This window comes from Parambassis ranga, chromosome 21 (assembly GCF_900634625.1).
Source record: "Parambassis ranga chromosome 21, fParRan2.1, whole genome shotgun sequence".
Taxonomy (NCBI): Eukaryota; Metazoa; Chordata; class Actinopteri; family Ambassidae; genus Parambassis; species Parambassis ranga.
Window position 1 is genome coordinate 3,690,579 of NC_041041.1, and position 125,157 is coordinate 3,815,735.

At 42.6% G+C, this 125,157-nt stretch overlaps 1 protein-coding gene across 1 annotated transcript; it reads right to left on the reverse strand.

Annotated features, from left to right (window-relative positions):
- Window positions 1-1,716: 1,716 nt before the first annotated feature.
- klf7b (Kruppel like factor 7b) lies at window positions 1,717-68,019 on the reverse strand. The gene is made up of 4 exons (XM_028393468.1): window positions 67,667-68,019; window positions 25,642-26,296; window positions 16,184-16,307; window positions 1,717-9,410 (listed from the first exon to the last, which is right to left on the reverse strand). The coding sequence occupies exons 1-4, from the start codon at window positions 67,766-67,768 to the stop codon at window positions 9,359-9,361; spliced, it is 933 nt and encodes a 310-aa protein (XP_028249269.1). The 5' UTR covers window positions 67,769-68,019; the 3' UTR covers window positions 1,717-9,358.
- Between the last annotated feature and the right edge of the window lie 57,138 nt (window positions 68,020-125,157).

Below are 125,157 nucleotides of genomic sequence, written 5' to 3' on the forward strand. Positions count from 1 at the left end.
CAGATTGATTGATAAGTTTGTGGCCCACCTGGACTTCAAACTTCATGCAGTTGTCAAAGACATTTAAACCTGTCCAGCTCATTCAGCAGCCTGAGACTGCCGACCTTTCTCTGAAATTGAGTTCAATGGTTGCTGTTTTGACAGCAGTGATGGAGGTCCAAGGTGCTGATGTCTACACATGTGTGAATGTTGGTGGAAACTCTGAGCTTGATTTTCTCAGATCTTGTGCACGCTGGAAAAACCAACCCATCCTCACCTGGAAAACATGACAAGGGGTTAAAATTTGTGGTTACTGGGGGGTGGGGACTCACTCACCTGACCTTACCTGTTTTTAATGCCTAACCTTAACCAGTAATTTGTTACCAGCCACCATCTCCAACCGCTTCGAGACAATTCTGATTGCAAAAAGCACCATATCAATAAAACTGAATTTTTTGAACACAGATTTTCACAACTTTATTCTGTAGCTAGAAAAAAAATGTCTGATTCATGTATGTAAGCATAAAAAATACTGGACAAATCCTGCTGGTGTGTGCAGAACAGTTTAAATACTGTAACAGAATGAGACTGTGTTGAAATACATGTTTGAAGACGTACAGTAGAACCAATATGAGCTTCACAGGTTTAGGTCCAGGTTTAATGGACTGTGAAGACTCTGATTCATCAAGGTCAGAAAAATGTGCTAGGAGTCCAGCTGCCTCCGTTTCTTTAAACTGAAATGAAACACCCAGCCTGTAAGGCCATAAAAAAGATCATTCACATCAACAAGTTCAGCAGGAAAATCTGTCCTCCACAATTTAGCTGTTTTTATTTTAACATGAACTCTCTTTGTGTGATTATTGCCTTGTAACAAAAATGTGTTTTTTGTGTGCTGTCACTAAGACCCTGTTTCCACATATACAGGTATCTGCAAAAACAAATATTTCCTTTCCTTCCGTTTTCCAAAATAACATCGTGCACACATCATCGTTTTTAAAAAAGCTTCCGTTTACATTAACCCGCATAAATACGCTCCAAAGAGCCGTCATGACTATGCCAGGCCTGTGGGTGGCAGTGTAGGAAGAAGGAAAAAGCCGAGCAAATCAGAAGCCTCATTGACGTCTGGCTCTTTGTGTCAGACGTTGTTCCAAAGTTGCTGAACCTGGAGACCTAACATGTCTCTGCTGCTCTACACTGTAATAGGAGCTGTATTTAAAATGCAAACACATAAAAACTGCAGAAATGCAAACGCTACCCGGAATGCTTTCATTACTAGACTACAGCCTACTCTGGCAGCCGTACTACACAACAAAGGTCGCACGAGTTGACACACAGACTGCTGCAAAGTTCACATTGAAACGCGAATATGGCAGAAAGATTCGTTTTCAGAGGCAAAAACTCTGTTTATGTGTAAATGAAAGACACAAACGAACGTGGTCTTAAGTTGTGCTGTTAAGTTTCTAAAGGAGGATCAGCACCAGGTGTGTGTGAGCTGCACAGGTGCTGCTGGCTGGGAGGTGATGACAAGTCAACAGGCAGTCCGACCGAATCCAGGCACGTTTTTAATTCTATATATAGAATTAAATTAGTGTAGTTAAGACCTGGGTCAGTGAGTTTGCAGGGGAAAAAAACAACACACACACACACACCAGTGAGCCTCGAGCGTATTCTACCATTTATTACACATATTACATTCTTAAATAAAAATGCTCCACTTAACAGTTCTTGCATAGATATCTTACAATACCAATTTAGAAAAGAATTATGAAACAGACCAGTAACAAAAATAAATTTTCTTCTTCCTTAATAAAGAACATTACCATACTAACATCATATAATACAAATAATATTTTAAACACTTTGTACAGCAAAAAATCGTAAAACAAGAAAACGCAAACAAAAAATCAACACAACTGAACAGAGGTGACGGTGACAGAAGAGAGGAAGGCGGGGTGGAGTGAAGGCTAATGATCCCAGGTTGATATGAATCAGAGTCACAGAGCCCACACTTGTCTTTTCTTTTTTTTTCACTTTTCAACGTGTCCGTTCATACCCGAGTACAGTGATCCTTCATCAGCTATACAAAAGGTGCTAAAATACCGGTTAATGACAGTGTTGGGTTGATCACTCAGTGCGGCAGAAGGACTGACACCAAAGTTCACTTATACCAAAATTGTCTAAAAAAATGTCGTTTGGCACTTGAACTGAAGGAAACATTTCATGTCACCATGTTGCCCTCATACCTCATAACAGCAACAACCCAGTCTTTTCTCAGACATCACATGTCTTCATAATGGCGTCCTTTTTTTTCAATTTCTGATGCAAAACGCTAGCATAGAAACATCATTTGTAGAAATAACGTTTGAAAAGAAAACTTTTGTAAATGTTCTTTTTATGAAAAGCATCTTGCATGCAGTTGGCCACATATGTTGTCGGTTTCTACACAAAAAGGAATCGTTTCAATACATCCAATAAGTCAGTGACACTAGCTGGGACAACAACACAAGAAAAATCGGACACTTTTCCCATTTCATCAAAATATATAAAAGATATCGTCTTTAAAAAAAAAAAAAAGTCATGTTCCTCTTTCCTATTGAATTTGTTCATACGGGCAATCCCCAATGTTATCAACCCATTAAATGGCCATTATCAGTTATTTCTTGGCCACACGGTTCATTATCATGTTTATTGATGATGGATAAACATAAATGAACACGGGTGACCTACAACAGTTGTGTGAATAAGTGCATGCCAAATCTCAGCTAGGACCTGTTGCCATGGTAACCAAGGACAAACAAGGACCTGGGTGAAAGGTCCTGGTTTTGTGTATGGACCCGAATGAATGTGAAAAGTCTTTTTTATTACACTCGGGGAATGATAACAGCTGATTCAATGGGATGATAACATTCAAAACCTTTGGTACCAATCCTCTGTTCACATGCTGAGAGAACAAACGGGTCGCTATGAACCTTCAGAATGAAGTGACAGCAGGAAAAGCACCTACATGTGTGGATGGCTTGACTGATCGACCAACTGTACAGACTGAGGATATTTAGCTGGTGAGGAAAAGTGGAAAGGTTATTGCAGTCTCCTCACTGAAGAACTGCTTGGAGCTCCCAAGCTGCATAGCTCTTGAGAAATGTTCTCAGAACAGCCGAGATATCTGAAGACTGTGAGGGCTCTGACGGGAGTGGATACAGTGGAGAGGTGAAACATACAGACACATAGGAGAAGGAGGGGAGGGGAAGGGAGGCGGGTAAAGATCTGTGAATCTCATATACTGACACATCAAGCATGGACAAACACAGTAGATACAGACAGAGACACGCCGGGATGCCACCGATAACAAGAACGAGTCTGCAGAGGGTGACATTGGTTCGGTTTGACTCCTGGTGGTGGCATCCTGGTCGTGTAACAAATGTTAAGTGGATATCTGACAGAGTGCTCCAACAGACTATGCTAGCGGTGCGCGCACATGAAGAGTGCAATAGCTAAGTATGATCATGTAGTGCAATGTTTGCAAGAACTAAAGCAGACCTATAGAAACGCTGAAATGTCTGAGACGCCGCCACACACGGTTAGTTTCACACAGCTTGTGTGTGAGATCCCACGCTATTTACAAAAAGCTGCCAGAAGGGACAATCCTCCTTCAGGGTGATACGGTGGAGAAACTGTGGAATCATGGTCCCTCAGAGGAGACTCCCTGTGGTCACAGAGGACGTCTGAAGGCCGCTTACACACTGGGGTTTGAGTCTAAACCTGCCTGCAGGTGCTAATCTGTGAAATATTTTTGTAACACCTCTCCAGTCTCAAGAGCAGCCAGACGTGATGTTGGTGGAGACTTGATGAGGAACTCCTCAGGGTTACATTATGATGCAGTGGGAAACCCTTTAGCTTGAGAGAAACATCCTGCCGGGTGAGGTCAGGTGAGGTGAACATGGAAAATGTCACAGATGGTTCGTCCATGTGGGGTCGAAGGAACCTGACCAAGTGTCCATAAAAGGTTGAGGCTATGGTTAAATTGGACTTTTGGGGTTTAAGGGTGAGCCTGAAGCCCACTTAAGCACTGACTGATAAGGTTCAGACTAACCTTCCAGTGTAAAAGCACCTTCGTGTCCAGGAATGGTGACCTTGTCTCAGCATTGGATTCCACCACAGTTTCCAAAGCCCACCTTTGAAATGAGTCTTGACTTGAGTGCTATCTGCAGTGCGCTAAGAAGCTAAACTAAAGCTACTTCACTCCTGCTTAAGCTGCTAGCGCCGCTATAGCGGGCACCCTATAAGACCATGAAAACATTATTTTACACGTGTGAATGATGAGTTCGGCTCCAGCTGACAGCAAGACGAGAGACTGAAAGCGTCATGAAGCATGAAGAGTCGGAGCATATCGGTAATTAAGATTTAATGGGACGGCCGTATCAAGAAAAAAAAAAAACACAACAGTCCCTCTCTTCCACTGTCCATCCATCACTCCTTTTCTGCCTCTCGGCTCTTTCCACTACATCTACTACATTCACAGCAGTTAACTTGCAAATATGCAAATCTTTGGGCAAAAAACGTGTAAAGTGTGCATTCAGCATTCCTGCGGCTGATAGTGCATGGACAACTGCTGTGGACAGAAAGGGAGAGATGGGGTGAGGATGGAGGGAAACAGAACGGCACTGTGGAGAGGAAGAGGGAGGCGGGGTGACAGACTGGATTACATATCTGTGGGGTCTATGCAGATAAATGGTAATGTATTTTATCTGTAATCCATGAGATAAAAAAGCAATGGCTGATTTACTGATCTGGAATATTTATGTGGATAAATGATTTTTTTAAATCCTTTTTTCCCCTCAACCAAAGTTTGACAAATATCTCCGGTCTCCTGGTATTTCTCTGTTTGTTCTGCCTGGCTCAAGGTCCCTGCTGTTTTTTTTTTTCCTTTCTCCAGACCACTCAGTTTCCCAGTGACCCAGAGCTATCTCATTAGCTGAACTGCAGCTAGAGAAGAGGACCCGGGAGTGCTAATGCTAATCAGCTGTGGGACGGCGGCCTGGAGGAGCCTGAGAGACGACGATGGGAGAGCAACCACTGTGACGGAAAAACCTGCTCTGACAGGCTGAGGGCTGTCGGATGATGAGCTGTATTTGTTGCATGCATGTGCATTTTGTGTAAAACTGTATCCCCCAAAAAACACAGAAACATGCTCAAAGTGATGCAGAGTGTTTGTTACTTCACTTTTTTTTAGTTAGCAGAACATATAAACCATTTTTTGATGCCAGTGTGCGTGCAAATGTTACTACAAAGTGAATTTTGTCCTTGGGATCTTTTTTTAAAAAAATGATTTTGGCATGAATAATGACCACTGAAGCCCCCCCCCTCCCCTCACACACATGCTTTGCACTTCTGTGGGAGTTTTATGTGTGAAAAGGGCTTAAGTGTCCCCGACAGATATGACCTGAACATGAACTGTTGATTTTTATCTTGTGTCAAATCTGCAGTCTGTGAAGTGCACGGCATGAGTCTGCATCATTCAACACAAGCTCAGTGTGTGAATGAATGAATGGATGAATGAATGAATGAATGAATGCTCAGGACAAAAAAAGGACAAACACATTGTCAGCCATTGCTTCAATAGAAAAATCCAACATTAAGTGAATCATCTTACTTTGCCACCCCTACCCACACACACACACTTGTTTAAGAGTTAAAAATCCATATTCTTTTCCTCTTTGCTTCCCTTATAGTATGCCTAACGGACACACACACACACACACATTCATGCCATCAAAAGCCTCACAAAAGTGCTACGATCCCTGCCCCTCTATGATTGTACGTCATGTATAGGAGGGCTCTTTCTACATCCCGTCGCATGCCTCGAGCGTTCGGCATGACTTTGCATCATCCAAGCTGAAGAAAACAACCATCAGTAACAATAAAACCAAAGAAAACATAATGAAACACTGGATTCATCTCAAACGTGCTTTGTCATATATAGCAGGAAAAAAAATGAAGTAGTAGCGAAAGCTGCCGCTAGATACACAGCACTCATATGGAGGCGGCGTCCCGCTGAGCTCTCCTGACCGCGGAGACTCTGCCCGTGGCTGAAGGGCAGTTCCATGCTGGAGGTTTTTGGTATTGATTGTTAGGAGCTGCACCATAAACCCCCCTAGAGGGGAATATTTTCACTGTTTCAGCTAATGAAGGCTGGCAAGGCCAACTGGCATGATGACTGGGCACGCTGGGATGTGAATTCCTCCCCCCTCCCACTGAACCCCCCACCCCACTCCCCCCACCGCCAGCTTCAGGAACCTGCACCCTCACCCAACAGCAGCAGCGAGCGTTAGACTGGTTGCTACGGGGCATACTATAGGTGGTGGTGGGCGGACGGAGCAGAGGTGTCAGTGTGTGTGTGAGTGTGTGTGTGTGTGTGTGTGTATGCCCTGATTGCAAAGCGAGTTTTTTTTCCTGCAAAAAGAAGCAGATATGTGTTTCTCTCATCCATCATTTTTCACTGATTACATTCAGGTTACAGCTCAAAGTCAATGTTTTCATCGTAGCTTTCGAAAAATCCAGCATTGATTTTTACAAAACTTCACCTTCTGTCGATATGCCCTGAAAATTCTGTGCATTCAGTCCCAACAAGAGGGGTTACAAGGATGTTTGAGAAACAGCCGCGACTATGGTGCAACCTGGAGAAGATGGATCCTTTCTAGGCTGCATTTCAAGGCGGCTTTGTCATCAATGAATTGTCCATTGTGTCTGTGGAACCTTTGAAACCCACCAAGGACTGAGTCCGCCATTCAGAGAGCTTTCAAGGGTTCTTTTGTGTGTGTGTGTGTGTGTCAAAGCACCCACAAAAATCCTCTGCACATGTGCAAAAAAATGTGACAGATGATGTACAAAGTCACATCTTTCTGTCCGGCCTCTGAAGGATCTGACTCAGAAGGGTTAAATATCGATCGAATATCGATACCGATCAAATCAGCCTGGCGATTTCTCATAGATCGTCTTCTTTCTTATTATTGTTGGTGCAGTAATAAAACCAGCTCAGAGGGTGATTATGGGAAGAGTTGTGTACTTGTGTGTGTCTTAAAACAAGAACTCAACTGTGAAAACTTTGCTCAGTAGCACTCCTAGTGGTCAAAATGTTCACAGCACCCCTTTAAGTTTTAATAAATCTTTTTGTTTTGTCAAATCAAAGCTGGATTTCTAGTCGCATAGCGACATAAATAATTAAGGGATTAACAGGTTAAATTGATGTTTTCAGACAGATTTTACTGGGACTGATTTATTATTCTTTAAAGAACCAGATGCTACATTGTTAAAGATGGCTGCCGTTGCCTTATTGTCTTTCATTTCTGATGAAAACATGAATACGCTCGGCTGTAACCAGCAATGTAAGCAGCGTTTCTGAAGTTAAAAAAGAAAAAGAAGAAGAAGAAAAGAGCGCTGATTAAATGAGAGGCACAAACCGCAGCGTGGGGATATGTGGGTGACTGCTGGAACTGAGAACAAGCTGATTTCTCACTTCAAAGGATTTGGAGTCGTTTGTTACCTCCAGCCGAGAGCTAAGATACTCTTCTACTAAACAACAGTTGCTAAATTCCTACTGTGAAAAAAGATTTGGGAGCAGAACATATAATTCCAGGAAGTGTGTGTGTGTGTGTCTCTGTGTGTGTGTGCAATAAAAGCCTGCCATGCAGTGTTTTGTTTTCCAACTCTGTTCATTAGTTTAATAATTATTTTCCTAAATCTTATTAGTCTTATCTCAAGAGGAGCCGTGAGCAAAGGAACTCTGTGTGTGTGTTAACGGAGTGTGTGTGTGAGTGTGTGTGCTTGTTCAGTATGTGATGTGTAGACAGAATTATTTTTGTGTTATATTTTTTGTTCAAGTCTCTTTTATGATTTTTTTGTGTTCCTTTTTTTCCTTATTTTTTTCGCTGTAGAAAAAAAAAAAGCACAGTTAACATTGAAAAAAAGTCAGTGCAGTCAATGGAGACGAAAACAGGCAAATCTGACGGGTCGATGTGACCGTGTCTGTTCAGAAGCACCGCGCAGGGGTCGGCTGGCTTCTTTAGTCCCACGTGAAAAAAAAAAAGAAGAAAGAAAATAATAAAATAAAAAGCAGCTCCTCAGCCTTCCTTCGCTGCCCTGCAGTGCTGCCAGGGAGATGAGATCTCAGAGTCTGTGAAAGAGCTCCAGGATGATTTTCAGAATCAGAGAAGAAGAAGGAAAAAAAAACAGTTTCCTGTTTTTCCTCCGCCTGACTGGACCACAGGAGGTCAGAGCAGGGTTTTGTTTTTCAGCTGCAGTGAGTCGCAGGGCAGAAACAAGCAGCACGAAGACCGTCAAGACCTCTCTGCTTTTATTTTAATCCAAAAAAACGTTTTTTTTTTTTTGTTCATCCGCTGGTTCCTTACAGATGCAGAGTCGGTGCTCATGGGAGTTAAAAGACCAACAACGCTCTCCTTCTCATCCCACACATTCTGTTGAAGTCAGTTCATTTTTTTTTCTCCTCTCAAAACACACTTCTTCAGTGAGTTTTAAGACGTTTTCTCCAAGAGAGAAAAGAACAAAGTGTCATTCTTTTTTTTTATTAATAACAACGATAAGAAGAATTATTGTCCTCTAAGTAGAAAAAAAGGGAAGAAAGTGTCGCTGCGCATTTCTGTCAGATGGCCTGCGGAGGCGGCAGGCGTCTCAGTGAAGGTGAGAGATGCAAACACCCACTGGAGGAGAGCCTGAGAGCTGCCGAGGTCCCACGGGTGCACCGAGTGTCCGAGCCCTGGGTTCGATTGTCGGCCATGCTTATAGGAGTCGATCCGTACAGTCTCTCTCTCTCCTGCAGATTTTGGCATTGTTGTTTTCTTCACACAGATTTCTGAAGCTGACTGCGGCAGAGGATGGTCCGTTCCATGTATGAGAAAACATCAACAACTAAAGAAAAAAAGTGGAGTATTGGATGTGAAAAGCCGGTAAAGCACTAACAGCTGACTATATGGATATTTAAACTGGACTACCTCCTCACCCCAAGTGACGCAATTATTTAAACACACTGAGAAATACAGAGAAAGAAAAAAGGCGGCGTGTTTTATCTAGCGAGTTGAGTAAATGTTGGTTTGGCAGTGTCCGAGCCCCCACCGGGGTTCACCAGGATGATGCATTCAAAGACGGGTGTGTGAAGTGTTTTCTATTGCAAAATGTGAGTGCGTAATTTTAAAGAAAAACAACAATCTAGCTACTCTTGGTTTTCCTCCCATCCCTGTCTGAGCCACGGGGTGGACGAGGCGGGCGGCTGGTAGCTTGACTGCCCATCCATCTCTCCTCCTTTCTCCTCTTCCTTCTCCTCCTCCTTATCCTCTTCCTCCTCCTCTCCCAACTTCTTTCTTTGACCTCAGATGTGCCTCTTCATGTGCAGGGCCAGGTGGTCTGACCGAGAGAAACACCTGCAGAGACAAAGACACATCGCTGAACATCTGAGACAAGCATGAAAAATGTTCGACAGGCAGGACATGAGGCCGACAGACCCACCAATGACAAGATAACCACAATACATCATGTTGCTAATCAGTGCTACTGGCAGCGTTTACAGCTCTCTGAAATACCCACAGGCTCTGTGCCATTTTTAGGAAATCTCCATAATCCCAGCCTCCTTGAACTTCCCATCAGTGATGTGTATTTCCTGGAAATGCTCCTCATTGTCCCTCTGCGTCCATCACTGGATCTGCATACTAGACAGGAACACTCGCAGGTCCGGAGCAGACTGAACTATCAAGCATGTAATCTGGTTTATATTCTTCATAATGTAATCTGACTTGTGCAGAACTCTGAGGGCACTGAAACCTCATGATGATGCAGAGCACGGGGTCCCAACCTACTTCCTACTTGCATCCAAGAAAGGCTAAGATCTTCAGCATGCACAAGCACCTAAACATCACATCTCTATTAGCATAAATTAACATGAATCAATTTTCCCTCACACTTCACAATCTTTTTGTGTAAACAGGCAATAAAGAGGAACATTATTGGTGCAAATCTAAGACCCCGTTCACACTGGGGGTGTGTCTGGATATATCCGGATAGATCTAGATACACCTCAGATGGAGGTGGATCTAGCCAGATTGGCTCAAATGTGGATCAGGTCTGAACTCAAATGCGGTTAACGAATCCCGCTAGCGACGTGATACTTCCGGTTCGAAAAGCTACGACAGCTTTGCCCCGAGTTTATTTAAGACAGGGTGGATTGAGCGCGGACATGCATGTGTGATAGCCAGATTTGAAAATAGTTCTGAACGTATCCAGCTTAAAGGCTTCTGGATCTGGATTCAATCCTAGTCTAGCTGGATTGACTTTCTCCAGTGTGAACGGGGTCTAATTTCTCAGAGCTGACAAAGCTTCCTGGCACAACCTGTGACTTCTGGTGACCCTTCTAAATTTTATTTTTTATTTAACCTTTATTCAATCATTGAGATTAAAATTCTCTTTTGCAAGAGTGTCCTGGCCAAAAAGGGTTCTCGGACCACAGATGTAAAGTTAAGTTTCATTTTCACTCCAAGTCAGGGTAGGCATTAAAAACTACCAGTTATATGGGGTTAGGAGTTTGAGTTTGAAGGTAGGCATGGCAACAATGATACTGTTCTTTTTATAAATCCAATAATTGGTACCTTTGAGAGATGACAGACAGAAAGTGAGTTTGGAGTCCAGTAATTTTAACCACTTTATTTTAAATTTAGGTCATCTTCTTTCTTTACGTGACTCCAATGAACGAACACGGGGCCAATTCAACCTGACTGACTTCCTAAATACAACTTAAACAGGGCCATAAATCACAGGCAGACCTCCACGACTCCGCAGCCAGAGTAAAATACTCCTGTGGAAGCTCATTATATGCATGGTGAACATAACGCAGACGGGTTGGCAGTGCTGTCTGATGCCGGGCCATTTAACTGCAGAACCGACTGCACCTGATGTGACAGAGACATAAAAGCAGGTGATGGTGACGGCGTGTGAGGTTTCCACGCTGCCACGAGGGTTTTAATTTTATTACTTTATTAATGGTGGGGACATTAAAGCTGAACATCCACAATAAAATGAATCACAAATGATATGACTGAAGGAAAGGCAAAACAAAGTGTGGGCGAGACTCAAATGAGAAATTAAAAATTCAATTTGCCAGAGGCTTTATTCATTATTAATTAGTCAAGCCTATTCTTGGTGTGTGTGTGTGTGTGTTTAGGCAGGCTGTTGTTCATCCAGATAGCATTAGAGCCCAAAAGTACAACTGACAGTTCAGACTGCTGCAGAATCTGAAGCTTCTTCTGTGATTCATCCTCTGAATTTTCTTGCAAGGAACCTCAGAACACAAAAAACTGCAGAAAAAACAAGAAATTATCTGCAGAAATTTAACCTAAAGACCTCAACCTCACAGCTGTTACATACTCCACGAGAACGGAGAAAGTTGTTCTACATTTTCTGTCTGGTTTAGAAGTTCTCATATGATGTTCCCGACACTGTCAGATCGTTTCTCTTGATGTCCGCGGACTATCGTGTGACTGGTCAGAATTTCGGAGTGGAAAAGTGGAAAAGTGGAAAAGCGTCTCCACCTGTGCAGAACCCTGCCAGACCTATTGTTCAATCTAAAGCTACGAGCACGTACACGCCCAACTCTCTGAACATTATCGGCGCGTTATCATCCCTCAATATTAACAAACGCTTCAAACACGCTCACCTCCTACTTTATTAACTCAAAAACTGCCATGTCACATCCTCACATATAGAATGATACCTGAGAGTCTGGGTCAGTTGGTGTGGAGGTCCAACAGTAACAAACGTTAGCTAACCAGCAGTGACAGCTCTGACAATGACTACGAAACCTAAAAGCAACGCAAGGGAGGTCACATTGCACTGCCAATGGATTTAATGATGAATCGTTAATAAACAGGGAACGACTGTCCACTTTCATGCTTTGTCTAAGTGGCCTCCTGTTAGCTGTAATGCTAAGTTTGTAAAGACCACTGTGGAAGGGTGCGATCTTTAAGGCACACTCAAAAACTCCTGTACAGATGTACAGGCAGTGGTGCACCAGTAAAGAAACAGGTCAGAAAACCAGACATTTAAAACTTTTCCCATCAGAAGAAAAAAAGGAATATTTTTTGTTTAGATTTAAACATATGATAACAGAGACTGAATTTCATTCCATGACATCAACACTGACAAAAAAAAAATAGATGTCAACTGAGTTCCTGAAAACGGTGAACCTTAAATCCTCCTGACAGCTGTTTGAAGTGGAGCCATCTGTCAGTCATCTCTGCTTTATGTCCCTGTGTGAGATCTCTGTCTGTCTCAGTCCTTCATCCACTCTAACCCAGCAGTCTGCCTCCCTTCAAACACATTATATGACATGTATGTTATCATCCTTCACAACAAACCTGAGAATCCATCACTTCACTGTGTTTCAGTGTGGACTCTCTCTCTCTCTCTCTGGCTCTGTGTGTGTGTGTGTGTGTGTGTGTGTGTGTGTACAGTTGAACTTTGCTCTCTGTTGTCTCTGGTCTTTAGCTTGCCACATGGTACCTACTGTACACCTTCACCAGTCTGTGTGTGTGTGTGTCTGGACAGATGGCCATGCCAGTTACTGTGTCACTGTTGGGGGGCGGAGCAGCCACACCAGCTGGTGACCCCCACCATCCCAACCCCCACCTTCTCTTTTCCCCCAAATACACACACACACACAGACACACACACATACACAAACACACACCTCCTACTTATCCATCTCCAAACTCTCCCTTCTCCTCCTCCTCAGTCTTTTTTTTGTCCTCCTCCTTCTTCCAGCTCCATGGAAACATCGGGGGGTCCCCGCTTGATTAGGCAGGATTAATAACAGACTGTGTGTGTGTGTGTGTGTGTTTGTGGGTGTGCTGTGTGTGTGTGTGTTTCCCCAAGAGAAATTGTGTCAGATTGAACATTCTAGCTAATGTTAACCTCTCCATGGCTGCCACTTTTTGCCATTCTCATGGTAATATTTAGCAAGCCCCGCCCACCACAGATGTGTGTATGTATGTGTGTGTTTGTCTGCTACTGTACAGATCAAGGTGCATCCTGGCTGTGTTACTCATAGTAAAATAATATAAATGCAGCAACTGATTGGCTGAACAAATGGAACAAAACTAAAAAAAATTGGTCATAAAAGTCAAATTTAATGTCGGTCTCTGCAAAACTTGTTGATTCACCTCACTTTAAATCACATATGTCAGCAGGTTGATTCATCTTCTGGGGACAATGACTGCTGAGATATTTTAGTGTGGACGGAAGCAGTGGACCAACAATACAGCTCCAAGAAAGTTAAAATAAAAACAATAAAAGGACAAAATGGTTACAGGATCCACCAATAGAGGCTCAATAGAATAATAGACCACCCTCATTGGTCAATATGGCTGACAATAAGCTGTCATCATATTTTCCACTGCAAAACTAATATGGACAAACCATCCATGATGTCATCAAGTAAACAAAATAATAAAACCTACTGAATTAATGAAGTATTAATTGAAACTCAGATCAATCAGTTACGCAAGTGTAAAACTGTAAAAATCAATCGCGGTGCCTGTTGCCATGGCGATGATGACACACCAAGGGCAGCGTTACACGGCTGCATGTGCCGGTGTGACCTCAGAGGTGTGTTTTTGCAGATGGGAGCTGTTATGTCGCCTTATTTTTAACTCATTTAAAAATAACAACCTGACAGACGGCGTGAAACGAATGACGTCTCTCCCGGTTCTGCAGGTGCTTTTTTTTATTCATTTATTTTTTCATAGACATTCAGGCGATGTCAGGCAAACACAAACACAAACAAATGCATGATGATGCATTCATGCAAATGACATAATTTTCCAAAACAGACCAGTAGAAGACTAAAACCTTGTAATTTAGGTTTAGCTGCAGGTTTGGCAGCTGTGCACCGACTCCACTTCTCTCTGAGGTGGGCAGAGCTCAGCAGACAAATCAGCTTATGTCTGTGCCATTGTAAGTCACGTCTGGACATTTAAATGTTCATGTGAGTCAATATGACTTTGCATCTTAACGTCTTTGTGTTCAATATGCATGTGTGTGATGTGTTTCTACATGCTGAATGTGTATGTGTATGTGTGTGTGTGTGTGTGTGCCAGAAAGCAGCTAATACAGTCCCAGCTCTCAGCCTGGATTAGACGCTTCCAGCAGGTTTCTGGGGGGTTTTATGTCTAAAACCCTAACTAGAGGGAACCCACAACAGCCAATTACACTGTCTCTAGGGCAAAAGTTTGTGTGTGGTGTTTGTTGGAAAAAGTGGTGCACACAAACACACACACACACACAGAGTGTATGTGGAGCTGGCATCTGGTGCCACTCAATTAGCTGCGACCTGCTTGCCAATAGCCAGAATCCCTTTAACTGCCAGCACAGGAGCATGAGTAAGCACACACACACACACACACATACACACACACACCCCGTACATTGAGGACTAAAGTGTGACGATGCCACAGACTCACAAACACCCTTGGCTTTTGTGTACCAGGAGATTTAGTTTGGCTTCAGTTAAAGACTCCTCAGAGCTCCTCCTTTGTTTTCCACTGACTCTGCATCGAAACAAACAAACTGATACCCGATCAATCGCTAAAGAATCATCACAACACGGCTTTAAAGTCAACAAATCTGTGGTCCAAACCACAAACAGCGTCTGTCCTGCATGTGTTCCACTGGCTGCTCTATAAGATGACTCCATTCATTTAAGATAATGACATTTTCTTATCGTTAAATTGGCTTCACCGTGTGCAGGGTTGAATCTTTATCATCCCAGATAAGAACTCACCTGAGCTCCTGAGGAGGCGGCCATCTTTAAGAAAACGCTCACGTCCCCCTCTGAACTTCAAACAGACTCATTTGCGGTATTTTGTCTTTATTTGTTGCTTGTTTTGGATTTTATTGTACATTATTACTGTCTGGGCGCCACATGAGATGCATGTAGAATAAGACTGGATGTTGTTTTATTTATCGTTTGTCAGACACACTGATGGACTCCCTGCTGTTCTCCATGCATTTACCAAGCAAGGCCGAGTTCTTGTGCTGTGATACTGCAGAAGCTGTTTCCATCACTCTTTTGATTAAATGGAGAAAAGAACTCATTCATACGTTTTTTCTTCTCCACTCACATGTGCGTGCTGTAAGGTAACCCTCATGTATGTAGCCTAGCTTAGCATGAAGCTCCTTTCAATCTATAATGTCTGCCTTAGTGATGGCGCCGGCGTAGCCATGCCACCCTCTCACGTACATGCTTGCACTTTCTCTCTGCCATCTCAGCCATCAATGTGATCAGATAGATAGATACTTTATTGATCCCCAGGGGGAAAGTCAGAAATCAATCGTTGTTCAAGCAGCACATTAACCCTTTTTTTTGCCATTTAACTCGAATCTATAATCGCATATATTAGCGCAGATGCTGCTCTCCATTGTTTACTCACCTGTTTAACAGCTTATCTACGGTACATGCACTGAATCAGGGGTCAATGGGCTTACATGTATTCATGTGCTAATTTTGGTTTTTCAAAGAGCTCAGCCGCTTTGCTCAGTAAACTCTGCTTGCTCAGTGAATTTCTAAAACTTCTGATAATGGACCATACAGACATCATTATGTTATGTTTACATTAATGGAACATGTGATTGTATGAAGCTACAAGAGACTGAGTGAAGAAGTAGGTGGAGGACTGAAAGAGTGGAAGACTTTAAACTGAGGCAACTGGAGGATTTTTTTTGAAGACGTTTCGCCACTCCACCAAGTGACTTCTTCAGTTCTGCTGCTGTTCTGGTGGGAATCTGTGTTTTTATGTGCTCAGGACCTCTGTGGGTGGATCTTGGAGGAACCCCACAGGGCCCTGACATGGTTTCTAGTCTGGTGGTGGCATCTTAGCCATGTGAGTTCCTCCAAGATCCACCCACAGTTGCCCTGACTCCTGGACATGAGTATGGCCGAGTGAATGAGAGCATCCGCAGACATAGGTGGAGGACCGACACAGAGGCAGCAGAGTGGAATTCACCATCACTGTTTTTTTAAGAGGTGTGGAAATGTCAGATACTTTTTGTCTCCAGGATCTGCCTGTGTTGAAGGTTAGAGCAGGTCTGTGTAAAGGGCACCAATGTCCTGCAAATGTAAAGAGTGTTTGTTGTGTACATGTGCGTTTACCTGTCGCAGTGGTTGCACTTGAATGGCTTCGCTCCGGTGTGTTTGCGGTAGTGTCGCGTCAACTCGTCACTGCGGGCGAAACGCCACTCGCAGCCCTCCCATGAGCACTTATAGGGCTTCTCACCTAAATGAGAGACAGGGCGAGCAAGAGAGAAACACAGAGAGAGAGAGAGAGAGAGAGAGAGAGAGGGGAGAAGGTGTTGAGTTTTATTATAATTTCTACATCTAATTTCACACGTCTAAACTACAGCTGTTCACTAATATACAGGTTACCACCCCTGGCCCTTTCCAAATGTGCACACACACACATGCAGACACACACACAGCCCAGGGGCCAGCCCAGCAGACCAGTTTTAACACAACAGCCATTTCAATGAGCCAACACACTCAATTAGCTGTAAATGAAGTCTTTCAGCGCTGCGGCGTGTTAATTCATAATCCCAAATTCACCCTGAAATGAATCTCGTTTTGTTCCCTCTATTACTAACCCCCACCCCACACACGCACACACACAGACACTTGCACATGTACACACACATGCACACACACACACCCTGAGGTAGGGGGAATCTGAAATGTAAATGAAGTTTCATCCTCCGGTTCACCAGATGGGAGAAGAGATGGTCTATTGTTCTCAGCCTGTAGTTATCTCTCCATGATAGAAAGCCTTCCAGCTGTGTGTGTGTGTGTGTGTGTGTGTAGGAGCAGACTGTCTTCAGATGGGACCTGATGATGTCTGGCTGTGTAAATGCTTGTATGGGAGTGTGCGATCATCAGATAAAAGACAGAATCTGGCCTTCACACACAAAACATTAACGCCATGACTGATAAAGAAAGAAAATTAGAAAAAGTTAATTAAATAATAATAAAAAAAACACAGACACGTGCAAATCCTAATAAAAATGTCCATCATTTATCAACCACTCAATTATATCCTCATTTGGTAAACTGATGCTTGGCCTCAGTCTGCATTGTGTCTTTGGAGGGGTGCATGAAGATGGATGAACCCTCTGTGATGTAGGTTTCCTAAAGAGCCTAAAGAGCAGTTTTAAAGCTCAGTGTGGCCATCTTGGGAGTGTCCATCCATCCATCCATCCATCCATCCATCCACTTTGCCCTGTATAAGGTCACAGGGGAAACACCTTGGACAGGTCTTTCTCCAGGCCTAGAAACCACCGCACCACCTTTAAGTGCCTAATTAATGCACAATTGCTAAAACTGTTAGCATGTTAGCACCACCTGTCACTCAATGCGGTCACTGTGATGCATACGTTTAAGCCTATAATATAAATTAAACCATGAATACAAAAAATACCAGTATGGGCAGCGCTCACATTTGAACTGATATCTGTACCAGTTCCTGGACTTTGACACCCAAAAGTACCATTATTCTGTACTTTAGTCAAATATTTAACAAGATCCCACTACTTATTAATTACCTGTAGCCCATTATAGTATTTTTGTTTATTTACTAATGCAGGAGAAGAACTCTGTCTGCTGTCAGTCCTCCATTCTTATTACTCTGCGTTTGCAGGAGAAACTGGAGACACGCTCTCCTGCTGCCGCTGCAGAGCGCTCACACAAGTGGATAATATTAACGTTAATAGTTCAACTGTGACATTTATAAATGTGGAAAAAATATTTTTCAGTCTGCGCTGCCGAGGATGATAGAGAGAGAGGAAGAAGAGATGAGGGCGAGTTACATGCAGCAGCAGTTATGTGTGTTATGCGCTCTCTCTCTCTCTCTCTCTTCCTAACTCGCTCATCCAGACGTGCTTTCAGGCACCAACATTTTGCATTAAACTGGTTTAACATGACTGACAGGTGGAGTTCAGTTAGTGAGAGGAACTGCATCAACTTCAGTGCACAACACACAACAGGCTGCAAATATGTTTATTTCTGCTATCAAATGTCAACATGGAGGCCCGTGGGGATTGACTCATTTTTTGTTTTGGAGGCAGCCCCTAGAGGCCACAGGGGGAACTGCAGTTTTCTGACAAATCCATATGGGCTAAATATCTCTTGGCCAACATGCACATATTTTTAACAAGTGTGTTTTGCTGGACATTCTGTGTGGTGACCTTCATGTTTTTTCCCCACAGCTCTCAGTGTTTGTTTACATGAACAGCAACAACAGTTTAAATCAATTTAAGCGCAATTATTTTAAATATTTAAAGAGACGACACACATCACAATTAAGGCTGTTTCATACACACACTTGTGTTTTTTTTTTCTTTAAAGGGCCAAACCTAATTGCAGACCCCCCCACTGAGTGCGCGTGTGAACTGGAGGGGTGGTAACTATAATTGGGGTCTTAATGACTCTTAATGGGGAGTAATACAGGAGCTTACAGTCAGTTAGCCAGATGTCCCTGCAGCCCCTCCACTCCGATCACAGCACACAACAATCTTCTTAAAGAGACAAACACAAACACACACTGCTGCAGAGCTGAGTGGAACTAATGAGAAATCTGAAGCAGTGGAAATTTTGCTGGAATCCTATAATCGGCTGCATTAGAAGAAGAAGATGCTCTTTAAAAGTGCCTCAACAGAGTTACTGCTGTTTTTATGTAAATGATCTGATCTTGTTAAACACTCTTGAATATTAAACACACACTTTCAGGATAACTGCACAAATCTCCGGTGCTGTCACTGTGGGGCGTAACGTCTCCATCATAGCAACAACTCTTTCCATTTCTCCACCTTCAATCATCATGCCAGAGTAATTCAAGCGGAGGGAAGTACACCTTCACATGAACGGGCATCTGAAGGTGCAGAGCAACTCTGACAGCAAGGTGATGCAACGACAAGTAAAAGATGATGCGCAACAGGAACATCCAACCGCGAACCATGCCCCGTTCCCCTTTATTTCCCCCTCCGTTCGGGCACCTCTTTGATCGGAGCCGTCTTTTATCCGCAGACACAACACGACTTGCACTTGCTCTAAATTAATTCCAGATCACGAGCTGTGGTCGCCACCAGGATTTGCATATTCAAATTCTCCAGTCAAATCTCATGCAGCCAGCAGCTGGGATCTATCTCAGTGCTGTCTCACCGGTGTGCGTTCTTGGCGGCCGGCCTTTCTCCGCCACCTCCCCGACGGATCTGTCTGTGGTCATTCTGTCTCATCTCTCTCAGCTGCTGCGGCCTTTGTTGCACTGACGTCTGCATTCGATTGTTTGTCATTAAGATTTCATCATCAGCTAACATTTTGTAACAACATTTGTCCCGGCTCTTAGAAGGGGAAAACATTTCACAGTTCAAAGCTGCAAACTTGTGCATGTGCATAAAAAAAGTTCGAAAATTATAGAAAAAATAATCTTGTTACACACATGCATGAGATGAAAGTGACGTCCTCAGCCTCCACATCCCTGCAACACTATCTGCTGTAACAGACAGAACTGTGGGTAGCTGAGGTGCATTGTGGGTAATGACTGGTTTTACAAGAGGTTGATGCATTAAAATCCGATGTGCAGGGATGGACCAGATCCACACACAGATTATTACATAACGACAGCACACCATCACATGGAAACAGATGTGGTCCATCATCCTGACTGTCCCGGTAGTTCCTAAAGTGTCTTTTTTTCAGCTCTGCTTCATCTTCACCACCATCACTAGCAGCATTTTGACCCCAGAATCCTGAAGTACCACTGCTACTTTTCCAAACCATGAATTAAACATAAACATTATACTCAAGTCAATCTGTGGTCAAAAACAGATTTACTTGCTGTATAATGATAAAATTAGTCTCCTAAACAGGTTGATTTTAGTAAAGATGGACGCCACAGCAGCTCCCTAAAAGTGAGACTGAAACATCTGGATCGCCCTCTAGTGGCTGGCTGCAGTATAGGTCATAAACCCCGCCTCCTCCATGGTAGTGGATGGACCCAACTAAAAACTAAAAGTGCGCTTAAAATATTTTTTTTCCATTGATGATTTATGGCTTGTTAGCTAGTTGTTAGTACACTGATTTGTGTAAAATGTAAATAGTGACACCTGTGGCTATTCAGGGAACTGCACTCAGCCCCTTGTTGGCCACCACTAAGTCATCAGCTAGAAGAACTGAGGGAAGGCAAACAGGTGCAAAGATAAACAACACATGAGAACCCTCATTTTTTTCAGTTACTTTACACTCTATTCACTTTTTGACAAGAAATATGAGATACATTTACTCACATGTGGCATCTTTCAAGGCATTAAAAGTGGGGGTACCTAACACAGCCTCCTGTTTCTGAGCTTCGTCTCTTAGTCCAGACTTTCACCCAGCAGATGTATGTATTCCACAGTGGATCTTTACCTTATTACTTTTTTTCCATCCAGTCGTCAGGCATCAAAAATACACAAAAAGGTTAAGGAACAGATCATTATTAAACATTAATGTTTATTCTAAGTGGGAGATTTTACTTGCATTCATTCATCCAATCACAGGAGGATGCTCAGCTGAGTAAACGCAGGTTGTTTATTCACTTTATAAATAGGTCTATAAGTGACTTTGGGGTTGTTAAAATTCAAACTGCACTTGTCATTTAATAGGTTGATAAACCTGGGAGAGAGAGAAACACGAATTTTCTCTGCTGCTTTTTTCTTTTGTTCAGAAAGACACAAACACGCTGCATGTGTTTACCCTTGAAGGTACAACACAAAGGTCTCTATTTTGGGGAGGGGTCCACAGTTCTGTGCGGTGTGCAGCTCAGGTGCAGCTGTGAAAAATATGTGTGATTCTACAGCAGATTACTCCAAGCTCTGTGAAGAAGCTTGTTGTTCAGCGGCGGTGTCTGAGAGTGTGAATCCTCCTACTCACTCCACAGAGTCCTCCTCACCCAGCACTGAATATAGGACCAATATTTTCAACATACAATAGCAAACCACTTGGCAGCGTATCCTCCAGGCCTGTTAGAGAAATGCTACTTTCTGAACCTGTGTGTGTGTGAGAGATGGGGTAAGAGTGGGGGGCCGCAGGTGCCAGACAGGCGGCCGTTTCACACCCGTCTTCTGTAATTGGCCAAAGCACCCCATCTTCCTTCAAAAGGACCCCCCTCGAACACACACACACACACACACACACTGTAACACACACACTCACACTGTTGGAGGAATGAAGCAAGGCCAGCTCGGGCCTGACGCCACAGCAACCATGACGCCAGCCAATTATAGCACGGCAAGGCAAGGATGCATGATAAAGTCACCTAGCAACTGAGAGAAAGAGAGAAGAGAGGTGGTGGAGGAGGAGGAGGAGGAGGGGGAGGGGGCGAGAGAGAGAGGGTGAGAGAGAGAGAGAGATTAACGGGCATGGACAATCCACCAGCCACCAACCAATTATGGAAGAGTGTGATGCAGTTGCTTGGCAACCCAAACTGGATGAGCAAATGGGAGGGAGAGAGAGAGAGAGAGAGAGAGCAGGTTGGAGGTTGGATTTAGTGGGTGTAGAGGAGTGTAGAGCAGTGTGTCTGGGGTGAGGTCGCGGGGTTACAGCAGGGGTTTTTCCTGAATCTACATGAAGTTGTGGTGGTGCCTGCAGAGGGTGGATGTGGGGGTGGAGGTCTTGGAAAGTCAGAGTGACCGTGCCAGTGCTCCAACCTCAAACTTTACACCACAGCCGGATACTTTTTAAACCCAAAAATCATAGTTATGAGAGCTGCTACATGGAATCTGGAATGCGTAAAAAATGTTGTCAAGCTTGTGGTTTAACTGTTTAAGTGGATCTGTGGACGGGGTCACGTTTACTTTAACCACGTTCGCTCTTTATCCCGTCAAAAACATTCCTTTTCCTGACACTTTTTTTTTTGCCTTCGGTGTATTTTTAAGCAAACACAGGTGCACAGTAAAAATATTGTGACTAGTTTAAAATATTTACATTAAAACAACCTCATCAAAAACAGCAGCTAATTTTGGAATTGATAAACCAGTGTTAGCATAGCTATGCGCCCCCTGTGGTTGAATGAAGTTAGTGCGTGTACAGTCTTAGTCAGTAGGACTTGCAGATGAAAAAAGTAACATGAGTTAATTATGATTTCTAAACCTAACAAAGTAGTTTGTGGCATCATCTCGTGTCAGGGCCAATGGTGAACTAGCATTTACATTCTGCACCTGCATTAAAATCTCCATACAATAAATGTCATGGAAATGCAATAGGGGAAAATAAGCACTATGAAAAAACATATTCATAATACTTATACATTATATTCACCAAAATATGTTCACAAATGGCCAAGATAACAGAAGTAAAAAAGCTATAGCTGCGCTATAATGTAACCACAGTGCACATGATGTGGTCTATGATGAGTCCCATTTAGCCTCTTAGCCGCCTTTTTAATGACAGTGAGGTACCCGCTGGTGTATTTTGTGTCAGAGAATACAAATTAAAGTTGTATATTTATACAGTGCTTTTTTTCATACCTACTCAAAGGTACTCGAAGCGTTAGGGTTGGGTGTCTGGCCCAGGAACACATCAGCATGCAGCCATTCAACAAAAAAAAAAGAAAGACTTAAGGATGAGGGAACAGGAAGTGTTAAATGCTTTTCTGGGTCCCTGCAGTACTCCATTGGCTGACAGGCCTGTGACGAATGCCAACAACGTAGAATGCACCGCAATAAACTAGTGCCACAGGTGTTCCCCGGCAGCCAATAACCTGCTGCTGGCTGTGTCCCAACCCCTATCTCTGTAATTACATCACACGATGATGATGATGATGATGACGATCAGGATTATTAAGAGGAGCAATGGTGTGGCTTTCTGTTTTTTTTAAGACGTGCATCTAAAGCTTTTAAAAGACAAACAGCTCATCGTCCTCTCTCCCGGGTGCCAAGAAGTACGTATAATATTTCAGGCAGCTGCTTGAATAACAAGGAGGAAACAATTATTGGCCATCTTCGGCTTTTAATGAAGAAAACCCAGCCAGAGAAAAGCCTGGCTGGGGTTCAGAACAGCTCTGCCTGTACTCTTTAGAGATTTACTGAATTAATTTGAACTTGTATTAATATTACATCTCATTCCTAATTGAACATTTTCTTATAAAAACCTTTACATTTAAGCTGCAGCTCAGAGAAACTGTTTTGTGTGTGATAACTGAAGTGATGTTGGATGGCAGCACATGTGCAGTGCGGACCTGCTTATAATGATGTTTCTAATGGCCTCCGGTGTGCTCTATGCGACAGTAAGTGTATTGACAGTGTGCGGGCTTTCTGCAGCTGCTCCTCCCTGTACTCTCTGCTACGCTAATCCCTCCCTACATGTATGTTCAATGATTTATGGTCATAATAACCCAAAAAGAGGATTAAGCTAATTAAACCACAGCGCTGCGCTTGTAATGAACACATCGGGGAGGGAATACACCACCCACACATTTATACCACACACACACACACAGAGTGTGAGCGCTGCAGTGTCTTCAGGGTGTCTTCTTCTTTTCTAGTGAATGAATCTGCCTTTAAAGGCTCAGCACTGGTTAGCATGACTCGACTGTCGAATCATCAGAAGATTAAAGATACTGGCGCTGGCGGTCATGGCATCAGAAAACTTGCTGCTCTTTTCTGGATTAGCTATAATAAAGCTTCAGCAGTAGTTTTCCTCCAGCTATGCCAGGTGCTGCCCTGGAATGTAATGCTATACTTAGAGCCATGCCATGGTTGCTGGGATCATATAAGCCTGTAACACGCTGGATTAATGATACCAAGGTTGCCAGTATTAATACGACGAGGAGGTCTGCAAGCTATGTGCCTGGGATCCTGGTGAAACTGCTCACGTGGGACGATGACTACTGGAGGCCACGGACCACCACTGATACAGTAAATGATGGTGTGGCAAAAGCTAAAGTTGAATAATGCTAGCTGTAGGTGGTACAAGTCTGCCCGGACCCTAATTCTACAGATAAGTGCTGGATTCAGCCTGAGTTACTGAATCCAGGAGGCACTTTGGAACAGATAAGTGGATTTCTAAGAACGGACAAATCTGTAATACACTGGTTCCTGTCGCTTTACAAGCTGTGATGCTGCTCTGGGTGACAAGTGGAAATCACAACAATTTCCAGTAGGAATGACAGCTAAACCAAATGAAAGTTGTGCCTATGACTAAGTGTGATCTGTGGTTATCACCTACAACCAGAGTCAAAATCCTCCTGCCTGACCACTGGGATGCAACAAATCTGCCACAGAGCCCTCTTTCACAAAGGTGGCACCTTTATTCACATCGCTAACCCGTGTTTAAAGTGCAAAGGTCAAATGGGTACTCTAGAAAGCTGCTATATTGTTAATAAGTTGGCATGGGGGGGGGGGGGGGGGTCTTTATCTTGGTTGTAAAGTCACTCTAGTGCTCCCCCTACAACTCTCCCTTCTTTAAACCAGCCTAAGAACACCTGTACAGAGCAGGTAGTTCCTCAAGTGGCCACTGGGGGCTGGGTCCGACAGTGAGTCAATCCAAGTTTATCCAAGGAACAAACATGTTTACAGCCTGGTACACAAACACTTTTAGTCTCTATTCTATTTTACATAATTAAAGACAGCTGCTTCTGTAAGTGCCTGTATTTGGATTAACCAGGAGTTTAGAGGGACTCAGACACTCTGGGATACAGAACAGGTGCCATCACATCCATATATTGCTGGTTTTGGTTCTGACACACTTTGAAAGTTTTATGTCATGTACAGAAACAGCCGTTTCCAAACACAGTGCTCACATAATTAATTCTGACTTCTGTAGAAGAGTCAGAGAACTGGAGTCCTGGATGTGTCCTCCTCCTCCCCCTCCTCCCCCTGTACTGAAACGCCTCCTTTCTTCTGACTGACTGAGGTTCATGTATAATGCACAGATGCACTTCCTCAAGCTGAAACTGGCACCCATACTGTGAGGAAGGCTTACACAATGAGCATATAGGGCCATCCAGCTTCCCCTAAAACCACAAAGTGACAGGACTGCCTGCCATAATCCCCTTAATTACTGGAACATAGCCTTTACTTTGCATTCTGTTGTCAGGCAAAGCATGACTAACTATATGGCATAATATCTTTGTTACTGCTAAACTAACTCAAAATAAACCAATTCAAATCTGTCATTACAGTCTCCATCATTTACATCTATCATTGCTCATGTGTCACCTTCATCAGCTTGAAGTCTGTCTCCTCCTCTCTCACTGCAGAGCTCATGGTTTCCTGCCCCTGAACACATCAGCTAGGTGTGTGTTCTCTGTCTGAGGGTCTGTAGTTAGCAGCTAAAGCTGCACGTCAGACCCAGTTGGACACGGCTGAATTTGCAAAGTCATTTACTGCCAGTCTATCAATCATCAGGTAATTACAGAGGCAGGGCCTTTTGGCACTGAGCTGGTATCAGGACTCAAAGCAGTTATTCTTGAAGAGGAGATGCTAATCTCCTTTAAAAACCCAAATATCAGAGGTTTCCCGTGCAGATCTCGCCACAGTCTGAGGATCAGTTTAGGTACCTGTGGTCTGGTGTGTGTGTGGTTGTACCTGTGTGGGTCCTCTGATGTGCCTTCAGATGGGAGCTCTTGGTGTAAACCTTCCTGCAGCCATTGAACTGGCAGCGGTGGACTCTCTTCTTGTTCTCTGGTACGTCTCCTCCAAGGCTTCCTCCGCCTCCCTGCTCGCTGTCGCTGAGGGCTCCTCCTCGGCTTGGCGGGGACGGTAATGCTCTCGCTGCCACCAGCTTAGCTGCCCCTAACCCCACCTTCTTCGCCACCAGTTTGAGCGTTAACGTGCCGTCCGCCGTCGCGGTGAGCGTTTGTGTGGGTTTGATAAGGTGCCGGCCGAGCTCTGGCGATGACGGCGGTGTTAGGGATGTGACGGCAGCACTGAGCTGTGCGGCGCTGACTCCTCCAAGGACTTGGTCCTTATTGGCTGTGATGGTTTCAGTTCCGGCTACCGCCTGGCTCTTGTTGAGGTTAGGAACTTGGAGGATTTTGGCCTGGACCTTTGGGAGGGTTACTAGAAGGGGAGGCGGGCTGGGCTGGTCAGGAAGGCTGGGGAGGAGGGGGTCCATCAGGTCCTCATCGCTGTCACCACCCTGCATGAAGGCCGGTGTTAAGAGGCAGTCCAGCTCCTCGTCGAAAAGTTCAGAGAGTCGCTTGGGCTCTGTTTGAAGATACCGCTCCAGCTCTAGACATGTCTACAAGAAAAAGACACACAAAGAGTCAAAAACTGGATTTTGATGCATCATTTTCTTAAACCTTTATTCACATCTGACATATAGGGCCTTTTCCACTGCAGGAATTGTGGCTAGAATAAGGCTCAGCCCAGTTTACTTTTTCATCTGCTGAAAGACATCCTACACAGACAGAGGCCTGTTTCTGCAGCAGTTTTCTCACTTTCAAACATGGTTTGGTACCGACTGAGAAGAGTCATTATTTGTCTGAGTGAAAGGTTTGTCAGGGAAAGAGTGAGATGTTTGAACAAACGTCCGGCCTCGTACAATCTGTATGCTCAGTGGTTTTCTTCAAACCGCAGCTTTTTCCGGAGCCTGTTTACAAGTCTATTTAAATTCAGATACCCGCTGCTGGCTTCATATTTCTCTGCAGCTGTTGACCATGTCACCTGGCACACGGCAGTCCTGAGAGACGAGGGATTTAGTCTGTGATTGATTGCTGCTGCCTGGGCGAGCTCTCCGGAGCCCTGAACTGTGGAAGCCTTGCCTGTTTCCCTCTGCTCGCCCAAATCAACCAGCCATGGAAGTTATATATCGCCGAGATGGAGGAAGGAAGAAGAGATGACAGAGAGAGAGAGAGAGAGAGAGAGGGGAAGTCAGTTGAAGGAAGGCAGATAAAGAGAAGGAACCAAGAGGGTTTATTTATCCAGAGATAACAGAGACATCTGCTCAGAATAACGCTATCGTTGGCAGCAGAGCAACAGCACCACAGCTCCTGGTCAGCTGGACCTCAGCTCCAGTGGTCAAGGGCACCTGCCACATTACCTCAAGGGATGTGAGCCAAAAAACCTTCCAGTCACTAACCTACTTCTACAACCTCAAGGCTACAGCTCTCCTCTGTAAGCCTTCATGTTTTCAGTAATTCCTCTCAGCTGAACTGTGCTGCTGAGGTCTACGTGGAACTGTTTGTTCGATCTTGTTCAGCCTTTCATCTCTCACACCTGCAACACTTGTTATTATCGAAATCCTGTCTGCCCCAACAGGCAGCAAAAATAAAGACGCGTGGAGCAGCTACAGAAGATCTGAAGAGATAAAAGTGAAGCATGCACACCTGTTTCATATAGATGGCAACTAAAAACAAGCCTTATTCACGGGTAATAGGGGGGTAAAGGGCTACCTTTGACTGTTTAACATAGAAACGGATGCAAACCAAATGCTGGAACGGCACAAGTCTGTAAAAATGTGTTGATCAGATGAGTTATTACCACACAAACCAGCAGAGTTCAGAGTGTTCACAGTCATTTTACATGTTCTAACATACACCTTGCAGGGAAACCTGGATTTATGGGGTTGATCAGGCCCTGATTTTTGTGAGTTGGAGGTATATAATGACAGGATTGTTCCGAATCTAACAGCAAATAATGTCTATATGTATATATTATTGTATACATTGACATTAAATTGTGGCTCCTGTCTAAAATTATGTAACCACTGTTAGTTAGCTGTGTGCATTTACGATGACCGTGCTCAACGATATCATCTAACAATATTCCACATGTATGCCGCCATCTTGTCCTATGAGTGACAGTGAAACAGCTAGCATTAGCTAACGAGCAGTGACAGCTTTGACAATAGTTCCTGAGTTAGGTTAGCCACTGGATGGCTGCCACCTTAAGGCTTTGTCTCTCTCACATGTGAGCTTTAGTTCAGTCCTGTGCATGAATTTCAGTGTCAAAACCGAACAAAAAAAATAACGTTTGAGTTTGAGACCCCTGAAAGGTCCTGTTGGAGTACACAGTGACAGGTCCTGCAGGCGAGTCCACTCTGTCCACTCAGCACTTCCTTAAATCCACCTGGCTCTGTCTCTTCACTGTATCCTTTTGGAAAATGAATTTCCTCAGCTTGGCCTGCAGCCGTTGGCAGCTGAACGTTCTCATCCAGATCCTCTGGCTCCTTCCACCTCTGTCACTGGAGCACATTACACTCACTATACAAATGATTTTTTTAGCTGCAGCTGCTTGACTCCGTCCATTCAGACAGGCCAGCTCGGCAGCTTTTCTGCTCCCAGCCTCGGTGACGAGACAAACCGACACATTTAGTCCGAACATCTGTTGAGTGGCGATAAGCTGAACTTCCCTTTTTTTTTTCTTCCTTTCTTCTTGCCTTTAAAAGAATGTCTTTTTTTCCTAAGGATGCACATTAGCATATGAATGTAAATCCCAAATATTTCTTGCTTCCGGAGCAGAAACTTGAAAATGATAAGCATGCATGTAAAAACAGTGACACTGCCCAAAACCTTCCTATTAGCCTTTTGTCCCGCTTTGTTTTGTGAGCATGTGTATTCCTTTCATTAATTGCTGTGTGTAATACAATATCCAGTCAAGCATGCTAGAGTGGCTATTATAGCTCTATTTAAATCAGATCAGTCGCTGCTAATGCATCTGGAAACTAAGACTGGAGATTATCTAATAGCTGTTGGATTATCTGGAGTGAAACTTAAACAAAGGCCATTCTGCAGCGTGGATGGAGAGTGGAGGGATAATCCCTCAAAAACCATACGCAGCTACACATGCTGGGACCTTGAAGGATGATAAACATTCAGGTCTCTGAAAGATTTTAGCAGATTATCTAAAACATGTGGCTGGATGTGGATATTAAAACAGAATCAATTTAAGAACAGAATATAAAGAAACAACTATTTCTATTCATTAAAACAATAATTCAGATTATTAATCCCATTGTTATCTCGTTGTCGGGTTTCTAGTTTAGCTTAGCATATGCTAATTTATCAGTAACGGCAATAAAGGTGCGTACTTTAAGCTAATACCATCGTAACCTCTGTAAAAACCATGTTTAGTTCTTAGTCATAACATGACACAATAATAATAGACACATTTATTGGCGACTCATTTCTTATCAATTATGTCAATCGTCTGTATGAATATGACCTAGGTGACTATGACTCTTCATCAAGAATTATGTCAATAATTTGTTCCACAATCTTAGCACTGATGCATTGAAAGTAATACCTCTAATATCTTCCATAATGAATAGAATCACACACAGATGTGTTTAAACATCATGCTGGATGCTTTGTGGTTATTCTGCTGTTACACAAGATGCAAAATATCAGACAAAAAAAAAAACACAAAATCAAGCATGAGCTGATGTGCTACTGCTGACACCAGGCATGCTGTGCCCGTGTCATCAGGGGTTCTATCCTTCAAAGGCGACATGTGAAGACTGAGTGAATCACAACGGAGAGACTAAGTGGTCCCACCGTCGAATGTAGCTGAGATTCAGTGAGTGTTGTGAGTGTGGAAGTTTTTCTTAGTTTTCAAAGGATGTTCTTTACTCTGACAGCTCAGTACACACTACACCTTAAGTAACGACCTCCAAGCTTGTTCAGTTAGCTGAAGAAGGCTAAGGCAAGAATATTAAGTATAGAATATAGAGTGCCTGGACATTATGCTGTTATTATGCTGTTAAAGGATCTGGGCTGTTCCTGCTTGGAGGACATAAGTAAAAATTTTCTGGAGAAAACAGAAAACTCTCTGTAAAAATATCGTCCTCTTCATGCTTTAAGGTCTCGGAAGAATCACATTTGGCTGCTGCACTGTATGTGTTACATACATTATGCATCATCCTCAGAGACAACAGCAGCAGCATGAATACCAGCTCGCTGTGATACAGTAAATACAGTCTGTGTCAGCGCGCTCTCACAGCTTACTGTACCATTGTTTTAACTTGAACTAGAAATCAAAAATAGAAAGGCTTGCGTGTCTCCTGGCGGGGGCTGGACCGATGCTGAGGATTGTGGGAGGTGGGTGAGGAGGACAGAGGGTAGAAGGAGCCCGAGGCTGTGCAAGAGGAGCAGGCAGCAATCAAAATCCACGGCCGGCAGCGAACGCACCGCCTCTGACATCACACGTATGACCTTCTCCTTCGTCTGTTTCTCCTACACACCATGAATATCAGGTAACAATGACATGTTGGGCCTGCAGCATGTTGCTGTGTGTGTGTGTGTGTGTGTGTGGCTGCTGGCTAACAGCTCAGACTGATAGCATGTGTAGGGCTCACCTCCTGTTCCCCTGCTCAGTCCCACACCATATGGAGAAAGGTCACTACAAATAACACACACACACACACACACACTGGAAACACACTAAAAACAGGAAGACACTGAGCTGAAGAACTTCAACCACTTTCTATGAACACCGAGTTCCGACAACAAATGGCTCCAGACCAGTCAGACATGACGTTTATTGTAGATTAAATCAATAGGTGAAGCTGCATTTACATCAGTGTTAGCAGAGAAACTTCCTAATTCCAAGATGGCTGCTTCATCATCAATCTTTAGTGGTCAATAATGGATCCAAAAATCAATCAAAATGATGCTTTGACAAATACAGTGACAACTTCTCCTGTCGGATTGAGAGGAAACGTGACACCAAAACACTGCTGCGATATGCTAATGTCGTAAATTATTTCACTAATCTGACATGAAAACATCTATCCATCCATCTTCTATTAACCTGCTTTGTCACGGGGGGCGGGAGCCTATCCCAGCTAGCTTTGGGTCAGAGGTGGGGTACAACCTGGACGGGTCAACAGTCCATTGCAGGGCAACGTACAGACAGACATTCACACTCACACGCAATGCAGCTGCAGCACTGTTTACATGATCATCAGCCACTGGTCCTGTTCTGGGTCGGTATGCTTCATCACCAGCACCATTCGCCAGATAATTCTGATCCAGCCCAGCTCTTTCTGGGGCTGTCAGTCTGGTTGTTTTGGTCTGAGACTTCTTATTGTGTTCACACCAGATGAAACAACCCTGAGTTTGATTCAAATGTACCAAGTAAAACACTCAGCTGTTTTATGCTTGTAGTGACATTTTTTTCCCTCTTACTCTTTTAGACATAAATAGACCCACATTTCATAATTATAATGATTATTAGTGTTGTAAGCTTAAATTGGATCAGTCCCATTGAGCATTTGGATTAGGTGCAGTGTTTTGACGCATGACTGTAATAAAATTTCACCCGACTGCCAAATTAAAACAACAACAAACACCATGAGTACATTGATATTTTTGGTAAATTATCCAGTAAAATCAAATGTTTTAATTGAAAAAATATTCATGCAGCTCTGTCACTAAACAATGTCTAATCTGTGTAATCATCCATAGTGGTACACCGGAAGTGTCACATTAAATCTAGTAGTTTTATTTATTTTATATCTATTTTTAATGCTAGCTAGTTGATACATGCAGCAGTCTAAGAGGTCAAGGTCAAAGAAGGTTAACTCCAGTGCAGGGTCACTGCTGTGCCGTGACAAAATGCTGCACTTTACTGGCGGGCTGTAAATGTCCTGGGGTTCATCTTTGTGTTTACTTGTGCGATCACTGCGTGGATATATTTCACATCTTTCACACTGAAGATAAAGACAATGGAAAAATTCTGCTCCATGTTTTTCCCTCTGCATGTAAGTGTTTGATTTAATGTCTTATCTAAAATAGCTACCAGTGTCATGCAGGTCCTGCCTCTGTGTGTGTGTGTGTGTGTGTCCTCAGCCTGCTGAGGCCCATTAATAATGCAGAGAGCAGAGGGCTCTGGATGGAAGCGCTAAGAGCTTTTGACAGACAAAGGATCATCGAGGACAGAGCTCAGCAAACAGAGTGAAGTGGATTCAGCCGGAGATGCTCCGTCTGTGTTTACATGCACGCGGTTATGTGACTATTACCAACATTTCCATTAGGACAATGGTAAAATGAAGCCATTTACGGGCTCCTGTAAAGTGACACTTCCTGTAAGGATCTGCTTCACGTGTGGTTCGACTGACTGACGGACGAGAGAAACAACAACAGCCTTTGTGCTGTGAGGTTCAGATTTTTAAGCCTGAGTGAATATACAACATGCACGTTCAGCTGCAGCTATGACCACACACTCTTTTTCAATCTAGAAAGCCACATTTAGAAGCATGCTGATTGCTATTTTATTTACGTGTCTCATTAAAATCCTTCACAAAGCAGCAGCCAGATTTGCCAGACTACTAAAGGATAAAATATGTCACCCTAAAATGATTATTGAACACATAAAAATGATTCTTTTCTTATTCATGGGAGCTCTATCATCCCACTGAAGATAAAGACATCTGCATGATGACAGGCGCACAGATGAAGCAGCAGCAGCTCAGCCAGCAGGGGATAAACATGGCGGGAAGCTCGTAATGTACATGTAGAGGTCAGGTTTACACTAACAGGAAAAAAAAACGGCACTTTGCATGATAAGCTGTGCAGTCAGAATGACGTTAGCAGGACTTCCACACTTTGGGTATTGAGGTTTAATATTTGATAATTCCATGCTTGCAACACATTGTATGTCTACTCGAACCAGTCAAGCTGCAGGTTACATCCATGTCTTTTTATGGAAAAAACACAAAAATAGGACACCTGAGAGGTCACTCTGGCTTTAAAGTTTGGCCCAAATCTTTATCATTGAAATATATTTTATTTATAGGAGAGCCAGCCCACTTCCTGTTTATACCAGCGTAGCAAAACTGCAGTTCACTGAGGGGGCACTCTCAAAATAGTCCTTCATGAACAGGATTGAATCAGAGCTAACCTGAAAAAAGACAAATGTTCAAGGTAAATTAGACCATAACATGCTAACATACTGCTAATGGATGCTAATTGTTAAGTTCAGGTTCAGACTGAGGGCAACAAGAGACTCTGCCACTGTTACATCAAGATGGCGGATGCCATAAATGGCCCTATAGTGGCTGATGTCTGTAAGATTTATATTGGTATTGGTATTTGTTGTTGTTTCAAGCCCTCTTATTAAATACACAAAGAACACTAGCCAGAGTTTAACAGATTTAACTCAATGGACTCATCTCAAGAGCGCCCCCTTGGGGAGGTTTCCCTATATTTACACATCATCTGTTATCAGCTCGTCCTTGTGTCCAAGTGAATAATCGCACCAAAATGTGAAGAAGTTCCTTCAGGATGTGTGGAGCTCACTTACAGTGCAGGCTAAAAATATAACAGCTAAATTCCTCTGACACACATCTGAATCCTGGATCAAAAACCGGTTGCGTACATGTTTTCTTTTGTTTTTTTTATAACAGCAGTTTCAAAAACAATCATTATTTTGTTGAAAATACACCAACTGTAATTTGAAGGCAGACAGCAGGTCTGTTTTCTTGTCCTGTAGGTTTCTGTAAATAGCAAATTACATCCTACATGTGAAGACAGCCCTTCAGTGTAACTTCTTCTGCTTCCCCACGTTATTTGAGTTCATCTTAAACACTGCTGTGTGACAGCCTCTTTCATGTAAACCTCCTCACCGACTACAGCACAAACCTGACGCTCGGTGTGTGGAATCCGCTGCAGAAAGCCTCACTGTGTGGATCTCATCTCAGCGGCTCTAATCCTTTTAGTTTGTTTCCTGTCTCTCTTTATCTGTGCGTGCATTAGAATGTGTTTATTTTCCCTCCACATTATGCAGCATTTTGGCTTCAAATTATGTTTTTCTCTTCACTTTCTAGTACAAATAGGTCCTAATTAAAGTGCTTTGGCTTCCATAAACTGCTCTTTGAAGCTCTACCTCTTGATGGATCTCGCTCTCTCCACACAGCGGGCTCTGATGGCTAATTAGCCACTCAAAAGAAAAGGCAGAAAGAGGCTCTTTATTCAGTTAATTTGCTGATGTGGCTGTGTACACAGAGGATGCGCGTGTTTGTAAGAGTGAGAAGAGCATAATGACTTTTAACTGATGTGTGTGAATATGAGATGCCTCATGCTCCAGAGTGTGTGCAATATCAAACGATGCGCCACTGGCAGCGAGCTGCCGCTCTTATGTCTGAGCGAGCCTCAGTGCTGCAGAGTAGATGTGTGTATTTGGTGCTTTGTTGAAGTGTGTGAAGATGCTGGAGCTCACTGCGGTAGTGTCTACATGAAGTAACATGGACTTACAACAGATGATAGAAGCCTAAATCCAAAAAACACTGGCCTACGGTGCAGACACTGTTCACTGGTGTCTATACGGTTTGTAAAGATGTGCTTATTTATCCCAATGTTACATGTCTGGCAGTGGCTGAAGTATATGAACCTCTACTAATTTGTCTGAAGGCTAAATTAGAGTCAATTCATTCATATATCCAGGAAGAACACTGCATTCCTGGATAAGAACCTTATGAAGCATGGTGGTGGTAGTATGATGGTTTGGGGCCATCAATGAATTCTGAATGACAGCAGTGAATTCTAAAGGAACATGTCAGGACATCTGTCTGTGAGCTGAATCTGAAGAGAAAGAGCAGCAAGACAACGAGCCCAAACACACAAGTGGTTCTACAAAAGAACGGTTCAAGTTTGGAAGTCAAAGTCCTGACCTTGATCCACCTGAGATGTTGTGGAAGGACCTGAAACAAGCAGTTGATGTGAGGAAACCCAGCAACATGTCAGAACTGAAGCTGCTCTGTACTGAGGAATGGACTCAGACTCCTCCAAGCTGCTGTGGACGACTGATCAGCAGCTACTGGAAACCTTTAGCTGCTGTTATTGCTGCACAAGGAGCTCACAGCAGACACTGAGAGCAGAGCTTCACACACTGCTACCACTCACACACATATATATATATAGAGAGAGAGAAGGCTGGAGTGGTGAGGGAGGCATTACCCTGACCCACAGGGATGCTGATGGCAGGGGGGGAAAGAGGAAGTGGAACGTTCTGAGGGGTCGATGCCGGGCTAAATATAATCCCTAATTGGTTGTTTTCTCAATTAATCCTGCTCTCCAATGATCATGTAGCCACTGTTGTGTTTGCTGATGTCCCATCTGTCAGCAAGATCAATTAATTAGAATTATAGACTGTATAAAAATAGCGCCCTGGCACTGTAGTTACTCACTATTCCAGGAGGTTGCTGCTCAGACAGCTACAGCAATAAATATTCACATATTACTAATTGATGAAAGTTGAACATCTCCAGAGTGTCTGCTGACCCGGAACAGTTCTATGCTGCCTCTGCTCTGCTCTGATCCCATTCAGCCACCACAGCTTTAGTAAGGTCCGACACAGATGCTGGGAGATAAGACCTGGCTCACAGTCTGTTACAGGGGTCCTCAAAGGAGCTGGAGGTCAGGGAAGCCCAGCATCCACTTGTACCATTTTATGATTTTCTAAAACAAGAAGTGGTGTTCAGATGCAGTGTAACACGGCAGTATAATGAATGCACATGGACAGCTGCCATTTTGGAGACACCAGTTTCCTCATGCCTACACAGCAGTGGACCCGGAGCCAGCTACAGTAATGAGCCAAAATCATCCTGCTGGACAGTGACCATCTCAACCAGGCCTCTGCTGCCGCTTCCAACACGACAGAGCTCTGATCTGTTCTACTGCCTTCAACCCTGTCACCGAGGCTCAAGAATCCAGCATTTTACAAACACCAGGTCTCTCAAACACACAAAGACACTGCTGAACACTAACCATCAGTCAGCGCTGACAAAGACGACAACACCACACAATAGACCGAGCCGACAGTTGTTGTTCTTGTGTGAACACCTGTGTGCACTGTCAGCGCGCTCAGCGATCCTCTCACGCTGCCATGATTGAAAAAGCGGCGTGACTAACGGAGAGTCCTGCGGGGTCTGATTTGAGAAGCAGGAGGAGGCTCCGATAAAAGAGGTTAATGGAGACGAGACCTGACGGAGCGACGAGGCAGCGTCGGAGGAAAAAAAAGGCGCTCAGACTCTGAGAGGTGAGCGTGGACAAACGGAGCGTGACTCAGTCTGAGGCTGCGGTGACTGAATACAGTCTGTGGCTGTTTAATACATGAAATGTGACAAATATGGACACAAACAGAGCAACAACAGAACATCTGACTGATAAGACTTCCCCCATTGTTGACCTACAGTATTCTTCATTAACATTTCATGAACAGAAATCAGTTTAACACATCATTTATATTCATAAAGTGAACAAGTGATGATTTTTAATTGATTACAGTTATTATTTACAACTTGCATATTTATTAAAGAGTAAACTTCAGGGCTGAAAATGATGACATTTCAGTGTGAAAAATAATGTCTGAATCTCATCTAATGTGCTGGAAACACAGTGAAGCACTAACATACAAAAACGACACATACCTGAAAGGAAGTAAAGCGTTACTTTCAAAATAAAACTACAAAGAGACCTGTTAAACAGTTGAGAGGAGCTGAGACAAAGGAGGACACAATTAGCCAATGAGAGGGAGAGTTCAGGAGTGAGTGAGTGCATGAGCACTCACACACACACACACACTCTCACACACACAGAGGGTCACCTCCGACCTCCAGCTTCAGCCAATGAAATTTTAATCAACGGTCTTTCATGGAGCAGAGCACTCAGACTCTCCTGCTGTGTAACTGCTCGCTCGCTCTCTCCCTCTCTCTCTCCATCTTCTCTCTATTCACCCGATCTTTTCATGCCTCGGAGCAGCTAACCCTCTCCTCTTCCTCTTCCTCCTCCTCCTCCTCCTCCTCACCTCTGTAACTTCCCCCCCACTTCTCTTCATCACACACATTCCCCCCTTCCTGCTTCATTCACAAAGCAAAGGTCACCTGCTCCTCGTCTCTTTATCTGTTTCATTCCCTTCCTCATTCTGCGCTCCTCTTCATCACCTCTTATCTTCACTTTCTGAACATCTGAAGCGTCTCATCCTTTAGCATTGTTGCTCTCTAATGAAAACAAAAAACAGCTGATAATACCAAGATCAGACAGTACATACCTTCAGGTTTGCTGCACAATCAAAAAAATAAGAAGAAGTATTTATTGATCTATTAAAATATGTATTGATACTTGAACCTAAAAACATGAAAATCATCTATTTAAAAAAAACATAACAAATGATGTCTGTGCTGGTTTTTACACAGAAAACTGACACACACCAGAACTCATCCTTTCTGACACACATACACACTCACACTCCATTTTCACTGTCCATGGTAATTAAATACAAGGACATAAAATTAATTAACAGCTTAATCACGCACACACACACACACACACACACACACTAGCGCTAAAAGGACAAGGCAGGTACAGCCTTTTAATTTGAAGAATAATTTAATACTGCTTAACCAGGCTTATGGCCTTTCACTCTCTCTTTGTCTGCCTCAGCCTGTGTGTGTGGCAGCACATGTGTGTGTGTGTGTGTGTGTGTGTGTCCTGGCTATTTCATTAATTGGCTGAGATGGAGGGATTGAAATCTGTGGCACAATCATCTGTTCCTCTGTCTGTTGTGCTTTCTGTTAATGAAGCTCGCTCTCTCTCGCTCTCTCAGTCTGCAGGTCATTACTCATGTCGGGCAGCCTGTCCTCCACCATGAGGCATTTGTCCGGTCTGGAAAAATGATGGGCTGGCTGTCCACACATTACACACACAGACTTAGACAACAGCATAACCTTTAGGCCAGACTGTACAGTGTGCACTAAAAAAACTGTACAGTCTCTGAGGCCACAAAATGTTGTGATTGCTAATAAATATTATTAAAACCATTGTTGGTCACAGTCGTCTGATGCTGGATGGAAAAAATAAAAACACTATGACCATAAAAACAGGTTGCTGTATTAAGAAAGCAATTATAATATTTTTCCTTCTCTTTTACATTTACATTGAAATATTTCATTCATCTTGTTCATCTGCTGTTATATCTGCTTCTATAACACATGTTCCTCACTGGGATCATCACAGCCTGCTGGAGAATCGAGCTCTGGATGAATCTTAACCCTGTTTTTTCTCTTGTAAATCTGTTTTTAAATATTCAGCCCGACTGGATCTGAGACACTTGAAGCACAGAGAGGTTTTCTGTGTCTGAGAGCTTTTGATCTCTTCCATTAACACCACGGTTGGAGAGCCGCACAGTAAAAGTGTTAACACTTGACTTTAGGAAAGCCTTTGACTCGGAAAACTTCAATGAGAGTAAATGTGAGAGACACTTGTGCCAAGTGGGGCGATTAAAGGAAAGGGCACTTCCTGTTCAAAGACAGAGAATGGCGTTCAGATAATTCATATTTTTACAAATCAAAGATTATTTTATAAAAACAGTTCCTATACCTGCAGAGATTTAAATTAAAACTGTCAAAGATTTATTGAGTTTCTGACAACTGCTTCATCACATCCTCTGAAGGAGAAACATTTTTATATTAAGCCAAATCTTTAGAAATGATATATCTTATGAAAATGTGCAGTTGTTAGACCAAAGTGCAATTTGTTAATACTGAGACGCAACAAACCAACTGCGTAGTTTTTAACCACAACAATAACAAATTAATGTTGTCTTACTTCTCTGTGTAAAAGGTATGAAGCTATAAAACGAGCTACATATTAGCATGGCAGCTAACAGAGACAGCAGAGATGTACGCAGAAGCTAGCGGACCTCATGTTAGCATCTCCCCTGACAAAAAGTGAAAAGGATTTTTCTAATGCGATAACTGCAGAAAATAAACTGTGTATGAACTTATATGTTAGGATGATTACAAGATAAATAAAAAAACATGTAAAAAAATCACAACAAAAAACAAAACATCTTATTTACCTACTTGTTACGCAACACAAATGCCAGTAAATAAAACAGGGGAACAGGAAGTGCTAAAATGCTAACACTTTTCTGGGTTTGGGACTCATTCTGGCATCACTGAGGTCTTTCCCAGCAGTGTAAACGGAGCCAGTTTTGTATTTGTATGTTTTGGAACATGTTGTCATATTTATATGTATCTATGAGTGCCATATTTTGTTAGCATCTGATAGCCACAGCGTTGTTAGCATACTGTGGCTAACATCCACAGGACATTAATGTCTCCTAGCAGCACAGCAGTAGATATCCATTTATTTTAATAACACAATGGACAATGTTGATGTCATTACATCGATGTCATTAGATACTATGACAGCCATGACCCCACACTGTGCTCCGTGATTCACCCCGCAGGGTTCAGCGAGTCATTAAACTGTGCTGCTGGAACCGCTGAACGCTCCATTCAAACAGTTTCCTCTGACTGTATGCTGAGGCAGAGCGCAGGAGACGGTACCACCTCAGACCTTTTTTAGTTTTACAAACTAAAAATATCCTCCACTGACTGTTTCTGCCGCAGAAACTCTCAGAGGGAAGCTGCAGTAACACAACAGAGACAGCGCTGCTGTGTGTGCACACACACATCTCCAGTTAAAGTCAGTGTTGTTACGGTTATTCAGCCACATCAAGCATCACTGTTTTTATCAGAATTTAATGCAATGGAGGTTTCTGTGGCAGATTTACAACTATATAACCTTAAAGAAGAACTTACTCAGCAGTGCATAATACCCTGAATTAACTGTATGAACCTGAAGTCCCAGAGGGCTCACAATCGGTCACTAATGTCACCAAGCTGTTGGTGTAGGTCTGCCACAAGATATTTAAAACTTGTTATAAGGCAACATTTGATTTATTTTTATTTACTTCTGGTTTTTGTGTGTTTTCTTGAGTAAACAGTGACAGACACTTCAGACTCTTCACTACATCTTATTCCAAAATAAATGCCTACCAAACTGTTTACATGGCTAATGACATGTTTGACCATGTAAACACACTTAACCCTCATGCATTGTTCGCAAACACTACCCTAATGTGTTGTTCGGGGACAAAAACGTCCCCTAACTTTAACGGTTTTAAAAATATATTAGATAAATATTTTTTTGAAATTTTTTTGCATAGACCTTTTAATTAACTTCAGTTCTAATCAACAGTAGTGAAAAAATCATTTTCCCCCAGGATTTTAACCCTTTAATCACCAATTTTATGAAGGGTGGTGCTGAAAATTGAAAAAAAAAAACACAAAATGGCTAATTTTTAATAGAAAAGGTGAATGTGGACTGGATTCTTTTGAACCTTTATTACAGTCTTGGTCATGTCAAACATCAGTAAAAAAATTGACTTGATTGCATTATTAGTTTTTGCACAGCACTGGATTTTCTTTTTTTCTCCCTAATGTGTTGTTCGGGGACAAAAACGTCCCCTAACTTTAACGGTTTTAAAAATATATTAGATAAATATATTTTTGAATTTTTTTTGCATAGACCTTTTCATTAACTTCAGTTCTAATCAACAGTAGTGAAAAAATCATTTTCCCCCAGGATTTTAACCCTTTAATCACCAATTGTATAAGGGGTGGTGCTGAAAATTGAAAAAAAAAACACACAAAATGGCTCATTTTTAATAGAAAAGGTGAATGTGGACTGGATTCTTTTGAACCTTTATTACAGTCTTGGTCATGTCAAACATCAGTAAAAAAATTGACTTTATTGCATTATTAGTTTTTGCACAGCACTGGATTTTCTTTTTTTCTCCCTAATGTGTTGTTCGGGGACAAAAACGTCCCCTAACTTTAACGGTTTTAAAAATATATTAGATAAATATATTTTTGAATTTTTTTTGCATAGACCTTTTCATTAACTTCAGTTCTAATCAACAGTAGTGAAAAAATCATTTTCCCCCAGGATTTTAACCCTTTAATCACCAATTTTATAAGGGGTGGTGCTGAAGATTGAAAAAAAAACACACAAAATGGCTCATTTTTAATAGAAAAGGTGAATGTGGACTGGATTCTTTTGAACCTTTATTACAGTCTTGGTCATGTCAAACATCAGTAAAAAAATTGACTTGATTGCATTATTAGTTTTTGCACAGCACTGGATTTTCTTTTTTTCTCCCTAATGTGTTGTTCGGGGACAAAAACGTCCCCTAACTTTAACGGTTTTAAAAATATATTAGATAAATATTTTTTTGAAATTTTTTTGCATAGACCTTTTAATTAACTTCAGTTCTAATCAACAGTAGTGAAAAAATCATTTTCCCCCAGGATTTTAACCCTTTAATCACCAATTTTATAAGGGGTGGTGCTGAAAATTGAAAAAAAAAACACACAAAATGGCTCATTTTTAATAGAAAAGGTGAATGTGGACTGGATTCTTTTGAACCTTTATTACAGTCTTGGTCATGTCAAACATCAGTAAAAAAATTGACTTTATTGCATTATTAGTTTTTGCACAGCACTGGATTTTCTTTTTTTCTCCCATTTTGTCCCATAGACTTACATTATAAACACACTTTTTTTGACTGCACAGCCATGGCACTACATAATCATGCATTCTTGATTGTTGGTGGTTTACCCTGTTGGTAGGAGGTAAAATTTGTGATTTTTACAGTTAACAACTTAATTACCATATTAACCCTTTACCTGCAGGCCTGTGCTCATGTAGTGTAGTTTCTGGCTTGTATATGGAGTTATAGGGAGTATTTTAGCACATAATTGTGTGTCTACACACTGTGTGTGTATGTTAGAGAGGAAGAGAGCCATTTGCACACTGATCTTGTTGTCTGTGAGTACACACAACCACAGAGTCTTCATAGTAAACAAAAACAAAGAAAGTGTTGCTATGCACGTGTGGCCCTTTGATGTCTACAGGTGCAGACTAAACAAAACAAAAAGGCAAGTGGTCTTACATGTGACCTTGTGGTCATTTGATGGTGAGAAGAGCAGAAAGCAACATGAAGAGAGGATTCACTTGTGCACAATCTCTGGAAATGATTGTGCAGCCTGGCTCTATGAAGGGCCAGGCTGTGAAGCTGTGAAGGCTGCACAAGTAGATCCGTCACTTGTTCACAAGCGAATCCTTCATTCGTTCACAAGTGAATCCTTCACTCATGCACAGGTGAATCCTCTCTTCATGCTGCTTGCTGCTCTTGTCATCATTAAATGACCAGGAGGATGCATGCAAGTCCACTAGTGTTTTTGTTTTGTTTAGTCTGAACCTCTCAGCATCAAAGGGCCCGGCACTTACTTTTAGGGCTGCAACAAATTTACTTTACTTTACTTTACTAAACTACTTTTAATACTAATTTTAGTAGGGGACTAAACTGTAGATTAGATTTGGTTAGTCAATGATTATTTATTATGTTATCAAGTTATCTATCTATGGTGTCTATTTAGTAACATGCACATGTACGTATGGTCGTGTGGAGCGCAACACACCATGGAAAAGGGGCACTTAGACCTCACTTAGACTAATTCAGTGATCTCAACTGAGACACTAACCTAAAAGTAAAGTCACTCTACTGGAGGACGTGTTTTCCGAAAGCTAAAAAAAAAAAAAAAACAGCTATTTTACCCATCCACAACTTCAGACGCCAGAACTCCTGGATGTTTTCATTTTACATGCTTATGCATTGCCGTTGTACGTCTGAATTAGGTACACTTCAATTACTTAGTAACTTTATTTTCCTGACTTTCCTTCCCTGACAGTGTGCAAATGGCTCTCTTCCTCTCTAACATACACACACAGTGTGTAGACACACAATTATGTGCTAAAATACTCCCTATAACTCCATATACTTAAGCCAGAAACTACAGTACATGAGCACAGGCCTGCAGGTAAAGGGTTAATATGGTAATTAAGTTGTTAACTGTAAAAATCACAAATGTTACCTCCTACCAACAGGGTAAACCACCAACAATCAAGAATGCATGATTATTTAGTGCCATGGCTGTGCAGTCAAAAAAAGTGTGTTTATAATGTAAGTCTATGGGACAAAATGGGAGAAAAAAAGAAAATCCAGTGCTGTGCAAAAACTAATAATGCAATAAAGTCAATTTTTTTACTGATGTTTGACATGACCAAGACTATAATAAAGGTTAAAAAGAATCCAGTCCACATTCACCTTTTCTATTAAAAATGAGCCATTTTGTGTGTTTTTTTTTCAATTTTCAGCACCACCCCTTATAAAATTGGTGATTAAAGGGTTAAAATCCTGGGGGAAAATGATTTTTTCACTACTGTTGATTAGAACTGAAGTTAATTAAAAGGTCTATGCAAAAAAATTTCAAAAAAATATTTATCTAATATATTTTTAAAACCGTTAAAGTTAGGGGACGTTTTTGTCCCCGAACAACACATTAGGGGGTAAAATTTGCCCACAGTGTACCGTTGACCTATGAAAAATTTTAAAATCATATTAACAAAATTTATGTAAAATTAAGCTTATTGAGGAAAAATGATTCAATTTGTCCACATATTGACAAAGTTATGGCCAAAATAAACAGAAAAATTTCTCTCAGAGGACAAAAATGTCCCGAACAACGCATGAGGGTTAATCATGTCCCATGAACAGGAAGACATGGTGCTATTTGTTTCTCCCTCTGACTAGAATGTGGCCTTTTCTGTTAGGAACCAGCCGACAACACTGCCGCAAACTGCTGCAAAAACACCAATCGATGTGAAGCGCTGGCTCCAACAGCGACTCATTAAGGCCCCGTTCACACTGGGGAAATCAATCCACCTAGAGTGGAATTCGGGCCGTATCTGGATATATCCTGAGAGTTTTTTTCTGAGCGTGAACACCGCGAATCCAGCTATATTGATTGATATATATTGATATTGATATATATTGATATATATATTGATATATTGATTTCAATCCACCTCTCGGTGGGTGAGGTGGGTCTAGCCGGATTGGCTCAAATGTGGCTCAGGTCTAAACGCAAATGCAGCTAGCGAATCCAGATAGCGGCGTGATACTTCCGGTTCAGCTTTGCCCTGAGTTTATTTTCCACAGGGCTACAAAGGAATAAACTGCTTTTTAAACCGAAAACAATGAAGGAATGAGCGAAACGATGTGCACATGCGGTCCTACCGTGACCTGAACGGACTCTGTATATTACGAGGCGCCACCTAGCGGTTTGGAGGACCCCAAACAAGCCGTATTAAGCTGGATTGAGTGCGGACACGTGTCCAGCTTAAAGAATATCCAGATACAATCCTACTCTAGCTGGATTGACTTTCTCCAGTGTGAACGGGGCCTAAAAGATGGATGACACAGCTCTGCCTCAGCCCATTGTTCAGAGGTGAAGCCAAAACATCTTGCTGTGGGGTGAGTAGCAGAATCCAGATGTCTTAGCCTCACTTTTGGGAAGCTGCCACGTCGTCCATCTTTATATACAATCTATGGATAATCCACCCAGAACTCCATGTTGTAGAACTCACTTATTCTACTTACATATAAACCTAAAATTACGGGCATGAGCGAGAGACAAGTGCTGCCTAAGATCACAAGCTTTCTGTTACAGCGACTGCCCATCCACCCCAGCTCCACCTCTTTGTTGTCAGGCTAGCAGCTGATTAGCATCTTAGCATTTGACAAGCAGAATGAGCCAGGATGAAGCTATAACTTTCCTGATTTAATGTCATTTTCATTTTCAAGGTCTCACTCTTCTTTCAGTCCACAATCAGTGTTCCAATCATAGTCCGACTCAACAACAGCTTATAAAACACACACACACACAGAAACCATGACAACCCGAGGCCTTGAGCATAAATTCTGAAACATCAGACACTTCTTTTAAGATCTATAATTAAGTCTTTGTTTTTTTGACATCTGTTGAGATTGAATGACCATCTCATCTCTGCAGGTCTGATCTTTGTTATTTGATATAAGACCCCCGAGGGCAGAGTCATCTGGAAATTTCTGAGGATGAAAGGACGTTCGGTCACACCTGCAGTCAGCTGTGTAAAAGGTAATAAAGGCGGCCATAAGACGGTTCCACAGAGCGCTCCGTTTTCATAAAAATAATGTCAAACTTTATTATTCGACCCAACGTACTGAGATCTGGGTGAATCCCAGGTGACCTGACATCACTGAAAACGTCCCGTCAGTCACATGACCTCCCTCTTATATGACATGGGCTGTGATTGACAGCACGGTTATTGTGTAGGTGTTCAGTCTATCTGCATGCTGATGGGACTGACACAATCACAAGTGATACAGCTCAAAAACAGGCTGTCTGAAGCTAATAAGCTCATATCACACACACACACACTCTCTCTCTCTAACCTCCCATATTCTGGCCTCTCCCCTCTCTCTCTCTCATCCTAATTGACCATGAAAGTACCCCATAAATCGAGTTACTGCATTGTGCCTGTCTAGTCATATAAAAGTGTTTTAATGGTTTTGCTAGGAGCTCTGTTGGGAACATTAGGCAGAACTCTCCACATTCATTAGCCCATTAGCCTGTTTCAATATTGACACTGTCTCATTTGTCCCCCTCCCCTGTCTGTCATGGCCTGAGACACTATGAGGACCAGGTCTGGAATCTGCCCTCTGGCTCCGCTTTGGTCCAAATCAATCGGTGCTGTGCCACCGCTCGCTAACAGATTGGACATTATCGCTTTGGGAAATGTCTTCAAGATTAATACTGCTGAGGCACAGAATGAAAAACCAGTCATCTTTTATTTGAAGTAGCCTTTTTTAAGCCCAGCGTGATTAAAATACAACTGTATTCATAAAGCCTTATTAATAATCATTGACAAATCATCTGGTTTTTAAGTGTCTAATGAAAATGTCAAAGACATTTAATCTACACAAGCTGGATGAAAGCGACAAACCCTATCTGATTGCATGTGTGGCAATATGAGGCAAAGACCAATTTGAAATACATGAATAAGTTCCATGCAGAGTATAAGACAGATGTCCTTGGACCAGGTAGTTGCCACACAGGATTGTGTTGCTGCGATCCAAAATAAAAAATAAACAACAAATTGTTGCGATCCATAATAAATGTAGAAAAACATCAAATTGCAGCTGAAATCCACAGTGCTGCTACGACTACAACAGCCTGCAGCCAAGATTTGATCTTATAAACGAGTTCAGCGGGGGAATGTTGATTCTATCAAAGGTGTCACCATGTGTCAACCTTAGTGGAGCCCGATTTAAAAACCCAAGTTTTGACAGTGTAATGCCTAAAAACTTTGCATATATCAGGAGAGCAGAGGAGGCTGCAGTGGCCATAGTACTCCAACATACATGTCCTCCCATGAATATCACAACCACAACCGCCAGGCGCTGTCAGTCAGGAGGGGTACGCCCTGGACAGGTCGCCAGTCTATCGCAGTGCTAAAAAGAGAGACAAACATCCACTCACACGCACACTGATGAGCACCTTAGGGTCCCCAATTAACCCAACATGCACAGGAGTAAGCCAAAGTATCTGGAGAATATGTGTGTGTGTAAAAACCCCAAAACACAAAGGCCCCAACTGGCCAGCAGCTTCAAACCAGGAACTTTGTTGCTGTGCAGGGATGCTGCTGAGCACTGCACCACCCCCAACATCCATTATGGTTCCATGCTAAACTACAGTATAAACAGCTGTAAGATTGCCTTGTTGTTGTTGTGTGTTAGACACAGTACACATCAGCATGGCTCAATAGTTTGAATATGAATATATGAGAATGTTGTCCAGGCTATAACTAGTTAAAACAGATGCATTGGTGTGTGCTAAAATGTAACCTGGACATTCAGAGTGGAGAGGTTAAAACACTCTCTACATGAAAGCTGCATCAGAGAATGAACCTCATAATATCCCTCTCAAAAAGAAGAGATAATAATAACACTGCTGCTGCAGCACTCTTTGCTTTGTTGCATGCGTATGGTAATGGTCACTATTACTGTGTGTGCTGTACATACATCAAACAAAGAAAACGCGGTGTCTTGCAGACAGCTGTGTGTGTCTCCACTGGCCCTTCCACACAACACTGAACTCAATGAACCCACTGAAGTAGAACATTACGTTAATGCTGAGATATCAGCCTGCATTCCTGCCAACGAGCCAGAGATGAGACAGCACGCACATGGAACTACCTGCACCAACACACACATCACACCTTCCACTCAAATCCACAGGGTGGCGGCTTTATTTAGGTAGCCTATATGAAAGGTGTGTGTGTGTGTGTGTGTGTGCGTGACAGCTGGTCCAATCATGATAAGTATGCAAATGTACATGTGATTACTTTTACGCTGCTGCTTTGTGGAGAGAGGTGAGCGTTCCCTCAGTATCAGCTGCTGTCAGCAGGTAGCTCTGCTATGAATCCTGCATTGGAAAATGCTGATATAACTGCTGCATTTTCTACAGTGTGTGACAATATAACATCCCATCAATAGCAGCATGTGTGTGTAAGTGTGTGTGTGAAGTACAAGCCTGCCTAAGGTCAGTCAAGCTGTGTTGAGCGTGGCCTTTCCCTTCCCGCCCCACTGTGGAGGGTCCTGGAGGGCGGTCTGCATTGCGTGACCGAGTTCACGGACATTTTTTATGCTGTGTTGGTGTCACGGAAAAGAAGTGAAAGCACCAGGCTGTGCCACCTGAGCCCTGCACATGCTGTCAAGAGGGCAGGGCGCCGTTGTAGATGACAAAACCCTCAAAGCTGAAACCCTAATGTTGTGACCGTGGACGCTCCTGCTTCCCGGCCTGCTGGCTTTGTGGATGCACAGGTAATATAAGCCCCTAATGCAGCTGGATTGGTATGTTTCATCCAGAACCAGTGAACAAACACATGCAGGTTAGAGGTTACAGAGCTCGTTAGAGGGCTCCCACTGTGCTCTCAGACCCACACGAGCAGCAGGAAGTGCTTTAACAAGTGAGAAGTTGATGATGCTTCGGGAAGGAACTGATGTGGAACAGCAGATGTAGCCTCAGAGTCAGTCTGAAGTGATGACATTGAGCTAAATGATGTTAAGGGCAAATTTAATCTTTAGACTACGTAAGGACTAGTAAACAGTGGCTAAATACCTTCAATCAAGTTGCAGTTTAAATGTGTGTTTGTACTGGACGTTGCAGTTCCTTCAATGGCCACTTGAGACTGAATCAATCCCCACAGACCTCCATGTTAAAATGTTCAAATGTACAGAGGAAAATACAGCCTGGTACAAAATACAAGTGTCGCTAATTCCAGGCTCCACAAAATGCAAAATTTGAATGTTGCTTTGTTGAGTGACACATTGGTGCCATCTTTGGTATTTAAGGTTTTAGGGTTTGCACCTACAGCTTGCAGTCCTCCTCTTCGCCCATATTCGGATTAATAAAGAAGTTAGGTGCTGTCAGGTTACAGCAGGTGAACTGCAGTTCACGGGCTTCATGTCTCAGTTCTGAGGTTTCTGCTTGGTCCAGACTCATTACAGCAATCGGGCACAAAAATCAGTGGCTCCAGCAGCGGCAGAGCGAGGAAGACCGCTCACGGAGCTGCACAGCGAAGGCTCACAACGCTGGAGCCTTACGAGCGACTGGGGTGCGTCAATTATTCCAGTAAGTGCAAGAAAATTCGGCTTGACCGGGATGGTGGCTGTAGAAGAGCGGGCAGTGAGGGAGCGGCGATTATCCTCACTTAGAGCTAACATCATTTTTATGTTGCCATGTTTACACGCTACACTACATGATACACAATTACACACACAGCTGTGCTTCACCCTGCAGTGAGCGAGCCATAATCTGATGCATAAATAAAGTGCAAAGTTGTTATTAATCTATTATTGTTCAGCTCTAACTATCTTCAGTTTAATCTCCACGGCGGCAGAGAGCTCATCAGCTCACCCTGCAGCATTATTCGGTGAAGTGTCGCTCATCGGCCATCTCTCACTCTGTTAAATGAGGTTATTGTTGGTGACGCTCATTTAGTTTAAATGGCTGCTACTCTGAAGGCTGATTTTATCATCCGCACGTCGTTCACAGACACCACAAGCTGTTAAATGATGTTCAGCATGATGATGGTGTTTATATATGATGTCAGCATCATGGTGCTGTGTGTGTGTGTGTGTGTGAGAACACTGCACACATGCTGACTTTCACCGCTGATGTACTCCTGCTGTATATTGCTGACAAGCTTGCAGTCTGAAGAATACATTTAATGATGGCTGGAAATGTAGTGTGTGTGTGTGTGTGTGTGTGTGTCCTCACTACACTTCTGTGTGTGGAGGTCATGGCACAAAAACCTGAGCTGTGATTGTTGGACTGGATGTTGCTGCTGTGGTGACTGGAACAGTTGTGCTTAGCGGATTTTAACATTGTATAAAATCAACAGGAAATATAAATGGATAAATGATGTTCTGTATTGGCCTTTAAAAATACTACAAATGAAGATAAAGGTTGCTTTGTTTTGTTGGAGTTGACGAGAAGTTCAACAAAAACTGTTATTTGCTCAATATGAGCTGATCTTTACATTTTGTACATAATTCCTCTTATCTTTTATTTTTTTTTACTGCACTATTCTATTTTATTCTATTTTATTCTATTTAACTCTTGCTCTGACTGTCTGTGTTGTAGTGCTGCTGGTACCCAAATTTCCCAGAGGGACCTTCCCAAAGGGATTAATAAAGTATATTCTATTCTATTCTATTCTATTATTAGCATCCCGGAGCACTTTAAAACACCTACAATGTGCCCATACATTAAAAAATACAAATAAAAACAACATAGTGTGCTTGGAGCAGATGACTGTGTGAACAGGGATTATTTGTATTTATTTATCTATTTTTGTTATTCTTTGGCTGTGTTTAATATAAACATGATCAGCAAAAATAACTCATCCAAGGCATCATCACAAACTTATAGTTCCTCCTAATAATAATTTGCACCAACTGATGTGACTTCTCTGTGTTTCTAACAACACAATACCAAACTGTGTTTAACCTTTGCTTTCGAGAGCTCTGACTGCAGCTTAGAGAGCTGTTAGGGATCTTCTGGATTACATGACAGACATAATCCACGGCTGAGTTTACTCTACACTGACAGTCTGTATACAGTGATGTGTCCACACATTTATGGCCACTCACAGTGTAACCATGAAGCCCCAGGGCTCTGAATTCTTTGCCGCACTTGGACCTTGGATGGTGATGTGCACAGTATAATTTGGGCTTCATTCCAAGGTTGGAGAAAGTGTAAAAAACATGTAAACTGTTTAAGCTACAAACGACTTCACTGTCTGCAAATGTTTCTAAAAATAAAGCTGAATCAATCAAACACATGAAGTCACTGATGCCCTCCACACGACTGCCGGTGACAAAGACTCCTCACACTTCCTGTCACTCTGTAGTGTCAGTCAACAGAACATAAAGGCACGAGTGCTAAAAAAAGATCTCATCACTCTTAATCTTTAGAAGCACCATGGCTGTGTGTGATCATACAGAACATCAAGACACCAAAAACTCCAGAAAAACATAAAAAATATACTTCCTTTTTGTTTCACTTCAGTCTTTTGGAAGTGTTTCAAACATGTGTGTGTGTGTGTGTGTGTGTGTCTGTGTGTGTAATCTATTCAGGATATGGAGATTACCATTAAATCGTCCGGCAGGGATTACACTCCCTTTCATGGAGCTGATTTACAGGCCACACTTATAAATGGGGGTTAACAGCTTGTTATAAGACCCCAGATTGTTTGTGTGTGTGTGTGTCTCTGTGTGCGCCCCACGTGTCAAGCTAATCTTCATTGCTCAGAGCGATGAGAGGGCCAAAGGAAAGCAGCCGGTGTGGTGAACAACGCTGAGACAAAGACACAACGAGAGAGAGAGAGAGAGAGAGGAAGAACAAAAGACACACACAGAAACATACGCACACACACAGAGAAAACGATGCACTCAGCCGAGTGTAAAGAGTGTAAAGGTGGAGGCTCGTCACCTTTCTCCTATGTGAGGTCACATCAGCAGCTCTGTTGTGTCTGTGTCAGAGCATATAAACTGAGTCTGATGCAGCATGTAGCTGTGGTAAAGATCAGCACAACGTCCAGACAGAAACACAGACCAGGCCCTGACACACTTACATTTACTCACAAATTGAGGATTAGGATTCAAGCTACGCTACAAAGAACAAGTGCAGAAGGTGTTACTGAGAGGAGGCTCTCCCAGAAGGTTTGCTCTGCTAGTCCTACAGTGGAGTCTGGATCGCTGTCTGTGGGGGTGTCAGTGCCCTTGACCTTGGCAGGTCAAGCGGTCACATCAAGCCTCAATTAGAACAATCACTTTGTAGGTGAGCAGCAGCAACAAAGTGTGATCCTAACTCTCAACAGCGTCACCCATTAGACTGTGTATAACCACCCATAGAATTGTCAGACCCATTCTTTTGGGATATTCTGACCATTAGCTAAAGAAGAAACCAGAAAAATGGAGGCCAGCAAACACATTTGATGGCTGGCTGTTTTGTCCATGTAGTGTATGTGAAGAAAAAGAAAAGATTTTGTGACACTATGAACCAATCATCATGTGTCTCGGCACACAAAAGGCAAAACTGCTGACATGCAGGTGAGTGTGATAAAGCGAATAAAATATAAACGGCTTCGTTGTGTTGTGTGCTGCTGATCCTTCCACAGACCCTCTGTGCTGCTGTTTCTCATTTTCTTATGTGCGGGCTTCTTCCTGTCACTATATGGTTCTGTGTGTAACCAGCAAACACTCAGGCGGCAGGCACAGAACTGTTTCTTGGCGGTGATTGCTCGCCGTATCTCCCTGCACTTTTCCCGCAGCGTGCGGCGGAGGAGCTGCTGATGTGTATCTGAGGCAAAGAGTCAACAACACTGTTGACCCGCCGATGATGCTGTTTGGTGAACTGTTTACAGATTTACAGATGAAAGAGAAGCAGCGAGAGAAGCTTTAAATCAACAGTCGCAGCGAGCGGAAAAGTCTCGGGTTACTGCCGAGCTGAATGGATTTTCAGCGCTGTGCTATATCTCATCATAAAGCACTCTGCTGATTTCAGCGCTGTTTAGGAGTGAAAACAAGAAAAAGTCACACTCTGTAAGAACAACACCGAGAGGATGAAACCTCCACTATTCTATCTGAAGCTGCAGAGCACATCTGTGTGCACATCTGACCCAGGGCCTCATTACAGAGCATCACCTGGCAGACACATGCTGCTGCAGCTCGCCTGACAAACACACACACTGTGGCTACATGCTGCCAAGTTTTAAGTGTTTCCTTATACACAGGCACAATGTGCTGGGACCCCTTCATGCAGACTGCCATGCTGCTTCTGCTTATATTTGGACAGCATTAAGCTCTGCCTTTAAACCAAACATCACAATCTGCTGCAACTTCTGGCCTGCCTTCATCCAGCCTGCACCTAATATCCAAATCATATTCACCTTTGTATGTAATAACTACACTATGCAATAAAAACCACACAAAACACAGCATTCATCTGTTGTATTCCTCCTATCCGGGGCCGGGTCAAGGAGGCAGCAGCTTAAAACAGGGAAGCCCGGACCTCCCTCTCACTGGTCGCCTCCTCCAGCTCATCCAGGAGGATTCTGCAGCATTCCATGGCCAGCTCAGAGATTTAATCCTCCAGTGTGTCATGGGTCAGACAAGCCTAAAACAGCTCAGCAGGGAGGTGCCCAGGGGGGCATCCTAAACAGGTGCCTGAACCACCTCAACTGGATCCTCAAAATATGGAGGGGTAGCGACCCCACTAAGGTTCTTCTGGATGACAGAGCTCCAGGCCATAGGTAAGCTCTCTCTCTCTCTCTCTCTCTCTCTCTCTCTCTCTCTCTCTCTCTCTCTCTCTCTCTTCACCACAACAGACTGAAGCAAAGCCTGCATTCTGCCTCATGGCAGACGCAGCACCAATCCGCCTGTCGACCTCCTGTTCCGTTCTGACTGCACTTCAGGGAGTAACTCCACCAGGAAAGGGCAAAAAACATAATAAAAAAGATTGTACGGCTGCAAACAACAAGGACAGTGGATGATGAAGATGGACAGTTCAGTGAAAATACAAACTTTATGTCGCCATCCAAAGGATATATAAAGCAAGCACCATTATTCCACTAAACACAGAGAAGAGAATGAAAGGTTCAGCTTGATGAGAGGGAAAATACAGCCACAGATTTCCTCCTTTGGTTTTTGTTTTTTCTTTTGGGTGCCAGACGGGAAAAAAAACCTGCATTCATCTTTGGTTATTTCAAAGGTATAATGTGACAACACCATCATCTTTCTGAAAATATTTAATTCTAGAGTGGCCGCAGACGCAAAGCAGCACAAAAAAGAAAAAGAAAAGAAAAGCCAGGTGCAGCGGTTTTGCATAAAAGCGACCACACTCTGTCCTTTTTGTTTGGAAACTAATAAAAAGAGACGGCGCGGCTGTATCCGGACACTCAGCCTTGAACGAGTGTGATATCAGCTCTTTCAGATGCACTTCTCCTGCTCTGAGGTGACAGGTACAAGAAATGATGCAGAAGAAGCTTTTTTAAATGAAAACATTCAGTCCAAAAGCATTTTTTTAACGGCCGATACAAACGTTTAGTGACAGCGCAACAGTTTTGAACTTGATGCCTTGTGTTTGCATGCACAAAGCTCCTCACATCCGTGTGTTCATGAAAGGATCCTGAGACACAGAATTATAAATAAAGATCATAAGTGACCTACTTACTGCATAAAAAAAAGCTTTTTATGACATTTTATCACCATCAGCCTTGGAAATATTAATATCAGTGAATTAAACCCTCATACTGTGGCTGATGTGTGAGGCTAAACATGCATTTATCTGACACACAGAGACGATAACCTCCAATATCTGAAAGTATACGAATTTTATGAATTATTGCACTCATTCTGTATGAGATGCAAAACAACATAAAATATATTTACTTAAGTCCTCATATTCTCCAAAAATAGAGCAGTAAACCAGAAAAATCAATTCTTCTTCTGTTTTTTCCTCTTTAAGATGCCCCCCCACCCACACACACACACACACAGCTTGAGGTGCTACCCTGATCATAAATAAATGCATAACGAATGAAGTCATCACTTATATACACACACTGACTCCCGGCAGCCTTAATTTCACACACACACACACACACACAGAGTCACGCATGCTCACACTTCACAATGACCTCATCCCCCACATCGTCCCTCCTCCACCCACCCACACACACACACACACTCACACACAAAGGGTCAATCCATTAAGACAGAGCAGCAGCTGATCCCCTCCTTTATGTTTCACTTCATTGTCTGTAACAGACTGATGTAAATATATCAAAGGGAGCCATCAGATAAATCAGGATTAGTAATTGAGTTTTCACGGTCGACACGGTAACATGCAGTCATTAGTGCAAACTATTTATAACAGTCAGTGTAATATTTAGGATTGAGCTGTTCTTCTAAAACACTCATGAGAATTAAAGACTTGATGTGCATCAAAAACACACACATTTTTATCACACTGAATAATTCAGGATGTGTCTGCTGACTGTTATGACATCAGACGTCCTCAACAGATTTGATCAGAGTCTCATCCCAGAACACACACACACACACGCGCACACACACACATTAATTTAAAGCGAGTGCCAGAGCAAACACTTCACACCGTGCCAGGACATACAGTATATTTCTCTGACGACAGATGGAGAGGAGGGTTCTGTCTCACTCTGCTTTGAATCAAAGAAACTCAACAAAGGAAGCTTGAGACGTTTTTGGTGTTATTGTTTGTTGTATTAACAGTAATTCTCTTTTACTGCATTAGGCTGTTTGTTTAGTAATCAATAATAGAATTGGTAAACAAGTCTGTCTTCACATAGGGAACTGCTTTACACTCCAGAAACTGCATAAAGTTAACTCAGAGGTTCGTATCCTGTGTCGGACCACTACATCCAGGCACTAACGCTACCTGGTTAGGTTAAGGCTAATGTGATTGTTACCATGGAAACACACCAATTAATGAATACGAGAGGGCATTTAGCTACAAGAACACCGAGCAACAACCATATAAAATAAAGCCTAACCGGTACAAGGGTGAATTTTAATACTTCTATTTCATTATATTAAGACAATTGAAATTTGTTGAGTCCGTTCGGATCACACTCCACCTCTTTGCCTGGGTTTGGATTAAATGAGAGTTTAGGTTGGGTTTAGCTGCCGACACAGTGAGGGTTGGAGCTTCCCACATCAACTCAACACGGCTCTTCAGAAACATATGAGTGATGTCACAGACAGAGGATCAATATTTAGTCACAGTTTGTGGTCTCGTATGGATGGCAGCTAAATCAAGCTGAAGCTAAAATTGAATTTAAAGCCATTACACTTACTTATTAAAGAACACTCTGGACAGAATGAAAGACAATTAAGAGATGCAACACAAATTAAAGGGCTCATCCCCCAAAAAAGGACATATAAACGTGTCTGTATGGTTGTTGTGGGGAGCGCAGGTGTTCAGCTGCTCTGGGATTTGATGGCTGAAGGTCACAGCGAATGATTTGAATTATTCCCACAAAAAAAAAAAATCAAATCGTTCACTGAAGCCTCGTGCACATTTGTTCGACTCCTCCACTCATCTGCTCGTGGTTTTCCTTTAATTTGTCTGCATTAGAGGTGGACGCACTGCTTCCTAAGGAATCAATAAAGACTTGAAAATTGATCCATTACATGTTGGACAGTGATTAAAAAAATGTTGTTGTGTTTGACATATTACTTGGATAATTACATTATATGTATATGTAGCCTGTTAATGATGAATCACAGCTCCCACCTTTAACAAGGGCTTCCTGCAGGTTTAGGTTCAGATAAGAGTTTCTGCATTCTAGTCACCAGAGACTAGTTAAAAGAGTGTGTGTGTGTGTGTGTGTGTGTGAGACTCCAGGGAGGCTGCTACTGTCACCACACCTTTTTATTTTTTTACACCAGAGTCTCTCTCTCTCGCTTTACCTCCAGAGGTCTTTGTATTCTAAGGAAGTCAGTGATCTCATTGGCCTTGCTGGAAAGCAAAGCAAGTGGACACATGACTCATACTGGCCTGTGTGTGTGTTTCTGAGTGTGTGTGTGTCTCTGAGTGTGTGTGTGTTTCCTAAACCAGTCTGAGCAAAACCCTCTCTCCATCTTAAAGTCTTGGGGGTAAAAGAGAAACACTCACTATTTCTTCACTTTTCTGTGTCCTGCAGTTCATCCTTAAATAATTCAGATGTCTCCCTCCCAACATCCCCCGACACACACACATATGCACACACACACACATGCACGCACGCACACACACACACACACACACACAGTGCGTCTACAATTGGCATCAAAGTGAAGTTTGCTTTTCATCCAGCTGGAAACTGAGGCCGTGTCCACACTAATGTGCATAAATGCATCTCCGTCTATGCTGTGGGCTTCCAGCCATGTTCTCTCTACAGTCACTACAGTAGATGAGAGGGTGACACAGGAGCGGATTGTTTTTACTCATCTCCTGAGATTGTGTTTATTAATAAAGGAGTGATGCTGCAGCTCACCTTCCTCAGGTTACATAACTGCAGTTTCTACAGTGATGGATTACTGTAGATACATTGGTTATATATAACTGATCACATGATTCTGTTTGTCCACACAGCAGCAGGAGCTTCATGCACATTCACACACCACAGAATTAACTATATTAAAAATCACTGATGTGAGGACAGGGCCCCGTCTAAACGTGTAATCAAAAGGTTTCTGTTTTATCGCTCTGACCTCATGGGACCTTGTTTGAAAGTTCAGACATGCCTGAAGTCTGTCAGTGTGATGCATGGATTAATATTCTTTACTCTGCACTGCGACTGCCAGCATCACCAGCTGATAACAGCCTTTATTTATCGTCTGATATTTTACTTTTATTGTGCTTCACTTCACGTCTGTTATCATCTGATTTGAACTTTTTAATTTATTCGATCGTTCCTGCTGCTTCTGTGTCTTAGTGTATTCACAGTTTAAAGTTATTGTCCTGCATAGAGCACATCCATGTAAAAGAAGGAGGGGAAGCTACACAACAGTGAAAGGTTTCATAAAATTATTCATCATAATTTTAATTTGTTCTTGATCTTCTAATTGATTAAGTTAAAAGGTTCAGACTGTAATTAAGTTCAGAGGATATTTTTATACTCTAAGGTGTAACTCACTGCTGCCTTTAATACCTCCATAACTTCTCACTCAATATATCTGTTCACAGTAAAGATGCTGTCTTTGATATAGAGCTGTAGATGTAAGTATAAAACAGGGAGACGTCTCTTCGCAGCAGGCCTGGGATCATATTTATTTTTAATCTCTACTTTCTCTTTGTGCTGTCACCTCGCCATAAACACAACAGACACACTCAGTATGTTAATAACCACACCTGCACTGTTTGATCGCATACACAATGGAGTTTTAAGCTGCTTAAATAAAGCAGAGTTTCAGCCTGTCTGGAACAGTTCATCCATTTATTAGCAGATGAGGGCTGTAATGCACAGGAGTGTCTGCCATTTGTCACAAATTAACACACTTTCTTCAGACGTATGCAGCCGTTCTCTGCTCTGCCTCCGTCCACACACACACACACACACACACACACACACATATATGGATTGGGAACACATTTATCCACACACACACACACACACGAACTGCAGCACTTGTCTATTCCCTCAGGTATTCCTGGCAACATTGTGGATTAAAATAGCTCACATAACCCACATATCCCAGTATAAAAAGCATGGCACTGTTGGGCCAGACACCACAACCATTTGTCCAGTTAAAGCAGCACAGCTGGCCTGGTTTACAGCGTCCATTTATGACAAACATTAAAAAAATGTTGGGCTGAAAAGACATTTCTAGCAAGCAGCAGCCTTTTCATGCTACAACAATAACATCAGGTGACAGAACATGACAGCAGAAGTGACGGCGGACTGCTAATCTATGCGCACAAACTTCCACAAAGTGTGAGAGGAGATGTCATCTGAGCAGCAAAACTGATGCAAAACTCCTTCAGAACCTTCATAATTAGCATAATTAGAGTTTTGGTGGCGGAGACGGAAAACAGAAAAACACGATCTGTTGTTTCCGAGTCGCCTCAATCTGACACAAAGAGATGCGACGTGAAGAAAAACAGGACAAATTCCCAAGGTCATCCTCCTCCTCTGCATCTGACCCAGTTACTGTCCTGCTCTGAGCACGAACACACACCGACCATGCATGCACAGAGGCGCACTGAAACACTGGCACAATCCATCCGCACTGCTACTCAGCACAGACATCTGTCTGTCTGTGTGTGTGTGTGTGTGTGGGAGTGTGAGTGTGTGTGTGTGTGTGTGTGTGGGAGTGTGAGTGTGTGTGTGTGTGCATGCTCCTGTTTTACGCCATGATACTCCTGATGAACCCTTCAGCTCTTATACACACACACTTTGATTCAGGATTCAATCTTATTTCAGCTCTCACTGTATTAAAGTGTCCTGCTGTAGAGACACATTTACCTGCAGCCACGGTCAATGATCTCCTTCCTTTTAGACATGTTAGTGTGTCTGTGTCGTATGTGCAAATGAACTCCTAACCACCACCTATGTGGTTGGTAATGTAGTGCACTGGATTGCAGGACAACGTGGGAGTTCTGAAGGGTCCACCTGTTGGACACATTTAATTTAACAGCCTCGTTGCATCGCTATGACAGAACTACTTGATGACCGTATTGTAATTCTTTTTCCAAAACACACTTGACCTCTGGTCAAAGTCTGGAGAATCAGGTCCAGACGTTGTCTTGTTCAAACACGTGCTGCTCACAGCGGGCGGCTGTCTGCGCGAGACGTGCTGTGGCTGCTGCAGGTGAGGGGAGGAGCCTGAGCAGAGGGTGAAGCGGCAGGAGGCCAGAAGAGGATAATGACTGTTTTTGTGGGGTTTTTTTGTGTTGTCATGTGTTTGAACACATACACAATGTCAACAAAAGACTGGAGAGATATGAAGCAGCTGATGTTGCACGTTTAGGGCTTCTACTACCTGCAGCAGGTAATGACTGTACAATTTGCCTGGACATTATCCTGAGCACTCAGCATGTGTGAAAGGGTCAAATCACAAAAAAAAAAAATCCCTCAAATCTTTCCTGATATTTCCTCGATATTGAAATGATAAATGTGGACATATATAGCAACCTCCTGTCAGACGTTCTAGAGGGGGAAGCGTCCCTATGGCAACCAAAACATGGCGGAGAGAGATTTCATAATGTGGAGAGTCTCTAACCAAGTGGCTCTAAACCTACACATGTGTCAAGAGAAGCGATGTCTGTGAAGAATTATTAAGTATTTATATACTAAAAATAAATTCACTTGTGCGATGATGACCATGTCCGACTTTTCTCTAAAGACGCTGGGACTGACCTGACAGGAAATTTGGATAAATTAGACATTCAAAACAACCACGTGCTTCACTGACACTGATGGCGCCTTCATGGCCGTCGGATTTAGCTTCAACTTGCATTATAAACACAAAAGTTTGCAGGATATACAAGTTCTGATTTCATTAAGCTATAGTTCTAATGAAATGTACACACTACTTTATGTGTATACTGGCCAGGGTACAGTACTGTCAAATAGCTAGCGTGCACACACACACACACACACACACACCCACTCATTTCCTCTGCCACTGTCAACATCCTCCTCCTATGAATGACGTCATTGCCCAAACACACACACACACACTCAGAGAGCACGAGCGTCCTGTTAGTTCAGGACAGGAGCTACCAACTAAAGAGATGAGGAGAGGGAGGGTGTTGTGTCAAATATGAACCCAAAGGTAACAAAATATTATCCCAACATTTTAATGCTGCTTTTATGGAACATATTCTGTGTCCTTTGGCCAAACAATGCATGTTTGTTGTTGTTGTTTTGGATTTCAGACAGAGGAGAAGAAGAAAAAGGAAGAGGAAGCAGCTTCTACTCTGTCTGTGTTTATTTGGAAACTGAGTTTCCATCTGCCCTTTTTACGACGCAACCTTCCCAAACCTTCCTCCAGACGAAAAACAATCCCAGCATTCCAATTCAGCGATTTTAATGTGAGAGAGATGAGGAGGGAAGACAGACAGACAGACAGACAGACAGACAGACAGACGGAGAGAGAGACGGAGACAGAGGGGAGAGCTGGGAGAGGAGGAGAGAATAAGAGGGCTGGACGGATGCCAGGTCACAAGGCTTCATCCCTGAGCCAATCGGTCTGCAAACACTGGCTCAGCAGGATGTGGAGACACAAACACACACAACCAAACACACCTGTGTGTGTATATGCATGTGTGTGGGTATCAGCACAGCTCAGTTTGGGATCACTAAGAGGATTTATCCTAATAAAAAAAGCATAAAATCAAACACCACCGACTGTTTGGATTTAAAATAACTTTATTTGACCGCAAAATCCAGAAAATACCTCATAACTATCCATCATGCATGGGTACTGCCCGTGTTCTGATACCCATCTGAAGAATCAGACACACTTAATCATTTGTACGGAAGCCTAGTGGTGCCATATTTGTGCTTTTTGTCACTGTAGGCAGACCAGACACAGGAGACTGTGATGAAACGCCACCAAGCTCAGAGTGCATGTTGTTGTTCTATCAACAACTTTCATGTGCAGTGGATAGCTTCGACTCACTGAGTTGCCGATGGATCCATCCCATCACCACGTTGGAACCAAGAGCTCCTTGCAGCAGGTTTATTTGTGAAACTTTACCGACTCCTGCGCAGCGTGGTTGTGTAAAACTGGAGTGGGTACAGATTAACTTAATGCCAATTGACTAATCAACTAATCAGCGCATTGCTGAAGCTCATCATGGTTTAACCCTCTTCAAAAGATTACTGTGGATTTATCTCACTTCTGAAAGCCAATCCACCGACTGCAGCGCTCCCATTAAAAATAACAGACTTTGTAAAAAATCCTTGAGTTTGAATCCACCTTAAAAACACAAACATGCCGCTAACAGCTTCCCTCTGCTTCCATTCTTTGTGCTAAGCTAAGCTAAAGGCCTCCTCCTGCTGAAGCCGCAGAGAGATGAAACAGATTGGCAGCAAACAAGCTCCCTTTGTTTTATTCCCCCCCCCCCTTTAATAAACTAGAACAAAAATCAATATGTATGTGCAACACATGACGTGTAATAGGATGACTGCACTGCACAATAACAGATATCCACAGTGTGCTGGGAGCATGAAGAGATGAATGGGTAAATCTCCTTGTAAACTGTAGTAATCGGGCTCCATGGTGAATAGTGCTGGAGAGTTGCCCTCCATAGGAAAGCACTCATCTTGAAAGATCAGGGCTATGGCTTTCACAGTGTAAGCTCTCCCTCTCTCTCCATCACCAGCGCACTTCATTTGTTCTGCTTTCCTGCCGCGGCAGTCTGACTGCTCACTTTCTTATCTAATCTCTGCCACCGTAGACTGAATGCCTTATTCACTTACTGAATTATGGGTTCCAGGGCAAGAGAGAGAGAGAGAGAGAAAGAGAGAGAGTGTGTTTGCGTTTGACTCGAGTGAGTTCTAATTATGAGGAAAAGACAATAACTCTGTGTGTGTTTGGGAGCATGATAAAAAAGAGAACGAATGAAAACCCAGTGATTAGAGCGGCTCATATTGGGGAAAATATTGGCAGCAGTTTCCACACTGTAAAAAGTGAAGAAGAAGATTTGTGCTCTTGTGGATTTTAGTATTTTGACGGCAGTAATAGTGGAGACCGGTGTCCATCCATCCAGTCTTTGTAAAGCCTGTCCTTCACTGTCCAATCACAGCAGGCCGTCATCTGTCCCAGCATGCAGTGGGCAATAGTTAGGTCACCCTGCACTGGTAGTCAGTCAATCACAGTGCTGACACATAAAGACAGTGGCTATAGTTACCTGAGCATCACTCCCACAGTGTGGCTCAGTTTTTACAGCTAAAATAAGAAACTCAGTAAAGTCACCTCGACGTTTGGGTCGACAGCCTAACATGACATGTCTGGGGATTAAAACACTGACCGTTTATCCAACTCTTGGACTGTTATTTCACACCAAAATTAAGGATTTTATGTGCACTTCTTCACATGACCACTAGAGGGTGCAAAGCTACGTGAACACTAGTCATATCAACAAGCTTTTAAATGTGTGTTTCCTGCTGAAAAGTGCACATCAAAGTGGTGCAGATAAGATCTGTGATGGCAAAATACATCATGAAATAATCTAGAAATGTGCAACATGATGGATTATATCATCACTAATCCCAAAGTGTTCAATAGTCATTACGTTCGGGTAATGTACAAAGTGAGGCTACAAGAAACATTCATAAGAAAGGCAAATAAAATTAGGATACTTCTAATAAAACTGTTATTTTTCCTTATAATAAAGCAGCTAATGCAGCATTTATGCTGCCACACAAAGTACTTCAAGTTCAGTCAAAGTTCCAGGATGTATTTCTGATTTCGATCCTGAATGCAGTTTTAAAAGCTGCATTTTCTGACATTTGGATTAGTTATTACATAAGCAGCTCCTCCTCTTCCTCCTCTTCATCTCTGTCTGTCTTCCTTTGTGCTGCTTTGTCACCATTTCTGTTGTCTCATGTTTTTCTCTCCATTCCTTTGTTTCTCTCCCTCACCTTCGTCTTTTTTTGTCTACTGTGAGGAAGCAGCTGCGCTCCACAGACAATTACATAACTCCGTGTGTGTGTGTTGGCCGGATGGTGCAAGAGACAAAAGGAAAAAGAAGTTTTTTTAAAAGAAAAAAAGAAGTAAAGAATGGTCAGCCATCTTCCCCCTCCTTCATAACTTTATCCTTTTAGCTCTATCACTGTGTCGGCCGGTGTTTTCTGTCCGTGTCCCTCCGCCGTCCCCACCATCCGTCCCTCCTCCGTCCCCACACACAGAGTTACTGGGCTGTGAAATGTGAAAAACTGCAGCATGCATGGCAATTCATTATCTTGTCAGATTTCCCTGGGCCTGCCTGAAGCCAGCACAGACAGAAAAAAAACAGAGTGAGACAGAGACGCCAGAGAAAAACAAAAAGCATTCATGAGGCGGTCCACACGGCGGGTTCACAGGTCACCAAGGAACAGAAATCACAGACATTGAACAGCAGAAGCCGCTCGGCCTGTTCGGTCTGTTATGACCCACAGATGATCCTTCAGCTGGTGTAGCAGGACCGGGTCTGATTTAAAATCTTTATACAGTAGAATCAATGAAATGGCCGAACACACTGATGTTTCTGCAAACATTTGTGCACAGGAAATTATCACAGCAACATGCAGCCGTCACAACACACAATCTACTTCCTGTAGCAGACTCATCTGACCAATAAGCAGACAGGTTGTCCTCATCTGGTTTGAAGCGTCGCACTTTAGATTTTTCTTTCTTTTACAAACTCAAATGATTGTATCCAGAGTGAACCAACTAAGGAGATAAGAAACCCCTGTGAAAGTCCCAGTTATAGCCAACATCTTCAGGAACAATAATCCAGCCAGTCAGGATCCATACACTGAACGGTACAGTGTGGCATAACAACATAAAATATGTTCATAATATAAATTAAAGGACTTCATACACAGTGTAGGTTTGTATCTACGGTACATGTTTGATCCAAGCTGGAATCTGGACCTTACTTTGGCTGCACTGAGCACACATACCGTAACATTTTGAATAGATGTGCATCTAAAATGACCAAACACTGATCAAACATATTGTATTAGTGACAGAAGCATTCACATCACATGAGCCATGACACCAGTGATCAGGACACAGTCACACATCTTTCTCTGCAGCCACAAAGTACAGTTGATCTATTTCAGGTTTTGTAAATAATCAAAAGCAGTATTGATCATTTAATTTACCCACAATAGAAGATGAGAAATAGCTCAGCACAGACATGTTACATACGTGGAGAATAAACTCTGCCTGACAAGACAAACTAAAGGGAATAATGTCCCAAATGTAACCTGAACTGAAGGACAGCAGTGTGTGGGATCAGTGAGCTGAGGAGTGGACCAAACTATGTGAAGTGGCTCAATCAGCATGAATTATTTCACGGAGAGATTGCACTCTCTGAGAAAAGACACAGGCCGGCCTGGGCTAATGAAGACACTGTACCTCGGCTGGTCTATCGCTCGGTGCTGTAATGATTCCACTGCAAATAAATCAATCAGCCTGAATGGATCTACCGACACACTGAGCATGTAAACGAAAAAGAGAGAGAGAGGCTGTGAGTCAGCCGGTTTAAAGCACTGCTACTTATTTAAATACGCTCCTAGATACCTGCAGACACATACACACACACACACACAGGAGTCTACGCAGCGTATCAGCCTGTAAATGCAAATCTGCAACAACCACATGAAACCTCTGCTGCAGACTCACCTTCATCCCTCTTCTCTCTATCATTCATCAGACTGTGGAGTGCTGCTCTGCTTTGAAATAACTGGATTACATCTAATTGGGAAGTCTGGATTTGCCATTTGATCCTTGGCCACTCCACACACACACACACACACATAAATCCCTGAAGCCCATCACATTACTCCAAACCTGCAAAGATGCTGCAATTATACACAGAACATGGGCTCATACTGTCAGAGGCAACCAGGCTGATCGACAGGCAGACAGAGAGGGAGAGAGGCTGAGGGGGAGTGTGTGTGTTTTCCACATGTTTAGCCATGATGCAAAGCAGCTGATAAAAGAAGCCTGTACGCGGAAACAAAGAGCAGGAGCAGGGGACAGTCCGGGGAGATAAATGACACCCACAAATCAGGTTGCGTGTGCATGCATTGTTTGTCTGAGTGTGTGTCTGCGTCTGTGTGTTGTTCTGTCCGTCTGACAGCAAACGGCCAATTACTGCCGAAAGTGGCGGGATGAGTCCTGCCAGACCATAGCTTTCCATTAGTGCATGCCAGCCAAGCGTGTGTGTGTGTGTGATGGAGTGAATGAGGGGATAGAGGGAGACAGAAGGAACAAGACTGGAAAAAGAACGTGGGTGTGCCTGGTCTTAGTGTGTTTGTGTATGAGAGTGTGTGTGTGTGTGTGTGTGTGTGTCTTTCCCTCTCTGAGACTGTGTCGCCGCTAGAGCAGATACATTTGACAAAACACATCTTTTCCTCTCAGTTTTGGCCCTTCATCCATAATAACACAGCATTTTCCACCACAGAGAACTCAGCAGACATCCACACGGCTCCCTTTGGTCAACATGAACACCCACATCATCATTTTAAGGAATAAAACACAACTGCGTCCTCAGCAACATTCAAATTATTATCCAAACATCTTGAACGCTGGTTTACTGGGTGTCATTAGCCTAGCTTAGCACAAACAGCAGAAGGCACAGTGCTCAGTTTTATCAGATCTTAATTAGTCTTTTTTTTGCTGCAGCTTGTTAGCTAACATGCTATGCTACATTGGCAAATACCTATGGCTAATTATGGCTAAATTGTGGCTAAAGCTAACAAGTAATCGATTAAGTGTGTACATTTTTCAAAATTCTCTTTAACTAAGAATGGACCAAGAAGTAACCAAAACTGTACCGAAAACAAAAACAAAAAAACATCAAGCTAAAACAGGCTAAAAAGCTTGCTGTGCTGGATTTATTAGCAGTATAACTAATGCTAAGCTAGGCTAAACATGGCCAGTGTCTGTACTTAAAATACACATTGTTGCCAAGGTAACATAAAGTGTCTTAAACACTCCAAAATCCATATGAGAACTCATAATATCCTTTGTGTAATTTTGTTGTTACCAAACATGAAGCTCCTGCTTTGTTAGCAACTATGATGCTATGTCTCCTGCTAAGGAGCATTAGCATTAGCCCTGCTGGTTAACACAAACTGTGTCCAATATGTGTGACATTAAACACCGGATTCTGCTATATACACATATTAAATGCATTTGTTTAAGTTGTGCCTGCTTTAAAAATCTGTCCACAAGAGGGCAGCGTCACGTCTCCTCCTGTGGCATAGACAACTATGGTCCAGCATTATGTAATCAGGTGTTTCATTTAATGTTTGTTGTTTTAAGATATGAGACATGTTTGTATAATTTAGAAACAGTAAACAGTTGCGGGGAAATCAATAACTCCGAGCCTCCATGAGCGAACACTGCTGCAGCCCTAATTAGTTTCACACACACTGCTCAATCAATTAACAAAATGATAACACACAGGGAAAAAAATAGGTTACAGGGGGATGAAACTATGTGCTGTTTGCACTAAAAATAGGATGAGACAGTGTGAATTGGTGTCAGTAAGACAGTCACAGAGGAGACGTGCATGTTTCATTCAGCACTAAACACACAAATACACACAAACAGACCCGCACGGCGTCATCTGAGGAGAATTTGTGTCATGAAGGAGTCCACTGGGACACGTAGGGTGCACCAGTTTACTGAACATTCAAACACTCACACATGAGGGCTGAAGATGGCGTCCAATTAGCAGCTTCCATTTGTCAAGTTCAAGGGGGGTAAAAAAAAAATCACCTGGTTGTCTAAGACTGATGGAGGTGAAGCATCAAAGTGCTTCAGATCCTCACTCAGGTTTAAAGATAGTGATCCACATGACATTTAAACATCAATTTATATATCAATACAATTATTTAGTGGTCTGCTGTATGTTCTATAGTGGCTGAGATCAATAATTCAGGAGGATTATCTGCAAACAAACAGTGGCAGAGGCGGATATATTATTTAAGAACAAGTCACTTGCTATTAGGCGTATGTCCATCATGCATAGACAGTGTGTGTGTGCGTGTGTGTGTGTGTGTGGGAGAGGGAGAGAGAGAGAGAGAGAGTCCAAACAGACTGGTCTATCGATCAAGCAGTCACACTAAAAACAGCATCACGCTCCAGGATTCAAACACTCCAATTCTCCAGCTCAGACATGAAATGTGAAATCACTTCCACCCTCCATCAGCTCTCACTGAGCGCCTCCACTTACACGTCATTTACACAGACAGTTTAAAGTCCACATGACATGACGAGAAAAACACGAAAAGTTGCAGAAAATCTGCTTCTTAACTCTCCACAAACCTCCATTAACGTGTGATTTGAGCTGAAATATCAATAGAAGTAAGTTTCAGGGGCCACGTTTGGAGCTGGAGTCGCTCTCTCTCTCGCTGCCTGCCTGCCTGCCTGCATGGCGCACATCACTCATCACTAAAAACATTTAAGAAAAAGCTCCGAGATAAGCGACATGCTCAGGTTTGACCTCTGAGGTTTGTCTCTCAGCATGTGTAGATTTCACAGGTAAAATCTGAGCATCATCACGGAGTGATCTCACACAGGGCAGTCACGCTCCTGCTCCTAAATTAAACATCACGCGCTTTAATTAAGCCTTAACTACGGCGCAGGCACGTTGAAGCGGCGCAGAGTCAGAGCGTGTGCGTAAAATGCACCACTGGAGCGTTTTTACGCATTTCTTTCTTTTTCCTTTTTTTTTTTTTTTTATAAAACACTATTTGTCCATTAGTGCCATTAGTGCGCAAAGCACTCTGTATCCTCCCCCTTTCCCTCCTCCCCCTTCCTCCCTCTTCCTCCCTCCCTCCTCCTCACCCCACTCTCCCGTGTGTGTGTGCGTGTGTTTTCTCCTGTCAGCGGACCTCGCCGTGTTCCATGTGAGCAAAAAAAAAAAAAAAAAAAAAAAGACGCAACTACACGGGGCTGTCGTTGCCGCTACGGAGCGCTCCGCTAATGCATAAAAAAACAGGAAAAGACTCCAAAAAAACAAACAGAGTAAAGCTTCAAGCAGCGCACACATGATACTTCAGCACTAAAACCTGTTTAAAAAGAAGAGAAGAAGAGAAAACGCATCATCTCTGACCTGCTGCCAGTTCTCCTCCAGGGAAGGCATCGCGGAGAAATAACCAGTGTCATGAACGAGTTGGAGTTCCTGGAAAATACTGTAATTCGCCAACACATCCATGCTTGATGCAAAAAAAGAAGTCAGTAAAGAAGTCCGGAATCCAAGCGATTAAAGCGCACTTCTTCTTCTTCTTCCTTCTTCTTCTTTTTCTTCTTCTACAGACTTGACAAATGAGAAACCAAACCGCGGAGCAGGGAGCCCAGCTGGTGCAGATGAGCGCACCTGAGCACTTTATTTTAAAAAGAAAAAAAAGCTGCGAGGAAAGAAAGTGTTGATAATTTTTATCTTTGTCAGTGCAATCCCCTCTCCTCTCTGCTCGCTCTGTCACGCCTCTCTCCTCGGTCCGGGCTCGGGGGTGCCAGATCTATTTCCGCATTGCCAGATTGCCAGTCGGTCTCCGCACACAAGCTGCCAGGTTGCCAGGTTTGCTCCTCCAGCAGCAGACTGGACCCCGCTGCAATCCAGGCGACCGGCGCGCGAGGGGAGGGATGCATGAGGGGGGAGGAGTCAGCTGTCAATCAATTTCATGCGTGACCTAATAAGGTAAATAGGGTTGATGATGTCACTGGCGTCCAATTAAGGAGGCGCTGGGACAGAGCGAGTGGGTGGAGCTGTGACGGATGCAGAGACGCCATTGGCTGCGGGGGTCTGTCAGTCCAGCCGTAGATGGAAGCGAGGGGGGTGAGTTATTTTTAGAGGCCTATATAAAACCAGCAGCATTCCTCTCTCAGTCATTACAGGCTGCACAGGCAGAGAGGAAAGAAACCAGCAGCGTGCTGTGGAGGAGGAAGAAGAAGAAGAAGAAGAAGAAGAAGAAGAAAGAGGAGCGAGGAGAAGACGTGAACAGGCAGAAAGAAGAAGCTGAGCTCCAGCAGCATTAAGTCAAAGTGGAGATAAAGAACTGCTGCTGTTGTTTGTCTGAGGAGGGACGGCTTCACCGCAGAGACTCCTCCATGCGGTCTCCATGTGGGGATGAGTGTGCACGGAGAGCAGGGAGGCAGTGGAGGGAAGAGCTCGGCTCGATCCGCCCACCTGTTCAGTTTACAGCAGTATAAACGTGTTTGAACTCACTGTTGTCAGCACTTTCCGTTGCCACAATAAAACTACACTTCAGACTTAAACTCCCACCAACAGAGACACATCCCTGAATAAACCCACAGCACTGTGGTCAAATGAGCAGACACTCTAAATAAATAAAAGTCATTTTAATGCTGTAATAATTACTTTTTTATTATTTAAAAATACATGCTACCATGATGTGAACACAACTGCCACTCTAAAGTGGGAAAATTGAGCATAGCTATTTTTATTGTTCAATATTAAAATGCACTATAAAGTCTAATGTATAAGTGAAGTGTTGTGAGATGTTTTTGTACAGCATCTGCTCAAATTGAAGAAAATAAATGAAACAAGATGTCCTGCATGTTTCAAATGTTTTTTAGTATCAATTTAGAACCAAAACTGTCTAAAAATGACAGTTTAAAATAAATCAGTTGTCTGAACCTGTGAAGATAGCTTGAGTTGTAAGATGTAATTTACTATGCAGCTTTGGGATGATCTGATATGATGGAGGACCCTGCTGTGCTGTAAAAATAAAAATACATTTTGTCTCCTTGATACGGAGCAGTTCGGAAATGTAACATTTTACAAACCAGAGGAACAAATCGGAGGAGGAGAGGAAGCGTCAGGGTTTGAAGTGCAGCTGGTTAAAATGACAAAACACTGCTGGTAACTCAAAAACATCCACAACTCTTCCGCATTCCTCCCTCAGCTGGTGCCTCCTTCCTTCCACGATCCAGCCACAGTTATTCCTGATGATAAACATGTGGTCACGCTTCTGTCCCCTCTGCCTGGCTTCTACTAGTTTTCCAAAAATTGTTGATAATTGTCTTTTGGGATATGTCGCTAGAATTGTGGACATATTGGCCTATGCCGAGTGCAAAAGCTTGCCAGGCTTAGCAACAGTAACTAAGGACAGAAACTGAACCAAATATTATTAAATACATGTTACATACTACATTCTATATAAAGATTCTGAGCAGGGTTGTCTAGTAACCGGAAGGTCTGTGGCGCGCCTTGCTAGTCATTGTATGACACTGGAGGATTCAGCCCTCATATAAATTTGGGTAATTGGAAGGACCTGTTAGAGCCAGGAGGAATTGCAAGTTCTGTATTGATGCCATATCAACTCTTAACAGGTTGAATGGTTGCTTCTCTACAGACTGAGCAGGTACCTCAACATGTGTCAGGTTTGAACACACTATCAGCTACACACAAACTGCTTTACAACCAAGCGGCAACATTCGGGGCTCAAACTTGAAGCCCATGCGGAAGTGTCAAAACTTTTTTTTTTTTAATTATGGCCGTTGCAGCTTGAGCGACAGGCGGTTGCTGTATCACAGTGCGAGTTTCCTGCTTCCATGATCGCCCGTCCCCCAAAACTCCGCTCGTGCCCCCCCGCTTTGTCCATATTTGGAGTTTTGGCTCGCGGAGCCTCCCACCGAGCCTCAAAACGGCTCTTCAGAAACAAACAGGTGCTCTGTTCATAGTTTTTGCTGTCAATGTTTACAACACATGTCAGGCATACATCTTTATAGCTGCTCGGTAGCTAACTATAAGAAGGAGCTATGCAACGTTGAGCCAGTGTAGAAACCAAAGAGGATCCTGTCTGACCAAACAAAGAATGGGAGGCAAGAACAGTGAGTTTGAGACTGTTGACACTTTTAGCTCCTCTTACAAATTAACATTAAACGGTTCAATGAGAGTGCAACAATTAAAGGTCAGAATTTGCAATGCTGGTCTTATTGTCACAAATGCAAACTGGCAGTTTAAGTCCCGACTGAAAAGCATGTGTTTAAATGAGTTTGCTGCACCTCTAAATGATGGAATGAGCAGATCTAACGCTGCTGAGACAAGCCTGTCTGTCTCTTATGTAACAGCCACATGATGTGCAGCCCTTCCTGAGGATTAGCGTGTTATTGAGTTAACACTTGCTTTGTGTTGTTGTGCGCCTGTGCTTCTTCTCCCCGTGTGCGTCGTCTCTGGGGACACGGTGCTGCTCTCCGAGGACTACCGGGGCCAGATGGCTTCTAGATGGGCTGTTTCAGGACATTTTCCCCATTGATTTTTACAGCTCAGTCTGCACTGAAGGAACAGAGGAAGGAGAGAGGAGGGCTGAAGTCTGAGAGGAGGAGGAGGAGGAGGAAGATCAATACTGCACTCTCTGCCAGCTATTTAGAAGATTCACATGCAATATGACACTTTATTCTCCTTAATTCAGTTCTTCTGTTAAAGCGTGCATTCGAAGAATCCTCATCTTTTAGTCTTTAATGGTGTGAGTGATGATTACAGCCTGTCCTCACAGGGAAAACACAACATCATCACGTCCATGTTTCAGTCCTTAAAAAATGAAACACGTGTATTTCTCTTTCTTTATGGAGGAGGGGACTCATCGTTATGGTATCTGAAAATGAATGTATCTGTGGAAGAAAAAGTTTACATTCACATCTACTGTGGCAAGATTTTGATAAGCTTATGCAATGTTTTTGCATTTATTTCCACTCAGGTATTTGGCTAAATCCAGGAGGCAGGTTTGAGTTCGATGTGGTTTTTGTAATGGCTGGGCAGTGTGTTAGTGCTGCATCTATTATAACTGATTCTACAATGGTCTTTTGTATTTCTCTTATACTAAGCTCTGACTTTTTTTTTGGTCTTTCTTTGTCTGCTCTGCAAGTGAGGAAATTAGAAAAAAATATTAGAGGCACAAAGAGGATTAAAAGAAAAGAAAGGTTCATGGTAAAATGGATCTACAGTGTAATTCCATGTTTTCAGTCTCTGGTAGATGAAAGCTGTGTGTATATGTTGTGTGTGGCAGTTCAAAAGGGTCCAAATGCACAGTCCAAAGGTTGAGGTTCAACAAAAGGTTTAAGAAGTAAAAGCCACGGGTCAAAGGGAAGTTTCATAATCACACACGGGAAGGGACACTAGACATGGAGACAAGACACGGAGACAACATAGCATGGATCAACAAGACCGAAGGGGAACGCAGGACTTAAAAACACAAAAGTAACGAGACACAGGTGAGTACAAGCAGGGCGGGGAAGGTAATCAGAAACAAAACCCACAGGAGGTCACAGGGGAACAGAGACTTTTCAAAATAAAACAGGAAATAACCAAAACTAAACATGAAAATACCCAAAAATCAAAGAAAGGATAAATATATGTGTGTGTTTGTGTGTGTGTGTGTGTGTGTGGGCATTTTTCTCTGCCACACAACCTTTAAAAAGCTGGGCATCACTCCACACACAGACACACACACCGTGTTGTAACCTTATTACCGTGTGTTGTTTTGGCACGAAGAGGGATTGCAGGGAGAGGGAAAGGTTTTATCGCTGCATTTCCATAATCTAATCAGAGGGAGAACTTGAAGATGGCAAGGATGACATTTCTACTTATTACTAGTCATGATTTCATCTCGTCAATTTAAATATGAAAACACACACAGAAAAAAAACTATGTGACAAACGGTTGAGCAAAAACTAGACAGATCCGAAGAGAGGCTGCATTATTATCTTAGATATGTGTGTGTGTGTATAGCTGTATAATCATGATACATATACAGCTATTCTAAAGGCTTTTTGTGATGTTTGCTGGTGGTGTGAAGGCATCCTGTCCAGGTTTCAGATCAGTTTCTGCTGCAGACTCTGCACCTGGAATATTTTTTTTTCTCTTTATCTTGAAGACAGTTCATCACTCATCTGAACACCACGCGCTGGCTGCTGCAAAGCCTCAGGCTTTGTGAATGTTTCATTTACAGTTCTCACACTCAATTTTAATTGTTTCTATCTTGAGAAAACCAACAGTTGGAGGAACAGGTCTTTAGATACAATATGTACGAGGCTGACTGCAGAGATGTGAGGCTCTCCGAGTGTTTTGTCAGAATGGTAGCAGGTTGAAAAATATATCGAATTCTTTAAAATCTATATGTAACCCTCTCACTCCACAGGCCCGCCGCCAGCCAACACCGCTACAAACACCCCACTACTCTGCGTTGTGATTAGTTGTGCACGGGTGTGGGAGAGACAGCATACTCGTGGCTTCTGTGATTGCGGCTGAAACCGGGTCTTTCACGTGTTTTATTAGCTTCTCCACACACAGAAGAACACTGCGCAAACTTCCAGGCAATACGGTGTCCCGGAAGACACAAAATGCGCAGCATATGAGCCGTCAGTGGCTAAATCCACTGTAGCTCTGCACCACCTACTGACAAACCTGGACCCGGCCTTTCATACACACTGTGAGGAAACTGCTGCAGACACCGATTATTGAATGAAATGATTTTGCACGAACATTTTAAAGTCCTGCCATCCAAAAGCATCGCACACTGAATAACAGTGAATGAGAGTTTGGTCACCAGGCAACCCGTTAAATCCAGCTCAACACAGAGTCCAAAACTAAAACCAGGAAATCAAAAGCATTTGTCCCGAAGTTAATTCAAGATGGAGCAGAGGGAAATGGAAGAGGCGGCAGCAGCAGGAGAGCCGAGCTGTAAAGTCTGCAGAGTCTGCAGAGAGAGCAGGAAGAATGAGAGTTTTATAGCTCTGCAGTCACATCCCAGCAGTTTACTTATTGCACAGTTATTTGTGCTTGTAAAAAAAATACTTTCTGTAATCTCTGGGTGGTTTGTGATGCAGACTATTCTGACTCGAACAGTAGAAAAGCTCATATACGAACAACATCTGAAAAAGAATTTAGATTGTGAATTAGAATATATTTAGGATATATAGTTATTAAAAAAAAGTAAAAGGCTTATCGAGAAAAAAAGCAAAACAAAAATGGCGGAGGATGGCGGAGGTACAGCACAGTGGACTTTGCTTGTGTGTGGCTGTTTAAAGATGCAGCCAGAAAAATATGTACACATGTTCTGTGTGACAGAGGGTTTAGTGCTTTTTAAAGCAGCAGACTGCAGGATTTTATCTGTAAACAACAACTGGCCATTATGTCGAATGGGATATTATTATGTACATAAATCTACTCAACAATGAGATATTCAGCTCATAGCTGCAGTCAGAACCAACCTAAAACATTTGAAACGTAACGTAAGGTGAAAGGTATGAAACCGGAGCAGCTAAGCAGAGTCAGAGCCTGTGGACAACCAGAGGCATAAACTCTCTCCCGAGAACACACACACAAACACACACAGACACAGAGGTGAGAAAAACCTCCTATTTTAAACTGTGTCTGTCTGTGTGGCTCTGAGAAGAAAGCCACACAGACACCATGTACTGCTGCGGGAGGCACAGCTGGATCACTGAACCGGACCATGAGGACGCCGTGCCCATGCAGGACCCGGGGTGAAAGCACAAGCTGTGAACCAGGAGCAACGTCGTGCCCTCAAAACAGGAACACCATCACAAAGAAGGTGCACGGTAACAGCTGTTAAGTTGTTACATTTTATGTCAGACGCAGAAGAAGAAAAAAAAATCCTAAAAACATAAATATACTTATGAGGCTTAATTTATAATTATCACCATCACAATTAAAATTGTATCCTCATAATCTAGACCTTAAGTTCTGAAAAATATTCTACATCGACACATTTTAGCAGAAAATGAAAATTCATTTCCATTTATATTTACTATTGCAAATACAGTGAGAGATGAGAATAAAAGCCAAAACACCAGTGAAAAGATTTAGTCAAGAGCTGAAGTGTCAGAGGAGGCACTGCGGTCCTGCACAGGAATAAACTCTGAGGCTGGAGACCAAGAAAAACTCCACTTCTGCAGAAGAAGACTCCTGCAAGCCAGACTGAAGTATGCAAGGAACAACAATATGCTCTGCCTTCGCTGCCTTCAGGGACAGGCGTATAGCCCAAACACAGACAAACATGGTGGTGGCAGTATAATGCTGTGGGACTGTTAAACAGAACACATCAAGGTGTTGTAATGAGTGCTGGCACAGCATGCTACAACTATCAAATAATGGTAATTAATGTAGAACATGAACTTGATTACAAATGTTTATAGTCTGTTAAACTTCGGATGTTTTTGTCACTTTTCTACTGAGCATTCTGTGCAGTAAAGATGCACCTTGTGGGGTGAGCCACTAATGGATGTGCAGGAATTATATCAGTGTTATCAGATTCATGGGTGGCCCCCATTAGGTTGAAAAACTGCCACTCACACACACATTTCAATGTCACCCAGTGAGGGACAGACGCCGTCATCGCTCACAGCCCCGCTGTTAGTCCGGCAGTAACTGTCGTTAACGTCGTATTTCACATGTAACGCCACTGACATCCAGAGCAACGCGACAAATACACAAAGACGTATACCCACCAGTAAACACGACACATTCCCCGGCCTCCACATGCTAAACATGTAGCTGTGATATTTCCTGTCTGCGCCCCTCCTCCCCTCATGTCTGTGATATTTTTAATAACAGAGAAGAAGAAGCAATATATCCTCGAGCTGAGGGAGCGATACAAGGTTAAGCATATTCTGCAGCTAATTGCGCTTTCTGCTTTTTAATAAAGAAAAACCACACGCCTGCAGGCCTGTGTGTGTCTGTGTGTGTCTGTTTGTGTATGTAAGTGAAGTGTGTGTTCAAACATGCATCAGGCATGCGCAAACGCTTGAAAAGTGTTATAATTGTTAGGGTGTGCATGTGTTATAGGCTCAGCAGGAACAGCCACTGTTCAAACAACTGAACAATTCTGACTTAGTTACTATTAAACAAGGCAGAAACTGAGAAATACAGAAACAATTAGCCTGCTTTCAATTAGTCAGTGTTTTACAGGTAAATTCCCTTTAAAACATCCAGTTGCTGCTTGAGTTGTGTTGCATGTTTTGCTGTGTTAAAGGTAGGGTAGGAGATTTCATTCTGATGCACTTTTAGTTAAATTAGTGTAGCTTCTCTCTACAATTAAAACAAAGAATATGAATCATCTGTGGAAGCTATAAAACGCTAAAAACATCAGCCAATTCTCCGGGTGGACCCTGCTACCTCTTAAACGCTAACTCTAAAGTTACTAGTTGAGAATTCATGTCAGTGTGACCAAAATAGATCAGATGATATGTAGCGCATGTTGGGACCTATATGGTTTTGGCATGTTCTACTATGTTGTATTGTCCAAAATTCATCATTAGCTCTAACGCTAACCATCTACAAAAGCCTGATAATTAATAAAATGGAGTGGCACAATGGTAGAAAAGAAAAGGACAGAAAAGCAGAAAGATTTAAAATTTGGACTCTTTGCTGTGTGAGAAGCTCTAATCACCACCTAATCTCCCTGTTAATCCAACTACAGGCATAGAGGTGGAGCATGAATGGACCTGTGGAGGCAGTTACAGAAGGAGAACGTTTGCTAAAAGAGACAGCAGCCACCTGTCACTCAAAGCAGTCACTCCTTCTTAATATGACAAATGTGTTTCCATCTCCTATCAGCAACTTTCACAAGCATCAACAATAACAAAAGGGAAAATTAAAGCTGTGTGTTGGAGAGTGTGATTAAAAGACCCTGAATAAGACCCCTATTCCTCATTTGCATGCCTAAAGATGAGTACCACAGGGCTTAATATTAGCCCTCATCATATGAAAATCTGTCATATTGTGAATAATATCACTGACTGACAGCTTCAGGAAGGAAAATCTGGACTCTCTTTGAGGGTAAATACAAAAAAATTAATCCTTTTTTCCCCCCTACAAGCCTTGCCAAAACGCATTTTTGGTGATATGTCAGTAGTTTGGACCCGAGGGTTTCACCATACTTTTATCACTCAGATGTAGTAAAGACTGAGAGGGTGGGGGGGAGGAGGAGGAAGAGAAGGAATACAGGATGTGAGAGGGGAAGCAGAGACACGGCGGTGTGTTAACGGGAGCCAAGCATGGCAAATTGGACTGAATTTTCCGCCTGTGCGATTTCAATACACAAACCCGGCATACATAACCATGCTTAATAAGTGCCAGGCTAATGCATTGTATAATCTTCCCTAAATTAATATGTTAGACACAATTGCCTGGTAATTAATTCCTGTCACAGCATATCCAAATGAGAAGATTTATTCAGATGTGTCAATCATAAAGCCTGCAGCCGGAGGCAGATTATTGCCCAGTGTGGTGCAGCATTGTGAGGGTGATGATGTGCTTATGTGCGGCGGTGTATGTCTGCTATGTATAAACATCCATTACAGAGGCCTTTAAAGAGGCGGCGGAGAGAGGGCCGGTCATCAAATGAAGGTCATTGTGATGACGGGATGAAGGGAACGGCGGCAGCCTTTTTGTTTTATGGCTTCATAAAGAACATAATGTCTCCACGGGCTCCTCAGCCGTCCAGCATCCACCCACCATTCACTTTCATGGCTGTTCCTTTCCCACACTTGTCTTTCCTCCTCATTGTTTCTTAAGGTTCCCTTTAGGTGATACTTGCAGCTACACAGACAAACATTAGCGACCCACAAATTTTTATTTCTGCAATTTAACTGTTTAAAAGACAGCACCCTGAAGCAGCACCTGGTGAATGATAACTGAGGGAAAAGGAAGCTTATTGATCCGATGTGCAGTTGTGAGAAGATATGAAGTCTTCGCATGTGCAATTATGAACATTTATGTGCTAATTTTACTCTCATATTTCAAGTGTGTGTGAGCTGTAAGTCTGGGTACAGCTGGGACATTTTAGCACAAAGTCGGTCTGTGCTCACCAGAAGGAATTTCAGGTAGGTGCTGCTCACCTGGCTTAATTTAGCATTTTACCATTTTTTTTTTCTGCATTGCTAATAAGTGGCTAAATGGGACTCTGAACAAGGTCAGACAGGTTAACCAGTGGTGACACTGCAGTCTTGTGACTGTGCTCGTTTCAGCCCATCCAGTGAAAAAATTATTTCTGCTTTTTGTCAAGGGAAGCAATGAGATGCTAACGTTAGGGATGTCCCAATCCAAACAAGGATTGAACGGAAATCGGGCCTGATTACGTGATTTTAGACTCGGAATCGGACGTTACCTCCCGATCAGGACTCGGATATATATTTATTAGGGCTGTCAAAGTTACCGCCTTCTGTGCAGGGTGGCTCTGTGTGATGTAGTGTAGAGGTATGACAGTTGCCTTTGGTGTGAGAGGTCCTGGGTTCGAGACCTCCATGAGCATTTAAAGTTGGCGGTAATGTGTTGCGGGCAGTTTAGCTTTTTTAGTTGTAGTTAGAAATCCACAGTTGATGCGACAGCGCTTAACAGCCAGCACGAAGCGCTCTGGACACAGACACACACGTTTTGCTGCAGTGAGTGACCTGCTATTTGCCTTTATAGAGAACCCTAAAAGTATCGGATCGGGTCGGGGCTCGGTATCGGCAGATGCTCAAAATCAAATGGAGGTAAAAAAACCTGATCGGGACATCCCTAGCTAACGTGTGCACTGCCTAGAAAAATACTTCACACATAGGTCTCTGAAGAGCTGCTTTAAGTCCCTGTTGGAGGCTCCAAGAACTCCACATTCTCCCCTGTACAGCTGTCATTAATGGAACTTATCAACAAACCAAAACATTTTGGCACCAGGCTGTAAACATGTTTATTTCTGCTGTAAAGTTTGACATTTCAACATGAGCTTCTACAGGGATTGACTCACTTTTAGGTTTATTAGAGTCCCTGCTGTGTCAGTGGGTAGTTCAGGGGAAAGATGATGCACCACCTGTCCTGGACTTATGTCCCCTATAAGCTATAATTTGAAGCCATCATGACACCCGGTCACCACAGACCAGCAGTGCTTGATCTCACAAAAACAAACTTCAAACTGAAAGACAGCTTCAGATTTCTGCTCTGCATCTGCAGCACACTGACTGCGGGTCCCGTTAGCATCTCTAGTACAACATTTAACAATGCTTCCCCGGTGGCCTGCAGCATTTTGTAGTGTTGTGTGATGTCTAAGAAGTGGTGCACTGCCGCTCTGCTGGTTTCCCGTCAACTTCTAAAACAACTAGCAGCCAAATGAAGGTACAATTGGACGCAGTGCTCACGCTGAGAGATGGCTGCTGCATCTCTGAATAGATTAGCTCTTTGGAGGCTGTTGCTATGGCGGTGCACTCTGCTGGGATGTGTGTGAGGCTGTGTTTGTGTGTCGCCTATTATGGAAGTGAATGTTGTTCGACTGTGTGTGTGTGTGTTCTGGATTTCTGTGTGTTATCTTTTTGTATTGTGTGTGTGTGAGCTTCTCGGTGTGTCTGTATGTGTCTCTGTGTGTGTGTGTGTGTGTGTGTGTGTGTCCCTTGTGTGTTGCTGGTATAGCGTGGCGTGTTGCTCTAACAGGCTTGTCCTCCATTAGTGGCTCAGCACTGGGCTTAAAACTGGGAGGGAGGAGAGAGGAGGGAAGATAGCTACACACACAAATCCATAAACACACACACACACAATTTTTAAATTCTACTTGAATGGAGCATTGGAGCAGTTGGACCTTGCTGCAGCTGAGCTCTGCAGTCTGAATTTTTTAGATGAATACTTGTAAGAGACAGAAATACAAATTAATATTACAACAAAATATTGCAAAATATAGCTCTTTGTGCTTCCACTGTCTGCAGTCATGGATTAGACACTTTCAGCTGTGATGAAGAGTAGTAGTATTTAACACAACCTGACAAAAAAAACACCTCTTTGCACGCTACACCTGCCAGACAGGACTCATAGTTACGACACATATGGACATACAACATTATTTAACATCTGCATTAACAAAGCATAGGATTTCATTGGCCAACATCATCTTATCATGAAAGAAGCAATGAAGCTGCACAAGTCCCACTGGAGGCGGGGGAGGGCTGGACTTTCACTCAGGGGTCTGCTGCTCCAGTCCCCGAGGCTTCCAGCTCATTTCCAAATTTCATTTTTGTGCAGTTAGGCATTTTAAAAAAAAAAAGGGTTAAGGGGTTGGCCAATTCATAACCACTCACATGCAGGTGTCATTTTCAGCTGCCATCAGTTCAAGTCTCCATCTCCATGAACATGTGGAGGGCGAAAATATCAGTCTCATATGTAGCTATGCGTTTTTCTGCTTTTTTTGTGAACAAAATTGTCTTCGAGAGATTAGAAAAACATTGATTCGATAAATTTAGAGATGATTTAAAGCAGAAAAAAAAAATACAAGGCTTAACTTCCACTGATCAGATCGCTTCTTGTTGTCATCTCAAACTTGCCAGTAACTTCAACAGGTTCAACAAACTGAGTTTAAACTCGAAACTTGATTTACACCAGCTGATGTGAATCAGTTCATCCACTCTAAATAGAGATAAACCCGTGCACCACGACTGAATATAAAAGACGTCATTTAGGGCTGCAACAAACGAGTATTTTTGATACTCGCCAATTATTTTTGCGATTACTCGAGTACTCGGATCAAGTGTAAATGTCATAGTTTTTCCATAGATACGGCTGCATCTGGCAGCAGGCGGATACCTGCTTCAGCCCGCGACCGCCTCCATGCCCAGCGCCAAAAGAGTGTGTGAGTGTGTGTGTGTAAACAGCTCACCCGCGTCTCAAACCCGGGACCTCGTGCCCAAAACGCTGATCATCCCGCTACGCAATCATCCCCGATGACGTCACTACACAAGTCATCGAATACTAACTTAGTTGTTGATGCAGTACTCGAGTAATCGTGGCAGCCCTAACGTCATTAATGGAGCTGCAATACCATCATTCACCACGGCAACAGCAGCTGAAAACCAGAGGCCTGACAGTCCTCTGCTAATTCTACTGAAGGTTACACAATGCAGACCTACACACACATCACATGGATTTATAATGCTCCTCCATCTTTAACCCACCAGATCTGACAATAATCTGCACTTATTTAAACTAAAACCCAAACTTTAAACTCCTCACTGTGTAACCCACTCCGTCCTCAGTGGACCGACACACAGTGTGAGGAAACGGGTAACACACACACACACCAACAAATACACATAAATATATATATACAGCACACTGCAGCGCCCGGGGCCAGCGCTCCATAAATCCTATAGTTACTGACAGCGAGGTAGCTGTCAGTCAGACAGACACACAAGGACAGTTCATTGCACCATTAGACCCACACTGACAACCCCTTCTGAGTGTGTGTGTGTGTGTGTGTGTGTGACGTTAGTCTGAGTTTGATGGAGAGAGAGGAGGTGTAATCGCTCTATATGTTTCAATGGGAGAAAAGTGAGACAAAGAAAAGTTTTTATGTGTGTACTTTTAACACAAATTGTAAATGTTGTGATTACAATAGTTCTTTATTGACTTACCCGTCCAGATGACAGGCCGCCCCTTCATCATTCTGTCCACTTGATGCCAGTTAATCCAATAGTTTCTCTTCTTTCAGCTCTAATTTTGGCCCTCATCATCTCTGCCGGTGAAGCCCCACCTGTAGGTGAGAAACAGAAGTGCGCCCTTACTGTGTGATCTCTTCATCATTGCTTTACAATTGCTCAAAGGTCAGTGCCTGAAAAGGGTTGTTTAAAAGTGGTGTTTAACAAGCCCTTTGAAAGTGGAAGAGGATGCAGCTAATGTGATGCCGGGTAAGTGGAGGTAACCACCTGTTTCCTCTCTGCAATCTGACTTTTCTGTCTGCAAAGTTCTGTCACTGCCATTTTCTCGTTGTTGGCAGAAGTTGGAAGTCTTCCTCGGCACTAATTTAAAAGAAAACCTGGAGATTAAATGCTTCCAAAGATAATGAGGTGAAGTCGTAGCAGACGGTTCCTGAGAGAATTACCTGATAGCAGCAGGTGTAATCAAGATAACAGGATCAAAGTGAAGACACAGCTGCCCGAGCTGACATCACTTACACTGCACTGCTCTCCCACTGCTCGCAGTCATCTTCTGTTAACTTAATGCAGCTGTCACCACAACATTTCATCTTCATTGGCCATTAGAGCCAACCCCCATGAACTTATGTAGAAAGCTACACATTGAAAAGCTGCTCTGTGGTTCAGTAATGTGATCATATGCTAAGCATGCTAACAGAACTCTGTACAGAGCTTCTTACCATGTGTGCTGCTCAGGCAGGTGAAGAGGGCCTGCAGGTGACAAACACTTCCTGGTTGTACCATGTTGGAACTGCAGGAGGGGGTGACGGGTAAGGTTTGGTTGAGTAAGTTTTACTAAAGTTTACAAATTTTTTTTGTTTTGTTCTGTAAATGATCAATAGATTAAAAAGAAATATACAAAACACTGACATTGTTGGGAGCTTAATTCTTATCTTTATATGTACATATGATCACTTCCCACTTTGTTGGTTTAGTCTTAGATGTGAGGGGTGAGTTTTTAGGAAATGTCATAGTAATATCCCTAACAATAATCAATAATCTTAAATCAGGACAAAGAAAAGTGGCAAAAGAAGAAGAGTTTGACCCTTTTCTCCTCTACACATACACACACACTAACACACACACACTGAGACACACACACTCACACACACTTCCCAAAGGTTAATGCGATGCTAATGTGGCCTATATTGAGAGGATGATCATTATTTTCAGACCTTTGCTGCTCATCTCACCTGTGTATGAAAACTGGTTGCAGAGGTTGAAGGCACATCCTTCACTCCGCTTAAAAACAGCCACATCATCACCATGTAAAAATATTCCACTGCACGCATCCACATGTCACTGTTCCATCAGCCTTTGTGTTAATGCTCATTGTCATTCTGTCCAAAAATCTAAATGCAAACTGGTTTGAATAAATATATATAGATATTTCTCCTTTGACCATGGAAAAAAAATAGCAACAATAATCAGCAGGGGAGCCGCCGCTGTTCATGGGAGAGAGAGAGGGCGGGCGGGCGGCATGTCTGAGCACGCTCAGTGTCGCCTTCTCCGGTACAGAGTTACTGTCCAGATAATGACTGTGGAAACGCACATCGTCACACTGAAGGACTCTAATGGAACAGAAGGGGTCCTCTCACATGCTTCGATTTGAAGACTTTGAAAATATGTCAAAAAACTTTATTATTATTATTTATTATTATTATTATTGTCGTGTAAATTGAGGCTTTTATTGTGTTATTGCATATTTTCCTTGTATTTTTTTTTTAGTTTTCAAACACAACAAACTATTTAACAAACTCTAATAATTACAGGAATTTAAATCATGAAAGGTTAATTAGTGTTTAGGTGCAATAAGTCAGGAAAGGGTTACAATCATCCTTTTTGAACTTTATTAAAAAGAAAGGAAAAGATCTGTGTGTGTGTTTGAATGAGTTGAGCAGTCAAGAAGAAGCAGTCATTTGGCTGCAGCTCGTACAGTAACACACAGCAGGCGTCTGTTTAATTGAATCATTGAGCTCCTGCTGGTACAGATAACCAACTTAAAGAAAAGGCAGCAGAACTCCTGTGAGCGCTGACAGGCTGCTCGGTGAAGGCTGCAGAGGGCGGCCTCCTGTCAACATGCAGGAATGTACATAATGATAATAAATGAGATGAAACATCAAGACGGAGGCAGCAGCATGTATGTGTGTGCAAACACCTAACTGGTGATTAATGGGTTAACCACACCTTAATAAGGTCAGACCACTGATGTTTAGTAACATAATGCTCGTCGCTGTTCACACATTGTTTCTGAACACAAACTGTCCAGGTACTGGCGGATTCAGCTATGCAGTATATAGTCCAGAGGATTCAACAGCAAGTGTGTGTGTGAGTTCACTCTGCTTCACACATTTACCTGCTGGCCTGTAAATATCTGAAGGAGCATGTATCTCACAGACAGCTGTGCCATCACCATAAGCTTAACTTTTTCATTATGACCTCTTCTTCGTTGTCGGCTGGACTTGCCCCACGTTTGATCCGCTCCATTCAGGAGGGTGTCGTCAGTCCTGGCGGCCACACTTGTTTTTACATTTCTTTGGTGCTTCGTATGCTTCTTATCGGCATCACAGGTAGATAAGCCTTGTCAACATGGTAGCTTTACCTCAAACCTCACTCCCCTGGGTGTGTACTGGAGTAAACCCAGAGCCCCAAAGACAAGTCCTGGTCTGTTTACAGTCCTGTTCTGATAAACTCGCTCTATGGCATCTAACACCATGCTGCATGGTTCTGGCTCTTCCCTTGGATGTTCAGATGATGTGGAGTTGCTGCATGTCTTGTTGACCCAGGCTTCAGATCATCTAATATTCAAATAATACGGAGTTACTGACATGCATAGTGCCTGATAGAACAGAAGCCACACATCAAGTTGAAATCGCAGGATGGACGCATCCATCAGGTCGGGCTTGCTCTTCATAATAATAAAAAAATCACAGTGAATCTTTTCTTGTATCTTTGCAGGTACATTTTATGATATTTTACAGACTCAATACAGCTCAAATGGACAACAACCATAAACTTCCTTTCTTTTGATTTTCATCATGGAGGTTTTCCTAGCAGAACCTTGTATGTAAGTGTTGTGATTGGTCTAGAAAAAGAGGCACAATGACTGAAAATGTCCTGGTAAAAAAACATTAGCATTAGCTACCCATGTTAGCATTAGTAAATATGATAAAACAGACCTACAGTGAAGCCTGGTTGTATGTGGTTGTCAGTATGAGGGAACACAGGTTTATTGTTTCACAGATGTTTCTTTCAGCTCATCGTCTGGAGAACTTTTAGACTCAAAAGTGGCTCTATAGTACAAAAAGACCATGATGATTAAATATGTTTCAAAAGTCAACAATAATCAGGATGAGCTGATGAGGTCTGCTGCGTTAACCAGGCGCTCATTATCACGGCGGCATTACCAGGCGTCTGCGTGTGATCGCTGAGCTGCCTGCAGACGTCTCTCCTCTTTCCACATCACTTCATTTTTTTTTTTTACCCACCTCAATACTTCATGGCTCTTGTGAAAGGAAACCTCTCCACTGTGTCATATACTGGGAGGTATTGATTCATCTCAGCTCTAATTGCTATACAACTGCCAACCGCTTCAGTCTTTGAGTTTTGCACTGGAAGATAAAAAGGCAGTGGCTCTTGATCTGGGTTTTCTGCCCCATGGCTGCGGATCTGTTGACATTTTCCTCTCAGGAAGTCTTTAAAAGCCCATAACTCCAACTTTTTCACACTAATTCAACGTCTTTTATCAGTTTTGTCTGTTTCTGGCAATAAGTAAAATGCCTTTGAAGGAGCAGTGTTTGAAAATACAAACCACTTATTCAGCAAATCAATATGTTTTCCATAGCCGGCGCCCTCTCCTGGCAAATCTAGAATATTTTTAATTACAGTGCGTCATTGGAGATAAACTTGGTTACTTATTGCATCCTCATTTGCTTAATATCATAATCTCTGTTCTGTGTTTTGTGGGCATCTAATTGAATCGCTTTGATGTGTTTATGTGTTTTTCAGATGGGAGAGAGACGAGCGAAGAGACCAACGGTTATTACTGAGAGTGTTTAACTGAGGGAGAGGACGCTAATTGCTAACTAACAACCAGTTAGAGTTGGACGCTAATTGTGAGGAACAGCAGAGGTAACCTGGGAACAGAAAACTAGGTTAAATCATGGCATAAATTGAGTGAAGATAAATAGTCAGAAATGCTCACAGGGTGGTGGAGGGAGAACGTCTCAGTGGGCTTTAAAGACGAGTGAATCCATGCAGAAGACAAAGATCCAGGATGGAGGAATCAGTGAAGAATGTAGGAGCTAATATGGGTCCCATGTTAGCACTTGACAAAAGTCTAGCAGCTCCATTTCACTTGCCAAAAACAACATTTTCCACCAAAAAACAGAGCTGCAGAATTTTAAAGAGACTCTTCAAGCAGTGTTTCTGGAACTATTCGGATCAGAGCGTCCATATAGAGAGCAGCTAGCGTAAGGTGTGTAGCTACATTACGACACTCAAAGCAGGCAAATTAGATTGTTTTTTCAGGTCTGTATGATCCCACGAAATCCGTCTGAATGACTGAGCCCTGCGTGTGAATACCTAACTGTGGCCATGGCAACCAAGGATGCCATCCATGGGTCCTTCACGTCCTTCCCCAAGTGATTTGGCTTTTTCAAGACAATACAGCTTCAAAGCTAACTTCTCACCTTCTTTACCATCTTTGCAGCATGCTGACACTGTCTTCTCTTAAATTCAGACAGGATCAAAAGATAATTTGTCTCTTGGCAAAAACTAGGATCCATATTTATTCTTCTGTTTGCTTCGGAGCCCCCAGAGCTGCTCCAACTATTGCACTATGAATCAGTGTTAAAGGCCAAAAATGAGAGTCTATAGAGCCAAAGGCATGAACTGCGTGTTGAACTGTGTCTCTGTCCCAGAGGCTTCCAGCTGTGACGCTAATTCAGAGCTGACATGCTAGCTGAAGAACGGAGTCTCACGTCTGCAGCTGTAACTCCAAAGTTTAGCAGCTTTTTGTGCTGTTTGACTCGTTCGTCTCTGATTTTCATGAATATTTTTGAGAGAACACTTTCCAAACATTCACCCTGCCTAAACTTCTCCAAAAATTAGGATTCAGGACTGCTGCCACCTTGGCCTCTGTGAGCTGGCAGTGCAGAAGGTGTTTTGACTGTTCACCAGGTTGAAGTATCATTAGCACTGACATTATCAGCTGCCACCTCGCTGCCTCTGAACTATAAAGACTGCTGGGGTTCAAAGACTCTGCCTCCATAAACAGATCTCGGGGAAGAAGAAGAAGAAGGAGGAGGAGGAGGCAGAGGAGGGGGGGTGGGGTGGGGTGGTGCATCGGAGAGAATATTTGGGAGAGATTAGGTGAAGGTGAAAAGGGGCGAAAACAAAAAAGAAACGCCAGCAGAAGCAGAGGAAGTGGTTGTGTTTGTGTATCACAGCAGTGAAGGTAAATCAGGAAAGTTTACTTTTTAATGTTTGTTTTCGGAGACATCTTGCTTGCACCGATGGGTGGAGGTTCAAAAGGAGCAGAATGGCACAGACAGATAAATGATGAGAATCAAATGTGGTGCCTGTTTATTCTAGGTTAAGGGTTAAATGTTAACAAAGTGTCTGCTGAATCAATTCATAACAGAGAAACAGAAACAGATTGTTGGACTGTGTTTCAGGTACATCAACAAACTGGGACTCAAACTGTGCAGATAATATAGCTGGAGTAATGAGAGCGATGCTGTGTTTATGTATTTATTTGGTGAGTGAGAATAAACCAGCTTTTAGTAGTAATATATTTTAGCTTGTCCTGTAAGCGGTGCACCCATAAACTGTACATAAAGATGGATGATGTGGTTCCGCCTCCACCCATTATACAAAGTGAGGACACCTTCCACTGCCTTAGAATCTGTGCTGCTTTGTGTCCTTGTGCACGCCTGTGTGGCTTTGGATAGAGCTTTGGATACTACTCTCATGTCTCGCTCACTTGCTGGAGAAATGCCAACCCGGCCTTAAGATATTAAGTTCAGCGTCCCTTAGCTGAGATTTTATTCCTTCCCTGCTTTGATAAGTCACACTAGCCTGGCCAGTCATACCCATTTACTCAGCTCCACTAGTTCCAATCAGCACAAATCTAAACTGCAGGGACAAAAATACCACCTTGCATTTTCATGTTTTCATTTATCAGTGTACCGACCAATCGACAACCTTTGGGGCTCAGACTTGAAGCCCATGCGGAAGTGTCAAAACTTCTCGCAACCACTGGGGGCTGGCTCCAGAAGCGAGTCATTTCCTATAAACTCCCATGTTAAAATGGCCGACTTCACAGCAGAAATGAACATGTTTCCAGCCTGGTACAAAAAACCATTCTGGTCTCAAATGATAGGTTCCCCTCTAGTGTCAATTGTACGGGGGTGAGTTTCCTGCTTCCATGATCGCCTGCTCCCCTAAACCCCACTCGTGCTCCCCCCTTTGTCCATATTTGGAGTTTTGGTGGACGTGACGCTGCCAACATGGCGGCCGTCAGAGCGTCCCGGAGCCTCCCACCGGGCCTCAAAACGGCTTTTCAGAAACAAACGGGTGACGTCACAGAAGCTCTGTCCATATAGTTTTTACTGTCAATGGTAACGACTCATGTTTGATGTCTTTTGTTGACACTAGTCTGGTCGTCACTCTGCCTACATCACATGCTTTGTTTTTCTGATTGGTTGTGTGTCTCTTCCATGGGGAGTTTTTTCTGTGTCAGTTGGTTCAGCCCCCTGGAAACACAACTTAAATACACAGATAGTAGACGAATTCTTACTATATTATAGTAGTAGTATCTTATACCATAGAGACTTAGGATGACACAAGTGTGACGCACTACAGGGAACATGAATCAGAGATACAGTTCACCACAAAACGTTTTAGATGTGACACTGAAAACTGAACATGAGAAATAAGCTTGATTTGTGCTGTGTGGATGTAAACAACCCAACTGTCTAATTTATAAATGAACTTCAGATACTGTGCAGTACACTTGCCACAGTTTGTGGATTTTGTTTGTCTCAGCATTTTTTGTGTCTTCATGTGAAGCCACACTGACTCCATGATGTTGAGATCAGAGCTCAGTGGGGGCCACAGCATCTGTTTCAGGGCTCCTTGTTCTTCTCGTCACTGGAGATGTGTGTTTTTGTGTTTGTTTTTTAAGTTTTCGTTCAGCAGAATGAATCTGGGAAATATCAGCGGCTCGCCTGATTCTAACATCTAAAGTGCTTTAAATGTTTGCAGTATCTGTAATCTTACAAACAAATATCAGAAAATGTCCCTTTGAAGGCGGAAGAAGACGCAGCTTGTTTACGAGTGCTTGCATGAAGCCACGGCAGCTGTGAGAAGAAAGTGGGATTAACAAAGCTGATTTAAAAGGATTAGAGGGTCCAACAGAAAACAGTGGACCACAGGACACCTTCTGATCCACATGGGAACGTGCACACACACACACACACACACACACACACATACAAATCCCATAATCTTTTTCAAGTGCATTGTCACAAATTGTTTGTATAATCATTGCAATGCAATCCATAAGAGGCAGTGCAGCTGACAGATATGAAAGCAGAGGAGGAAGAGGACAGCCGACGTGGGGAGAGTGGAAGAGATTACTGCAGAGAGCAAAAAATGAAAAATCAATGTGACGTGAAATGGTGTGAGATTATCACAGGCAGGACAAGTGCCGCTAATGTGGCTCATGAGACTTAAGATGCTCGTATGAAAATATGGCCTGTTGTCAGTGTGGGCAGCGTGGTTTTATTTGTGTGAGGTAGATAGATAAAGATTTCACACATGTGAAACGGACCGAGTCTCCCACAATGTGGAAGTGTTTCCTGGAAAACCAGACGATCACTCACTGGGAATAAAGCAAGAAGGCTTCTGCTGTTTATGAAAGACGTACTCAAGTCAAGTCTCAGTGAATGTCTGTCCCTTCCAGTGGTAGAAAGAAACTAAGTATTTGTACATGGTTACTGTACTTAAGTAAATTTTTATGTATTTATACTTTACTTAAAAAAATAATAGTGCATACTTTATACTTTTACTCCATTACATGTTGCAGTGTCTGTAGTTCCTTGTTCCATGTGATGAACACTGTGCTGGACTGATGTGAGGTCAGACTCTGCATGGAGGTGGTGTCATGCTGCCAGCTGTGTTTCTATAATGAGCCTCAGTCATGATGCCGGTGCTCTGGCTCAGTTAGCTAACTAGTTAACTGCTGTCTGCTAACACAGGTCCATCCATTAATGTCTGATTAACATGAATCATAACATGAATCTACAGCAGGAACACTGACACAGTAAAAATGCTGAATGCCTGTTATCAGCAGCCTCTCTGTTCACTTGATGCCCACAGCCTGCCTCATGACACACAGACCTGTCCATAGCTGCTTCTGGACTGAACATGGACATTAACTACACATGGTCCATTTTCATTTAAGATGATTTCTTTGATTATTTTAACCTGTTCAGATCCTTTGCAATGGAAATCTATAATATATATTCAGTGTCTGAGTACTTTTAATGCTTAAAGTACATTTAAAAGTAATTAAGACTTTTACTTAAGTAGCTTACGTAGCACTTCTACTTTTACTTGAGTATATATTTTGATGGGTATTTGTACTTTTACTTAAGTACCAAGCTTCAGTACTTCCTCCCTCACTGGTCCCTTCGTGCATGCAGTCAGGACCCCTTAGACCACAGCACTGCTTTATCTAAGGTATTCTAAGCATTTTTGTATCACATATATAATATCAGCATTGGTAAATGGTAAGATGGCAAAAGCTCTGTACTTCACATTTACTCCTCCCGCACACACAAGCACACACACATTCACAGCAACTTAGGGTTAGGTGTTTTGCCCAAGGACACATTGGCCTGCAAACCACCGAACTTCCAGTAGGTGGACAGCCACTCTACCACCTGAGCAACAACATGATTAATTATTTGGTAAATAATCGATCGAAACCTTTGTTACAGATTGTTCTGCCTGGTCCTTTATTATCGATATTGCACACCTGCATGTTGCTACTTGCTTTTTTAGGCCTTGTTATGTCATTAAAAGTAAAAGTGATCACATAGACTATGACGCGTCACGGTCATGACACCAAACTCCAGGTTGCACTTACCGCAAATTTGCATACGACCACATGCAGACTTTGCATCATGTGGTAGATTTATTGCGTGACATTTGCATAGCATTAATGTGCTGATAATAATAATAATAATAATAATAATATCTCTGAATCTGACTCTTTATCTTCTCTGTGCTGTTTCTTCTGCTGTGACACGACGGCTGCCCTCAGACCTTCACAGTGAGCGCAGCCAGTTTATAAAAGAAACACACACACAGCTGCAGCTGCGCTGAGGGGAAATGGAAAGATGTTCCCCAACAAGGCAATTACCCAACATGCAGCTTGTATATAGTGATAGTACCTGCAAAGCTGTTACAGGCAATGCATTTTAATGGCTGGCTTGAAAGCAGGTTTTTTTTTAATGGTTATTGTTTAGGTGCTCGTTTAAATATGAGGACTCCTGATTGGCTGTGAGTGCTGCGGTTTGGGTGTCCAGCAGGGATATTAGTACAAATTCAAGACTGTAGTGTGGATGAAGATTACTTCTGAAACTGTCTTAGGATGAAAGCATCAACTGTGATTATTCTCATTTATTTATTTATGTATTTGTGTACAGTGGATAACACAAACTGAAGCCCTGATGGGAACGTTGTGGATGAAAGAAAATCAAAAATCCTCCTTCAAAGTAATTTCTTTCGCAGAATGCATTCAGACTTAATTAAAAGTTTAAAGTGTTCAGGGCTTTGATTAGAGGCAGTGTAAACTGTGTGAAATCATTTTGTTTCAGGACATTCAAGCAATCAGTTTTTAGCTGAAGCACCTGTGAAGTGACAGGGAGGTTCCAACACACACATATTCTGATGAATGCAAAAATATTGACACAAAACATTTAAAGTCAGCGCAAAATCTGACATGTTGGTGTAAAAAAAAAAAAGATCTGATATATATTTATATTATATTTTGTTTTCCAAGCCGCTGAGAGCTTAAATCATTTATCATACATTCACACTCACTGACTCTCCTCATTGGCTAACTGCTGCTTGACAACCAGAGGGGGCTCCTGGGGGAAAAAAAAAAATCTTCTCATCGCCATGGCTACAGGGACCGGGGACAACGGCGACAGCATTAATTATTTTAGCATCGGGAGTGACTGAGGCTGTCGCCCTGTGGGACAGCCGTGGAGGGCCAATAGTAATTAACCAGAATCTGCTCTCACGTGTCACTTCCTGTGCCCGGGGTGTGTAAGCAGGAGGTCGCGGTGTTCTCCTGTAATTACTGCTTGTTCGATTCCTCATCTTTGCTCTCATTAGTTTGATTGTTTGATGGAAGTGTTTTTTTTGTCTTATTTGTTTCTGTGTTTTACTTCACGTCTATTCGGATGTGGCCGTGTCAACATTCCGTCCTCCTGCACCTGCACAGCTTAGCCATCACTCCCAGATCATTTTATGATGCCATTGTTGTGCCAAACTGAATGAGTGAGCTGGCTGCACATCATGCATCCATAGTCATTATTGGATTTCTGTGAGCGTGTGTGGGTGGCACTGAGGAATAGTGCACAATTTCTCTTTCAAAGATCATACAGTCAAAGTTTCAGTCCTTCAGCTTCTTTTCTATAAACTTATTATATAAATTGAAAATACAATCAATTCATACTCAATTCAATACAATATAAACATACAGTATACAGTATACTTTGGTACTGAATATAGTAGTGTGCTCAGTGGTTTGTATATTGTCAATAGGGCCAAAGTGTGGTTGCAGTTCCTCAAATGGCCTCTAGGGGCAGACAATAAACGTGAGTCAATCCCCTCAGACCTCTATGTTAAAAGCAGAAATAAACATTAAACTCTATAGATAAGTTGCCTTTTTGTGATTTTGTATGTGTAACTCACTAAATAAATAATGATATCATGATGTAAAATTTCACATAATTACGGGAGTGACCGCTGCACACAAAAAGATCACAACACTGGAATTAGATGAATAACTTTAGCTTTTGACACTTGTCTTCATGAAACTACAGTGGCTCATGAAGACAAGTGACTCACATATCTTCATGTGAGAGTAAGTTATAAATATGACGCAGGAAGCAGGAGGAGGTGTTAGCTTAGCCTAGCATCAATCCTGGAAACAGCTGGTCCGCTTGGTTTTGTAAGCAGTGTGTGAGTGAATGTACAGATGTGAAGCACTTTAAAATAATCTGACACCATCAGGGAGTGTGTCATTAAGATTTGATTATGGGTTATGAGTCATTCTGTGTGAGAACGGGTGCATCGTAATGCATGTGTATGAAGTCAGAGTGTATTTTAGGATCTGATGGTGTGATGACACCGACATTTAAATATTTTTTTTTTTTGGGCTAAGCTGATTTTTTTTTTCCTGTAAAATGATGAGCTCATTCTTCCAACAGAGAACTATTGCTCTACTCCAGCATGTTTTATTCAGAGATGACATCATTCCACTGGAAGACTCCGCTTCCCTCTTGAATGAAGGTCATGTGAAGCAGAAACGGGGCTGAGCGCAGACACTGTGTGGATGTCAAGAGACAGACAGAGAGAGAGAGAGAAACTACATCTAGTTTCGAATCCTCAGCTTTTTAGTTTGTGCTTCTGGTAATTTTCTCCAAAATTCTGTGAACCTTATCACACATGCAGCATCCACCCACACACACACACACACACACACACACACACACACTGACGACAGCTTGGATAGACACAACTTGCCTTGCTGCACCTCTGAAACTCTTCGCAGAGCAGTCTGAAAGCTCCCAAACCGCTTTCCGCCTCCTCACCTCCTGTCTCTTCTCCGTCTATCCCTCCATCTTCCTCGCCGTCTTACAGTCCACCCATGCCTCATCTGTCCTCCTCTTTCTCTCTCCACTATTTCTTCTGCTCTCTCTGTAAGGTCCTGGCAGGGAAGCATCTCTGGGGAACAGAAACTTGGAGGAAGCACTGACGAAGCATTTTACTGCAAGTAAATGTGAGAAAAGAGGGGAAAAAAGGATTACACCTGTGTAAATGGTTTGATTATTACACCTTAAAGCACAATGGTTTTAAAGTTTGGTTGTTATAATTCTACTTTAACCATTTATATGGACACAACAGTCACCTTAATTCACCTTTAACTGTAAATGTGATGTAATACCATAAAGCAAATACCACTGTCACTGTTTCATCAGGTGTGGTAAAAGATCACTGTTTGGGTTTATAAATATCTGTTCATCATGTTAAACAGACTAACATGAAAAGTCTCCCACTTGCAGCAAGATTCTCCAGCGTACTGGTTCCAGTCACTAAGGTCTTCTTCCTGGTGAGTGTCACTAGCAGCAATCAGCAGTGTTCATGGGTGGAGAAGCTGGCGAAAGCATCACTTCCTGGTCTCTGTAGACTTACAGGAAACAGGATGGATGAAAATCATGCCCCAGATACAACACATGGTTTGGTTTAAGCTCACCTGATCATGGGACAGGTACAGCTCCAAAGGTCGTGGAGTAGAGTTAGGGTGAAGTGGGTGGGGATGGTGGGGGTACAGGCAGCGTGGTGGACCTTAACCAAGAATCTAGGGTTCACACTCCCCTCACACCGTGAGCTGTTTGGTTTTCACTTGCAGTCAGAGTTTGAAAGATACAGATGGGTAAAGATTATGGTTTGTCTTGAAACACATGAATTTTACAAGTAAAACAGTTCCCTTGTTATCCAGCATTATGATGCTTCCTGCCACTAACACATTTTTTAATTTTAATTCTAGAATACGTGTGTTTTTGTCTCCTTCCTGAACCACTACACAGAAGAAGCACAGCAGAAAAAGACATTTTACTTTTAGTTGTGTTTTAAAATGACAAATTTAGCACCTATGGTCACCCTGTGATGGTCGCGTCTGTATCACTGAGGCGGCACTGAAGCACGAAATCTTGTTTGAGCAGATTCTTTTGGGGGGGGGGGGGGGGGGGGGGCTGAATCCAGGAAGCCTCCTGAGAGACAGAACATAAAAGAGGTGGCTACTTAAAAATAATGAGCTTTGGTGGCTTCTCTGTATTCCTGCTTATAAATAACTGACGTCAGAATCCTGTGATTGCATCTAACCTCACACTGCATCAGCAAACCTTTATATTTTAAACAGTTTTTCTGCATATCAATACTAAAAAAAATCAAAATGAAAGTGAAAACACACACATATGGAGTTCAGTCTTCATTTGTAGTGAAATAAATAAACAGGCTCTAACAGTCCTAAACACCAGCAGTGGTTCACGTCCTCTGAACCGTCCACCAGCACACTGAGGTGTTTAGATCAGGACAGCACACAGGCTCCACATGGTGGCTCCTTATCTCTGCTCTCAGCTGCTGCTCTATCTGCTCTGCACCATCTGTCCTTCATTTGAATAAATGCCACAGGTAGTTAGCTTGTATTTTTATATCTCTGCCTGAATATCTGCCACAGGTCTTTTTTGGATTTTGTCCTCATGTGTGAACACTCTGAGGAAGACACTATCGGGACATAAAGTCGCCATCTGCCGCTCTGTCCTCAGAAGCCTTTCAAACACATCGCCTGTACAGAAGCAGCAGCCTGGCTTTATTAATGTATTTATTTACTCTCAGACTAATAACCAGGACTGACACCACTCAGTGGAAATGATGAAACCTCTTGGAAATGTAATGAAATACTTAAATCCATCTTTGACTTACTGTTACACCTGGATGACTGAAATCAGAATCAGAATCAGAAATACTTTATTGATCCCAGGGGAAAATTGCTTTCATTCCTGTTGCTCCATGTATACTATGTATACTCAAAAAAACAGGTTAGAAATATAAAATAAGGTAAAGTAGTAAGAGTAAAATAAAAATAAAACCTAATAAATTCTAGACATTAATAAACTTTCAAGTAAAATGTGTTGTTCCATAGTTCAGCAGGTGATGTATCATAAACACATTCAGGTCTCGACTCAAACACAGTCCATTTCAAAGGATCAAGAAGTAGTGAGTCTGTCACAGCCAAGAGAAACACTACAGCAACCCCATCCCAGGTCAGGTAACATCCACAGGCTAAGTACAGGCTGAATCATAGACTGTATATAAGGATGGAGGACATGACAGCTGCTGCAAATGAGGCCAGAACATCTGGATCGCTTCACTTCTCAACGTCTACTGCGCAGATTCTGGTTCCAAGATGGCAGCACCTGCAAGCTAGACATGCCTCAGCCTCACTTCTGTGCACCACGTCATCCATCTGTATATATACTGTCTATTAAATAATTTCACTATAATGGATTACTTCCATATTAATGCATGTATTATTTAACGTATTAAATGTAAACCCTGTTTTGGTGTCTGACATTTATCTGTCTGAGTTTCTGTCTGACTTCATCCTTCTGTCCTTCAAACCCTCACTGCCTCCGTCAGCAGCGACCTTTGAAGGTATCAGAGAGCGACCTGCGACGCCACCGCTGGTGTCTCGCTCCAAGCTGCTGTGTGTAAAGAATTTAACATATATATATATATATATATATATATATATATATATATATATATATTTGGCTGCATGTCAACAGTGGATGTAATTATAATTGGCTGGAGGGCCGAACATTCTTCAGCCCAGGGGTGACATGTGGGGTGTTTGGTAGTCAGAGATTCATCTATGAGGTGTGTGTGTGTGTGTGTGCTGAACCAGAGGCTACAAAATCTGTCTTGTTGGAAGGATAGCTGGAGGTTAAAGAAGACTCTGAAACAGAAGACTGAAAGCTCTTTAATTCCATATGAGCCGAGGCAGGAGGGGTATTATTTTTTTATATTTTTCCTTTGCTGTTGTCCCTCAGGACTTCACCATTGAAATCTGTGTGTGTGTGTGTGTGTGTGTGTGTGTGCAGCCACCTGCTGAGCAGTGCATAGAAACTAGACTGGGATTTTGGCATCAATACTTCAGGGTCTGTCTGATAAGCTTGGCCTACGGGGAGAAACCAGACCAAAATAACAACCCAGGGAGAGCGAGACAGAGCGAGACAGAGCGAGACAGAGAGAGAGAGGCGGAGAGCTTCACTGTCGAGGAAGAAAAAACGTGTCGCGGGACGAGGATGACAAGACACAACAACAGCAGTGCACGCTGCTTCCCAAAGTGCTCAAATCATTTCTGTCATTTTCCAAGTTTGGAAAATAAAAATTTAATAAAAGCTCAAAGTTTTCTGCATTCCTGTAATTTGCACTCAGGCGATGAAGAATTCTTTACAAACCCAGCAGCCCAGCAGAAGAACGCCAACACACAACAGAACAAAGGATTATGAAACGGCCGCTCATCCAGACAACTTCAAACTTGACCTTGAATTTATTCACTTACTCAGCAACATTCCTGCCAACTGTGAAGCAGATCCGGCAAATGGGAGTTGATAAAAATGAAGAACAGACACACAGATTTAATAATATGCACACACACACACACACACACACAGCTCAGCTACACCTGAACTGAACAGTGGATGTGCTGCTGGTGCGTCTACATATCAATACTTTGGTATAGTTGTTTTAATTCGTGTTCATAACAGCTGCAGTATCAAGCAGCACCGCTCTGTGACTTTTTTTGCTCACGCACCTTGGGACGCTACCTGACAGGAGGCCAGCTGCTGGAAAACCACGACAGACTGTCAAAGTCCAGAAAAAAAAAGAAGGAAAGAAACAGGACGGACAAAAATAACTCAACAGACTAAACTACCTCAATCTGTCCAGTGGTTAATTTCCACCTCTTTAATCTACGTTGGCCCCTGTGAAAGAACGGAAGATGAAGCAAGGCATGTGTGTGTGTGTTTTGGAAGGAGGGGTAATACTGAATAATTCAACTGTTCTGCCCAAATTCTGCAGTGAGGCCAGGCAGAAAGAGGACAACATGCTGTGTGTGTGTGTGTGTGTGTGTGTGTGTGGGAAGGGGCAGCAGAGAAGGTCAGACATGTTTGGGGGGATTTAAATGGGATTTCTTTTTCCTGCAGCTTTAAAAAAAAAAAAAAAGGTGCAGCAGAGAAACTGGGTCAAGGAAATGGGTGAAGGTGAGTGCAACCCTCAATAAACACACACACACACACACACACATGGCTCAAAAATTAGCAGACAGGTGCCTCTCAGCTCAAATGTACAATACAGTAATGTAATCATGCATTCTCCCCGTTGCCTAGCCGACAGTATCCATGGGTGCAGCTGTGTGAACAGACAGGCTTGTGTGGAGATATACAGGAAACTAATAACTTGCTGAATTGTTAGCATCGTGCTAGCAGTCATTTAGCCGCCATTGACTTGATCAAACTATATTACACTTTTATGCCAAAATAAATACTTGTTCTTGTTTTTCATTTGTTGGCAGGTGATGCTAAAACATTGCAACATGTCTAAAGGGCTTGATGTATTGCTGCATGACTGTTTTTTTTTTAATGCGTTCCACATAATGATACATTAGACATGGTACGTTTAATATCCTATCATGCTAGCATGCTAATGTTTAGCACGAAAACAAAAAGCTACATGAAACTGAATTTCATTTGCAAGCTTAGGTCATAACCCAGTGATTAAAACGTTGCTCTGTAGGTGGAGCCATGAAGCCAGATAATCACCCGAAATGTCAGGGTAATAAATTAGGCAATTACACAATCTGGACCTGAGAAATAAAGCGACTCGCCTGCTAACAATGCTATCTATGAAGCCAGTGTTTGTTAAAAATGGCTGCACATTACCTTTAATTAAAGAAAAAAAACACACTCCCAAAGTGTTATCAACACTAGAACTATAAAGGTCTTGTAAGTAAATGGACTAATCACATAACGCACTAAACTAGGTTACATGTGTGCACACTGTAGGTGTGTTCCTTGTGTGTCTGTGTGTGACACTGACAAATGGAAGCGGCTTCCAGTCCGCCGGTGAAGCGGCGGCTGCTTTGTGCGGCTGATAATAGGCAACAATTATTGCCATGAGACTTAAAATGACTTGTAATTCCATTGTGCGTTTCATAACCGGGTCCTGCGCTCGTTACACAGTGAGGTTTTTTTTTGAAGTCATGTTAACATCATCACTTCCGTGGCACTGATGGACGAGCGAGCCTTCGGGACGCTCAGCTCGAGCCGCATCAGCACAAGCTCTAATTCAATTTAGTTCAAATTTGTTCTAGTGAGCTGCTCATTAAGTCGGAGGTTTGTTTGTCTTCAGAAAACATTAGCTGAAAGTAGCTCTATGCGCTGTAATTGAACTGCTGTGTAAACCGGGGGAACACAAACTCATCACTCAGAGTAATGACTTTCATCCATTTCTCTGATAGTAATAGATAAGACAAGGTGGGGGCACTGGCATATGAAGATAATTAATGTTCTCCCCCAGAAAATGGTTTAGTGGTCAAAAACTCCCACTGAACTGTACGTGTCATCGCCTCACTCCTCCTACAGGCCTCCGTCTCCTCCACAGATTAAATTAGGGAGTTAGCAGGCTATTAAAAAGGTTTTTTTTTCTCAGACATGTTCACAACAAGGTTCTGGCATCTAAAAGTTTAGTGCAATAAAACCCAGGAAGAAACCGTACAGGCGCCTACTATTTCTTTTTATTTTATTTCATCTTAATGTCGGGATGTGTGTGAATGAGGAGCAGGTCCAGGATGGATTATCAGCTGCACAGGTCACCTACTCATCAGTGTGTCTGGCTGCTGCTGTGTCTGTGATGTATATCTAAGTATTGCTGCATACTTTACCTCTACAGCAACAAAATGCAGGAAACATGGTGCTTCAGATGATGCTTCTTTAGGGATGGCACTGTTTTTCTTTGCATATGAGACAGGTAGCAGGAGACATGGTTGTTGTTGTTAGCAGCAGAAAAAAACAACAGCTGGAGCACCAAACTTTGATCTTCTGCATTACTTTACCACAAAAATTAAATTATTAAGTTACATAGAGCTGTGTTTTATCTCAATTATTAACTCTAGGTAGTGTATATCTATATTATCACACATCACAACCTTTGTAGTTCAAGTATATTTATATATAAATATATATTTATATAATGTTTTTTTTACAGGCTGAAAATGACGCCATTAAAGAAGTAAATAATTTGAAAACAGGTCGTTACAAACTATGATTTTAATTAGATTATTTGTATGTACCCTTATCTTTAATAATATTAGAGATACACTGGCTGTTCTTATTTACATGTTATTATTGCCTCTGCACAGACTCACCTAATCTTCCTATAAGACTGAGAACACAACGTGCAATCGAAAATAAAGCCCCAGCAAGGTTCATTAATGTGTTTCAGTCAGAGCACTTCCTCTCTCTCTCTGTCTGAAGCAGTGGTGTGTCCGCTTGTATTGATCTCTGCTGCTCTCTGTGTCCATTAGTGACCCAGGAGGCAGACGCTCTGTCTGTCTGAGCGTGTGTGTGTGTGTGTGTGTGTGAGGGTTTATCAGATGCTCATCAAACACTGCAGAAATCTCCTCAGCAGACGCCTCATCTGGATACACAGAAAATGTCACCAGTATGATTGGCTGTTTGAGAGATTAGTGAAAGTAACCTGTGCACTGGTTGATATTTAGAAGTGTCATAACTGGCTCGGGATGCATTAGACAGCCAGCTGACAATCTGAAAAAAACAGTTCCAGATCAAATCAAAAGGCAAAACAAAGGAAAATATTATTCAAAAGCAAGAACCCAGAGGAGCATTGACTGAATTAGCAGCCATGTCAGAGACGGAAATGGAGCTCAGATTAACAACAGAGACAGCTCTGGCTGTAACGGCACACCTTGGTCGTAAACAGGAAGCAAATGGCGGTCACTGTCATGGTTACAGTAGCAAACTAGTACATAGATTGAAGTGTCCAGTTGCCTCGATTTGAACTCTTGGACCTGGATGAATGAGAGCATCCACATCCATAGTCTGAAGACTGTCAAGAAGAATTATTGTCATCAAGGCAGCTGGTGTCACAGGATATACACAGAATCTATAGGCTGTAAAAGATATGAAGGAACTGTCTGAGCCATTTAAAGTCCATGTGGGAGGCGTTGACAGTCACCATGTTGGCAGAGTCTTCCTCAACTCCACGTTAATTCAAATACAGGCAAAGAGGTGGAGCGAGTGGAGCTGAGGCATGCAGCACACCCCCCAACACTCAAACGGTGACTGGTCTGTAGCGCTCAAAGTTCTTTACACTGGTCATTCAACCTGTCACATTCATAAGCGCACACTCAAACAGCAATAACACGACCACCGGGAGCAACATGTGTCTGAACCACGGACACATCTGTAGCCAGAACCAGGGGTCGAACTGCCAAACTCGTTGTTAGTGGACTGGACAGCAACAGTATCATCCTTCTGCTGGAAATTTGGACATTTAACATGGAGGTCAATGAATTGACTTACAGCTGAAGCCAGCCCCTAGAGGCCGTGGGGAGAACTGCAGTTATTCACTCTTCCACGTGAGCGTCTTTTCTTTATCTTGGTATTACAGGTAGGCACTGACTGGGCTCCCTATGAGAAGAGAGTCACCAAAACTCACCTGTATACCCACTTCTACTTATATGAAGTTGTGTCTAATTTAATCCTACAGAGAAACAAACAATAGGGGGTCATAATATTATATTATATTTTTTTTTTATCCAGTAACCTGGCAACCATCCGATGCTCCAGTAAGTTACTCATCTATCTGACATTTTCCACAATACCGTAATATAAACATCATACACCTACAGAATGAACACAAATAACCACCTTAATAAACTCATTAATCCATTTCTCAACAACAAAGATAGGTATTTTTAATCCCTCATACTCTGAAGTTAGGGGAACTAGAATGAATTTTTTTTCTTTGTCACAAAAATCTCTCACCTGACAGCAAGACAGATTACTATAAGAAGAAGAAAGAGCTTTCTGCACAGCCTGTACCACAGAGGCTGCTGAGAGCTGCAAGAGCAGTGAGGAAACACACACACACACACACACACACACAGTGTGTTATAGTTCATGACAGTTCCAGCCAATGAGGCATTGAGTGAGACCCATTGTTCTTGCCAGATCTTATTAAGATAATGGATTTTATATATTTTTACCAGCCTTTCCTCAAGAAGACGTGGATGAAATTAGCCAAAAAGAACCATTAACATTTTTTTTTCTCTTTTGGTTTGACTCCAATAACGCTGACTCCCATCCAGCCTCTCATTTAGTGGGATTTACTTCAGAGAGCACCGTGCATGCTGGTCTCCAAACTCATCCAGAGTGTTTTTATAAGTAAATGTACCGTACAAGTGGCTGCCAGCCAGAAACAAGCAGCCCTTCTTAAGTGGACATCATGTTTTCCCTTGACCTAATATCACTTGTATCGACTAGCTCAATGCACCAGCAGAGTGAGAGAGAGGGAGAGAGAGAGAGGTAGATGCAGCACTTAAAACACAGCAAATATTCAGCGCGGCTACAAGAGGCTCATTAAATTTTGATGCTCTCCTCTCTGTGCAGCTCTTATCCAAGGTAATGGAGGCTAATTAGTGCTCGCACATACACTGCATCGCTAATGGGGAGTAACAGGTTCTGTCCTATTGATTCAGATGACTCTCAGTGCTTCCTGGACCGGAGGGAGACAAAATTAGTGCTGAATGCCTGAACTGTGTCCACCGAGGAAATTCTTTCTTTTCTTTTTTTTTACTAAGACAAAGACAAGGAAGGAGAACGTGTGCAGAGGTGCCAAGGAGTTCTGTCTGACTTCTCCCAGCAGGAGGTCAGCGCTGCTATTCAGTGTTCTCTCTGGAGGTAGTGCTCTCCGAGGGCCGGGGAGTAAACAGTGTTGAATGTCCCTAATCGATCCAGACTGCTACGACATGCAAACAGCATTCAGCCAGGCTTTGATCAAGCTGATTGTCAATATTAGGAATTCCTTTTAAAGTTGCCGCTAACTATAAAGAGTGAGATAAGAAGAAGCAAAGCGAGAAAAACAAAACTTGTGAAGTGATGAGACGAGGCGTTAACACAGAAAAACAGCCAGTAAACCAGTTCCTGTGATCTGTGTTGGGCTACTCGCAATGTCCCATTAACTGACGTTACCTGCCTTTACAGTCTATCTGCTCGGGCAGACTAAGGTCTGATGATGAGGACACAGGGCCAGAATCATGGAGGATTCTCCTTCTTCTTAGCCCACAGCTAACAAGACAGACAATGTCTTGTTAGCTGTGGGCTTGTTAGCTAATGTCTGATTAACATGAATCATAACATGAATCTACAGCAGGAACACTGACACAGTAAACATGCTGAATGCCTGTTTGTTATCAGCAGCCTCTCTGTTCACTTGATGCCCACAGCCTGCCTCATGACACACAGACCTGTCCATAGCTGCTTCTGGACTGAACATGTACATTAACTACACATGGTCCATTTTCATTTGAGATGATTTCTTTGATTATTTTAACCTGTTCAGATCCTTTGCAATGGAAATCAATAATATATATATTCAGTGTGTGAGTACTTTTACTTTTAATACTTTAAGTACATTTAAAAGTACTTTAGACTTTTACTTAAGTAGGATTGTTGATGTAGCACTTCTACTTTTACTTGAGTATATATTTTGCTGGGTAACTGTACTTTTACTTAAGTACCAAGCTTCAGTACTTCCTCCTCCACTGTTAGGGTCTGACCTGAGAGGTGCAAGAACTTGTGATATATGCATATATACTGTTTATATATTGTAGAGCTGATTATTTGTTCGCACTCAATCAGCTTTATGGTGGAATAACTGGCTCGGGCTTCTCTGCCGTTGCATAATCTGCCCGTCTCTGTCCCTGAATGAGAAGGTCTTCTCATGCGATTTGATGAAAGCGTTCAGACAGCAGTTTCACCATCTTTCATGTCAGCTCAGAGATGCCAGACCTGAAACGTCCTGGTCAGGAAAACAGAAATCATTTCAGATTTTGTTTGACAACTTCTCAACAGCACGGAATGTATCTTTTCTTTTCTTTTCTTTTCTTTTCTTTTCTTTTCTTTTCTTTTCTTTACTTTTCTTTTCTTTTCTTTTCTTTTCTTTTCTGTTTTTGAGTTTTTTTTCGCAGGTTGAGTTTTATGAACAGCTAAGCTTCTGTCAGCCCATCCGGCCATTTCACTCTCATTACCTGAATTACTGTCATTTTCTGTTCCAGCTTGCCACAACAAACTGATTGCACGTAGGGCTGAGAGACAAAACAGCAGAAGAGCTTGTCTCTGTGATTCTGCTGATGATGACACGCAGGCTTTATTTTCTATTGTGTGTTTTCTGAGTTTTGTTTTCGTCTTATTTTTATGAATTGTAGTATTTTATTCGTAGGTCACATTTAGGGCGGACAGTCACCGTCACAGTTTATGAGCACTTTAAAACAAGCTAATGCTGAAGTAGAAACAAGGATCAGACAGTTTCATTACAAGATGTCATGACGGCTCAGGACTGAGGATCAATGAGAGGAGGTGACATCTGTCGCCTGAACTGACCTTTATGTTTATATAACCAGTCTGTGGGGACACACACAGCATGAGTTTACATTTATCTGAATTAGAACAAAGGTTTTTGTAACTGATATTATTTTCCCTAATTAATTTTCATTTTTTTAAAGGGATGGATTAATTTCGCAAGAAGCTCGAACATTTGTTGCTAGATTTTATGTCAAATTATATTTAGATTACAAAATAAATAAAAATTATATTACTAATTTAAAAAAAAAACAAAAAAATGCAGTTCCTCAATTGGCCACTAGAGGCAGACTCAAGTCAATAAAATAAATGCATCAATCCCCATTGACCTCCAGTTTAAATGTTCAACTTTACAGTAGAAATAAACAGCCTTCCACTTTCTGTTTTTCTTGGCTTGATGTTTTATTTTTTTATTTTTTGTTGCTGAGCAGGTTGAATGGGTTTAGCGCTCTCTTCATTAGCCTCACTAATCCAGGATTTAATCCAGAGGCTCAACCAAATTTCTAAACCCAGCAGAGAGAAGCCCTTCTCCTCGGTGTGTGGAGCAGTTTAATCCACTGATGCTTCACAATTATCATGACTTCTATGTGAGTCTGTGCAGCACGTCACCATGGTAACAGTGAATGGTAACTGATTTTTGTTTTTTACACAAGGACACTTTTGCCGTGTGGACAGAAAGTGGAGATGATTGAAGCTGAACACTTTTTTTTATTGAGCAAAGAAAGCTGGTGCTATAAATAAAGGTACAGTTTTAGGTACTTTCTGTGCTGATTTTGGGTCGGGTTGACTTTCATCTTCCTCAGGTGTTAGTGTAAGGAGGGCTGGGGGTTGGGGTGAGGGGTGAGGGGTGAGGACCAATTAGCTGCTCCTGAACAGCCATCCATGGGATGCTTTGATGAATTTCATGTTTTCATAATATCAGAAATTTTGCCTGTCCAATTTCAAGCTTTCGAGTTAAAGCGGAGCTACGACCTGCTTCAGTTGCTTCAATTGCTTTTTTTTCTTCACTGCACAAAGTTTCTATGTGAAAGTGTCATTTTATTTACTGATAAAACTATGGAGACCAGGTTAATGGTTTGCATGTGAAGGGCGTGTGGTATAGAGAATGTACATTGTTAGCTTAAGGTTTTGCTGTGAACATGTTTATTTAAAGTATTTTATGTGTATTCGTTTATTTTGAAAAACGAATATTTCCTTCCCTCCGTTTTCCAAAATAACATCGTGCACACATCATCGTTTTTTAAAAAAAGTTTCCGTTTACATTAACCCACATAAATACGCTCCCAAGAGCGATCACGACTACGGCAGTGTAGGAAGAAGGAGAAAGCCAATCAGAAGCCTCATTGACGCAGTCTGGCTCTATGAGTCAAAAGTTGTTCCAAAATTGCTGAACCTCGAGAACGAACATGTCTCTGCTCCTCTACATAGTAAGAGGAGCTGTATTTGCAAATGCAAACATGTAAAAAGTGCTTGCACCAACAGAAATGCAAACGCTACCCGGGATGCTTTTTTACTACACAAAAAAAGGTTGCACGAACTGACGCACAGACTGCTGCAAACTTCAGTTCATGTTGAAACGCGAATACGGTGTTTTCCAAAATCTCCACTTTTGCCGGAGTTTTTAGAAAGATTCGTTTTCAGAGGCGAAAAGTCCGTTTATGTGTAAATGAAAGGCACAAACGAAGGGAAAAGTCTCAGTTTTTCAAAATACCCGTGAATGTGTAAACGGGGTCTCAGAGGCTAAAGACACGAAGGAGAGAAGGGTATCAATCAAATTTGGAAGCTGCTTGTTTTAAATGTATTTATGTGGACTATACTTCTACATATGACTCTGTGGAACTCTGTCTTAAATCTGTTCAGTAGGAAGAGCTGCAGTGTTAGGGGTAATGGACACAACATGTCCATTACCCAGTGACCTTCATGTTAATGGATTTACCATGTTCGTAGCCAAATGAAAAAAAACAGCTATACATGGGGACAAAGTGACAAACACGGGACTGTGCTCTGTCTGAAAAGTTCAAATGTATCCTCACTGTATTCCCAGTGTTTGAATGCAGATGAGCCCTTCATCACTTCCAGCTGTCTCCTCCTCCTCCTCAGTGCTGTCACAGTAATATAAATTCAACCATCTTTGTTGATTCCTTGATGCTGATTCAGTGAAGGAGAGGTTAAGGAGGTCCCTTGGCATCAGGAATGGATGGCATGGTGGCCAAACTGTACTGGTAAAAGGAAACAGCCATTTCAAAACAGAGGTGGAGGTCTTATGGCCTTTCTACACTTTGCGATTTTTAGCAATCTTATAAGACCATTGCATGACACACTACACGACGTGAATCTAATAAACTTTGGTACGACGTCAAGTTTGATGTGTGCAGATTGTACAATGACCATTCACTGAATCGCAGGCGACCACAGGTTACGTTGTACGTCAACATGCGAGGAAGGAGACGTGGATGCGGAGTGACAGGTCGTAGCAGCTGTCACACTGTGAGTCAGACACCCTAAATTTCTGACACCGCTAGAATTTCATCTCAGCTTATCTTTGGTCGCAAGACGCCGTGGAACCTGTCTCACAGAGCGACATAAGACCACCGATTTAGAGCCACGACCAAAGACATCTCCATGATTCTCCTACGATGCTCGTCTTTCATCTGCGACAGCCCAAAATCGCACAGTGTAAACCGGGCATTAGACATCACCACAGTCTTTGGGACTGCATGCAGTTTTAATACCTCAGCCAAGACAAACCCCGGTTTGAGCTTTGACCCATGAACGCCAGGAGTCATTGGTCTTATTACTGACCTCAGTGACCCTAAACAACCTCACAAGAGTGAAGGTAAAAGCTTGTGGGTCCCTCCAGTCTCCTTTAATTGAAGCCAACACAAGCAGACCTGAACACTCCCAGGTGAGGGGCTGCATCCTTCAAAGGACACATTTTGTAGAATGATTGCGTCACCATAGCTCAACAAAGCCGTCTCATATTGAAGTCTCTTTCAAACGCTTCCTTTTTTTCCCCCCCTGGCAATGAATGATGCATCAGGTGGATCCTTTGCGACCCATCATATTCCCAAAAGCTTAGACAGAGGCTGTTTGTGGAGGCAGAGGTATAAATCAAGCTTAAGACACACAACATCCATCCTCAGGCAGCTTCACACAAATTCACACCTTCACTGTGGTTCAACATGTCCCACAAATACACCACAAGAGGTTAGAAGGCGGAGGCTCCCACCAGCCTGCTGGAAGCGAAGAAGGTAAAAGGTGCCTTCATGTTCAGTTAAATTAAACGGTGGTTTCAGTAAAGACGTTCTGTTGATGCTGATGTGTTTTTACAGTACACAGATGACAAGTTCAGACTAAGTGAATCCACCCAGGACACACACATGCACATGTCCATGAGGACATTCAGGAGAACTTGTTTTTCACTTCCTGTTCCATTTTTTCTCTGCTGTTTGTCCCCTCTGCACTGCACCTCCTCTATCTTCCCTCTTTCTTCATGTCTTTCTCGACCTCCCCTCTCCTCTTCCTCCTCCTCCTCCTCTTCCTCTCATCTGTCTCTCCCTCTCCCTTCCCTCAGCAGCCTCTAACGCGATTCAAGGTGACAAGTTCACATCGTCTTCTAGGGAGCCCTTCTCTCCTGACCTACTTTTATTGGCTGCCACACTACAGCACACATTCAAAACACACACACACAGCTGAGACTCTCACAGAAACAGGCATGCAAACACTCAAATAAAAGTTAAAATAAAAATAAAACATAAGTTATGAACCGATAAATTAAACAGCATTATGGTCCCAACTTGAAAGCGTAATACAGTGCAGAGTACGCCAAAATACTTCAGTTTATGGTGTTTGTGTACTTTCAAAACAATCTGACACTCACAATAGTCATGAAATGTATGTCCAAAGTCAACAAACACACAAAAAACACAAGCAGACAAAGGAAGTGACAACAAAACAATGCTGCGCCAAACAATGCAGAACGATCTTCCAGAGACCAAAGAGGTGTTGGCTGACGCTACAGCTCGTTCCGCCTCCTCTTTGTACACAGACGCATCTTGTAAAGTCACTTTTTAACAGTCGTACAAAAGCTGGCTGCACAATAACAGATTCCCTGAAAACCCAAACTGGAATCATAGCAACAGATTCCAACTATGCTTGTGGGTGAAACCAGAAACTGGAGATCAAATTTGCACAAAAGCATTAATCTGACTAATGCTGAGGGGTAAATGTATGCTCCTCTCCAAAACATCCCACCCCCGTCAGCACTTCTCTGCTCCAGCGGAGGGAGGGGTGGGGTAGATGCCTGCACTCACAGGGGGTCAGTGCCCTCGGGACAGTTGGGGTAAAAAGGAAGCATTTGGCGTTTGCTGGTTGGCAACAGCAGCGGAGACACAGAGCTGTGCTGTGCCAGGCTGCGGCAGACAGGCCGAACCAGGCTAAACCCTGCTGGCAGGATGTGTAGACGATGTGAGACGCACTGACCTGGAATCAGGAATGTTAGACTAACACTGCTAAATGATTCATTGGCAACAATGTCGATTAGAGCGACACCTTCATCTTTATTTGATATCAAGGCCAAGGAGAGTGGAGGGGAGGGGGCGGCGAACAGAGGAGGAGGAGGAGGAGGAGGAAGGATAGTTAAACCGCTCCAGTGTAAATGTGAGGCGGGGGAGTCAGCTCATGCAGACCACATTACAAGGCCGTGGATGCATGAAGCTACACAGAACAGGTGAAATGTGATTTAAATGTTTTATTTTTACCCCTCTGGGATAAATAAAGGAATTCTGATTCTGATAAAAATCTATCATTGTATCCTGTCATCACAAATATCACTGCAGATCCTGATCACAGATATCCTTGTCTAAACTTAATTTAAAAAAGCATTTAAGACAAAGAAAGCCTGTTTTTATTTTATCTAAATAAACAAGTGTTTTATTGCATTAGTTGAAAATATTTGCAGGCAAGAGGAAAGTAGCAGATAAACAAAACATTTTTTTCAGTCACAGGTAACCTTGAGAACGACTGAAATGACAGGTGTTTACATAACTACACTCAACAAAAATATAAACCCAACACTTTTGTTTTTGCTCCCATGTTTCATGAGATGGACTTGAAGATCTAAACTTCATTCCAGATACACAATATTACCATTCCTCTCAAACATTGTTCACAAATCTGTCTAAATGTGTGATAGTGAGCACTTCTGCTTTGCTGAGATAATCCATCCCACCTCACAGGTGTGCCACATCAAGATGCTGATCTGACATCATGATTAGTGCACAGGTGTACCTTAAACTGCCCACAATAAAAGGCCACCCTGAAATGTGCAGTTTGTTTCTGCTTTATTGGCGGTCTGGGGACTCAGAACCAGTCAGTATCTGGTGTGACCACCATTTGCCTGAGGACGACGAGCATGCAGTTGAGCTTCCCTGAGACGGTTTCTGACAGTTTGTGCAGAAATTGTTTGGTTATGCAAACCAATTGTTTCAGCAGCTGTCTGAGTGGCTGGTCTCAGACGATCTCGGAGGTGAACCTGCTGGATGTGGAGGTCCTGGGCTGGTGTGGTTACTCGTGGTCTGCGGTTGTGAGGCAGGTTGGATGTACTGCCATATTCTCTGAAACGCCTTTGGAGACGGCTTATGGTGGAGAAATGAACATTCAATGCACGAGCAACAGATCTGGTTGACATTCCTGCTGTCAGCATGCCAATTGCACGCTCCCTCAATGCTTGTGGCATCTGTGGCATTTTGCTGTGAGACAAAACTGCACATTTCAGGGTGGCCTTTTATTGTGGGCAGTTTGAGGTACACCTGTGCACTAATCATGATGTCAGATCAGCATCTTGATGTGGCACACCTGTGAGGTGGGATGGATTATCTCAGCAAAGCAGAAGTGCTCACTATCACACATTTAGACAGATTTGTGAACAATGTTTGAGAGGAATGGTAATATTGTGTATCTGGAATGAAGTTTAGATCTTCAAGTCCATCTCATGAAACATGGGAGCAAAAACAAAAGTGTTGCGTTTATATTTTTGTTGAGTGTATGTACTGTGGTTGTTATGCAGGTAAAATCTTCCACTTGATGCAAAACTCACTTAGTAAGAGAGAAAAGCTGCAGAGGCTGGTTGCAAGTGAGAGATATTGTTATCCCATAACATCCTCCAGCTGTCAGTAAAAATGTTTAATCTCAATTAATTGCATATTATTTTATTATCTCTTATCTCTCTAAATGTAACTTAGATGAATATTTTTCCGATTCTACTTTACTACTTTCAACATGAGAGTGCATGAGTTATTATGTATGTCGAATATTGTCCAGATTATTCTCCAGAATATCCTCAAACATGCTCCATGCTCAAAAACTCGTTTTATATGTGTTATTAAGTTATAATTAAATATAGAAAAGATCGTACATGGGAAATAATGCCACCACCTCAACTGCCCCCAAGTGGTAGGAGGCAGCTACAACAGCAGGATGTGTGCCAGCAAAGCACAAACACAGCACGATGTTGGAAACTTCACACAACTCTGGACAACAGGCTGCTGAATAAACCAGCACAACACTGAGGTTCCGCTGCTGCTCCGTGTGCCTCTCATGCTACAGTTGTCCTCTTGCATTTCAACATGAGGACAACTGGTTTTTTTATTTAAAAAAAAAAAAAAACAACCCTGTGAGCAATTGCACTGCTGCTCCCTCCTCAGACTGAGCTCCAGGAAGGCCTGTGGAGAAATCACTGGTGTGGGTCGCAGCTGTAAACGAGCCCAGCCAGCTGCAAGAGACCTGGCAACCAGCAAAACCAGCTGGCAACATACATCCCAACGTGCAAAAGTCCTAACAAAGCTACGTGTAGGGGGGTGCATGTGTGCATCAGTTTCCATTGTGCGCCTGTCATGTATTTACCCAGCACACTGTAGGCGAGGTGTGACTGCATGCCACGGAGATGTGTGTGGACACCGAGTGTGTGTGAGCAGCGCCGAGAGAGACAGAGAGTGAGATAGGGGGTGGTGGTTGAAGGAAGGGTCAGATGAGGAGGAATAAGTAGAAAGTGTCTCCTTTTCTCTCTATCAGTCTCCAGGGAGATTTCAGCACCTCACTGTCTGATGTCCTCCTGTTGTCATTCAGTCTCTGAGGCCATGTCCACGCTAATGTGGATAAATCTGCATGTTCCCCTCTCTAATGTACAAGCTGGCTTTTCATCTGATGCTAATGGAAGCTAAAAAGCTTCCTCAGAGTGGAAGGAAAGTGGCAGTCCAGTCTCATGTTGCAGCGTAAACAAGGAAAACAGAGAGATTTTCTCAAACTCCTGTGTTTGGATCAGGATTTAGGAACAAGACTGACTTCTCTAATGAAAAAATAATTTTCATTTTGATAAATAAAACATCTCTGAAGTGTATTATTATTATTATTTGAGGTCCATTAAGAGCGGAGAAAATGCAAATTTTAGGCAAAACAGTTGTTTAAATAATTCATTTAAAAGGAGATGCAAAATCGAACGTGAGCAGGTGCTGGTCCAACCTTAGGCAGCGCAAACTGGGGCAAAGATGTAAAAGATTTAAACACCTCTTCCAGCGTGGAGTGTGGGGGCAGGTCTGGAGGTAATCAACACAACAAGCTGAAGTATTAATGCCTGTTTTGGCACAAACATTTGGACAGACTCTCAAGTCTTACAGCTACTGTATGTTTGATCAGGATGTGAGGCGCCTACATCCTTTGTGGACTAATGCCAGAACTAGAAAGTTCTGAAGGTCTTTATGCTGGGCTAATTTAATTGGAACCTTCAGCACCTCTTGTGTCAATAAAAACATAAATATGTAAATACATTCTGCCCTAATTCTCAATATTCTGTAAAAATCACTGAATGGTTCCTGTCAATAACTCTGAGTTTTGCTTATTTTCACACGTGGACCAACAGAAATGTCTTTTTTTATATCCCCAACATGAATAACAGTGAACGGCACAGTGTACTCTTCACTTCAAACTGGTGCTGTGCTCAGATTATTACATTTTAAATAGATCAACTGAGTTGTTTGGTTGAAAATGCTGGCACTAAAGCAGTCCAATAAGCCCAATACAGTGTGATTTTTTTAATGCATTCAAGGACCCTTCAATGATTCTGATTCTGATAAGAATCTATCATTGTATCCTGTCATCACAAATATCACTGCAGATCCTGATCACAGATAACATTGTCTAAACTTAATTAAAAAAAAGCATTTAAGACAAAGAAAGTGTTTTTATTTTATCTTAAAAACCAAGTGTTTTATTGCATTAGTTGATAATGCAGGCAAGAGGACAGCAGATGAACAAAACAGTTTTCAGTCACAGGTAACGGCTTGAGAACGGCTGAAATGACAGGTGTTTACATAACTATGCACTGTGGTTGTTATGCAGGTAAAATCTTATACTTGATGCAAAACTCACTTAGTAAGAGATAAAAGCTGCAGAGGCTGGTTGCAAGCAATCTGCAAAATGTTGAATCTCAAATAATTGTTTATTATTTTATTATCTGTTGTAACTCAGATGAATATTTTCCAATATATAGTACTACTTTCAACATAAGAGTGCTGCCGAGATAATTTATTATTATGTATGTCAAATATTGTCCAGATTATTCTCCAGAATATTCTCAAATATATAAAATATAACACATAAAATGAGTTTTTTGAGCATGGAGTACCATGGTACCATGGTTTTTACAGTCATTAATACATTTAGAAAAGATTGTACATGTGTGACCGGAAACAACAGAAATGTATAAAACTTGTGTGTGACTGCATCCTCTATCATACTTTCCACAACCAAAAAATGTGGTTTTCACCTGCTGGTAAGCACAGAATAGGCCTAAGCTAGAATTCTATGACTGTTATTGTGAACCCGATATGTTTTGTGCTGAGAATGAGATAATCTTTTTGAAGTGAGATTCAATGTCATGTTCATTTGGTGTAATTACCACCTAAATGATAAATATTCATGTGTAATCCAAGTCATGATTACAGCTGAGAAGCTCCGGTAAAGCTACTCTGACTCCTCACTAAATAATGTGCCAAAACAACAGAGCCTGCAAACAGCGAGCTGAATCCGTCTGATGCTGTGAACGTTCACAACATCCAAACATGGAAATCGTCCTCCTCCTCCGTGACGTACATGTGATATAAGTGCAGCTATAACAGGAACGTCTCTGCTCACAGCCGCTCTAATCAGCATCAGCACCATTACCCAGTACCACACACACAAGCGTAGAGTCTGAGCTGAGTTCTCTGATTACACACACACACACAGCCCCACCACCAACACCCTGAACTTCAGCACATGACGGAGCTTATTACAGGAGATTTGATTTGAAGCTGTGGAGCCACAGATTGAACAAACAAGCAGGTCTGCTCGGCCGTATCTGCTGATAATGCTGCAGCATCCGCTGATCTGCTCATAATGCCTCTGGCCACACACACACACACACTTTTTGACTCACACATTTGCACACACAGACAAACAGACATCTGAATGTGAATCAAGAAACAAACAAAAGTTTTTTTTTTTTTAAACTAGCAGGATGCGAATGTAAATAACACTTTGGTGTCTTGTAAGAAATTAAATTTAACCAATATGTGAAACATGAAAAACGCGCTAAACAAGCTGGTTTCTGCACGGAAACCGCTACAGAGAGTCTGGGGTTCATGTCCCCCTGACATTGCAAGCTGTTTTGTTTTCACTTTTTGTCCACAGTTAGGTTTCATTTTCACTCACATTCGGAGTAAAGGTTTAAAACTACTGGTTAAGGGTTAAGCATCAAAAACAGAGTGAGGGGTTTGGTAAAGATCATTTGCCTTAAAACACACAGAACATTAAACAGTTTTGCTATGTAAGTTTTAAATTACTCTAAATCTAGATTTAGGTTTCTTTCTTCTGTTTTAAATGATTGATCTGATCTGGACCTCTGCTGTGATGGCCGTGCAGTGGAGGATATGAGGCCGTGTCATTGAGGAGGTGAATAACAGCAGATCATGTAGAAGAGATACCAGCCCGAACAAGAGGCTGCTCTTCGAAAAGGTTGACAGTCCCCCTGGGTGTAACTTCAGTACACACACACACGCACACACCTCACTTTTTTGGACAAGTTTGTGAGAGAGATTTGTCAGATTTGTTGGGTTCACACCTCCGATCAACACGCCAAAATTTCTGTGATGAAAGTGACTCTGACTCCTGACGCCACCCCCCCCCCCTCCCCTCCACCACCACCACCGCCTCTCCTCTTCCTCACTCCATCCCAACACTTCATCCCTCTCTTTCACCACCCATCTTTCTTTTACCGTCTTATTTTGCACCACTCTGTTTTCTGATCTTCGTCCATCCTCACCCACCTCCTCTTTCTTCATCTTCCTCCTCACTCTTTATTTTTTTTTTCCTCCTCCTCCTCAACCTCAACTGTTCACTTCACTTTCCCTCCCTCTGATCTTTCAATGCTTCCTCCTCCCTTCACACCTTTTCTCTTGTCATTTCCTCTACTACTCCACTCCATCTTCTCACTCCATCACCTCCTCTTCCTCACTTCCTGTGCTCCCTATACAGATCCAGGCTATAGTCACTGCCTGTCTCCTTTGCATTGTGCCACTCCATCTCTTCTTCTTCCTCACTATAATTCTTGCACTGCCTTCTTCTGTTCTTCCTCCTCAGTCCATCACTCACATACTTGCATGTTTTGGGTTGTGTTATTGTGATACCTCAGGGATTCCTTGAGGTGAAAGAATTCCTTCATTTTCTACTGTATTCCTGCAGTTCTTAGGTTATAGACCTATTTTCAAATCTATCACACACACGTGTCCGTGCTCAATCCGGCTTAATTCACCTTGTTTTGTTGTCCTCCAAACCGCTAGGTGGCGCCTCATAATATACAGAGTCCGTTCAGGCCGCGGTAGGACCATGTGTGCGCATCCGTTCTTTGTTTTTTATTTTCTCCTGTGTCGCTCGTTTTTTTTTTCGGTCCAAAAAGCATTTTATTCCCTCGAATTATTCGAAAATTAACTCAGGGCAAAGCTGTTGACAGTTGTTTACATACGGCTTTTGTACGCGACCCGGACTGATTGATTTCCCCAGTGTGAACGGGGCTTAGTGACCTTCTCATGAACATGATATCTACCGAACATGTGGTTGGATGGTTACGCTCTGGCCACAGCTATGATCTCAAAATTAACAACCAAAAAGTTTCCATGTATTAAAGCATGTTGAGTCTGGGCCTATCATACGAAATGTGTATTTTGTAAAATATTTTGCCAATAATTCACAAATTCATACATTAATTATGACTTTGACACAGATGTCTAAAATTAAAACAAAGGTCAACATCATCCATCAATTTGTTTTCCTTCTTATTTTCTTCACCCACCACCTCAGTTTTACTTTCTCCTCCTCCTCCTCCTCCTCCTCCTCCTGCTCTTCCTGCAAAGCTGAAACTCTTGCATAAAGTTACATAATACATGAACTAACCTCCTCCTCCTCTTCCTCCTTCACACCTAATCAAACACAGCACGGAAACTGTTGAACAAGCAGCATTGTTAGCTTTCTGAAGCTGTACACTGGTTTGGTTACATATTACATGAAAGCGCCTCCTCCCAAAATGTTTGAATATGGAAACAACTGCTTTGTGTTGTCTTTGGAGTAATGAGCTCCCTGTGTGCCACCACCACATCTGGGCCATTAATAAAGAATGGGGGAGGAGGAGGAGGAGGAAGAGAGGGGGGAGAGGAAGATGGGGGAGGAGGAGGAGGAGGGTACTGGGTGGTAGAAAAAAAATAGAGGACACATGAAACACAAAGCAATACAGCCGACAGCGATGCCACGCTTTGAAGCATCTCCCACTGGGTGTGTGTGCGTCTCCTGGTGTGCGTGTGTGTGTCGATAAGTTAGAGCATACACACACACACACACAAATGCAGAATAAACAACAGTTTGTCACTGTCAGCTGCTAAATTCACAGAGGCAACTGGCTCCATGCAAGTAAGAGTTCCCAAAAAAGACACACACACACACACACACACACACACTCATGGATATATGTGTGTATTTCCATTTTGAAGGATTCTTGACTACTTTGTCACCCTTTCAAATGTTTTTTTTTTCACTCTCAGAAAAGTGCTTGTTTGGCATCTCCTCCCAGCAGCCAACATGGTTTGTCCAAACAGTGGTTAAATCCCTCGCCAGGCGGCAGCGGCCCCAGACTTCCTAACTAGAGCTGCCCAAAATCTCCTCAAGCTCATCTCTCCGAAGGCAGTCATTTCACAGCCACATCACCGACTGTGAGCCAGGATCTGACCCTCCAGAGCATTTCCACGCTACGCCCACAGTGGGACTGTGATCCGGTTTCCCCCCTCGTAGATTTTCCTTAGTTCTGTTTGGCCGAGAACTTTTGATTGAAATTCACACTTTATGCCAAGGGCCAAGGTGGGACATTTAGATTAGATTTATCATTATTATTATTGATAATTTAATTTAAGTCTCTTAACCTCCGCAGTCTCCATGTGAATGGTGTAAGTGCAGTTTTGCAACTGAAACTGGTTCCAAATGCAAATCAGTGCCCAAAAAATGTTGTATGAAGTTTTCATGTTGTTGTTCTCCATCTTTTAAAGTGTGATTTTTAAAGGGGCGGAGGTGCTTTTCTTTGAGCAGTGACTTTCACTGGTTGCTTGGCAACTGCATTAAGTACTAATCTTTAGGTGTGCTTTTAGCAAAGGTGAGACAGCATACAGATTAGTGATGACATTACTAGTCACACCGACTAGTGTAGCATGTCTTTTTTTAATGTTTTAACATGTCCAGCACATGAAAGTTAAGTTTTCCCAAAAACTCTACAGCTTTCTCTGCAGATATGTGGAAAAATCCAAGAAGGACCAGAGCTACAGCTCGCTTAGCTTTGCAAAGACTCACATGTCCGGTCCGCCTATCTTCTTTTGGCATCCTCAGGCTCAGACTTTCAAACTTCCAGTGTAAGACAGCAGGTCTGTGTGTGTGTGTAGGTCCTTCCCAGCATGTATAGTATCCAATTAAAGAAGTGAACCCAATTTACATTCTGCTGCTGCCTCGGCCAGGTGGCTGAGGGGAACGGAGCGAGGGAGAGAAGGGCTGAGAGGGAGATAAAGTTCTTCCCTCTAATTAAAACTGAAACATGGTTTCAGTCTGAAGGTGCAGGGCACTTTTTCTCCAAGGCTTTATCTAGGTCAGCATGGTTATAAAGTGACATTCAGCAATATAACTAATGGGTATGTAAGGGGGCATTTGATCTCCATTTTAAATGAGAAGAATCAGTTTCTTGATGAGTGCTGCTCATCAGTGCTAGTGGAGTTCGGACACAAGCATCACAGGGTTGAATTCAGATTCACTAACAAGGACTTTGAAAATGTTAAAGCTGCATAAATCAATCTTTTTATACTAAGTCTCATAAATATGACTAAAGGCTGCAGCAGTTCCATCAGAAGGAATGCTAACCTCAGCATGCTAACATACTTACAGTAACAATACAAACAGGTTGAGCTATAATTTACAGAAAAATACAAACGTTACCGTCATTGTGGGGCAAAAAAAAGGTAAAATAAAACAGGAAAAGGTCATGATGGTTGATGCATGATGATAGCAATCCAACAAACAGCTGCAGAGGCTCTTATTGGCTCACTAGCATGGCTACAAAACACACGTGCATGTGTAACTGTGGTCTAAAGGCCCAGAGCTGTACTGTGGCTGCAGCTGCATCCAGACAGTTCTTAATAAAGGCTATGTGGCCAGCACATCCAAACACATAAAGTGCAGAATATAGATCCAAGCTTTGTGGGAGGTGAGTTGTTGCAGGAGGGAAAAATAAACAATGGTTTGTTTTTGTGCAAGTTTCAGCACCAGAATGTCACACAGCGCTCCCCGCAATGCTCACAGACTGCATGTGACGTGCTGGAGATGTGGCTAGTTGTGCTACAAATGGATGACAATGTGCTTTGCACTGCATCTTGAAGACAATTGTGTTTGCAGTGATAATTTAGACTGGGAAGAATGTGGGGGAACCAACATCATCAACAGCCAGACCGACCACCCAATGGTCCCACTCAGGCGGTTTGTGTCAACAGACAGTTGGATGTGTCCCTGACCTCGTTTTTACTGTACTGTCTCTCCATAGTTTGCCTTTAGTAAGGCTAGCCAAAATGAGAGAAAGAAGTCAGAGCTGGCGAGCAGCACTCGAGATGGGTGCATGAGATAAACTGTGCAAGAAAGCAGCAGGCAGAGTGGCCATGGCTGCTGAACGGCGAGGAGGTCCTCTCCCTCCATTGCTGCCAAAGTTCAGCCTCATTCCTGATCAACAGTGAAATTTATAGTCACACTTCTTCTGATGGACCCCATGGAAGTCTGAAAATATATTAATGGTAATGTATGGAAAAAGACATATTCATTATTCATTTCACTGGATTATATAATGTTGGCTTATTAAAGGATAATTTTCTAGATTATATTTAAGCATCTATTTGACGACATCACATTCGTGTCTAAATATATATTGTATATATTTTAAATATATCTTTTTCTTCAGCGGTGTTGCAGCAAAAATTTGTAAAATTGTCTTTTAAATAATCAGATGCTATATGTGTAAACCAGGGAAAAAAACATGTTTGTCTCTATAAACCACTGTTCATATTTACTGTAGTCTATTAGGAAGTCCAATAAACGACTTCACATGGGTAAATAAACCTAAAAACTAGGGATGTCCCAATCAGGTTTTTTTGCCCTTGAGTCAGAGTTCTAGTCATCGAATGAGTATCTGCTGATACTAAAGAGTCCCAATCTGATACTCTTAGGGTTCTCTACAAAGGAGAATGGCAGGTCATCCATTGCGCTCATTTGTGCTATCTTGGTGGTGCTGTAATACATTTATATCCGCGTCCTGATCGGGAGGTAACGCCTAAAGGCATTAAATGGTTAATAACACCTTGGGTTTTTGAGCTTTTATAGCAAATCTGATAACAGTGACTAACTGCACAGTGTCTGTTCTCGATGCTAGTCTGGTTGTCTCTCTGCTTCATTTCTCTGATCGCAGTTTATTCTACATCCGTTGGTAATCAGACTCCAATCCACAGACACCAGATGATTTCTTTGTATAGGATAGAAATGAACTATGATGGGGACCCAGGCTATTAAAACATCTTTAATCTTAACTATGCTCCCAGAAAGATTTATTGAAAATCAACTGGCTGAACACTTTCACTTTAAATTAGCCGTCTGTGGCGATGAGGCCTCTCCAGGCAGTTCTGATCTTGTCAAGTTAAGCGACACATCAACACAGGTCAGAAAGCCTGCTGTGAGTGAACGCTGTGTTTTGTGGCTGACTTCCTGTGTCATCACTGCTTTAACATAATGAACAAACCTCTGTCAGGATCTCAGCTGTGATCAACTCTGTTTTCCTCAGTGTGTGTGTGTGTGTGTGTGTAAACTCTATTTAAAAAGCCACAGTGCTGTATTATTTAACAGCCTGGGGAGAGGTGCTGTTCACATCTCATCTCTCACTCCTCATGTGTTCTGATTGTCTCTGCTAATTCCTGCTTGTTTAGGCAGGTGACATGCAAATGTGGTCGCACTGATTTGCATGCTCACTGAAAAACATGGAGGGGAAAGTCATGCAGTATGCACTGCCCATCTACTTTGTTGTAATGTATAGCATATATTTACAGCTATGGGTTAATGATATGTTATCAAACAATCATATGATTTCAGCCTCACTTTTTGTCCTCCACAATATGAGCTGATACGTGATTGTTTCATGCTGATTGTGAGGATGTTTAGCATATCTGAATACCTCCTCTGTCTCTTTGTTATCCCAGGCCGATGATTTCCAGTCAGGGGTTTGTGTATTATGTGAAGTAGCTCAGCTAATTTGAAAAATGTAAATTCTGATTTGATTAAAAAAAAAAAAAAAGATGCCCTCATACTGTGATTGTGTTTTGGAGCAAAATAAACTGGAGGTTACAAATAAGATGTTGTGTATTTGATGTTGCAGTAAGCAATAAGCTACGACAAGCTGACTGCACAGGATATGTCTCCCAGCTGTACTTTAACACCACATGCTGTGAGTGAGTGTGAGAGCGAGCGCAGCTAAAAATCTATAAAGGTAATGGATAACGGATGAAATATGTAGTTTGGTCCTCGGACTGGATGTTGATCGGCTTCACAGTCTGAGAGTGAAAAGACACAAACAGACAGGATTCAAACAAAAGCTGATTTTCCACTGCAGGAACTTTTCCACAGGGACGAGGAACCTGTGGAGGCACTCAGCAGGTGCTTTTTGTTTGTTTGTTTGTTTGTTTGTTTGTTTGTTTGCATCCGCCGCTGAAACTTTCCATGTAGGAACTCTGTCAGAACCGTTTTTAGGGGAGAAAACTCCTTTCCGGTTAACAAAAGACAATGAGCCCAGTGGATCCTCCACTGCAACTGTGCCAGGTTATGTCTGATCCATCAAGATGTTCAGGAGGGTTGTTGTGTTGGCTGCAGTCGCTGCTGAGCTGCAGAAGCAGGAAAATACTTCGAACCTAGTGCACTTTGCACACAGCCTTGCTTTGGACTTTTGCTGATTAACTGCTCTGAAACTGAACATATGCAACTTGCAGTGCTGTTTGGTTTGTGAACCTTTTCTGTATTTCTGCAGTCAAAACATTATCAGATTTTCACCCAAGTCCTAAAAGCAAGCAGAGAGAACCCATTCAAACAAAAGAGAATTATTTTCATTCTATCAGCAACGCAGGCCTGAACCATCATACTACCACCACCATGCTTCACACTGGAATGAGGTTCTTAGGCTTTGATGCAGTATTTTTTTTGCGGACTATAGGTTGCATCAGAGAATAAGTCGCACCAGCCAAGAAATGCGTAATGAAGAAGAAATAAAATAGATAAGTTGCGGAGTATTAGTCGCACCAGCGGGCCAGCGTAAATCGCTACGTTTTTAGCATAACGTTGCCTCTTGGATTCCTCTTAACTTAAGTGGTGCGGCTGCAGGACATTGAGAGTGAGACACACACATTTCAACAAGTTCTCACGCGAAGAAATTATTCGCTTCACCGCACAGAAATTCCTATAAACATCCTGTAAATGAGTAAAAGGCAGACTACTGTGCACTCAGTCTCAGTTCTCTCACAGTCGACCCCATTAGCAAGTCGGTAAATGACAACCAGAAGCAACATGGCATCAATCTCCTGCCACACATTTCTTTTTATATGATGATCTGGACTGTCTGAAGGAACATCGTGGTTTGTGGAAACAAACCTTTGATGTTCTGGGATATTGGGATCAGAGTTCTTTCTGAGGAAGTCAGAACCTGCCGGGTTTTTCCTCAGCAGGTGAACTCCTGCCTTCAGGATGCTGCTGCTCTCAAACTACCAGTCCACTCCTCATTAATGCATTTATGCATGACCTTTGTGTCCTTTTAGAGATGTGTGTGATGTATTTATTTACCTTTATTTATTTACCTAGGTCAGCGAGTAAACATGATGTTTATCCCAACTGTGGTGTGTATTTGCTGATGTGGGTCTCAAGCTGTTGCACTGCCTTTATAAGGACAAATAAATTATCATTCAGTAAATAAGACAAACTAGACGAGTATAGTCTAGCGTCTGAATGTGTGCATCAGGGATAACAGCCTGTGGCTTTTCAACGCCACCCAACACCTCAGCTGTGATTTCACTCCGGTGTTCCTCCCATCTACGTGAAAAAGTGCTAATCAGTGAAATCAGCTGCCAGTCCTCTAACAACTGCCCAACCACACCTCCCTGATAAGCTGAACTTCACCAGCACACATTTACTAATCAGCCAAACACCTGTCTGTGCTCGGCGCTCCGTGGAGCTGTGAGAGGGGGATGTAAAACCAGAGGGCTAATTCTGTGTTCACACAAACATCTTTCACTCACAACAAGCTTTAGAAAACACACATGTACCTCACTTCGAATTAAAAAAGTGCATCTGTCAAGACACAAAGACTTAAGTCTATTACAACATAAACCTTCCATTATATAGTAAATACACTGGGACAGGGGCATTGGGAGGGAAAACCGGCTTTGGACAACTTCCCTTCACTTTCAATACCTATAGATAATAGCCAAGCTATACAATTTGTCTATGATACAGAACCAAACTTATCTTGTTCAGATATCTGTTGATATATTTTAAGAAGGGACTATTGAAGCCTCTAAAATCTTCTGGGCATCTCATTAGTAGCCAAGAAAATGGCGGAGGAGCTTGTTGCAGATGGAAGTTTGTCTTGTTCAGCCAGATACGACATGTGGTTACACTTATGGAACATCTGATTGTATCGCCTGACAGGATTTGATCATTCGACAAAACCAGTGTGCACATGGACTCCGGGGTTCATGCCCTTGACACCGTGAGCTGTTTTGTTTTGACCACCCGTTAAGTTCTGTTTTTAACTGTTTGGTAGCTTTTACTTTTGTTGCCTGAACTAAACCAAACAACTAAATTCAAAGATATAATTGAAACAATGAGACTAATACTGCAAGTCGACAATGTAATAAAATGACATTTCTCTGTCTGCTGGATAAGAGTTTGGTGTTTAGCCCTCACCGTGAATGAGGACATGTTTACTTGGTTGTTTTTGGTTTTTATAAATGTTTATAGGCAGCTGCATTATTTTTATTACCTTTTTTCTGACCTTATCTTTACTCAACCAGCTGCTCATACAATGTGAACAACAAACTCTGTTGTGGCACAAAATGTTTATTTATTTCCAGTTTTGTGATAAAAAAATAAAATGAACTCCCGGGTTTTTAATTCTAAACATGCTGAACGTATGTTAGGGATTGAGGACAGCTGTCCTCCGTTAAACTTTCCGAGTTTAGAAACAGGTCTTACGTGGATGTTACTAACAGCTAAAAGTCTGTGTGTGTCTGTGTGTGTGTTCACAGATTTTTGACAAGTAACAAATCATCTTTGATTTTACAAGACACACAGGTCACCACGTTAAAATCTATTCATGTGCCGACGTGTTTTACCAGGTTCTCTTTCTCGCTTCTGCCGTCGTCTGGATGAGTTATGATCACACCTATAGCCTCTGAATGCAGCCACACACAGACACACTCACATGCACACAGACACACCTCAGCCTTGGTCAAAGCGCCCCACGTGGCTGTAAATCGTCTTTTATGTGCAGGAGTTGATGAAAGCATTTCCCTGGACACTGTCCTTATTTCTTCTTCCTCTTCTTTTTTTGGCCTTCTGGCAGGCTGTTGGTTTTATTTCTCCACACACTGCCGCCTTTATGTGCCATCTCTATCATTCTGCTCTGACAAGGACCAGATAGCAGCAACAGAACTGATCCTATGTGTATGAATTATTCACATTTACCCCACAGCATCACACACACACACACACACAGCGGGATGCCATGTCTGAGGAAATGTTGATTTTTAAACCCATTATCTGCTCCACATAAATGCTCAGATGGGTTGCAAACATAGACGAAGACGAAGCTTCCATGATGTCACCTGTAGGTTTCTGCCCAATGAGTTTTTTTATTGCCATCCTCAACGTTACTGCTGCATCACTTCCTGATTTCCCAAACTATGAGGTGGGGTATATAAAACCTGCATTAAAAGGAGCTCAACTTAATACTTCTTATCACTTTGACAGCCCTAATATTGACAGAAGTTGGGATTCCACTTTGACTTTTATATACCAATATTGTTAGGTTCCTTTAGGATAATTCCAGATCATGTATTTTTTTCCAACTGCAAACAATTGTCCCTCCATCATCTAAACCCTCTTTGTCCTGCAGTGCAGGGTCATGAGGGGCTGGAGCCTATCCCAGCTAACTCTGGGTGAGAGGCGGGGTACACCCTGGACAGGTCACCAGTCCATCACAGGGCAACATAGGCCCCGTTCACCCTGGAGAAAATCAATCCAGCTAGAGTAGGATTGAATCCAGATAGCCTTTAAGCTGGATACGTTCAGACCTATTTTCAAATCTGGCTATCACACACGTGTGTCCGCGCTCAATCCAGTTTAACCCGGCTTGTTTGTTGTCCTCCAAACCACTAGGTGGCTCCTCGTAATATACAGAGTCCGTTCAGGCTGCGGTATGTGTGCGCATGCGTCATGTGTTTATTTTGTCCTGTGTCGCTCGTTCATTTCCCCAGTGTGAACAGGGCCATAGAGACAGACAGCCATTTACACTCACACCCACACCTACGGGCAATTTAGAATGACCAATTGACCCAACAAGCACGTCTTTAGACTGTGGGAGGAAGCCGGAGCACCTGGCCTGCAAACAATTGTAATAAATTAAAATAAATTAAACTTATATGTTAAACTTATGTGATTATGCTAGCAGTTTCTGACACTAAAACCTCCACAGCACAGACATACTGACTTTTTATATGCTCTCTGACCATCATTTTTGATGCGTCCACAGTAAATATAAGCCTGTATGGACTTCACACCCATCACCCGTTAAGCCATTTAACATCACTGAAACTTTTTTTTTCTTTCAGTGTTGGGAGTATGTGACTTGCTGAACTTTGAGAAGAAAGCCAGGATTGAGGAGCATGCAGCAGGGCTGACAGAGACAGAGAGGTCTGCAGTCTCCTGAGACTTAACTGTGCTTCAGATGAGCTTTCAGAGAGGAGACAGAGATAAAGAGGAGAGAGAAAGAGAGAAGGAGATCGAGATAAGCCGAGGAGAGGAGGAGTTGATTAAAAGAGGAGAAAAAGAAGCAGCATGGAAGAGATAAATCTGAGGGTAGGAAAGAAAGGAAAGTGCCCCTAAAACACCTTCAGGTGCTCCTCTTTTCTTCTTTAATGTGCCGGCAGTTCCCTCTGACAGTGACCCAGGAGTGGGGAAATAACGGTGCTTTGTCTCCTTCTCTTCTCCTCTTCTCTTTTTCTCAGCTTCTCTAATAGACCTCAAAACAAACATCAACTGTTCCTACTAACCACATCTACACACTGCGAACCATGAAGTCAAATGAAGTGATTACATGGATCAATGATCGGCTGTGGTACATTACAGGTGTTACACCCTTACAGACGATGAAGATAAATGGACGAAGGTCAGAGAACTGCAGCTCATCTTCGCTACAGAAATCCAAACTAATGGAGCATTCAGCACATATTTGCAGTAAGACAAACCCAACAAATGAGTGACGACACAGGGACGACAGCAGCAGGTAGGCTGCCGTGTATTCACATTGGAGCAGAGCCATTCACTTCTGTGACCTGTCGCATCGTGAGGCAAACAGAGAAGCCTTGGGCTCAGGCTGCAATCCATCCCTTTCTGTCCCATTCTCACACTCCCCAGAGTCTCTTATGTTACTAAGATTATTCTACAGTGTAATAGCTTTGAGGTGGAGGCACAGAGGGGAGGCCTGGTGACCACTCTGCCCTCCGGCTTCTGTTATTTACATCCTGCTGGGGCTTAGTTCATCTGCTGTGTGCAGCAGGACTGATGACCTGACACCTGAACACCTGGACGTGTTGGTATCGGCCACAATCAGACATTTTGAAGGCAGATTCTAAGAGATATCTATCGATCTGTCCTAGTGGCGTAGGTTTGCTTTTGACTTTTTTAG

Excerpts from the sequence above, each read along its gene's own strand:
- klf7b (XM_028393468.1), bottom strand. The coding sequence starts at position 67,768 with ATGGATGTGTTGGCGAATTACAGTATTTTCCAGGAACTCCAACTCGTT. Across the intron at positions 26,297-67,666 it reads TGGAGGAGAACTGGCAGCAG|ACATGTCTAGAGCTGGAGCG; the intron begins GTCAGAGATGAT and ends TTTTTCTTGTAG. Across the intron at positions 16,308-25,641 it reads ACATCAGAGGACCCACACAG|GTGAGAAGCCCTATAAGTGC; the intron begins GTACAACCACAC and ends TCTCTCATTTAG.